The sequence below is a fragment of the Zalophus californianus genome, chromosome 13 (assembly GCF_009762305.2).
Source record: "Zalophus californianus isolate mZalCal1 chromosome 13, mZalCal1.pri.v2, whole genome shotgun sequence".
In the NCBI taxonomy this organism is placed as follows: Eukaryota; Metazoa; Chordata; class Mammalia; order Carnivora; family Otariidae; genus Zalophus; species Zalophus californianus.
Window position 1 is genome coordinate 85,170,992 of NC_045607.1, and position 142,754 is coordinate 85,313,745.

General features: G+C 47.6%; 2 protein-coding genes across 3 annotated transcripts; both read left to right on the forward strand.

The window, feature by feature from the left end:
* Positions 1-1,614: 1,614 nt before the first annotated feature.
* DMRT1 (doublesex and mab-3 related transcription factor 1) lies at positions 1,615-107,845 on the forward strand. 2 transcript variants are annotated; one of them, XM_027614423.2, is made up of 5 exons: positions 1,615-2,831; positions 6,380-6,563; positions 44,519-44,802; positions 64,154-64,301; positions 106,696-107,845. In XM_027614423.2, the coding sequence occupies exons 1-5, from the start codon at positions 2,457-2,459 to the stop codon at positions 106,848-106,850; spliced, it is 1,146 nt and encodes a 381-aa protein (XP_027470224.1). In that variant the 5' UTR covers positions 1,615-2,456; the 3' UTR covers positions 106,851-107,845. The 2 variants fall into 2 exon arrangements, with proteins under 2 accessions (XP_027470224.1, XP_027470225.1); XM_027614424.2 differs by having other exon boundaries at positions 64,157-64,301.
* A 7,539-nt stretch (positions 107,846-115,384) lies between these two features.
* On the forward strand, positions 115,385-129,451 carry DMRT3 (doublesex and mab-3 related transcription factor 3). Its single transcript, XM_027616367.2, is given in 4 exon segments — positions 115,385-115,865; positions 127,895-128,235; positions 128,237-128,366; positions 128,369-129,451. Coding segments are annotated over 4 exon segments (1,446 nt in total). The 3' UTR covers positions 128,863-129,451.
* Positions 129,452-142,754: the final 13,303 nt, after the last annotated feature.

Sequence of the window (142,754 nt, forward strand, 5' to 3'; positions counted from 1 at the left end):
ACCTCAGTGCATACAGATCTGCATCATCAGCGTTCAAAGATCTGGTTTCTGGAAAGAGGGGAGGGAAGAAAGGAGACAATAGGGCCAGACTACTCAAAATATCCAGAACGACTCTGCTCGTCCCTAAGGGCTCCCTACTTCTCTTTTGGATCATCTTGTGCCTGATACCTCCTCTGTGGTTTATGAATAAAAACTTTATTAGGCTACTAACTTCATCACGTTCTACGTTTTCGTACCTTGGTCACACAGTTTCCTAGCCCCAAATTGTCTGTTGTCTGTAGCCTTAAATCCCTCCATCACAGATTCTAGTGATAGGAGGCTCCTAAGAAACACGGGCTCCCCTGTAATTTGGGACTCGACGATCACTGTTTCCAGCATTTACTTCATTCTCTTAAATTGGATTGGGTCTTGGGAATAATTGGGCACTAGCTAATGTATTAAAGTATAAATATATGGAAAAGGATAATTGGTAGGTAATCGCAATTGGCATGTGTGTTTTAATGGAAGATTTAGGAGTATTCCTCAACAAAATAATGGTTATCATTTGACAGGTTCCAGAATGAGATAAATGGTTGCATCCTGGCCTCTGTCCAGAGTAGAGCTTCACTGGCTTGATGGTAAGGATATGAGGTATTGTGTAAAGCTAAAAGTTTCTTTAGGAAATAATTTTCAGCCAGAGAACACTAGTGGAGAAAATGCAGGCTCAGGGAAAGAGCCTGTGAGAGGGGGGCTTCAGAATCAGAATGGGAAAAGTAGGTTGGAGGATTTCAGAGCTCAGTGCTGAAAATGCTCATCTGCTAAGGGAGGGTAACCAGATAACCACCTTGATGGGAAGCCAAGTGGGGTGGCCTCCATCCTTTGCAGACTGAAACCCCCTGGAAGGGGGCATGGAATTTGGAATCTGAGAACCAATACAGGGGAAAAGCAAGGAGAGTGGGGGAGAGATGTTAGGGCAGCCCCCTGGCTGGACAAGGGCCATTGTGAGATTAGGGAAGTGGCACCGAGCAAAACAGATAAAGGGCCAACAATGAGCTCTTCCAAGCTTGTTGGAAACTGTGAGGCTGAGAAAGGCAGAGGGAGGTCACTGAAGTCCTTTAAAAGACAGCCTTAGGTATTTAACTTTTGCTTTTCACAAGGCAAACAATACCAAGCCACTGCATGGGGCCAGCTGCTGTTTTTGTGGAATATACTGGAAGACTAAGAAACAGGGAGTCCAGTTGGAAGCTACGGCAGATCCAAACAAGGGACGGGCTGGTGTTGTAGGGACATTGTGGGTGTGTGGGAAGAAATATGATCTGATCAGCAGGCCTAGGGATGGATTTGCTGTGTAAGTGAACAGAGAGGAGGCACACAGGGGTGAGGTAGGGGTGTGTGTGTGGGGAGGGAAGGCTATAAGACCACTGAGGGTCTTATAAAAGCAAAAGTTAAATACCTAAGGTATAATTACACACAATGAATGCATAGATCTTATGTGTGGGATGAATTTTTGATAAATGTCTACATCTGTTAAGTACGCCCCCTGTTCCACCCCAATGAGGTTTTTTAAAGGCTGAGTGTCACGTGCCTGCACCTATGTGAAGGTGCCTCAAGACAAGAAACTTTATGCACCAGCAGTGAGAAGCAACAGGGGCTGGAACTATGCATTTGAGAGTTACCTGGAGCCAGCAGAACTCTCGTGAACGAATGAACACAAAAGGCAGGAAGGAATAACTGGAGAACTGAGAGACCCAATTTTTGGAGCGCTTGGGGGTCTTATTTGTGGATTAAGTGCAGAGATTTCTGTTTTCTCAGGCCTTCAATCTCATACTTAGGTGAGAAAGAAACCGCTTTCCGAATTGGCTTCTGCCAGCCTCTGCCCTACCGAGCTAACGTGGAGAATGGGGGAAGGGAGCTAGAGGACCCCACAGGGTGGTATGCACCTCTTCCAAGCAGCGTGCACCACTAGGATGCACAACAACATTCCTGACCTGGGAGCTCAGCTCCCTCCATGCGCAGTGTGCCCCTGCAGCCGGGCCTTGGCACCTGGGAGAGCACGGAGATCGCACTGGCCCCGGCCGCTCTGCACCTCGAGGTGCGTTTGCAGCCACCTGCAGCCACGCCCTCGGTGTTTGCAGCCAGTGCAAGCTGGCTCCCGGCGGGAACACTGTGGCTGGAGTTGGGGGGCGTGGCTGCATTCCCTCGCGCCCTCTCCCGCCCAGGCAGTCCCGGGAACGTTCTGAAAAGTATCCAAAAGTTCTGCGCCGCGCGCGCGCCAAAAGAAAAAAAAGGGCACAACCCCCCACTAGTCTAGGCGTTGTGTGCCCGGACCTCGCCACTCGGGCTGCACCTTTGGCTGCAGCGCACACGCCTTCTGCGCCTTCCCCTCGGGAGCCTCGCGGTTGGCCGTGCTCTTCCCTTGCAGCCACTCCAGACCCGAGAGGGGGCCGGACGGTCCTCGCACTTCTCGCTGGGGCAGCATGCCCAACGACGACGCATTCAGCAAGCCCTCTGCATCTTCGGAGGCCCCGCACGCCGCCGGGGCACCCCCGCAGGGCAAGGCCGGGGGCTTTGGCAAAGCGGCTGGTGCGCTGCTTGGGAACAGCGGCGGCGCGGGCGCCGGGGGCAGCGGCGGCGGCGGCGGCGGCGGCGGCAGCGGCTCAGGCTCAGGCTCGGGGGCGTCGGGCATGGGCTCCGGGAGCAAGAAGTCCCCGCGGCTGCCCAAGTGCGCGCGATGCAGGAACCACGGCTACGCGTCGCCGCTCAAGGGCCACAAGCGCTTCTGCATGTGGCGGGACTGCCAGTGCAAGAAGTGCAACCTGATCGCTGAGAGACAGCGCGTGATGGCCGCGCAGGTGAGTGCGGGCGTCCGGACACCGAGGGTCAGCCCCCAACTTAAAGTTCCCCGGGCCGGGCGGGAGCCACGCGGTGCCGGGGTTCCGGGGAGAGGCAGTGGAGCTCGCCGACGGCCGCGGCGCGCGGGGCCCGGGGCTTCCAGCTTCGCGCCACGCCGGGCTCGCAGGGCCGGGAGACCTCCGGGATCCGGCCCGCAGAGCAGGGAGGTTGCGGGGTTTGCTCGGCCTCCGAGGGTTCCCCGACCCCGACCTTCAGCAGAGTTGCGGGGTCGGCCCTTTGGGTTTCCCCAGGACCTCTGATCGCTCTTTCAGAGCAGAGGGTTGCGGGGTTCGCTCTGTTGAGAGTTACGGGATCCCTGACCCCGCCCTCCAGCAGAGAGTTAGAGGGTTCACCCCGTCGGAGGTCCCAAGAATCCATCCCCAGGATCTCCGATCCTGCTTCCGGAACAGTAAGGTGCGGGGTTCGCTCTGTTCGGGCGTCCCTGATCCCGCCCTCCTGCAGAGTCGCGGGGTCCGCGCCCTCGGAGGTCCCCAGAATTCCTAGGATCTCCGATCGTTTTCTCAGAGCACAGAGTTGCGGGGTTCGCGCCTTCGGAGGTCCCCAGGATCTCTGCTCGGGCTTTCAGAGCAGGGAGTTGCGGGGGTCGCCCCGCCGCGGGGCGGGGGGAGGGGTGTCCCGCGGATCTCCGACCTCGCTGTCGGAGCAGAGAGTTGGGGAACCCACCCGCCTCGGGAGGCCCTAGGATCCCCGCCCCCGAGCAGAGACTAGCGCTCACACTGCAGGGGGTGCGGAGGGCGCCCACTCGGGCGACTCGGGGACGGCGGCCGCCGCTCTTCCGGGTACCGTGCGCGTCGCGTGGTTCTGGAAAAGTCGCGGCAGCGCGCGCGAGCGCCGCGTGGTCCCCGCCGAGCTCCCGGCGCCCTTTCCGAGCTCGCCGTCCGCGGGCCCGCGCCGCGCGCTTCAGCCATTTTGAGCGCCGCGAAAATAGTATTAGCTTTCTAACTTCTCCCCTCGACCTGACTCAGGTACAAGTTAGTCTGCGTTGGTTTTCAAACACACTTCAGAAGTTTCAAAAGGAAGCGCGGGGGGCGGGGGGGAATGGCACGGGTTTGAGGGTTCGTCTGCAGTTCTTTTTTTAAAACGTCCTAAGCAGGTCAGGGATTTAGCATCTGAAACCGAAATTGTCCGCGTCGTTTGGTGTCCCGAAAGGATTTTTTAGGAGAGAATAATATACATTCTTTCCAGCTAAAATTTGTTTCATCCTTTTAAGACAGTTTATTTAAGATGAAAAGATACCAAAGAAATGTTTACTAACGATGCGCTACTTTTCACTGGGAACGTGTAAATATCCTCCGTGGAAAAGAATTCGTATAAGAGTGTTTAACAAAGACTGTGTAAATGCTTAAAGATTATGCTTTTTATAGACATCTCGTTTTTTAAAAATGTGTTTTAAGTTGGATATATGAAGTGCAATCATGGGCATACAGGTTTCCCTTAACTGCTTTTTTATGGGTTTTTAGCGTAATCTATAGTGGGTGAAAAGATTATCCTGATGTAGCGTTAAAATGCATCACAGTGAGTTTACTGAAAAAGACTTACGGACGTTGAAGTTGTATTTGTAGGTAGAAAAATCGTCTGAACATGAGTTGTTGGCTTAAATATTGAGTGCGGAGAGTATGCTTGGGAGGAGACTTTTCCTCAAAATGTAATAAAAACATGTATTTAAGTAGGGCCGTTCATTTTGAATAAATTTTGTTAATAGGCGCACCAACCTGCAAAAAGGCTGTTTGCTATGTTAAAAAATAAAAACGACTCAGGATTACTTCTATAATACGAAACTTCATTTTCCACACTGGAAGGCTCCTGCTGTGCTAGATGAAATCCTGTAAAATTCCACCTACCAGCCATTCTTTTCGAAATAGTGTGAAATTGATCTTCGGTATGATCATAAAATAATTGCATTTTAATCACTTGCCCCCCCCACCTTCCCTTATTAAATAGCTTTTCCTTAAAATCTTTGAGAGGCCTTTATAAAGGTGTCCTTAGTTTATGGCATGTAAAATAAATATCCTGTGCATTTTGTGCACTTATGGGATTTGTGTAAATCGGGATAAGCATGCATTGACATATTTCAGAGATTTGTAGGTATTTTTTGTTGCTATTTTTTGGTCAAATCCTTAATATTCTGTTTCTAAACTTGGTTAATAACAGAAAAATTCAAGACTGAAGCTTAATCATGAAATGTTAAATTATTATTTAAGGATGTTTTTGTAAGCTGAAGACTCCTGGTATGAGTAAAATTATTTGTAAGTTAATCATCTTGCTAAGTTTGGACTACAGTTTTCCTAAAACAAATAGTAGTTGTGTTTCTGGTTTACCATTTTGATTTCAACTTTTGGCTTCTGTTTTGGCCTCTGAGGTACAGATGTTTTACTTTCCCATTTCACTATCACTGAAAGTCGAGTTTCAACAGAAAGTCTCTTTTTTTGTTAACTTGTAGGCAAAAGTACAATTTATTTTCTTTACACTTTTTTTTTGCAACCTTTAACAATGTTATTTAAAAGCAGATAAGTTGAAGAGGGACCACGAGGAGTCTCTTAGGTAATTTAGGTCCCTTACATCCTCACTTCCCACTCCTTCCATAGAGGATCTGTCTTCTGCCTTTCTACCTGCAGCTTCTTCCTTCTCCCGGGACTTCAACACCCTATTCCAGCCCCTTTCCCACTATTACAGCTCTGCATGCTCCCTCCATTTGCCGGGGGGGGGGGGGGGGGGGGGGGGGGGGGGGGGGGGGGGGGGGGGGGGGGGGGGGTGCTGTGGGGTTTCCTAAGCAGCCCCTGCCTTTCCTGTCCACCCTGCTTCCTTGCTCAGGATTGTTCTGCTGCCCCTTCCTTCATTCTTGCCTGTGCAAGTGTTACTCATTCTGTTCTTCAAGGCCCTCTTCCAGTACCTCTTTTGGCAGATTCTTACTCTTAAAGCCATTTCTGCCACCAGAGTCCTGCTGTGGGCTTGATGTGTCCTCCCGTGGTTTTTGCCACATTTGGTGTTGAGTTGCCTTTGCATGTTTGCCTGCCTCCTTTTTCTGCTTTTAAACAGTGAGTACCTTGGGATCTCATCTAATCTTACTGTATCTTGCTGGTCGCTGGCCCCAGTACAGTGGCCTTTTACAAATGTGTGGTGTGAAGGAATGAGTGATCCCATTCTCCTAACTTCCTAATCTATCAATGCTGACTTCTCTTCAGATCTGTGCTTGGCTGACTCTACAGTTTTTCCTGATCCTCCCTAGCCAACCTTAGTTCCTGCTCTACATACTCATTTGTGTAACAGACATTTTTTGACCTACTGTGGGCTAGACTCCATTTCTCAGCTTTGGCTGCACATCCTGGTTACCTGGGTAGCATTCAAAAAGAACGAGAGAATCTCACACCTCACTCCTGGAGCTCATGAATCATGATATCTGGGGTGACCAGGGCTCCGGGGGGTTTTGGCAAAGCTGTGCAAGTGATTCTGGAGTGCGGGAGGCTGACGGGCTGCCCTGTGCTTCCAGGTGGCCCTGAGAAGGCAGCAGGCCCAGGAGGAAGAGCTGGGGATAAGCCACCCCATTCCGCTGCCCAGCGCTGCCGAGCTGCTTGTCAAGAGAGAGAGCAATGGCAGCAACCCGTGCCTGATGACGGAAAGCAGCAGCCCCTCGCAGCCCGCGCCGGCCAGCACCCCCACCACTGCAGCATCAGGTAAGGGGGGCCTGGGGCTCACATGGCCACCGACCAGGCCTTGGCCACAAAAACCGTCTCAGGACTGCCCTGAGCCATGCATCACATCCAGAACTTAGAGAGTTTTCTAAAACATTCTCCCTCTACAGGTTTGTTTTTGGCTGCTCCCCAAAGGAGATGGCCAGGAATTCTAGAATTGGAAGTTTGGTAGCTTCACGTTCCTGTTGGTTATGAGCTAAGTCTGAATCTGGACAGAGTCAGACTCATCGATTATTGGAGGGCTGAGATTGCAGATTTCATCTCTGTCCACCCTCCGTTTGGGGGTTCTGTTGGTGGGAGCTAACGATCCTTCTTTCCCAGAACTGTAAGTCCATTTCTCTGGCAAGGACTGCGATGCACTTGGGGAAAGTGTCTGAAAAGGCCAGCTCCTAGGTGTCCAGTGTCGGTGGGCATTGGGAAATGAGGGGAGGCATGCCCCATTGGCTTCGATTCTCCCCCGTGTGCTAAGACTGTTCCAGGGGCAGTGTACGTGCTGGTTCATTTCTTTTCATTCTTAGATAAAGTAATCTGGTTGTACTAACTCTGTTTTACACATTTAAAGACTGCGGTGTGGGAAATGTGACTGGCTAAGTCCACAGAACTAGAAAGTATCTGAATTGGTCCATCTGCCTCCAGAGCTCCTTGTGCCTACTGCCCTGGGTCTCCAAATTACCCCGGGAATCACTGTGGTCTAGAGTTGCACTGTCCAGTATGGCAGCCCCGAGCCACATATGACCACTTAAGTTTAATCTAATTACAATGAAATAAAATGAAAACATTGAACCAAAGAAGGTATATGGTTAGCATTACTGATCACTAGGGAAATGCAGATCAAAACTACAGTGAAATACCACTTCATACCCATTAGGATGGCTGCCATCAAAAATACAAAAAACAAAACCGTGGAAAATAACAGTAGTGGCAAGGATGGGGAGAAATCAGAATGTTTGCGTATTCTTGGTGGAAATGTAAAATGGTGCAGCTGCTAGAGAAAACAGTATGGCGCTTCCTCAAAACTTAAATACAGAATTACCAGATGACTCAGCAATCCCACTTCTGGTGTTTACCAAAAAGAATTGGAAGTGGGGTCTCATAGAGATACTTGTATACCAGTGTTGATAGTAGCATTCACGGTAGCTAAAATGTGGGAGCACCCCGAGTGTCCACTGACTGCTGAATGGATAAGCAAACTGTGGCCTCTACACACAGTGGAACGTTATTCAGTCTTCCAAAGGAAGGAAATCCTGCCACATGCTACAACTTGGATCACCTTGAGGGTATTGTGCTGAGTGAAATAAGCCGGTCACAAAAAGACAAATACTGTACGGTTGTACTTACTTAAAGTCATCAAAATCATGGGCACAGAAAGAATGGTGATTGCCAGGGGCTGGGGGTGGGGGGATGGAGGGAACGGGGAGTTATGTTTTATGGGGATAGAGTCTCAGTTCACAAGACGAAAAGGGCTGTGGAGATGGATGGATAGTGTGGCGACGGTCGCATGACATCGTGAGTGTGTTCAGTATTGCCGGTGTGCATTTAAAAATGGGTAAGATGGTAAATTTTATGTTATGTGTATTTTACCACTGTGAAAAACGTTGAAAAATTTAAAATCTTCAGCTCCTCGGTTGCATGATCCACATTTCAAGTGCCCTGTAGGCACATCTAGCTCAGGTTCTAATTACTTAAATTGTTGGAAAGTGTGCCTTTCCTTTTTTCACAGAGTTCCATTTAGTGGCACTGGTCTAGAACGCAGGATTTCTAAGAAATCCACCAAAGATCTGTGAAATCCTGTTGGCAAATAAATACGCACACCGTTAACCCTGAACAACACCTCCGCCCTGCGCAGTCAGAAATGCACCTGTTAACTTCTGACTCTCCAAAAACTTAACTGCCAGTAGCCTACTATTGACTAGAAGCCTTAGGAATAACAGGAAATAGTCGATTAATGGGTATTTTGTGTGTTATATGTATTATACACTGTATTCTTATAACCAGGTAAGCTAGAGAGAAGAAATTATTAGGAAGAAAATCATAAGGGGGAGAAAATACACTAACACCACTGCCATATTTATTGAAAAAATCAGCATAGAAGTGGACCCTTGCAGTTCAGATCCTGTGTTCTTCAACAGTCCATTGTATTACATACTAAAAACATATGCTGAGATTCACAGAACATCTTGAGTCTGCTGAGGCTCCCTGAAATACAGCCTCGCAATGTGGTTCCTCCTAACAGCTTTTCATGAGTTACGCAGTTTGCTGTGCCCACCAGCTGGACTAAAGTTACTCAGCTTTCTGCCGCTTACTCACTGTACAACTTTGAACAGGTCACTGAAGCTCTCTGGGCCTTTTGTTTTCTCTATCAAAAATGAGGGAGGAGGTCTTTGAGCGTTTTGAAGACTGAGTCTTGACCATTATAATGAAGGTAAAGGTCAGCAGGCATCGAAGAAAGCCAGTGAGGGATGGAAAGCTCGCGTCTACGCCCCAAGTAGGTCTGTCTGAGGACCTGTCAGTCTGTGTGTCGCTGGGGCTGTAGATTCTGTAGTTATCAAGGGGAATCATATTTTCTTTTTTTAGTTTGGTTGCTCATAACATATGCTTACAAGGCTTTCCAGACTTCCTTTTTGATAAAAAGGACGGAGTGTATCTATCAGAAATAGGATCTTTACACTTCAAGGTCAGGGCTGGTCTGGTGGATTTAGCTGGAGGGCTGAAATGAGAAAGGGGTGTGTCAGAGGAATAAAGGGGAGTGACTCATTGGATTTTTACAAACGTAGGAACTATTCCCATTCGCAGATAAGGGAACCAGTGGTAAGGAAGGTGCCCCAGAATAAAGCTGAGTTGAGCTGGGATTCATTCCAGAGCTGTCTGGTCCCAAAGCCCATGGATTTTCCATTTTACCTGCCTGTGAAGAGAGACTGTGGGAGCAGTTGCCATGTTTCCTTAGGAAATGGACAATTACAGAGGCTGTGGTTTAATCCTCAGAAGGGATTTAGGGCTGCCCGGCCAATAAGAACAACATTAGGGGCAAAAGTCCCTGCCATTCACCGTTGTCATAGAAGGCTGTGGCCACTGAGCTTCATGGGAGGAATACGGTGATGGATAAACGCCCAAGCTGGGCAGTTTCTGGGGCACTAGAAGTGAACCTGGTTTCACCTGCTGTCCTGCATTCCACCTCCAAGGAAGGGATGCCACAGTTGGATTGTCTACCCCAAAATAGGAGCTTTGGAGAAGGATCTCAGGCTAGATGGAGTTCAGCATGACAAAGGCTTCTCGCAAGCAGAGTATTTCAGAGTGGCAACAGGGAAAGTTACAAAGAGAAGCAGCAGGGGAGCAAGATAGAAGGTTCAGGGTCAAAGGAGGATGTGACCAGATTCCCTTCTTTGCCGCTGGAGCTGGTAGACCTTGGAGTCATTTTGGAGTCTTAAATTGACCCTCAGAGGGAGGGGAACTCGGAAGCCAGCAGTGTGCTGTGCTTCTGGGCTCTGGAAGCATCGCTCTGGAGGCTTTGCCTGCCTTGGGCAGGGGGCTCTCCCCTCGCTAGCCGACTTCCACGGGGCAGGGGCCGCAGATACATGGTCTCACACCCAAGACTTGCACCAGGGCTCTTGAGTTGAGATCGAGAATTCCAGACTGGGCCAGTAGAAGTAAACTACACAAATAGACGAAGAGGGAGGAAAAGAAAGGGAGGTGGGGAGGTGGAGGAGAGGGAGAAAAGACAGACAGACTGACTGACTGAAGAGTGTCCTTCAAGTTTCATGCAGCACATGGGGCCCAACTTCTGGAAATTGCTGCTAACAGGTAGAGCTTAATATTACATTTCCAGAGAGTGGGATTTATTAAAAATAGTGTTTCATGTAAGTGGGAAGCAGTGTAGAAAAGCATATTCAGTGAAATGGAATTGTCCTTCCAATCCCAGCCTGCAGGTCGCTTCTGTTTGGCATTTCAGGATTACCCGCTGCCATACAGGCTCATGTGTCTGTCGCTTTCGTAGATATATCTATTATTTATGTATTTAACATAATGGCAGTGTATTATTCCCACTGGTGTGTAATTAGGGTTTTTCCCTTCACTTACAACAGCTTGAAATTTTATAACGTGCTAGCATCCCATTATGTGGATGTGAAAGCCTAGGACTTGAAATTATTCAGGAGGGGTGAAAGCCGTCGGCGGGGTCAGACGATGGGGGCCCTACTGACCTGGCTCACACGGGGGCAAGCTGTTCCCCTTCTCTTTCTAATCCCTAATGTTAAGTGTCTGCAAGGGCAGTAGCTTAGCGAAATTCAGTAGATTTTTATGTCCTTGAAGTTTCTTAGTTATCTCCTTTTGGCTCCCAAAAGTGCCCAAGTGAGAGTGGAGAGCGCCCAAGAGTTATTGCTGAGATTATTGGCTGAACTCAAAGGACGCCGTGAAGGAAATTGGGTTTATTACCAAGCTGTCATCGCATTTATTGGAGAACGGACTTCCTCTGAGTAGGGTCACGTACCTAATGGCTCTACCATCCTTAATCAGAGATTGGCTAGAATCAGCCAAAACACTGACCAGAGATTCCTGGAACGATGGGTGTGAATGATTCTTAGTGTTATGTCATCTATGATGCTGGGTGTCAGTATGGAAGAAAGAGCCTTCTGAAGCAGCACCCCATTCGTTTGCTATTTCTTATGCTAGCAGGATCCAAAAAAAAAAAAAAAAGCATTTTTGATTATGGATAACAGTGAATTAAAACAATGTTAGCATTATCTCCATGGCTTTACATTTTGAATTTTAGCATAAAATCGATAGATTTTAATTTTCAAAAGTGTCCGCTGACTTTAAACAGACCCTCACAGACATTCTCCCGCTTTGAAATCTGGGTTCATCTTTGTGTTGTTCGCTATGTTCCCCTTCCCCTTCAGTGTGAGCAGCCAGCCAGAGGCTGTTTCACCCACTGCTCCCGCTGAGGTGGGTGTGGCTCCTGACCTCTCCTTTTCTGTATGCCCCTGGCAGATGAAGGGTTGCATTGTAGAGCGTTTGGTTCTGCCTGTGTGTCCTTTGTAAGTAAGGACCTGAATGTTATCGCCCTTGGGGCCCTCCCTTCTGGAGCACCCTGCACTTCCACACACACTCACATTCACACTCCCTCACATCAAACCACCCCCTACCGTCTCTGGCCTTCCCCCTGCAGCCTGGCCTCCTGGGGCCGATGGCCGCTCTCCCTCGCCTGTCCCCTGTTGGAAGGGTCAGTCAGTCGAGCCTGTGCCTGATAGTGATGGGACCCTCCCCCTGTGCGTCTCCCCTTTAGCGGTAATTCCTCACTGCAGCATGCAGACAGAGAGAGCACACACTGGTAGGGGAACACATCTCGTGTCTTCCATGTGCGTAAATGCTTTATAGGCTGAAACGGGGCAGTTTGAAAATTTACGGAGTCCTATGCCCATGCGGTTTTTACCGGTAAGAAATGTGCCTAATGAACGAACAATTGAAGATCCTGAGTTCATAGATTTTTTTAAAAAAGATTTTATTTATTTGAGAGAAAGGGAAAGAGAGAACACGAGCAGGGGGCGGGCAGAGGGAGAGAGAGAGAAGCAGACTCCCTGCTGAGCAGGGAGCCTGATGCAGGACTCGATCTCAGGACCTGAGATCATGATCTGAGCTGTAGGCAGATGCTCAACTGACTGAGCCACCCAGGCGCTCCCGAGTTTATAGATTTATAAAAAACAATAAATAAACTTTATTCAGGGCGCCTGGGTGGCTCAGTCAGCTAAGTGTCTGACTCTTGATTTCGGCTCAGGTCATGATCTCGGGGGTGTGGGATCAAGCCTCACATGGGGCTCTGCGCTCAGCATGGAGTCTACTTGAGGATTCTCTCTCTCCCTCTTCCTCTGCTCCCCCTCAAATAAATACATAAATCTTTAAAAAATAAACTTTATTCTTTAGAGTGGTTCTACGTTCATGTCAGAATGTTGAGGAGGGTACAGAGATTTCCCATATGCCCCCTCCCTCACGCAGGTACAGTTTCCCCTACTATCCACATCCCCCAGCAGAGTGGGACATCTGGTGCAGTTGAACCTGTGTTGACAGGTCATCACCACCTGATGGCAATCGTTCACAGGACGGTACGTTCTTTGGGTTTGGACAGATCTATGATAGCACACATTCACTGTCATTGTATTCTACAGAGTTGTTTCACTGACCTAAAACTCCTGGGTGGAGTTAGGTAAATTTAAAATAATATTTCAGTTTTTATCTTTGCAGTTTTTCAATATTGTACCAAAAGAAGCACTTCATTTAAATGAACACCCAAAGAATTTCGTCTAAATCTCTTTTTGAGAATTCACTTTTGAAGGATTCTGACCACTTATATAGGATGAGCTCCATTGATTTTAGATAGAAAATGTAGGTATTTGTTTTTAAGAAGACTTTCAATACAAGTATTCCCCAGTTTTACTTTCAGAGTCAAGGAAATTTCCAGGATGTCTTAACAAAACAAAACTCCTTACACTGAAGCAACGGGTGGAGCTTGACTAAAAAAGCAAACACTGAAGAGTCATGCTACTGATCATTTGAAATCTGTTGTTTTAGATAGTATCTCAGTCAGTTTTATTGATTTTAAGGGCAGTCTTCACTTACATGTCAGATATGGCAATTAATTGGCCTGATAGAAATTCTCTGTAGACAGTATTTACATACAGTAGTTATATAGCAACAGAATACACAGGAAGTAACCTTCTGGTCTAATTTTGGCTAAGAAGAAAATTTGGAAAACATCTAGAGCCACAAAGAGATAAATACAGGGGGCTCCTGGGTGGCTCAGTCAGTTAGGGGTCTGACTCTTGATTTAGGCTCAGGTCGTGATCTCAGGGTTGTGGGATCAAGCCCCATGTTGGGCTCTGAGCTCGGTGTGGAGTCTGCCTGAGATTCTCCCTCTCCTTCTGCCACTCCCCCTGCTCACATTTTCTTTCTCTTTCTCAAGTAAATAAATAAATAAAATCTTTTTTTAAAAAAAGATAAATACAGGGTTTAAACCACAAATTAGTTGGATAACAGCACTTGCAAAAGACATGAAAACATTTGATAGGTTTATATCTGTATCTCCTTCGTGGAAATGTAATCTTAGGGACAGGGAGTGCATTTTGTTCATCACTGTTCATGTGCACAGCCCAGAACAGTACCTGGCTTTATGGTAAATGGTCGATAAACCTTAGCTAAGCGAGTGAACAGTGATGGTTACATTGGAAGTTGTTTTAAAACGTTAGACCTGTGGTCATGAACCATCTGCAGATGTCAGAGGGTAAGTTGATCGATGTCCAAGGTGCAGTTTTTAGTTTTGTCTTGTGATTTTTTTTAATGTATTTTGGAATTTTTGAAAGGGTAAGAACTCATACATAATTGAATAGTTCAACATGTAATTCACGTACTATACAATTCATCTATTCAAAATGGGCGACTCATTGTTTTTTAGTAAATTCACAGAGTTGTGCAACTATCACCAGACTCTAATTGTGGAACATTTTTGTCTCCTCCTAAAAAGAAATTGTGCCCATTAGCAGTCACTCCCCACCTACTCCCCATACCAGCCCTAGGCAACCTCTAATATATTTTCTGTTGCCATAGATTTGCCTACTCTGGACGTTTCATATATTTGGACCCCTCATATAAATGGAATCATATGTGTGACCTTTTGTGTCTGGCTTCTTTTGCTTCTCCTGATGTAAGTGAGGTTTATCCATGTTGTAACGTGCATTTATTACTCATTTTAAAAATAAATATTCAATAGAGGTATCTGGGTGGCTCAGTCAGTTGGCATCTGACTTTTGATTTTGGCTCAGGTCATGATCTCGGGTTCATGGGATTGAGTCCCCGAATCAGGCTCCATGCTCAGTGCAGAGTCTACTTGAGATTCTCTCTCTCCTTCTGTCCCCTGCCACTCACGTGCTCTCTCTCTCTCTCTCCTGCCCCCTAAATAAATAAATAAATAAAATCTTTTGAAAATTAATATTCCATTATATGCAGGGGCTCCTAGGTGGCTCAGTCAGTTGGGTGTCCAACTCTTGATCTCAGCTCAGGTCTTGATCTCAGGATCATGAGTTCAGGCCTTGCATTGGGCTCCACACTGGGAGTGGAGACTACTTAAATTAAAAAAAGAAATTCATTATATGTATACATGCTATTTTTTTTCTTCATCGGCTGATGGACGTTTGGGTTGCTTACACTTTTTTTTCTTTTTTTTTTTTTTAAAGATTTTATTTATTCATTCATGAGAGACAGAGGGATAGAGAGAGAGAGAAGCAGAGGGAGAAGCAGGGAGCCCGATGCAGGACTCGATCCCAGGACCCTGGGATCACGACCCGAGCCGAAGGCAGATGCTTTTAACCATCTGAGCCACCCAGGCGCCCGGGTTGCTTACACTTTTTGTCTGTTAAGAGTAATTCTATTACATCTTTGTACCTCTTTTTAAAGATTTTACTTATTTATTTTAAAGATTTTATTTATTTATTTGACACACAGAGAGAGAGAGCACAAGTAGGCAGAGCGGCAGGCAGAGAGAGAGGGAGAAGCAGGCTCTCCACTGAGCAGGGAGCCCGATGCGGGGCTCGATCCCAGGATTCTGGGATCATGATCTGAGCCCAAGGCAGACACTTAACGACTGAGCCACCCAGGTGCCCCTTACTTATTTATTTTAAGGGGAGGGAGGGGCAAAGGGAGAGGGAGAGTCTTTTTTTTTTTTAAGATTTTTATTTAAGAGAGAGAGAGTGAGAGAGAGCATGAGAGGAGAGAGGGTCAGAGGGAGAAGGAGACTCCCTGCTGAGCAGGGAGCCCGATGCGGGACTCGATCCCAGGACTCCAGGATCATGACCTGAGCTGAAGGCCGTCGTTTAACCAACTGAGCCACCCAGGTGCCCGGCAGAGGGAGAGTCTTTAAGGAGACTCCACGCTGAGTGCAGAGCCTGACTAAGGGCTCAATCTAAAGACCCTGAGATCACAACCTGAACTGAAACCAAGTCAGATGCTCAACCAACAGCACCACCCAGGCGCCCCTGTACCAGTTCTTTGTATGAACATATGTTTCATTTTCTTCGGTATATACCAAGGAGTCCCAATTGCTGAATCGTATGGTAACTGTATGTTTTTTAACCTTTTGAGGAACTTTTGAGAATGTTTTCCAAAGAGGCTGCACTATTTACATTCCCATAAGCAAGGTATAAGGGTGCCAGAAAATTCAAACTTAAGTTTTTTTAAAGTGAAAAGGTAAGATGCTTTCATCCTAGTAAACACTGCAGACATAATACCCAGTGAGAGTCTCTTAGAAGATCAGAAGTTTAGATCATGAAGCATTTTTTAGGTTTGTATTTTGTTATCCCTGGAAATAAGTTAATATTCAGTCTTAGGGATCCTGGGGGGCTCAGTTGGTTAAGCGTCTGCCTTCAGCTAAGGTCATGATCCCAGGGTCCTGGGATCAAGTCTCGCATCGGGCTCCCTGCTCAGCGGGGAGTCTGCTTCTCCCTCTGCCGCTCCCCCCCCCCACTCATGTGTGATCATGCGCACTCTCTCAAATAACTCTTTAAAAAAAAAAGTTTCCTCTTTTACCTCATTATCACGTGCAGTTTTTAGTGAAAGGAACAATGTTTGAGGAGGTGAACCATGGAGGGACCTGCTGATGGGCGTTCTTTGTTGTTTTTTGGCTAAAGCAACTCTTCAGACCTTGGGTGACAAGCATTTCCTCAGGAGAAGGGAGGCAGAATTCTGTTTGCCTTGAAACTTGGCAAGAATAATTTTTCCTCACTGCATTTCTGAAAATGAAAAACCACCATGGCTTTAGTGGAAAACAAAAGAGAAAAGCTGAGGGTTGGTGACCGTGGACTTCTGTCGCCTACATGACCAGTGGGAAGACGGCAGTCCATAGACTGACTGTCTTAGAATTTACTGCCAACAGCTGCTTGCAGCAGTAGGTCCTGGTGTAGTGTGACACGGCCTTGGCATTTGCTATCTTGGGAGACTCTTGCCGGGCCCGAAAGCTCATCTGTGTCACCTGTTTCACTTGCCTGCTCCGCAGCACCCCCTGGAGTCCTTGAACCACGGATTCCCGGTTATCTGCTGATTCAAGGATTCTGTCCATTGACCACCCCCTTACCGCTCAGCTGTTCTTTGGGTCTTGCGGATGCCTTCCTGTCCCATCTGTTGTTTTATTAACTAACTTACTTTTTAAAATTTTTATTGCTTCAGGGCGCCTGGGTGGCTCATTCGGTGGAGCTTCTGACTCTTGATCTCAGCTCAGGTCTTGATTTCAGGGTTGCGAGCTCAAGCCGCACGTTGGGCCCCACGTTGGGCTCCGCGCCGGGCATGGAGCCTTCTTAAAAAAAAAAAAAAAGTAAAATTTTTATCGTGTCAAAACATACATCACATAAAATTGGCCATTTTAACATTTGTCAGCATGCCGTCCTGTGGCAAGAAGCACGTTCACGCTGTGGTGCGGTCGTCACCGCTCTCCCACGCCAGAGCTGGTTTTCATCTTCCCCGACGGGAAGCCTGTCCCCATCAAGCTGTAACTCCCCATTCTCTCCCTCTCGTTAACTGGCTTTGGACTCAGAACTGCCTGCTTTGCTAGCAGAGCTTTCTTCAAAGCTTCTTGGCCTCTGAAGTCACCCGTCGACCCCCAGGAGATAAGCCGATCCCTTGAATCGCCGTCGGCATCCTACCTTCCTCTCTTCTTCTCCCAGCCCCTGAAGTTCTGCCTTATTGCTGCCTTCCCTGTTGTATATGCTGGTGTAATCTCTAGCTCTGGGGTCATGGGGACTGGAGTTTCCCAAAGGACTGAGGTTTATAGAGAAAGGGGCACAGGGGAGTGCCCGCTAACACCTCCTGCAGGACGCTGTCGATTCTGTACCTCTGCCAGGTGATCTCCGCTCCGCTCCTCGGAGGGCCGCCCTGTGTGGTGCCGCGATGCAAGGGAAGCAGGGTGGGGGGTGCCTGCGGGAGCCGCTGCTCCAGCCGCCCTCCTGTGGGGTCTTGACTTGTCATGGTCCTTTTTGTCATCGTCACACGCAACTATGTAAGTGCAGATCTGTGTTTCTGTCTCAGCCTCTGTCTCTTATTTTTCAACTTAGAAAAAATTCAGCGTGACAACCTTTTTGACTCCCCAAAGAAAATTCACATAAGTACTGATCACTGTGGCTGACCCAAATTACATTTCAAACCCAGTTTACTCTAGTCTCTTATGTCTGCTGGCGGACTTCACAATCATGAATCTGGTCTTATTGTACAGTCCCACTGAACATGCTTTTCAGAAGAAAATGCACAAGAAACTCTTAAAGTACAGTATAAGTAGCTGGTTGTCAAAAGAAAATATTGATTCAGTATCATGGCAGATTCTTCTTTCATTTTTTTTAAGATTTTATTTATTTATTTGAGACAGTGAGTGAGTGAGAGCTCACAAGCAGGGGGAGCGGCAGAGGGAGAGGCAGATTCCCCGTTGATCAGGAAGCCTCGAGGCAGATTCCCCGTTGATCAGGGGCTCAAGCCTGGGATCATGACCTGAGCCGAAGGCAGATGCTGAGCCACCCAGGCGCCCCTCAGTATTACAGCAGATTTTTCTGATGATTATTGGCAGTAAGAATTCTTAGATATTGCTTCAACCATCCAATGTCAGTTCATTGTGTAATAACAGATGACTTTCTGTTGATTTCAGCAGTTATAAAACTACTATATTTACAACACCCCTTAACTCTGGTCCTGAGGTTTTGGAGTTTATCTTAAACATAGCATATGAATAAATTCAGGGAAGCATATTGGATTTATCAAACACCAGTAAGTGTTTGCTGAACTGAATCGAATTCATCTTGGTTAGGGAGTCTGCCTTCTGAACAAGATTCCCTTCCTTCCTTCTTGCCTTTCTTCCTTCTGCGTTTCTATCTTATTTTCATTCATTCAGCAGATGTTCATCATGTGACTGCATTGAGTCAGACCCTTTTCCAGGCCTGGGGTATACAGCAGCACATAAAACATGTGCCTCGTGGGTCTTAGGAATCCAGCAGGGGAGACTGTTGATAAACAAGTATGCCAGCGAATACAAGATATTTTCAGAAAGTGGTCAGAGCTATGAGGAAAGACAGAATGATAGGATGGACGTGTCCAAAGGGTCAGTGGCTGTTTGATAGGGTAGGTAAGGAAAGGGAGCCTCTCTGAGGAGAGTCCTGAGTGATAGCCCTCGCGGTCAAGGTCTGGGGCTTCTAGGCCGAGTGCACAGTGGAGGGAGACCTTGTGTGGAAATGGAGGAGGCCAGTGTGCTGAGGGCAGGGGCTGACATCACTGGGGACTGCATCTCGGGGAGCCTTGTAGGACGGGAGAGAGGTGGGGTTTTAATGTGAGCACAATGGGAAGTCATTGGAGTGTTGAAGCAGTGGATGGCGTGATCTGATTTACTTTCTCAAAAGGTCTCTCTGCTGCGGCCTGGGGTGTAGACTGAAGGGGAGGAGTGGGTGAGAGATGGAAGGGAAGACCGCAGGGGCCCAGGCAGGGGGAGTGCTGCTTGCCCTGGGGTGCTGGGAGTGGAGCTGGAAAGAAACGGTGGGACAGGAGGTCTCCCTGGGACGTAAATTCACGTGTCACCTTGGGGAGTCTCATCGACCGCACTTCCTGCAGGGAGCGGCTGCCACAGCATTGCCAGGACGAGGCTGTCATTGGTGCTTCCTGGCTTGAAAGGTGAAGCATTGTATGCTGGGGTGGTCATTGGAGTAACGGCCCCCCCAGAGATGTCCACACCCCAGTCCCTGGGACCTGTGAAGATGTCCCTGTCCATGGCAAATGTGATGAAGCATCAAGGACCTTGAGATGGGGAGGTGGTCGTGGGTTTTCCGGGCGGGTCTGTTCTTACGGCGTGAATCCATAAAACTGAAGAACCCTTCCTGGCTACACCCAGAGATGCCAAGTGGAAGGAGCCGCAGGAGGGTTTTGAGGCAGGAGCCTTGACCCGTTGCTGCTGGCTTTGAAGGTAGAGGAAGGGGCCCCGAACCAAGGAGTGCGGGAGGCCTCGAAGAGCTTGGGACAGCCCCCTGCTGACAGCCAGCAGGGACACGGGACCTCGGTCCTCTGACGGCAAGAAACTGAACTCTGCCCGCACCCAGCCTGAGCAAGGACCCGGACGCTCCCCCAGAGCCCCCGGAAAGGAATTCTGCCTTGTTGACGCCTTGCCTTTTAGACACTTGTATTAGACTTTAGGCCCACAGAGCTATAAGATGATAAATTTATGTTGTTTTAAGCTGCTAACTTTGTAGTAATTGTTATATAACAATAGAAAACAAATACGGTTTGTAATCACTTTTTTTTGTTGTTAGTGAAATTTAACATATTTTCATATGTTTGAGGGCCGTTTATAATTTTTCCTCTTTGGAATCCCCCAACCGTCATTTATAATGGAGACGGTCTGATGTGCTATGAGGTGTAGCCCCCACCTGCCCGTCTGCCTGGGGTTTCGAGCCATGAGAGGAGCTGGGGACAGACAAGTGGGGGACAGATGGCAGAGAGGAGAGGCCCGAGGACTGAGCCCTGGTCACTGCACTCTCTGGAGCTCCGGCCGAGGAGTGGAAGCCTGTGGCTCTTCTGGTTTCCCGTCAGCAGACCGTTAGCCAAGTGAACACAGCCGTGGCAGAGGGTTAAGTCTGCTGTGTTCTTCCTATTCTCCCAGCTTCTATCCCTCATTTCAGTTTCACTTTGGGCAGATCTCGAGCTAAGCCAATGGCCCCAGTGGATTAAACCATTTCACAGTCCTGTCCAGTGTTGTGGGCTGGCAGGTTCAGTACGACTGTTTGGTGTGTGATAAACTGGTATGGCCATGACTGGGGAATCAGATTGTACCGTCTAGTCAGATATTCTACTTACTGGAGACTAATCTTATTCTTACCAGGGTTACTTATGTGAAATTACAATGCACGTTATCCATCACGTACTTACTGCTTTCTCTCATTGGTGCGGAACATGCCCAGGGTCTTGCTTTTCCCGGGGTGAGTTGTTACCACCACGTGGCAATGCTGGGTTCCTCCCTAGGACAGGGGTATGTGGCAACAGAAGCTCGATCAGAGGTCTCAGAGATTCAAGACATCTGGGAAAAGAGTTTTGCTGGTATGTCCTAACTTCATACCCGGGGAGGAAGCTCCATGTCCTCGAAAGAACCTAAGACCCAGAGTCCAAGGTCTGGCTCGGGTGCCTGCCACCTGTCTGCTGTTGAGCTGTTCACTTCACTTGGTTTGCTCATTTATGAAATGGAGAAAGTAGTAATGCTTGCCCAATTTACAGTGCTTGACTAGAAACGTATGTGAAAGCTCTTTGTCAACCCTGAGGAAGGCAGAAACATGCTTAGCACTCAAGGCTCAGGTACTGATGTGGGGGCAGAGGAGTGAGCCTGGGTGCCGTCCGCCCTAGAGCCATGAGCTGGTTTCTTGTGCAGATAAAGCCATGTGGACTGACAAGGCAAGGATTATACCTCTGGGTGAAGATTATGTAGCCCCCCACATTTCTCTCCACCCCACCTATACCCCAGATGCCAGGAATCTCAGGCGTACATCTTTAAAAAAGTGTTTTTTAAGTTTTTATTCAAGTGTAATTACTGTAGAGTGTTATATTAGTCTCAGGTGTGGAGTATAATGATTCAGCAGTTCTGTCGCTCAGGGTTCCTCACCGTAAGTGCACTCTTCGTCCCCTTCACCCGTTTCTCCCATCCCCCACCCACCTCCCCGCTGGTAACCACCAGTGTGTTCTTTATAATTAAGAGTCTGTTTCTTGGTTCGCCTCTCTCTTTTTCCCCCCCCTTTGCTCCTTTTGTTTCTTAAATTACACGTACGAGTGAGGTTATATGGTATTTGTCTTTCTCTGCCTGACTTATTTCACTTAGCATTCTTCTCTCTGGATGCATCCATGTTGTTGCAGGTGGCAAGATCTCATTCTTTTTTATGGCTGAGTAATACATATACACACACACAAACAATAGAATACTACTCATGGCATATATATATACACACATACCACTTCTTTATCCATTTATCTATCAATAGACACTTGGGTTGTTTCCAGATCTTGGCTATTGTAAATAATGCTATAAACAAAGGGGTGCATATATCTTTTTGAATTAGTAGATTTGTTTTGGGGGGGTAAATATCCAGGAGTGGAATTACTGGATCATATGGTAATTTTTTGAGGAACCTCCATACTGTTTTCCAGAGTGGCTGCACCACTTTGCATTTCCACCAACAGTGCACAAGCCTTCGTATTTCTGCATATCCTCGCCAACACTTGTTCATTGGGTTGTTGATTTTAGCCATTTTGACAGGTGTGAGGTGATATCTCATGTGGGTTTGATTTACATTTCCCTGATGATGAGTGATGTTGAGTATCTTTTCGTGTGTGTGTTGTCATCTGGATGTCTTCTTTGGAAAAAATGTCTATTGAGGTCTTCCACCCATTCTTAAATAAGATTATTTGGGTTTTTTGGTGTTGAGCTGTATATGTTCTTTATATAATTTGAATATCAACTCCTTGCGGGATATATCATTTGCAAATATCTTCTTCCATTCAGTAGGTTGGGTTTTTGTTTTGTTGATGGTTTCCTTTGCTGTGCAGAATTTTTTTTATTTTGGTGTGGTGCCAGTAGTTTATTTTTGCTTTTGTTTCCCTTGTCTAAGAAGACATCTCCATAAATATATTGCTATAAGGCTAAGCTCAGAAAGATTACTGCCTATGTTTTCTTCCCTCTCCATAAATATATTCCTATAAGGCTGAGGTCAGAAAGATTACTGCCATGATTTTTATGGTTTCAGGTCTCACATTCAGACCTTTAATCCATTTTGAGTTTTTGTGTATAGTGTAAGGAAGTGGTCCAGTTTTCCCAGCACCATTTTTTGAAGGCACTGTCCTTTACCATTGCATATTCTTTCCTGCTCTGTTGAAGATTGACAGTATAATCATGGGTATATTTCTGGATTCTTTATTCTGTTCCATTGATCTGTATGTCCATTTTTGTGCCAGTACCATGCTGTTTTGATTACTCCAGCTTTGTAGTATATCCTGAAGTTTGGGATGGTGATACCTCCAGTTATGTTCCTTTTTTTCTTTTTTCCAAGATTGTTTTGGCTATTTGGGGTCTTCTGTGGTTCCACAAATTTTAGGATTATTCTAGTTATGTGGAGAATGCTGTTGGTATTCTGAGAGGGATTATATTGAATTTATAGATTTCTTTAGGTAGTATGGACATCTTAACAATATTGGTTCTTCCAATTGAGGGGTATATCTTCACACTCACACACAGTAAATATATTGTATCTTCACATTAAAATATGAGTAAGCTTCCACCTTCTTTTCTTGGCCTTACTTTTCTTTTTTTTATTACTTTTACTGATCTAGGTCTTTAGTGTTAGCCTCTCTTATCCTTCCTAAGGGTGTAGGAATGTTGTGTAGCCACGTAAATACTCAGGAGTCAGAGACAAGGAACTTATTGCCAGCAAAATAGGGAAAGCTCCATCAGATCTTGCTGCCCTTCACAGTTTGGACAGAAGGCACACATTTTTGAAATCCTCAGCTGTGCGTTGTGCGTGTTGGCATAAGAAGCAGAGGGTACCAGCACAAGCCTGCTGGGGGCCGGGGGAGGACACTCTGACGTCACCACCACTGTCCAGGCAAAGTGTGAGAAAGCTGAGCTAGGCTGAGTCTCAGTTACCCACCGAAGTGGAGTCTACCTGGTGATGAGGATAGTATTTATGTTCAGTTCTAGAAGTTTTTATTATTTTTTTAAAGATTTTGCTTGTTATTTTAAAGAGAGAGAGCACATGTGCACAAGTGAGCAGGTGGGCTGGGGGAGGGGGGCAGAGGGAGAGGCAGAGAAGCCCAAGCAGACTTGGTGCTCAGCACAAAGCCCCACACAGGGTTTGAGCTCACGGCCCTGAGACCCTGACCTGAGCAGAAACCACGAGTTGGATGCTCAGCCAACTGAGCCACCCTTGTCGCCCTTAGAAATTTTCAGTTTTAAAAACACTCCTAAACTTGTGTTGAACATAAACAGTTTTTGAAAACAAAATAAACTGTTTGGAAGTACCCAGTGTCAGATGTTTTTGTTAGGGGCAAAACAAAAAAAGCCTCGAGGGAGTCTCAAGGACACTGTTCTGATGCACGCGTCTGGAAAGCAGTGGATGGGGCAGCGTGTGCGAGTAGAAGCAGAAGTGCACAGTTCCTCATTAGCGAGTTTGAGCCTGGCTGAGACGGCCCCTCGGCATCCCAGCCCAGGAGCTGCTACCTCTTAGAGCCCCGCCATCCTCTTGATGAGGGTGGTGGTCATTTCCCTTATCACACGGTGCCTCAGTTTTTATCTGAAAGATGGAGTTATGAGTTATAGGAGAAAAGGAGTGAGAAGCACATCAAAGAATTTTCTCGTGGCTTTGGAAGAAGAGGCCTTACTGGTTTAGGGCTGTTCGCTGTGGGTGTGCTGTTTTCATCATGGAGCACCTGGGGTTTGTTTTCCTCTAAAAGATGTAGATAAACTCGAGAGAATCCAAGGGAAGGACAACAAAAATGATGTATGGCTTCGAGAGGAGGAGAATAACGGTCTATAAATATTTGAAAGGTAATATAAAAGAGGGAGAGAGATTATTTGCAGCAGTGGGCAGGAGTTTGACAGGGACACACGTTTGCATCTAGGAGCAGGGGGAATCGGGTAGACCCAAAAAGACCACGCGTTATAGGGGTGATTAAGCAAAGAAATGTAATTCTCCCCTTAGTCCGTGTTGCCAGGAGCCCGAATGGCGGGAATAAGTGAAGTGTCTGAAACGGAGGATCCACACACAACTGTGAATAACGTTTTTCTGATTCTTCCATGAGAAGGGAGGAGGACAGTGCTTTTGTTCTTTGCCTTCTAGTACGTGGTTTAAATCCCAGCTCTTTGGCTTTGTGTGTTCAGAGGTGGTGATAATCCTTACAATACCGCTAGCTCTCAGTTACCCAGGTCAGCTCACGCTGGATGTGGTCCGGGCTGCTTTGTTACTTACCTTCTCATTTAATCTCTGCAGTAGCTCTGTAAAATAGGAACTGTTTTTCCACTTAGAGGGAAACTGAGTCCAGTAACGTGCTCAGGATCACACGTGTATTAAGTGGTAGGGTCGGGATTCCCTCCCAGGTCTGGGACTCACAGCCCAGGCTCGTGTGCTTGGTCGTGACAGGAGTCGTTTGAGACACACTGGGGAGCCAGGGTGCTCAGCCAGGTAAACAGTTTGTATCCAGATGTGGGGTGAATAAAGGAATTGATGTCCAGAGCTCTCTTTTCTCTCCTTCTTTTCTTGAGCTATATTTTCTCTTACTTTACATTTTCTCATATTATAAATTCAGTTATACATGAGCTTTTAGTCATCCTCATAGATCTACAGTGACCTGTACAATTTCACATAAGAAAGATAAATTTTATAAGGCAGGTGTTATGCTCGATCTTATGGGCTTACTGTCCTGAGGATTCCTAGGCCGTATTCTTGGCTTTCTGGCTCTGATACTTTGTAGTATCTGGTGTATTGATGATTGCTAAAAAATCAAAACAGAACACACAGAATTAACTACTCAGAACAAGGGTGAAGAACTGAGTGTTGGGATTTTTCCTGTCATCTTGAGGGTGTGGGGATCCAAACCTGGAATCAGAAGGCCTGTGTTGCATCTGGACTCCAGGTGCTTCTGTATTCCCTGGTGTGCAGGGCACCTGCTAAGCCACGGCCGGCTCCTCTCCCGGGGAGCATCCTCGTTCCTGCTCTGTCAGCACCCCCAGAGTCCTTGCAGAGCTCTTGCGGGTAGCAACTGCAAGATTGTATGTAAATTAGTAAATTGGAGGGTATTCCAGAAATCAAAGCTGATATTTAAGTTAAAGTTAGCATCATTCATATTAGCGGCTCTTTTCTTAGTTCTGCTTCTCTAGTTAAAGTCTAGGAGAGTTAGTAAGGGTTGAGACTTTTCCAGGCAATTGACATTATTCACAGGGGGCAGTGTCAGGTTTTATTGGGGGTGACACAGCAAGTGCCAGATGAGTTTCAAGGATGCTCCCCTGTGGTTACTACAACGTTGCCTCTTCCCTTTGTTCCGGCAGGCAGGCGGTGAAGACTGCGCCCGAGTTCCTCGCCAGATGTCGATGCTATAGAAACCCAAAATGTGGCTCATGGCCCTGACATTTTTTACTCCAACTTCCCGTGTTGCCAATCTATTTGTTGTTCTACAGAGGAAGTACCTTCCCTCTGGAGTCCTGTGCCTTTTTAAAATAAAGAGCTTGTTGATTTCTGTCCCCATGTTGTTCATCCCGTGGTGGTCTCCAGTGAATTTCTCTCTCTGAAGTCCTCCCTAGATTACTTTCACTGTAAACTGTAATGATTTTACCCTGGTCATATTTCTCCCAAGGTCTCCTATCGCGGTTACTTGTAAGGCTACTCCTCCTCTCTCATGTTCTCTTTGATCTTTTATAATTGGCTTAAAACTCGCCATATTTAATCTGCAGTGACTTTGTTTCTCCTCCCTACTTTCGCTTTTCCAGTCCCTGAGAATTTAATAATCTGTTGCTTATTACTCTCTTCGTTTTACTTTTACCTGAGGTGTCATATTTTCTGTTGCACTGTTTAATAGTCTCTGCTCCTGGTCTACAATGCTTGTTTCAGGGGTTAAGGCAGGTCTGCAGTGTCTGTGTTTTGGCTTGCAGTAAATGAAGCCCTACACCTTCTGTGGAGTTGGTGGGCTTCCTAGTTTCTGGCTGAACCTGAAGGCACCTGCAGTTTACATGGGGGGGGGTGCGGAAGGGAGGGGCTGGGTCAGAGGGAGAGAGAATCCCAACCAGGCTCCACACCCAGTGCGGAGCCCAACACAGGGCTCGATCTCACAACCCTGAGATCATGACCTGAGCCGAAATCAAGAGTCGGATGCCTAACTGACTGAGCCATTCAGGCGCCCCAAATGAATTTGAGTTTTGAGAGCTTTTTCTCACAAGTTGACTTTTGTGGGGCAAATGGCTGGGACTGCTCAGCTCATACGAAAGAACAGTTCTTACGGCCTCTGTGGCTGACTTCTTGGCGAATCCTTTCTGTGACAGCATCCGGTCCCAGCACTGCAGTCTCTTCACAGGAAAACAGTCTTCCCACTGCTTTTCTGGTCTGTGTCTAGTCCAGGATGAAGGGGCACCCCCGTGGGGCTCGAGGCTCTCTGCCTGTTCCGTCTTTCTTTCCTGGGGCAGGGGGACAACTTATTCTTACCAACGTGTGTGTTTCTAGGAGTGTGTGCTTTTTTATTGTTCAGATACTTACCCTTGTCTCATTGAATTCAACAACAACAACAATATCTTCTCTTGGCAGTCCAGTATTGTTTCTGTGTCAGAATAAACTGGAGAAGCCCATGTGAGGCGGGTGGGTGACGCAGCCACAGGTGACAGCAAGTGTGGCCCACAGAGTCTGCCGACTCCTTTGCTGCACACACGGCTCCCTCTCTGCAGGCCCCTGGGTTAGAGTTGGTGCACCCCTCCCGCCGTGCCACGGGCCATACCCCCTACAGACATGTTCCTGGGGGCTAAGTGTGCTGTGTGCTGTCAAGCAGCTCTTAAGAGCGGAGACCTTTCTGTGAAGCGGAATTTCTGGAAGCACATTCGATTTCTAGTGCTCCAGATGTGCGCAAGTCCATACAACATGGGTCACTAGGCGAGGAAGGTCAAGGTGGACGGGATGTGGTTGTGCCTGTAGGCGCACGAAGCCGGCCATTCCGCAGCTCCCGTCCCGCTTGTCTTAGCTGCCAGAGAGCACTCTAGCTGACTCTGGGGAAGGATTTCTTGCAGTTAAGATTTGCCTTTCTTTGCTGTTAGGATGTTGATGGATACGTAGATACAGATAAAGGCGTGGGTATAGATCTGCGTGTGCATGTATGTGTGCATGCATACGTATTAATGTGTGCATGCATGTGTCTGAATACACATGTCCATATCCCAGGTGGTCAGAGTCTTAAGGGCTTTGCAGATGCTGTGTCTGCCATTATTACTAAAAGCCAGAAACCTCTGGCTCCAGCCAGAAAGAAAGAAGGAAAGAAAGGCACTGTCACAACGGAAGTCTCACTGGGGCGAGGTGACTGGCTGAGCTTGCTTCCTGTGTGTGCCGAGGCCCGGACCGCACCGAGGCTGGGGGGGGGGGGTGTCCTGGCCCCCACACTGGGCAGGCGGGCGTCGCCACAATACACCACCTTCCACTGTGCCCTCCTGTCCCTGTGGTTCGTGACACGTTTGGTGGAGCACCTAGTTGCAGGGGGCTCACTCAGAGTCTGGGGGGCTGGTGTGCACACGTGGAGGACAGCTGGGAAATGAGGCTGACGAGCCGTCTCAGGGATGAGTCGGAAGAGCCACAAGTCAGGGGCTTCGGGCCGGTGTGGCGGCCTTGGCCGGCCTTCCCCAGCGTGGTGAGACGAGGTTCGGACGGCCAGGTCTTGTCTTCGGAATCCGAGAACTCTCTCGACTCCGTGTCTGATGCACCGCCGCACCAGCATTTTAACCCTTAGCCGTCATTTACATGCTTCCCCAGGAAATCGTCAGGCTTGACTCTTTGTCAGTAGCGACAGATGTTTCTTAAACTCAGCATGTTCATGGGCCATGTCTGCGCAGCTTCCTTCTCTGGAAATGACACGGCCCGTGGCGAAGCACGGGAGCCCCAGCCTTGTCCGCTGCCATTGCACACATGTGCTCGGACTCACCACTCTTACCTCTCCAGATATCAAAACAAGGGCAGAAGGACGTCGTAGGCCTTCCCTGGTGTCGGATCTGTGAAAAGCCGTTAGGCTTCATTCTGTCCGGCTTTGGTAAAGGTGACCGTTGAAAGGATGCACCGGGGTTTGTACTTAGAACTGACTTCTGTTAATTTTAGAGGAGCTTTGTTGAAAAGGAAGGAAAGACCGAAGGAAAATAAAGATGGCAAACGCCAACAGGCCGTGCATCCTGGAGATGCTGGTGGACAGCATGAGGGCAGTGGCAGTGAGTGGCCACGCAACAGTTGAGTGGGCTCATTCCTGACAGCACATGCTCTTGTGGACCGTGATGTGAACCGGATGCGTGCTCAGCAGCGTGTCTCACACCGTCAGGCTGGCGCTGTGCAGCGGGGCTCCGGCAGGGAGCTGTAGTGGGGACACCGTGGAAGTGCCAGGGGCTGGTCAAGCCCCCCGCACCCACACCACGTGCAGCCAGCATCCTGTCCCTTCCACCTGTCCCTGCTGATGCTGGAAAGTGGGGTGGTTGTAGGGTGACTCACTTCGGGGACCGCATGTCAGTTCTAGAGTTAGTATTGTAAGTGCACATGGAATCCCCAAATTCCATTTTCATCACCGATTGGAACATAACACCTCTTCCCACTCAATAAAAACAACAGCAACAACAACAACAAACACTAAATGTGGGAGCATATATATTGAATTTAAGATTTAAAATTTCACCCTCCCTTACCTCCACCTTCTCCCAGTAGCAATCTTTAAAAAGCGTGGTACAATTAAATAGTCAAATTCAAAGAAAAGGGAGTACAAGGGGCTGCAGATAATTCCCAGTTTGGGTTACCAGCTCCCACACAACGGAGAGTCGATTATGCTTTGTGTTCCTGTTGTTTGCGGGGAGGGAAGACTCCATGGAGGTGGGAAAGGTGCATCGGGAAGAAATGTGAAATGTTGCTGATTCGAGAAGCTTCTGGTGTCGGCCCTGGAACAGCCCCTTGCAAGTGCTAAAGGTCAGAAGTGCTTCCTTCACAAATTTGGTAAGACGGAGCAGTTAGCTGTTACAGTGTGCAACCCTGGAGGTCACAGACCAGGCTAGGAGAAATAATTATGAATAGTAATGGGCAATTACAGATAATGGGCTTCTGGGGGTGGCAGAAAAGACACAGCCCCACAGTCTTGCCTGGAATGAACACTGACTAGCACATTAACGTTATGGCAAGCTAAAAGTTCAGCCCTGGAACAGCAGCAGTCCCCGCAAATAAAATCCCTGACTGCCTTAAGGGAAGAAACACCATAGTAACTGTGCTTCTCAGAAGCAGAGCTGAGTAGCGGAGGCAGTGGGGCTAGGGGGGAGAGAGTTTGGGGAGAAGAAGCAGGGGTCAGCTCTTCTCCCCCACTGGCCGCCCGGCTGTATTCGCCTCACTAAGTCAAGATGGGTTCAGGCCCGCGGCAGGTGCACAGGGAAGAAGAGGTCGTTTGCTTTCCTCGCTCTGGGTTCGTGTTTGACGTTTAAAATAGCCCTGTCATGATTGCCTTGTGGGAGAAACAGATTGTTCCCGCATTTCCTGATTATGCCTTTAGGGAGTGATATCACACCAACTGTACTCAAGGCTACTGTCTGACCTCAGAGAAGGCCAGGCGCGGAAGATTCTGTTCCTTTCCAAGTTCAGTTGCGCTCGGGAAGCCTCTGCCAGGTGCAGCCCGGCCCTCCTGCGGTACCCCAAAGATGAGCATGTGGAGCAGGGATTTTTTTTTCAGAATTATTTGGTGGCTCTCTTGCTCGATGCAGAGAAGGCCACCACTCTGTTATGACAGAGATGAGAACGATAGCTAAACCTCTCTCGAGCACTTACCGTGCGTCAGAGCCTGCTGCACCCTCTGTGGTGTCTGTAGCAGCATTATCCCCACGTTATGTGGAGACGCTGGGGTGCAGAACACGAAGTCCCTGGATCCAGGGTCATGGGGCACTAGATCCCGATCTGATGGAGCAGCTCGGCGTGGGAGCTAACGTTCTCACCCGGAAGTTCTGTGCACTGGTTGGCATCTCTCCCACTGAAAGAAATGTTTCCAGCTTAAGCTCAGAGCCAGGGGTGCCCAGCTGGGACTTCGCTGCTGACTGCTAACCAACTATGCGGCGAGCTCAGGATGACACCCTGGACTCCAGTCGCTCTGAAATCGGTCCTCCTGGAAAGAGAAGCACTCATAAGACACAGGTTTGCAAACTTTTCAGTGGCAAGGATCCCTTTACGCTCTTAAAAATTATCAAGGACCTCAAGGAGCTTGTATGTTGTATGTATGTGGATTCTATCAACATTTATTGAATTAAAGCCCCAAACTGAGAAATTAAAAACATATTTGTTAATTCCTTTAATAAATGTGTCACTTGTTAGGAAAAGTAACATATTTTAATGAAAAAAAAAGGTGTATTTTTCCAAAATAAAACTTAGGAAAGTGGCATTGTTTTGACGTTTTTGCAAACTTATAAGTCTGACTCAGACATAGCTGAGTTGCCATTATTTACTTTTTTAGTCTATTGTTTTGATTGAAATACATGAAAATACAGTTTCACATAGATAAATTTTTGGAAAAGGGAGAGAAGTGTTTGAATAGCCTATTGAGACCCTTGTTCCTGTTTTCTGATACTGGACCAAAACTTGAAAGGTGATTTATTCATTTATTTATTTGTTTATTTTTAAAGATCTTATGTATTTATTTGAGAGAGAGAGGGCAAGAGGGCATGAGCGAGAGGGAGAGAGAACCTGAAGCTGACTCTGCGCTTAGCTCAGAGCTCGATGCAGGGCTGAATCTCACAACCCAAGATCATGACCTGAGCTAAAACCAAGAGTCTGAGCCAACTGAGCCAGCCAGGTGCCCCAGTGATAATTCCTTAAGGATTAGTTGCAGGGTGGAGTCTGAAGTTGTGTTAATGAGCTTTTTCTCTGCCAAATTAAATACACTGGTCTATCTTGCACTTTATTTATTTACTTATTTTAAGATTTATTTATTTTGAGAGAGAGCACACACGCACGCGTGTGGCTTAGGGGAGGGGCGGAGGAAGAGGGACAAGAGAGAGAGAAAATACCAAGCAGACTTCCCACTGAGTGAGGAGCCCAACCTAGGACTCCTCCTCACATCCTTGAGATCATGACCTGAGCTGAAATCAAGGGTCGGATGCTGAACAGATTGAGCCACCTAGGCACCTGCCATTATGCACTTTAAATGGACCTTTTGCCCGTGCATTATTTTCTAACGTCGTTCATTGGTCATTTGGAAAAAATTAACTCACTGAGTTGTGTAGATCTTCCAAAGGTCCTATTTCATGGCAAAATATCAGAAAAATCCCATTTGTTAATATCACTACTGATCTTGTCAAAACAGTCTTCATTTGGGAAGCTGTCAAGTGCATGGTGGCAGATGTAAGTTTCTAAAAATTCTGATTCGAATTTTGGCCAATAAATAGTCAGTTGTTTTCCTTGAAATGACTGGCTCACTTTGTTCCTTTTCAAGACAATACCAAGTGCCCAAGCCCCAGTAGCCAGAGTTTGTCATCATTGTTTCAAGTACATGTGGTGGTCCATAAAAAAAGCCGAGCATATCGCTCTTCATTCAGACATTTGCAGGAAGCGCCTTGTTGGAGGAAACCATCACCAGCGGGGTGCAGCAGAGAAGTGCTTTATGCGTCCCACCCACTTTGTCTTGGGATATTAAAAAGGTGTGGGCAAAGGTAGGGAGTTGAAATCAAGGGTTTTTTGTTTTTTGTTTTTTCTGCTTCCTCAAGGGCATCTTAAGCAAGATTGACATAAAATTTTTTAAATTCTTCAATATTTTACAAAGTAAATATTGTTTTGATTGAAATACATGAAAATTCAGTTTCACATAGATAAATTTTTGGAAAAGGGAGAGAAGTGTTTGAATAGCCTCTTTATATTTACGAAGTAAAATATTACAACGAGGACTGCAGTGAGCAATGAGCACCGGCGCGGTTTGGTGGGACTGCCTCGATGTCCCCACCACTGCTTCCGCGTCACCATTGCAGCTGTTAGCACCCGGCAGAAGGCGACTAACATCCTTGCATTACTGTGGAAACCCATTAGACCTCATGGACCCTTGATAGGGAGCTGTGGATGGCGGCCTCCACCACATTTGGAACTGCTGCAGTCAGATGTAAGGTGTGGCTCCTCGGCGTACAAACGCCAGCCTGTGGTGTGTTTAAACCTGGGCTCAGACGGCTGGTCCTGGTGTCACCCTGGGTCCCCGGGATGGGTCCTCTCGCCAGAGGCTGCTGTGTGCAGTGGCTGGGGTGTGGCCTGGCCCCGAGGCACTCTCCCCCCAGGCCACCCCCTGTGGCCAAGGGTGACCTCTGGCTGAGAGGCAGGCTGTTGGGGTGGCCCAGGCCCACTCAGCGACCGTTCCTGAAGACCTGAAGCATACTACAGGACAGTTACCTCACTGAAATGACACTGGAACCAGGTCGAATCTCAAGCTGAGCAAAAGCCGTGTGAAACCATATGATGAGATGTAATTTGGTTTTTTATTTCTTCACGTTTACTTAAGCGTCCACGCCCAAACTTCCCATCACCACCTGAGACCTGCAGGAGCAAAGACAAACAACTGTGATCTCATTTTTCTTTCTTTTTTCCGTAATTTTTAAAATTTAAATTCTAGTTTTTTGTTTTGTTTTTTTTTTAAGATTTTATTTATTTATTTGACAGAGAGATAGAGAGCACGAGTAGGCAGAGAGGCAGGCAGAGGGAGAGGGAGAAGCTGGCTTCCCGCTGAGCAGGGAGCCTGATGCGGGGCTCGACCCCAGGACTCTGGGATCATGACCTGAGCCGAAGGCAGATGCTTAACCAGCTGAGCCACTCAGGTGCCCCAAATTTAAATTCTAGTTAGAACATACAGCACAATAAGGGTTTCTGGAGTAGATTTCAGCAATTCATCACTTCCGTACGACACCCAGTGCTCATCACAACAGGTGCCCTCTTTAGGACCCATCATCTGTCCCGCCCATCCCTCACCCACCTCCCTCTGCGATCTTATTTTTATTTTTTTAAAAAGATTTTATTTATTTATTTGACAGAGACACAGTGAGAGAGGGAACACAAGCAGGGGGAGTGGGAGAGGGAGAAGCAGGCTTCCCGCGGAGCAGGGAGCCCTACGCAGGGCTCCATCCCAGGACCCTGGGACCATGACCTGAGCCGAAGGCAGACGCTTAACGACTGAGCCACCCAGCCGCCCCACGGTCGTATTTTTAAAAGAAAATGTTGAAAGAATCTAGATCCCAGCTCTAAAGGATGCTACCAGGAGCAGACTTGCAAATGGACACCCCCGTGCCCAGCGTCATTCGTGGCCCAAGCAGAAGAGCCTGAGGAGGCCTCTGCGTTTGAAGTCGTCTGAACACGATCCAGAGCAGACACACATCTGTGTTCACAGTCTGTCGCAGGTGCTCCTAACTGAAAGTTTTCCCAGTGCAAGGGATACGAGAAAGGGTGGGGAAGGGATTCCCTGTAAGGTCTCTTTGGGAGCAGAGCACTGGACGTCCGTCCTCTCTTCCCCGTCCTCTCCCAAACCCGGGCCCGGCCACTAGCCTGTTGGTGGCACTGCCAGTCATCCCGTCCGCTCGTGGTGTCGACAGAGTCAAGTTGCATGCTGTCTCTGGCATCTTGCCAGTGATAGGGAATTCTGAGCTGGCCTAAAGCGAGAAAACTTCCGTGGCCATGAGACATTTTCTAACAAAGAGAAATGGCATCTTCTTCATATCCGCCTCCCTCTGCAGTCCAGCAGTTCTGCTGGGTGGCCCCGGGAGTTCTGAGGCACACACGGAGGGGATGTGGAAGGGGAAACACGCAGGGAGCAGGGAAGGGAGAGCAGAAACCCGGAATAGGCATGCAGCTCGGTGCGCGCATGTGGGAGGGAACGGTTGTGCAATGCCGTCAGCTGCGCTCTGGGACCACACGGTGAAGCCTGCACAGTGGGTGCCAGTCTTCAGATCCACTTACGATTTTCTCCTTGGAAGAGAGCCTGAACTCCATCCTTCTATGCCGACGGCAGCCTCATTCTCCTCCTGCTGGGGGAAATGTGTGTGTGTGTGTGTGTGTGTGTGTGTGTGTGTGTGTGTGTGTGTGTGTATTTTGAAAGACTCTTTTCTCTTTTATAGGAATCTTTAATGATTCCTGAAATGTGTGTGTGTGTGTGTGTGTGTGTGTGTGTGTGTGTGTGTGTGTATTTTGAAAGACTCTTTTCTCTTTTATAGGAATCTTTAATGATTCCTTAATTTCTCCTTGGTGCTCTTTGTCACCACAGAGAGAAGCTCCTTGAGGGCAGGGATTGATTCCTTAATTTCTCCTTGGTGCTCTTTGTCACCACAGAGAGAAGCTCCTTGAGGGCAGGGATTGACTGACCAGCACTTGGGCTTGTAGCTGGGGCAGGGGGTGCAAGAGCACCCAGCTCCGGGGGTCCCAAACAGACCAGCTTCAACCACTTGCTGTTGTTAAAAGTCCTAAGGCAGAGAGATGAGTAACAGAGAAACAAGAAAGGAATTTATTTTAGTGAGTCCAGCACCTGGAAGACAGCAGATAAGCGTCTCAAAGATTGTCTCTAAAGTGCTGAAAATGCTTCCAGGGTTAAAAAAGGAAAATGCGGGGCATTGGGTGGTGAAGGTGAAGTCGAGCATTGTCTTGCGGTCTGTCCCGCAGGGTCTGCTGGCTCAGGGCAGTCCTGGTTGCTTGAGGGGCAGCTTCAGTTCCCATTCCAGGGAAGCTTTGCCCACAGGGTCTTTTGCCTGTTAAGAGGTCAGCTAGAAGAAAGTTTGAGGTCAGCATGGAGGTCAGTGAAGCCCAAGTTCAGGGATTGCTGCACACAATGGATGTGTTACTCCCAGGGCTTTTCAATGGCCCCAGGGTGGCCTGCTTCAAATGGTGGCCAGCTCCCTTGGAAGGCTTTTCCACTCTTCATGTTTCTCCATTTCCCCTGTAGTTCCTGTTGGTTTCTTTGATGTGGTCGTGCTTAACAATCAGTATCTTCCTCTCTCTTTCTCTCCCTCTCTCTCCCCCTCCCTCAGGCTCTCTCCCTCTGTCTCTTCCCTCTCTCTGTCTCTCTCTCCAGACCCCTTTGCATCCCACATTGATATTTTACACATTTTGAACCAGACTGCTCCTGGCTTGAAAGACCGACTTCAAATTCGTTTTGTTTTGAAAAGCCATCACCCTAAGAACACTGAACTTGGCAAATTCCTCTGGGACCAGATTACAAAAAAAACAAAAAACAAAAAACCCTTGGGAAAAAGGAGGTACTGGCTCAAACATTCGCTGCTTTGTGTACAGGAGTGACGTGAGCGAACCCGCGGCAGCAGAACATGTACTTGGAAGGTTGGACTTCATCTCGCCCTCCCTTCGCACGGGTTTTGTGTTTTCCCACAGCCTTGGCCAGTCTCTCCTTCTGTGTTTGCCTCGGACTGTCCCTGTGAGTCCTGCAGCAACAAGGACTGCAGCCTTTGTGCCCCGAGGTCCCAGACAGGTTGCCTTGCACACAGTAGGTTCTTGTGTGGAACAGGATTGTGTCTCCTCCAGGGGAAGGTGCCAGTGCAGGTGATGGTCCCTCGTTCGTTACCACAGACACCAGTTAGGGAACAGTAGGCACGTGCCCCCTCCGTGATCAGGCCTCCCTGCTGGACCAGCTCTGCTCTCCCTCTGGAAACCCACACATTCCCTTGTCAGGGTGGCAGGCTTGTCTCGGAATTGTGTGCGTGCTTAGGGGCTCCAGTGGTCAGCTCACAGGACATCTGTTCTCCCCCGTGTCTCTCTCCAGGTTCTCCCCGTTGGAGGGGGGAGACTCGAAGCTTCTCCCTGGGTTTCTCTGTTATTCCTAAGTCTAGGAAATGCCAGGAGCTGTTAATCTGGACATAGGGGTTGCCCTGCAGAAAGAAAGCTTAAAAAAAAAAAAAAAAAAAGCAAGTTGCTAAGCAAGCCTTCTTATCCCAGGCTGGTACCCCTGTCATCCTCCTGATTGACAGGTCATCATTGAACATAGTCTTCAGACCTTAATTTTCCTTAAAAAATAAAAAGGCATAGAGAAAATGACTGACACTCTTTCTGTATCCTCCTTATACTCAGCACAACGTGTTAGATAGGTAACTTTGAGATCTCAGACTTAGCAAGTGAGCAATTTTGCCTGGTGGGTAACTCTTAAAACCAGAAGCTAAGTTGGACAGGGACCATGCAAGGCATGGGATCACAAAGAAAAGTAAAACCTGCTCTATGTAAATTAACCATTCACCTGAGATCACTGAATGATACAGGGTCTTACTGTTTGTAAACTGTTAATTCTGGTTTTCTGTGTGATCTTTCGTATAGGAGACTGGGGTTTGGTTTTGTCATTGAAAAGGTTTAAACGTAAAGGACTCAAAGTGCCACAACTCCGGGAATCTTGACACTAGAGAAGAGTAGGGAAAAAAGCCTTCACGTACCTTAAAATGAATTACTGGTTAACTACCATTAATATGCCGTGGGCCCGGAGACCAGCATATAACACTGCAAGATCAATACGGGTATTTATCATGTGTGGGTATTGATCTCTCATGAAGGAGTGAATCATATTTCACGCTGCATATGTTAGTGCAAAAAAAAAGTAGCAGAGGGATTGGGAATCCTTATCAAAGAACTGGATGTGTGGAAGGTAAATGTACTGAGCCACAATAAGAGCATTGGAATAACAAGAGATCAAGTCTGTAGGCATATCTCTGCACACGTCTCTGTCAGACGAATGCCGTGGGTCATTTTTCCAGATACATGCTCCTCTAGTTCCTCCTTGCTTTCCTAGTTGTTGAATCCAGCCTTGCTGACCTTTTCTTCCTTCTAGCACAAATTAATACTGTACCAGTAATAAATACCAGCACTGAAAACGTCTGACTTCATTCTTCCATTGGCATCTTGAGGACCTAGAGGCTGATAATTTTTACGAGGGACTGCTGGTTAAGAAAGCTGCCACATTCTCTTGGGAAAGCACAGCTGTTGTGTTTTCTGTTATTTCTAATATCATTTTTAAGTCATCTTGGCCCGTGTTTATTCTAGAAAAATAAACAGTGAGATCCAGCTTAAGAATTTTTAGCAAACTCATTAAGATATTTCTACTTTCGGGGCACCTGGGTGGCTCAGTCGGTTAAGCATCTGCTTTCTGCTCAGGTCACGTTCCCAGGGTCCTGGGATCGAGCCCCGCATTGGGCTCCCTGCTCAGCGGGAAGCCTGCTTCTCCCTCTCCCACTCCCCCTGCTTGTGTTCCCTCTCTCGCTGTGTCTCTCTCTGTCAAATAAGTAAATAAAATCTTAAAAAAAAAAAAAAGGGTTTCCACTGTCTTTGTGTTTCCTCACCCTGGCCGTACAGTTAAAATGTCCCCGTCACAGTGCATGTCAGGCATGGGGAGCAGGAGGTAGAGCCAACTGTCAATACTTACTTTTTTTCCCTATGACTCAGAAAAGGGTTAGGAATAGCCTATTAAGAGTTTGTACATGGGGAACCACTTTTTGAATACATACATACATATACATTTCAAATTGTATATCATTATATATTTTGTGGTTTCTGAGTTATAAGTCTGCCTGTGGGTTTATTGCCAATCAGTAGTGACACTTGGCCCAACGGGCCAGGCTTGGCGACGTTCCAGCGTTCAAGAGAACGTTTCTAGTTACCCTTTTGGGGATTAGGCTGGAGCAGAGGTTGGAGAGGTGGCATGTTCTTCTTCTGTTCTTTCTTCCTCAGTCTGGGTGAGAGCTGTGTTCTTCACAGGCTGGAGTGTCGCATGATCACTCAGCAGGGGACCAAGGGTCTGATCGGGGAGCTGGAGGGCTTTCCTCGGTGCCAGGTGTCAGCAGCATAACTTGGTTGTTTGGAGGAAATGTCCACAGCACAGATGTGCCCCGGATTTCCGTGCATTACTGCAGCCTTGCTGTACAGGCCCATCATTACCTCTGCAGGCCTGGAGTATTTAAAGAGCCTTGTATAGACTAACTTACAGACCATATATGCGTATACAGAATAAACTGTTCCAGTGTAGTCTATTCTGCTGCCTCCTTATTCTCCTAGATCTATGTTTTGTGCTTGGATCACTTTTCCTAAGACATTTTTATTTTACTCCCTTACTCTGAAAACCTTCACTGACTCCCTGTAGATTGAGAAGAAACTGGAAGTCCTTGGCTGGCCTCCACATTCAAGGCCCTCCACAGTTTGAGCCAACGCAACTTCCCAGAAATTCTCATCACCGGTGGGCCCTGGGCGTGAACTCTGGACTCCCTCCAGGCTCATCCGCTCACTGTCCCTGCAACACTGCCGTGCTTCCCTCTTCGTGACCCTGTTGCTGTCATTCTCTTTTGAGTATGTCCCCATGCCATCATGTCCAAATCCCCTCCATCCTCGCTCCGGTCTCTCCCACTTGTGCTGATGGTGCCATCTGCCCATACTGTCATTGTGGCAGTGAATTGAATGCTTCATAGATTTCTCTGTGCCTATTTTCTCAAGTAGATGGCATGCTCTTTTTTTTTAAAGATTTTATTTATTTATTTGAGAGACAGAGTGCAAGAGTGAGAGAGAGAGCATGAGCAGGGGGAGGGAGGAGCAGAGGGAGAGGGAGAAGTAGACTCCTCGCAGAGCAGGGAGCCCAATCCCAGGCCCAGGGATCATGACCTGAGCTGAAGGCACTTAACTGACTGAGCCACCCAGGCGTCCCTCGATGGCACACTCTTAAGAAGAAATGAAACGTTCTGAATATTTCTTTATGCCTTTTACAGCTAAAGCAAAGCTTTGGACATAGTTGTTCTAGGATAACCAATGAGTGAATCAAGTATAAATACAAAAATACAATTTAAGGTTAAGAATAAATTATTTTTATATTACCTGCTCCTCTTGATTTTCCAGAAGCCCTGTGTAGAATAGTAAAGTTTTCAAAGGGAATAGGTGCTCGAATAGTTGAATTAAGCCTTTGTGGTTACAATACATGAAGAAAGCCTGGGTGTAGGCCACGGAACCATTTGGCAGCAGGAAACACACTGCTTGCAATTGGAGCTCTGCAGAGATTTTGGTTAAAGTGGTATTGATTGGCATGGTCTTACTTGGTAGCCATTGAGGAGTGTCACATTAATGCAGTCAGGCGTCACATTTTTAGGGATAATGTACGGAACAGTTGCTTTGAATCTTTAAAGTAGACCAGTGATTCTCGATCTTTGAGTGCATCGGAGCCTTCTGAGGGCTTTGTTAAAGCTCAAGACTGCTGGGCCCAACCCTCAGAGTTTCTGATTGAGTGGGTCTGTGATGGGGTCCAAGAGTGTGCTTTTCTGAAAGTGGTGCTGATGCGAGTGCTGCAAGGACCACATTCTGAGCACCACTGGATTAGACACCTGCCGTTTGTGGGTGTTTATTTCAACCTTGGGAAATTTCCATGTACTAGTAGCATGCACATAGAGGCTGAGAGTCATAAAGCTGTTTTTAACATTGACCAAGAGTTTTGATGTGAACTTGGAAGTGAAATTTGTGATTTATAAGATACAGTGTTTAATAGTTCCACATGTCCCTAGACCTTTTTAAAATGTCACTTTTTCTTTTTTTCTTTAAGAGGGGGAGAGAGAGTGGTGGGTGAGGGGCAGAGAGAGAGGGAGAGAGAGCATCCTAAGCAGTCTCCATGCCCAGCTCTCTCACAACCCTGAGATCATGACCTGAGCTGCAGTCAAGAGTTGGACGCTTAACCAGTTGAGCCACCCAGGTGCCCCTAAAATGTCATTTAAGAGTGCTTAAACATTTTAGGATTGGAAAACATTTAGGCATCTATTCTTAAAGAGCTCAAATGATTTTTATTATTTAAATACTCGTATGAAATGAAACTTTTCCAACACGTATCTTAATTTATTCTTAAATGCTCAATATAATTTGAAAGAAGAAATTAAATATGGGTAAGTGGGAAAATGATGGCATCATTAGCTAATTGCAGTCTGCTGTAGCAAAACAAATCCCTGCTCTGACCTGACACAGCAGTTCATTTGAGGTTCACTGTGGAGTTTGTTCAAGCCATCCTCTTGTTACCTCGAGAATTATTACGGACATCATTTTGTTGCTGGGTAAAGCTGAGACCTGATAAAAGGTTCTAAGGTTGTGATGCAGAAATTCATGAACCTGTATCCTAATCTTAGAATGCCTGTGTTCTTGGGGTTCTGTTTAACTCTTAAGTAATGTATTTTGCTGTGTTTTGTGTTTTTTGTTTTTTTAACTGAGAACCTTGCTTTTGAAGGGCAGGTTGTAAGGGGTATCCAGTTTTTCCCACTGCAGGGACATGGAAAAACATCTAAAATGCCTTCCTAAATGTCTGTGGGATTGTATATGGATGTCCCACCAGTGCTTGTGACTGAGTGGTTAAGAATATGTCATTCATGGGGCGCCTGGGTGGCTCAGTCGTTAAGCGTCTGCCTTCGGCTCAGGTCATGATCCCAGGGTCCTGGGATCGAGCCCCGCATCAGGCTCCTTGCTCCACAGGAAGCCTGCTTCTCCCTCTCCCACTCCCCCTGCCTGTGTTCCCTCTCTTGCTGTGTCTCTGTCAAATAGATAAATAAATCTTTAAAAAAAAAAGATCTGTCATTCATGATATATCAGATAAAGGGCTAGTATCCAAAATCTCTAAAGAACTTTATCAAACTCAACACCAAAAAAGCAAAAAATCCAGTCAAGAAATGGGTAGAAGACATGAACAGACATTTCTCCAAAGAAGATATCCAAATGGCCAACAGATGCATGAAAAAGTACTCAACATCACTTGGCATCAGGGAAATACAAATCAAAATCTCAATGAGATACCACCTCACACCAGGCAGAATGCTAAAATTAACAAGTCAGGAAACAACAGGTGTTGGCAAGGATGAGGAGAAAGGGGAACCCTCCTACACTGTTGGTGGGAATGCAAGCTGGTGCAGCCACTCTGGAAAACAGTATGGAGGTTCCTCAAACAGTTGAAAATAGAGCTACTCTACGATCCAACAATTGCACTACTAGGTATTTACCTAAAGGATACAAACATAGTGATTCAGAGGGACACCTACATCCCAGTGTTTATGGCAACAATGTCCACAAGAGGCAAACTATGGAAAGAGCCCAGATGTCCCATCAACAGATGAATGGATAAAGAAGATGTGGTACATATATACAATGGAATATTACTCAGCAATCAGAAAGAATGAAATCTTGCCATTTGTCACAACATGGATGGAACTACAGGGTATTATGCTAAGCAAAATAAGTCAGCAGAGAAAGACCTACCATATGATTTCACTCGTGGAATTTAATAAACAAAACAGATGAACGTGGGGAAGGGAAGGAAAAATAAAATAAGATAAAAACAGGGAGGCAAGCTATAGGAGACTCTTAACTCTAGGAAACATGCTGAGGGTTGCTGGAGGGGAGGTAGGTAGGAGGGTGGGGGGGGGTACCTGGGTGATAGGCATTAAGGAGGGCACATGATGTAATGTGCACTGGGTGTTACAAGCAACTGATGAATCACTAAGTTCTACCCCTGAAACTAATAATACACTGTATGCTAACTAAATGAAATTTAAATAAAATATTTTAAAAAGCATGTCATTCATTCCTTCTCTGATTTATATATCCATATAATTTGTCATTTTTGCAAAATTTATATTGCTTATGTAATCTGGAAAACAATGAAGACATGACATTAAACACAAAAGAATCAGCTACTGAAAACCACCTGTTATGCCATGAAATTGGTGTTGAAAATAAGAAAAAGTAGGGGAGTTCAGGAGGAGGGAATGGGCATGTGCCTTCTCCAAATGTGGTATAGAATAACAAAATTGGAATTTCTCATCTCATTAGTTGGGAAGAGAAAAGAAGAAAAAGAAATATAATAAAATAGTGGCTTGACGGAACACTGGCAGGAGGTTAAGGTGGGTGGATTTGGGGTTCTTTCAGAGAAAAGAGACTTTAGCACTGACTTTAAAATGAGGTTGTAAAAATACCTTCCAGAGCTTGCACCTTTTTTATATTTTTTCTTTCTCCTTCCACATACAGCCACATACTGAGCACCTGCTCTGGGCCATGCATTGACTGGGGAATTTCTGTCCACTGGCTTCTCTCCGCTTACCTGTGGTTTTAAAATGAAATAACATCTTATTATTCCTTGGAGCTTCTATGTCTTCCTCACATTTATTTTGATGTCTGGCTACTTGGAAAACCATTACACATTGATCCATCCTGCAAATACTGACCACTGCGTGTCCCGTACTGAGCTCGGTATGGGGATGCACAGGTGAGCCTGGAGGCATGCTGCCTGCTTGCTTGCTGGACCAACTTTCTGGTGAAGAGAAAGCTCTTGGCTGTGCTCATCTGGTCTGTTTCCTCATTGCTTACTTGCTCCTCCATCTCTTGCATGCTTCTGCTCCTTCCATTGTGCAAAAACCACAGGGCCCTCAAGACCTGGTCCTCAGTTGGTCTTTCCCAGAACTGATTTGCCTGATCTCTTGGCATCAGTTGACAGGGCATCCTGGCCCCTCCAGGATCCACATCACCTTTGGCCTGTGTGACAGTGTGTTCTCTCCTCCGTTCTCCCGCTTCCACCACCGGCTCCCTTTGCTTCTCCCAGAACATACTTTTGTAGCAGTGACTCCCTCCTGCTCTCCCGAGAGGCAGCCAGCACCTCCTTGGCTCCTGGCTCTCAGAGCCTCTCCTCTGCCCACCCTCATTGGTAGCCTGGGCAGGCCTCCGGGGTCGCCTCCATTCAGCAGAGCACCCCGCCTCCCTCCCCCCTGCAACACCAGCTTCCCCTTTTCCCATCGTCTGTCCAGCCGGGCCCTCCAGGTCTGCTGAGTTGTCTCCCGGCCCATGGCACAGGCCCCTCGCTTCTGTTTGCACACGTCAGGTCTCTCTTCCCTTTGCGTGTCGTAAGATTGCCACCAGGTCAAGCACTCCGGAACACAGATCTGACCGTCTGCTCCCGGCTCAGAAATCCTCCCCAGGTCCTGCCACACCCTGCAGGGTCCGGAGGGCTGGTGGGGGCTTCCCTACCCCTTGCTGCAGCTCCGTCTCTCCCTGCCTTTCCCACCACCCAGTCCTTCGACCGCACCGCCCTGTCCAGCACTCCCAAACCCTCCCGCTTTCCCGCTCCCATTCCTTTGTCTCAGGACGCTTGTTCTCATTTTCCACCTCCACCTTGTTCTGTTCCTCCATTAAAGTGCAGCTGGGATGCAGCTTTTTTCTCCCAAGAGCTCTGTAATCCTTTCTAGGCTGCAAGTCATCTTTCCAGCCTTTAGGTTTCCCATAAAAGCGTATGGGTCTTCCTGTGTGATAATCCTTGCTGTTATTTGTAATTCCATCACGTTTCGCCCTAGGCTGTAGACTCCCGAGGGAGGGGCATCCTGACACCTTGCAGCCCTTTCAGGCACGTGGACCCACTTGTTGAACATTGTTTAATGGATGTCCATTGGAGAGATGACTTAGAAGTCTGCTTGTTTATTGGCATCGACACAGTTTAAAATCTAGAGCCAGGGTTGAGAAACTACAGCCTTTGGGCTGCTTCGGCCCACTGCCTGTGCTTGTGAATAAAGTTTTACTGCAACACAACCACTCAGCAACCTGGACATTCTTCATTTGAATGGCTCACAAAGCCTGAAATAGTTACTGACCTTTTACAGAAGTTTGTCTACCCCTGATATATACCATTGTCCAGACTCCTGAAGGATTTGGTATCAGCCGTGGAAGGAAGTAAAGGAAACAATGTTTGCTTCAACTCTTAGCCTTTCACTTTGGCTCTTTGACATAACTACATGACTACCATAGTTTGGGCACTGGGATTTTTCTATTTATTTAAAGTGAAGTACAGTTAATTTTGTTGTAAAAAGGATGCAGACAGCCAAGTTAACTAGATTTGATCTCTAATTTCTTAACATTAGGATAGTAGGATTATCTGGGTAGAAGTTAGATCTGGTCAAGCTTTATGTTACTAAAATGTTTTAGGTATGCTCAGTAAAAAGAACTAACCAGCAGGGGTCGACCAGCTGTGTCACGAGTTCGGCCAGCCTTCCAGACTTGTCCTTTGTTACGGCCCTAGGAGGAAGCAGCATGTTACAGAGCCTTGCTCTGCCCCTTTGCAGATGAGAAAGGCCATAGGTCGCCAGCGTTTCGAGCAAAAGCTCTGTGGACCTCCACATTAATACCATGTGGTCTTTCTTTCTTTCTTTCTTTCTTTCTTTCTAGAGGGACGCATGGTCATCCAGGATATTCCTGCTGTCACCAGCAGAGGGCACGTGGAGAACACACCTGACCTGGTGTCTGACCCCACCTACTACAGCAGCTTTTACCAGCCGTCTCTGTTCCCATACTACAACAATCTGTACAACTACCCGCAGTACTCCATGGCCTTGGCTGCCGATTCCTCTTCTGGGGACCCGGGAAGCCCCCTCGGGGGGTCCCCCGTGAAGAACAGCCTTCGGAGCCTCCCCGCACCTTACGTGCCTGGGCAGACCGGAAACCAGTGGCAGGTAAGGTGTTACCCAGAGCGGCTGGATCTGTCAAGAGCACACAGTACGCGCACAGGACCAGCCCAGCACACGTGTGTGCACTTTATGCCAACGGCACAAAAAGGTGTTCACGCTCCCATGATGTCACGTGATGACCCCCGAGGTTGGCCGCAGGGATTGTAAACGAGTATGCATGTATTCGCTTGCGTTTTGAGATTTTACTTTTCTCCTTTTTCAATATCATTTTGCATAAAGACCCAGTTGGCTGGAGTCAGAATCACAAGGGGCTCACGGTGTGAGGTCTCACCTCCTCCAGACTCATCCCCACTTCCTTTGAGCAGCTTAGAACCTGCTGGGTGCAGCCTTCTGGTTGGCAGTAATGCTAATGATGAATTTACACCCAGGGAGGGAGGAGTGTTATCATCCGTATGTTTGCGTGGAAGCAAGGCATGAAAAGGAATTAAGTCACTGTCATTCTGGGCCAAATTGGGATTTTTTAGCTGAAAATGAAGGTCATCATTCGTACTCTTTAGTGTACAACCAGTAACTTTTAAATTAACATCTGGGTAAAACAGCATTTTGCATTGTCAGGGAAGGAGTGTGGTTCTAGAGCTGTCGTGCTCCCTCAGCTTTAACCATTTCGGTCCTGGAGTGTGTGAGCGGCAGATGGAGGCGGGGAAAGCATTTCCAGGCTGGGTCCCCACACTGCGGGGGTTCGGACGCACAAGTGCTGACACTCATCACTGCCAGGCCCCCTCCGACCATTAGTGTTATGATTCTGGGACAACTGTTTGTATTTTGGGTACACTTACCATGCTCAGGCTTTGTCAGCTGGGCATTGATTCCAACACAGTGGGACAGACATTTGGGAGTTTAGGGCAAATCTTTGACCTTCTTATGCCCACTTTTAGAAAAATGTGAGTTGAAATCGTTCTCTGAGCAATTCTATTCCATTTTGCATTTTTTAGGTGTGGGGAAGTCCTTAATATTCATGCTACCCCACTTTTTGGATTTTCTCACTACCCTTCGGGATCAGACTTCTTCAGCCCATCAGTATGTCCAGTGTAATCCACTGGGCTACACAGTTTCATAAGTTTTCCACACAATTTATTTTGAGAATCTTACTTTTTTTTTGGAAGATTTTATTTATTTGAGAGAGAGAGAGAGAAAGCACGAGCAGGGGGAGGGACAGGGAGAAGCAGGCTCCCCCCGCTGAGCAGGGAGCCTGATGTGGGAGTCCATCCCAGGACCCTGGGATCATGACCTGAGCCAAAAGGAGATACTTAACCGACTGAGCCACCCAGGTGCCCAAGAGTCATCCTTTTAAAAAGAGACCTTAAAGCGTATGTGTGTGAGAACTCAGAATAGTATGAGTGTAAAGAAAATGCAGTGATTTATGGATCTTCTCCCTGGACCCCTACAAGCCTGTCAAAGTGCCAGTTGGATTTTATTATTGGGGGCAGGTTTTAGGTTGATTTCTATCAGAGACTCTTCTCTGAAAGGAGAAAGAAGTATCTTATAATTCTGAAAAAAAAACAACTCATCCTGTAGATTCCCAGGAAGCAGGGACTACTATTGAAGTGTCCTGGTTTTCTGGCTACTTCCAGGCTTTAAGGATAAAGTAGGAAGGTGAACCTGTTGGCTTATGAGAAAAGGGGTGAGAAAAAACATCTTGAGTGTTTGCTGAGAGAAAGCCAGCGAGTTCATGATCAGCTTTACAGCAAAGTCAAACATCTACTTTGTCAGACTCTTTCATTTCAGCAGGCGTATGATGCTTGACACAGTAACGTTTCTTCTTACTCAACCTGGAAAACCTGGGAAGGGCATGGTGGAGATCTTGGATTTCCTTGGAGCTCTCTTGCCAAGTCCTCCCTCCCAGGGACAGCCAGGAGGAGACGGGCTCGCTCAGCCATCCTCCTTGCCTTGTCTTGGAGACACGTCTCAGGTGCTGTGTGCAAGGAGAGAGTCCCCTGAGGGCAAGTTCCTGCACCTTGGCTGGCGAAGTGGGGAGGAAGAACCTTGCCCAAACTTTCTTCATCCTGTGGGGACAGGCAGCTTTGATGCTGTTTCTGCTTTCTCTAGCACCACCACCTATGATGAGAGGTGTCCCTGGTTAGCCCCCCAGGAGAGATGCCAAGATATCATTTAACATATGAGTTTGTTTTCCCAGGAGGCTGGGCTTAAGACTTTTTCTTTCTTACTTGGTCACCGTTGGTAATCTATTTTCATATAACAAATTCTTTTGCAGAAATAGGTCCTTCTTGGGCGCCTGGGTGGCTCAGTCGGTTAAGCGACTGCTTTCGGCTCAGGTCATGATCCTGGAGTCCCAGGATCGAGTCCCGCATCGGGCTCCCTGCTCGGCAGGGAGTCTGCTTCTCCCTCTGACCCTACCCCCTCTCATGAGCTCACTCTCTCATTCTTTCTCTCAAATAAATAAATAAAATCTTAAAAAAAAAAAAAAAGAAAGAAATAGGTCCTTCTCTGCTACTGCAGTTGATGCCCATTCCTCTTAGTAAGTAACAGCACCAGTAATGACAGGCAGCATTGGTTGAGCAGTGAGTCCTCATAGCCTCAGGGAGCAGATTGTGTTGTTTCCTCTTTACTGGGGAGGGCACTGAGACTCAGAGGGCTGACTTAGCCAAGGTCACACAGCCACCAGACAGGAGAGCTGGAGTTCTGGCTCCACAGTGTTTCTCAGCACTGGTTATCTTTGGGTCTGCTGTAAACTCAGGGCCACGGCAACCACTATCAATTAATATGAACACTAAGGCCGCCCTCTTTAGTTCTTTAGGGCGTAGAATTTCTACCTAAGTATTTTGCTTTTCATTGGAGATCTCCTTGGAACCTTCTTCGGATTGTCTTTCTTCACTTGTGGAGGTTGGAATTAGGCAGAAACTTCTAGAACAGTGCCGATGTGTGGTTACTTCCGATGGCTGAGAATGGGGCCTCTGAAGCTTTCCTGAAATACGCCGTCTTGGCATTTAGTGTTTAAAATATACTGAATTCCCTGCTGTCTGAAAGTTGCTTTTGGAATCTGCCTACAACTTTCCTGTGAATGTGATTATCAGTAAAAGCATATTTAGGCACACCTGCCATGCGTCTGTAATCTAGAAAATGATCCTCACGATTGAGATGAGGGGACTTGACCATATGGTCTTTCTATCCCTTCTAAGTCTGATGCTGCATGAGTCTGTGGATTAACCTTATAACCAGGTACAAACACAAGCTTGACTTACAACCTTGTTGTTATGCCCACAAAAAGTACTTCTCTTGGAAATAAACTCCTAGCATTAAAAATGTAAGAGCCTGCATAGGTGCAAGCCGTCAGTTTGCAAAATGGCAGGTGACCATCAGTCCAGTGATGATCAGAGCTGCAGTGGGTCCTAGTCACCCCATCCTGCTGTAGAGAAAACTGAGGTCTGGAGCTGAAGGGATTCGCTCAGCACCCACAGTCAGTTGATGGCAGAGGTTGGACTGAAATCTAGGTCCTATTGGATTAGAGGAACGTGGGGTCTGGTGCTGGAAGATCCATATTCATTTCTAATTTGTGATCCAACTGTTCTTGAGGTCTTGAGCAAAATACAAAATAGCCTTTGAATCTCTGTGTTTTGGTCTGTGAAGGTGAAACTGTATGCCCACTTCCCAGGCTTGTTGCCTGGGTACGCAGCAGTGGACACCTGAAGTGAGGTGGTTACCACACGTGGAAGCCTCTGTGTGCACCAAGGGCTGTGCCGCTGTTAACTGCCATGGCTTATTTTCATTAAGCATTATTATTATTTTTTAATCTATCTATTTTCAGGGTGCCTGGGTGGCTCAGGTGGTTAAGGGACTGCTTTTGGCTCAGGTCATGATCCCGGGGTCCTGGGATCGAGTCCCAAATCGGGCTCCCTGCTCCACAGGAAGCCTGCTTCTCCCTCTGCCTCTGCCCCTCCCCCTGCTTGTGCTCTCTCTGTCAAATAAAATCTTCAAAAAAATCTAATTTTCAGCCTTCTTTTCATATGTATTTTAGTTAGATATCTCAGATCCCCTTTGTAACGAGATGCAGTATACATAAAGTACATTTTAGCTACTATTAAAAGACTGCGACATTTGAGAAGTGTATGAACGTATGTGGAATAACTTCTATCTGGGTTGGGGAAGAAAGAATGTGTTCCACTTAGTAAATAGGAAACCGAAAGCATAGACAAAGTTTATAATGAGGCAACATATCTTTAAGATGTGTATGTTACAGAGGAGTATTAATTAAATAGTGAACACCTACAAATATTACTTACAACTGGTAAGTGTTACTGCTGTTCATAAGGAACTGGACGACTCCCTTCTTAAACCAAGCTGTTCGGGCAGGAGCGTGGGGAACAGCCATGGAGCTCTGGCCCTGTTTTGGGAAGGTGTCCTGGCTCTGTTCTTTCGGCCATGCCTGTGCCCACCTGGTGGAAGCTTCCCCGGGGAGGGCAGCATGGGGAGCTCCCTTGCTTGTGGTCATGTTTTGCATCTCCTTTGTGGAAGGTGTCCCACAGCTGCACCCAGAGAGCCCTGTGCTAGCTTCTCCTGACTGCATCTTCTCTTGGTCAGGCCCTGGCGCTGCCTGAAGGGCCCGAATCTTCGGCAGCCTCTCCTCCATCTACTTTCTTGGCTCTGCTGCTGGGAGCTGACTTCCTTGCTCACTTCTCTGGCCAGAGCGAGTCACCATTCTGTTCGTTAGCTTCCTCCCTTGTTGCTCGGTGTATCAGTGTGTGCTGAATGAGCAGGATGCATGTTTCTCAACAAAGAGCTCCTTTCTGACTCCTGGAAAAAAACCGACAGAAGTGCAGATCATCATAATTTTTTAAAGTTAGTCTTCTGAGAGATCAGTAGGGAGGGCATTGAATTATTTGCGGAAAAAAACCATTGACTTTTTTTTTTAAAGATTTTATTTATTTATTAGAGAGAGAGAATGAGAGATAGCGAGCACGAGAGGGAAGAGGGTCAGAGGGAGAAGCAGACTCCCCGCTGAGCAGGGAGCCCGATGTGGGACTCGATCCCGGGACTCCAGGATCATGACCTGAGCCGAAGGCAGCCGTCCAACCAACTGAGCCACCCAGGCGCCCAAAACCATTGACTTTTTATTGGAAAGGTGAGGCTTCCGATGAGTATCCCTATAAAATCAAGCAAGCCACGAATAATTATGGAGCACCTACTAAGTGCAAAACCTACTAAAAGAAATAAAGCAGTGTACTGGGTCAGCATCCCAGCATCTCAGGACTCTTTCATGTTAATGCCCTGAATGCTGAGAGCTGCTGTAATTGCTTTGGGTCTGCCTCCAGCCTCTGGAGATTTGTGGCCCAATCACAGATTTCTGTCCTGTTGTGAAACAGGAATAACATTTGGGACACTGGAACAGACTCACGATGAATGGCTGGTTCCTCTGACCAGCAGCTGAATTTCACTTCTGCATTTAATTGCCTGCAAAAGCTGTTTATTGCCTTGTGCACTCCTCCACGGCAACATTATCTCCTAAATAAACATGTTGTACCAGGTTGACAAGGGAGAGGCGCATATCAAGTGAGCAGAAATAAATACGGGAGGGCTCAGAGCTGTACCTGGGGTCTCCTTTCTCTGTCCCTCTGGCAGGCGGCCTCTGGATTGCTTTTCAGAAGCTGGGGCCACCAGATGTGTAGACTTGCAGGTAGACTCCCGTTCGGACCACAGTTTGGGTGTGGTCAAAGTGGCAACACAGGTGATTTCATTCCTTCTGGTGGTTATTTTGGGCTCAGTCTGAAGTGTCTTAGGGTACCGGTTGCCCATGTATGATGATGCAGCTCACTGGATGCACTCGTTTTTTAAATAAGCATGCACGGAGAACCAAACAGACAACAATGTGAAAAGCAGGTCTTGGGGGGACAAAGAGATGGGAACTTAGGGGTCATCTAAGTGGCCCTGGGTTTGAAACTGAGCTACAGGCAGGAAGGAAAGGAGATTTTGGTATCTGGGGCTTGAGCACAGAGAAGGTGCCCCCTTGTGAGCATTCCTGGGATGGCCCTCTAGCACCTCTGATGGGCGGGGGGCAGCGGGCAGCAGGGCCAGGCAGGGCCTTACAGAAGACCCTGCCCTTTGATGTTCTCAGTCTTACAACAAGCAGCCTGATGGGGCCCTTTTCACACTGCCTCTTCTTTTCATTAGCGTTGCTCAGCATCAGAACAACCTGTTAGCTAAAAAGATTGAGAGGAAGTGACTTCTTGAGCATGTGCTGGGTGGGGGCAGCAGGGGCCCCTCCCCGTCTCCTGGAAGTCCCACAGGAGAGCCCAGCGGTGGTGCAGGTGGCTTAAACCTGGCTCTTGTTCGCAGGACGACAGTTCTCGTTAACAGCATTTTAAGATATTCCTAAACTTGAAAAACAATGTCAGAGAAAAGGAAGTAGAATGCAAAATCCACGTCAGGTTTTAAGGTGAAGCAGACTTGAGGTACACTTTTATGTTTGCCTCAGACCACCAAGCTGTACCATCAGGGACCCCAGGATGATGTGCCTGTGGCCACCTCAGATTCCTGGATAAGTCTGAGGTGAGAAAGTTGAAGTGATCTGTGGAACACAGCTGGTTATAGGGGAGCCAGGCCCCAGCCCTGGGCCCTCTACCCTTGGTCAGGGGCTCTCTCCACAAACAGTCTTGTGATCGCCAGGGCTGCGCACTCCAAACTATCACCGCCCCAGCGGGTAAAACTAGCCAAGGCTTCTCCTTTTAGAGCAAGCTGGGTATTGGCCACTTTCTGTTGGCGGATGGACGCTGCCTTTTTTGTCAAGAAAGAAAACCTGACAGAATTTGCCAGCAGACACAAGAAGAGTTTATGAGAACAGATTCCTTTTAGAACATTCCAAGCAGTTTCTTTCCTTAGGAAAGAGTCATTAAAATAGATGTGGTATTTGTTTTGGACTGTTAGCGCTAACAACCTTTATTTGGTTTCTTAAAGGGGAATTAGAGGGACACACGTTTATGTTGATTGAAAGTGTTACAGGTTCTCTTGAGTTGATGGGGTATACTTATTTTGTATCTGGCCACTTTGTGAACTCTGTAGTTCTAATCATTTTCTGGTTGCTTATTTGGCGTATCTAAGTTAGACGCAGAAAAATGTGGGTACTGCCATTTCCCCCCAAATACCGCCAGTTCTCATATATGATCTTGGTGCATTATTCAGTTTTGATACCTGCAGTGGATGTTGGTGTCCTCTTATTTTACTGGGAATGTGTCTAGTGGTTCACTGTCCTTCATGCGGGTTGTTGTTACCTGTGCTGGTTTTTACAGAGAAATGAGAAATTTCATGTGGACAAGGGAGTTTTTCGTAGAGCTCAATTATTCACTTCAAAAAATGGCTTTTAGGGGCGCCTGGCTGGCTCAACCAGTAGAACATGCAACTCTTGATCTCGGGGTCGTGAGTTCAAGTCCCACACTGGGTTAGAGCTTACTTTAAAAAATTTTTTAAATTTGTTTTTACTGAGACTATGCCCTTCCAACATTTTGTGAAAATAAAATGATCCTCTTAGGTGGCAGGCTTTCTTTTTGTGTAAATGCCCTCACTCAGCAGCACCACCCCTGCCCCTCCCCGTCTCTCTCTTTTTCCTCTCTGTCTTACTAGCCTGCAGTGAGAGTCTGGAAACCTCTGTGTCAGTCACCGTGTCACCATGACAACAGCAGAGTTGCCCAGGTCTTCCTCTGCTGCTTTCGGCATTTGTGTCCGCTTAAGGCTCAGCTTAACTCTTCGCAGGCAGAGTGCTTTGGGCTTTCCCTTCCTTTTTACGGCAGCCCTGTGAACGCCCAGCATTTTGTGGGACTCCTTCCCATGCAACCCCAGTAGGCCCTGCTCTCTGGTTCAGTGAGGACTCAGGACTCGGCCAGGTCAGAAGGCCGGTCTCGGAGAATCTTCTATTTAAGGAAACACGGAGTCCCCCACAGACCTCGGAGAGTTTAAGGCTAGTGCAGCGAAGGTGTGTGGCTTCTCCCCGTTCGGGGCCACCTTGCCTCTACTGTGAACTTTCCCTTCAGCGGCCTGTCACATCTTAGCTGCATTTATACCTTTCTGAAGCATACTTCCTCCTGAGGTCCTTCTCTTTGAAGGAGAAATAATACCTCCAGTCCTCTGGGGCCTTCACAACACACTCCTGCTCCTGCAGGGAGCGGGCTTCTGTTGGCCACGGAGCTCTGCGGCCTGGACGAGTGCAGTCCCCACTCCCTGCCTTTGAGCTGCCCCCTTGTCTGGTTTCAGATGGTGACAAGCCATGGTCATGACGGCCAGCATCGGGCGTTTATTACGTCCTTCTTGAGGGACTTGCTGTTTTGTCTCACAGATTATGAAGGCTCCGTGGCCTGCACGCTCTGACCCTGCAGCAAGAGCAGTTGTGGGTAGGAACCAGGGCCGCGGGGGGGCTCTGGGCCTGCAACAGAGCTGAGGGAGGGCCGTGGGCATTTTGGAAGCTGACCCCAGACAGATGGTGGGAGGTGGGCTGAGGGATCTCTCCTAGCGGCGACAGGGCACAGGGTGGGCATTTGCGCAGAGTATTTGGGTGGAAAACATGCGTATGACAGAAGAAAGCCAAAGTGGCCTCTGGAAACCCGGCCCAGGGGGCAGGCGGTGCTGACGGAGAGTATCCAGGCCAGGGACTGGGCCCTGAACATCCTGAGGGGCTGTTTGTCAGCCTGCCTGGAGTGGTGTGGTAACATCCAGGCATTCCCAGTGGAGTGTAAGCTCAGGTTTTTAGGAACCTGGGAAGACCCTGGTACATGTTCAGTGTGATCTGAACCGAGCTGGAAAACCCGGCAAAGGGCTGGTGTACCCTGGGGACTGCTCCATATTCAGTCAGGGGCAGAAATAAATACATTTTCAGTCTGTTGTGAGATTGTTACACAACCTGATTTCTGACACAGTAGCATCAGGTCAGTAAATAATACAGTCATTTGGGGATTCTGTAATCTGCTTGAAAACCAGATAATTAGATCACAGTTCTTGAAAGCTTTCAGATTTGATTTGGTTGGGCTGGTGGCCAAAATCTTATCTGTTTATGTTTGACCTTTTAGCTTACGTTTTTTCCTAAGCAGATGTGAATATGATACAAAATTAGTTGCTTTTCAGAGTGTTTAAGTACATGGCTGGGCGAGGCTCAAATTTCTTGGGAGCCCATTTTGTATGGCTTGCTAGGTGTCCCTCATTACTTGAATAAAGACCAAAATCAAGGGAATGCGTAGGAGAGGCTGGTTGGCCCTATTTTTAGAAAACTATGTTAGGAATATGACAGGTGAAACAGGGTTACAAAAATTCTCCGGGCACCTGGTTGGCTGGCTCAGTTGGTAGAATGCATTACTCTTGATCTCGAGGTTGTAAGTTTGAGCCGCATGTCGTTGGGTATACAGATTACTTAAAAATAAAATCTTAAAAAAAAAAGCTATCAGAAAATCTCCATCATTATTACAGAGTGTGTATAAGAAATTCACTCATGCATTCATCATTACCATTCGTTTACTGAGTCCCAGCTCTGCCCCCGGTGCTGTGCTAGCCTCGCGCATCCCCCCAGGGGTAGCTTTCAGGGAAGTGGATGACAGGAGAAACTTAAATGAGTTTTACTACCTTTCTTTTTTTTTTTTTTTTTCCAATTTTACTTAGTTATTTTAGAGTGAGAGAGAGTGCAGGGGGCGGGAGCAGGCAGAGAGGGAGATCATGACCTGAGCCCAAATCAAGAGTTGGATGCTTAACTGACTGAGCCACCCAGGCACTCCATGAGTTTTATTAATTTTTAACCATTCTCTGCAGAGAGTAGACCCCCTTACTGACCACCCCCAGGACAGACTGCTCCCAGGGCCCTGTGGGCATCACCCTGGCCATGCACAGCCTCCGGGGAGGGGGTTCATAAGAAGATGGAGAAACCGGGAAAAAAGGGGTTACGTCCTCATTTTGGTTTTCACGTCTTTTCATCTCATTCCTTCTCATGCACATTCTTTTTGGCAGTTAGTCGTTCTTAGCCAATTCCGGGAGAATGAAGGAAGACAAAATAATCCCGTCTTGAGTAATGGTATGAACTCCAAAAACGTGAAGGCACATTCTTCTCTCTCTCTCTCTCTCATACTCTGTACATGACAGTGGCAAGATAGGATCTGGAGTTGGGTTTTCAACTTTTTAAGATTTGAAAAGTAGAAAAAGTTTAGAGAATGGAGTTTGTTTTTTTTGTTTTGTTTTGTTTTTTTGTTTTTTTCAAAACAGACACTCAGACACTTGGGGAGATGAGGTAACTTGCCAGGATCACACAGCTGCTGAGCGGGGGGTTGCATTTGAGCTGGGGTTTACTTGACTGCAGAGGGCACGCCTGTTCCCATTCTATCTCCCTGCCTTCCTAGAACAGCACACTTTCTTGGTTTTCCTTGTAAGAAGCCTTAACAGGTGTTATATGATGTTTTCTTATATTTTATGATATGTCTTATCAGATCTTGGAGGGTGTAACGTATCTTATCTGTTTTCCGAGACTTGGTATATTAGAGAAAGTGGAGACTCCTGTGTCTTCACAGGATTAACCAAATTTAAATCGCTGAGCTTAGGGTCCTTAAGCATGGTTCTGTGGCTCCCCCTCATGTCCCCTCTCCTGCCCCCCCCCTTCTGTGCACTTTAGGGACACAGATTTCTGGTCATCCTTGTGTCATTGTGGTTACTTGGAGGTGGGCTGTCCCTCCTAGTCTTGGTGTGGCCTTTCCATGACGCTAAGCCAGCGTGAGTTGGGCGTGCCTCAGCAGCCTGCGTTCGAATTTTTACTACCAGCTCAGGTGAAGTGTGTGAGTTGGTGCCTGTGCTCATGTGTAGACGCTGGCCCCAGACAGTCTCACCTTGCCCTCCGAGCAGTCCGTCATGTTCAGTACTCATAAGATACCCTTCACACTGCTGATTTATGCTAAAAGTATCGTAATGTTTCTGACAGCTCATGTGTGACGTGAATATAATCCATATTTCTTAGAGCAGCTAATCCAAGTGGCTTATTTCCCGATACTGCTGATGGGGCTGTATCTCTTGGTGTCACAGCCCTTGAGATTCTGATGGTAACATATTGTTTGTGGGTCGCTAGTTTTGTGTAAAGCAGTAGGTTGGAACAGGGTAGCAAAGGTTCATTAAGTTTGTCCATCAAGATGGGACCAGATATGGGTGCGTCTAATGCTTCTGGTCCTAAAATCAAAGTTCCTGAATGTGTGATTACAGGCCTGTTTTCTTCTCATTTTCGGACTCTCCCCCCCACAAAAAAGTTTCTTATTTGATCTTGAAGCAGTGAAAACGGGAAGAACTGGTAAAAGCCACAGGTAGTGAGGAGGTCTTTATAATCAGCAGACATCTTAATGGGAAATGGGAAAGGCGGCGAGCTCTAGTAGAGAGGCTCCCCAGGCCGCCTTGCTTTGTTTGGATCCTGCCTCTCTGCTTAATCCCTTTATGAGTGGAAGCCAGTTACTTGATCCCCCTGAGCAGTTAGTTCTTCTTTATGTTAATGATTATTACACCGAGGACTCCGTGAGAACACAGGACAAGCCTCTGTAGTATCTCTCAATGAATTTGCTCAGTTTTACTTTACTTTCCTCCTCTGAAAGTCCATCCGTCCTGTGGTCAAGAACCAACATTTTCTCGAGAAAGTTACTTTAAGAAAGTCACCATCACAAGCCCCCCACCGCCTTTCTGAAGAGGTGTTATTAGGCTTTCAGAAACTTGCCCTGTTAGTGGAAATGGGCAGTCCTGTGTCTGGATAGTTATCAGCCCAAATATAAAAATGCAGACTTTCCATGCCCTTTTCCACCAGCTACTGTACTGAAGCTGTGTTTTCTGTTGGCTTTCAGGTAAATGATGCTTGCGTTTCTGTCTAGCTCTGTGTGACTTTAGGTGGAAAGTGGGGGTCTGTGGTTTAGATTTGTGAATCAGCTCCCAGATGTAAGTACTGACCCAGGAGCTGGATAATCCTGCATAGATGTGTGGTTTGGGAAAACGAAGGGGGCGCTGGGCTAGCTGCAACCGAGACTCTCGGCCAACAGACCACCCCTTCCTCTCTCTGTGAGCCCCCTGAAGTGCGTCTGAATCTTTCCAGCGTCCAGGAAAAGGAACCATTTTATAAAATGGGCTTTTCTTGTGTGTACCTGTTTTTGAAAGTCCTTGCTTTTACCAGATTTATATACTGATGTCTTTCAGACATTTTGGACAGAGATCCACAGTAAGAAATGTTTAATATTGTCATAGGGCTTATGTTTACACATACATATAAACACAAAATGAAACATTTCATACAACAGTTCTTACCCATACCATATACAATGAATTTTTAGATTTCTCTTCTATTTTATTCTATTTGCTTTCATTCTGTCCATTTCTATACTGTAATTTTTTTTTTAAATGCTGATCACAGCCTGCTGAATTAGATCACTCACAGTCACAGCGCTGCATTTTGGAAAACACTGTCTAAGGCTAGACCCTGTTCTCAGATGCAGATGGTGAAAACAACCAATTGAGCAGCACAAGTTAACCAAAATTAATTTGGGTTTTTTAAAATGTGGAAATATTCCCATCTTAATTGTTCTGCACAAGAAGGAGAAGCATAACAGATCACTGATAAAGGTGCTTGTGGTCCTGATCCCTGTGGGGTGTCCACCCCTTCAAGTGTGTGCCAGAGCGGTACGACTCTTCGTGCCCTCTCTGGGACTTTGGGAGTCGAGGGAGGCTTGCTTTTATGTTCTTACCATCAGTGTTGGTTCTGTATTTCCAAACAACTTGCCTATTTTTCCGTGGTGCATCTTATGGCTGTTTTTCACGTGTTTTGTATCTACTCTGGTGTTAATCCAGACCTGACATTGAGCTCCTTTCCTTCCATTCTTTTTGAGAAGGCCCCACTCACACAAGTTTTATTTTGTGTTTGCCTGTGTCACAGACTTTCTGAAGCTTTGGGAATTGTGGGATTCGCAGCTTCAAGTGTCTTAGAGGTGTCATTTCTTCACTGACTGTCCTCTCCGCTGTACTGCATGGCCCTCCTCTTCTGCCCGTTTGCTCTCCCGCCTCCCCTCTGAGGAGCCTTCCTTCCGTTTGGGGGCATATAGCGCTTAGCTTCTTCAGCGGACCCTCAAGCCCCCGTGGTTCACTGGAGAGGTCCGCCCAGGCTTTGGGGCAATCTCTTGCAAGGGCCCGGGTTGGCACAGGGCCAGCCTCCACCTGCTGTCCCCTTGGCTTCCTCCACTCGAAGGGACGTGGAGGGCATTCCGTAACGTGAGCCCGGCACAGGAAGTTAAGGAAGCTGGGTGAGAGGACCTGAGGGACGAGGAAGGAAGAGGTGTCCCAACAGTCAGCGTTTGCCCTGTTAATGTTACAGTCATCTCTGAAATTTGCTCTTCATAGGCATCATTTTTAGCTCGTATATTAAGAAGGATTCTTTCCAGCTGTGACCTGTGGCATCCTGGAGGATGAATGAGGTGTGTATTTCAGGAGGTGAATGGGTACTTGCCCTTTGGGTAAAATCCGTGGACTAGGAGGACTCACCGTGTGTGATTAGGTGAACGTGGGAACAGGCATCCCGTCCGGAGGGTTTGAAAAGAAGCTTCTATTAAAGCTAAAGAAATCCTTTAATGAGGGCAAAAGTCAGCCCCCAGCCTTCACTCTTCGCATCACCAGGAGACCTGGAATTCCACAGTGTGTGAAGAGCCCTGCCTTTTTTCAGAAGAACATTTCTCTTCATAAAATCAAAGGTTCATCCCAAATGTAGCTTTTGCAACTTGAAGGGCTGTAAACCACACAACATTGCCAAGGGCATCTTCTCACTATTCGTTTAAATATCGGGGTTTGCACTTGGGAGTTTTATCCCATATGGTTCTCGAGAAGTCTGTCCCCTTTCCTGGCCAGCCCTGTTGCTTTGCAGCTGAGCCAGTCTCCGCGACCAGCTAGACCATGGTCTGGTCTTCACGAACTCCTCTCAGCCTGGATGGAGCGTGCAGTTCACTGCAAGACCATGCTCTTCCCGGCTGAAGTGCTCCCAGACAACCAGGGAACAGTGTTTAGGAGGTTTTTTTTTTTTTCTTTTAAGGAAGTAGGGTCTAATATTTTTATGTTTTGTTGGGATTTTATTGTAACTATAAAAAAGAGTGACTAAGGTATATAAAAAGGAAACCTGTGGTTCAGATTTATTGTGCTATATGTCCTCAACAGTTGAATAAAATAAAACCCAGGGTGTTCCTTCGGGGTTAATACTAACACTATGCACATTCCCCACCAGCCCAGTTTCTATCTGTAGGTCACACTCTGGTTCAGAGACTTGAGGTGGGTAATAAGATTATAAAACATGCCTCTTGCTTGCCATCTACCACATGCTAATAGTAATGGGAGTCATAATTCACTGGAATACTGGGTTTTTAGGTTTTACCTCGTTCGTTTGTTTAATTTGAAGGAACAAAAAATAAAATCTTGAGAAGAAACGAGACCGCCCTGCATAAAGGAAAAATCATATCCTTTTAGCAGAACTGAACGCTGCCTCTAATTTGTGTGTAACTTCTGTCCCTCAGTAGAACTTTGCCGTTTGAGCTGGAGGTAAGGGGCTGAGCACAAGCAGGGACTAGGGTAGTTTTTTTTTTTTTTTTTTTAAGATTTTATTTATTTATTTATTTGAGAGAGAGAGAATGAGAGATAGAGAGCACGAGAGGGAAGAGGGTCAGAGAGAGAAGCAGACTCCCCGCCGAGCAGGGAGCCTGATGTGGGACTCGATCCCGGGACTCCAGGATCATGACCTGAGCCGAAGGCAGTCGCTTAACCAACTGAGCCACCCAGGCGCCCCGGGACTAGGGTAGTTTAAAGCAAGTTTTCTCAACCTTGGCACTCTTGAAATGCTGGGCTGGATAATTCTTGTTGTGCAGGAGCCGTCCTGTGCATTGCAGCCCCCCTGGCCTCTCCTCACTAGAGGCCGGCAGCATACCCTTCTCCTCCCCACCCCCAGCTGTGACCAGGAGAAGGGTCTCCGAAAGTTGCCAGATGTCCCCCAGGGGACAGATTGCCCCCAGTTAAGTACTACTGGTTTCAAGTAAAGCAGGTTTCAAACGTTTCCTTGTTTACCCATTTGTCTAATCCAAAAGCAGCCAGGACTGTGATTTTTTTTTTTTTTTTTTTGAGTTGGAAGGGAACTAGAAGGGACCTAGTGTTTGAAATCTCATTCTGCCACACCTTTTTCTAGACGAGTCACAATTTGATTTTAGCTTCACGTTTCAGAGATTTACACACACGCTTTGAAATGCTACGGTCAACCCTTGTATGGTGCAGGTATGAACTGCACGAGTCCACTTATATGTGAATTTTTTTCTAGTCAATACAATACAGTCCTATAAATGTGCTTTCTTTTTTTTTAAGTTTTATTTATTTTTTTATTTTATTATGTTTGTTAATCACCATACATCATTAGTTTTTGATGTAGTGTTCCATGATCTATTGTTTGCGTATAACACCCAGTGCTCCATGCAGAACGTGCCCTCTTTAATACCCATCACCGGGCTAACCCATCCTTATGCTTTCTTAATAGCATTTTATCCCCCTAGCTTACTTCATTCTAAGAGTACTGTTGGTATGTGTTAATTTACTATGTTATCGGTAAGACTTTGGTCAACAGGAGGTTATTTAGTAGTTAAATTTTGGGAGGGTCGGAAGTTATATGTGGATTTTCAACTGCATGGGGAGGTTGAAGCCCCTAAGCTCCTGTGTTGTTCAAGAGTCAGCTGTACATACAGCCATCCTCATGTCCAGGTGAGCACATGGATGGTTGTTTATAGATTATTCTTCAAGTTGAATGTGGCTGATGTGATGAATGGCTTCGGCAAATTCATATTTAATAACCTCAAATGGAGTCTGACCCTTTGTATCTTTTTCTTTTCCTCGAAGTCCCAGTGATCTTGGGATTCAATAGAGAAAGTGTGAGTTTGAGTTCAAATCCCTCAATTCCTACTTCTAAATAATCCTTATTATCTGATGCTTTCTAGAAACATAAGAGGAATTAAAGGAAAAAATTAACATGCATGGGTTTGAAATTATTTTTTTGGTAAGCTTTAGTTAAAAAACTCTACGGTTTATTTAAACCTTTTTGCAAATTCTATACAATTTGAGATTGGCAGCAGTTAACCAGTCGATAGACTGGTTAACCTTTTGCATTTTTTAGTTAACACTGGGGATCTTGGGGTTTCATACTTCTTGGGGGTGTGGGAAATGTGTCAGTATATCTAGGGCAGTGGTTCTCAATCTTGACATCACATTAGAATTACCTGGGGAATGGATAAAGATGTGGTTCATATATACAATGGAATATTACTCAGCCATCAGAAAGGATGAATGCCCACCATTTGCATCGACATGGATGGAACTAGAGGGGATTATGCTAAGTGAAATAAGTCAGGCAGAGAAAGACCATTATCATATGGTTTCACTCATATGTGGAACATAAGGAATAATACAGAGGGACCACAGGGGAAGGGAGGGAAAACTGAATGGGAAGAAATCAGAGAGGGAGACAAACCATGAGCGACTCTGGACTCTGGGAAACAAACTGAGGGTTTCAGAGGGGAGGGGGTGGGGGATGGGGTAACTGGGTGATAGACATTAAGGAGGGCACGTGTGGCGATGAGCACTGGGTGTTATATGCAACTAATGAATCGTTGAACACTATATCAAAAACTAATGATGTACTATACAGTGGTTAACCGAACACTAAAAAAAAAAAAATTACCTGGGGAGCTTTGAAAAACCCCGGGGCCAGGCCACCTCCCAGACCACTGAAATCAGACACTCTAGTGATGGAGCCCAGGCATCAGTGCTGGGTGATCTCCTTTTCCGCCAGTGGGAGTGAAGGTTGTGAACCAGTGTACCTTTTTTTATAAATAAAGTTTTATTGGAACATAGCCATGCCCATTCATTTGGCAGTTGTCGAGAGACCCTGTGGGTTTCAAAGCCTAAAATATTTTCTCTTTGGCCATTTGCCAAAAAGGTTTGCTGATCCCTGCTCTAGAATCACAGTGAACATTTTCCAACATTTTGAAGAGGATTTATACAAATTCAGAGTAAAAGGGGGGAAAAATACAGCATTTTGCAGAGCCTGCAGGTCTCAAATTGTGCCACTTTACTTGTACATGGGGAAAATTGAAAAGCATTTTTCTTGAAGAACTGACTTGCAGATGTTGTCAAACCGGAAGGAGGTGTGACCAGCTCAGCACCTGCTGTGGGTGGGGGGAAGCTTCGTCATTTGTGTTGTGGCACTGTGTGCGTGTGCTGTGTGCGCGTTAAAGCTGTCGACTTGGCTTCTCGCTCAGAGTTCATTACGTAGACTGTGTAATAGTCTTGAGGGAGGTCTGGAGAGGCAGAAATGGCTCTTTGATTTGAAGACAGTTTGAATTTGGTCTTACCACTGCAGCAATTCTATATGTCGGCAGACCCCTGAAAAAATTCCTTTAGCTCTGAGGAATCTCATGTATAAAACAAATATCATGAAAAATCATGGTGCTGTTTACATGATTTCCATCCTCCCTCCGTTCAGATGGGAAGTTGGCGGTCATAAACAATGGATCAAAAGGGTTTTTTAGAAGGTCCTTTTTTGGTCATGGGCCCCTGAAGGTGTGAAGTATGAGAGAAAGGATCATTTAGTCCCTTGTCACCAGCGTGAGGGTTTTGAGCCAGCGGAGTCCTGGGACTGTGCCAGACTGAGGCCCCACCGCACACTTACTGAATCAGGATCTGCTTAGCCCCAGGTCATTTGCATACACATTAAGAGAGCCCTGGGATGCACTGGTCTAACTGATAATGGGTTCTGTGCAGTTAAGTGACCACTGAGTGTCACTGCCTTCCTCAATGATTTCATGGCCCCTTAATGGCTCTCCTGACCTGGGCTCGCTAATTAAGGGCAGCCAGTTTTTCCTCTTTGGCTGCTTCCAAGCATAGCTTGCTCGCCCTCTTATTTAGTAAGATTTATGTGACGGTAGGAGGTGAAAATTGTCTGATTGGGCTAGAAGGGGTACCATTTCATATGCTTCAGAGAAACAGAGTAGGAAAGATAAAGGGAACTTGCCAGATAAACTTCAAGTGAGAGAAAATAATTGGAATAGAGTCTTCTTTGCTTCTCTAAGAAGCAGTAATCCACCCATCAGAGCATTCATTTGTGCTGGGGAGTGCTTGGTGGGAGGGTCAAAAACGAGTCTCTTGAGCTTCTCAAATTAGCCCACAGAAGTCAGGGGCTCAGGCCTTTCCAGCAAGCAGTGCCAAATATTCAAAGTACACATAGGCCTTCAGTCATTGGAAAATTGTCCAAAATTTAATGTCCTTAGATAATCTTGAGGAAGCCCAGTACATAAGTTTACCCTGCCAGCCCGTCATGTTAGTATGATTTTCTTAATCGAGTAGCATCATTTGATTGAAAAATGTAATTTTGAACTTACTCTTTAATTCTTGGACAGAATTGATTTTTCCTGAACATTCCCTTAAATTGACTTTTTAGATAAAGTTAATACCATCTGAATTTAATTTTTTAAATGTAGTATAAATAATTGAAGTCTAGCTGTTCTTGCTGGGAAGATAGGATCACCCCTGTAATGCTCAGTGTCTGTACAGAGGCCGAGCAGGAAACAGAACAGTTCTGCATATTTGCGGAAGGTCGGGGGGCTTCCACATCTTCAGGTCACGTCACCTTGGCTTTGAATGAGAGGTCGGGAAGCAGTGGGGAGCTGCTCCTTACACGAGAGCTGCCCCAGTGTCCCAAAGGCAGTCTGATTGCCAGAAAGACACGTGACCGCAGATTCTGCCTCCCCCATCTCCCTTCATGTCCTGTTTGTGGAATCCACGGCACCTCCAGGACCTGGTGACAGGAGGGTGTGGGAAGTGGAGATCCCAGACTTGGGTTTTTGCTACAGACGTGAGGACAGTATGGGGTGTGTCATTGCGCGAATGACAACAGCTTACCCTTACACACAGCTTGTGTGCTGTCTTTTTTAAAATACTCTTTCTATATGAACACAGCGAGGTAACTAAGGTGAGATGCCTGTTCTACACATGAGGGAAAGTGAGGAAGCAAATAACTTGCTTACGGCTGAATAATTAGAGTTACAGAGACGTGTTGGCTTCTAGGTAGTGCTGTCCCCTCTCTATTGCTCTATTTTCCTTAGTGCTTGTTAACTGAGTATCATGTGACCAAATGCAGCTTCAACCCCAGGATAGAAAAGGTACCTTAAGGATGCACAGTTAGAGTTTCTAGGGTCATTGCTCTGGGGAGGCATATTCATGGTCGAGGGTACTTCCAACAACAATAGGCTATTCTCTTAAAGAATCGGGCAGTTCTTGTAATCATTGTACAATACAACTTTGGGCTCAGTGTATTCCTTCTTTTTTTTTTCTCAAGCAGATGAAAAACTCGGAGAACCGCCATGCAGTGAGTTCCCAGTACAGGATGCATTCTTACTACCCGCCTCCCTCCTACCTGGGCCAGAGCGTGTCCCAAATCTTCACTTTCGAGGATGGCCCCTCTTACTCAGAAGCCAAAGCCAGTGGTAGGTGTCCGGATGCACAGCGTGGATTGGGGTGGAGGGAGGATGAGTAGCCATCACTGGGTCTCTAGACCTCTCCAAGGTCTTGCAAGTCAGGAGCTCTTGGGAGCTTGCCAATCTTTGTGAGTATCCTTTACAATATTCCGTTATGGAATGCTTTTGCTTTAATATCACGTTTTTCTTTTCTGACTACCTGGAGTGACAAGAATAAAGTGAGAGGCTCCCATCAAAAGCTAAAAAGAACGTATTTTCAGGAGAAGCACTATGAAATACAGGTTCAAAGGAAAATGTGGCTCAAATCCTGATATTTTTGGTAAAGCGAATTTCTCTGTGTTAAATACTTGTATTGAAAACTTCTCCATTTTAAAATTGAAGGCGTATTCATCTTTTGGGGGAGGAAATAAAATAATAAAACGTTTCTGAATACAGTAGATTTCAGAGTTTATGCAGGAGCAATGCAAATAACTCTGATATGATAGCTTTAAAAGAAAAAATGAGTGTTTAATGAACCAAAGTGCTTTGAAATACACAATTCCTCAGCTTCAGTTTTAACCTTCTCCCCAGCATTTACACTGTGGTAATGGGCGGATCTTTTATGACTGCTGTGTTTCTAGGCCCTGTTTTTAAGTTCTTTATATTTAAGCTTTATCTTTTGATCTAGGAAAGTGAGAAGCATATACAGTCGAGGCTGTACGTAGAAATCAGGGCAATAGTGTGTGACTTGGTAGTAAACCTGACTGGTGGAACTCACCCGCCACTAAATAAAAAGAGAGGTTTGTTCTCTGAATAACTTGACACTCTACAGAGAACTTGTTTGTCTGTAAAGCAAGCGTTTAAAGAACAAGAATCAGAACCATACTTTGATTTCCAAACTCAGGACAAGGAAGTCTAAAAAAGCTGGGCAAGTTATGCTTTATTTGCCATACTGAAATAAAATAGAGGATTTCATTAATGCATAATATAGAGGACAAGGGAACGGATCTGTTCGAACTGTGGAGGAACTGAAGCACACGTTATTGATTGCACTTTGACTTTCATTAATGACCATTTATTTCGCAGGAGTGGACAAGCTCAACTCTGTATTATAAATATCCATACCATGGAATGTATGCCCATATGGTCCTTCTTTCATACTGTCTTTGATTCTGCGTATTTATCTGGCTTTTAAGCTCTTTAGGGACAGAGAACACATGTTACATATCTTTTTACCTGCTATGATGCCTTTTATTTGTTATTTATTGGCTGAGCAAGTGAATGAATGAATGAAGGAGGTATTATTTTTTAAGGGAGCTTGCTACTCTGTAAAGAAACAGCAGCCTAGAAGGTCAGAATCCTAACTCATGGTCTGTGGAATCAGTGCAGAGTTTCGTGATGAAGCAGTTAAGGAAATGTTTGTTCACACAGAAAATTAGGAGTGAACCTACTTTCAGGAAGAAATTGCTTGAGCCTCTTGCGCGAGGAATAATGGAATATTCCCAGAAGCCCTTGCACTCTTGAGAGAAAGGTGTAAATTCAGAGCAGGGCAGTTAGATGAAAAGATAAGAGGAAATTTATTAGGCAGAGAGGGACGGATATGAAGAGGGGCAGGAAGCATTTGAATTTATGGCAGAAAACAAAGGCTCAGAAGGAAAGAGTTTACAGCCCAGGACAGAAAGGACCGGCTGCACCAGCACTCACTGGGAAAGGGCGGCTACCCGTGAGGATTTCTCACATTTTCGCCGGTGAGACGTGTGTTTGAAGGCAGGAGGCGGCCTCAGGCTGACCCTTCTGGTGCCCCTCTCCCTCCCTACTGGCCTCACACCTGAGCGGGTTAGCTAGGATGAGCTACAGTGAGACTCCGTAATACCTACTTACGGACTGCCACGGAGAAGGAGAATACGGATCAGTAGAAAATCCAGATCTCAGCTAATTGCTCAAATAAATGTGGCTTTATGACTTCCAAATGCATGGTATTTGGGGCTTCTGTGTTGCTTGGAATGCTTACAGAGCAAGTGGGAAGGGATGAGGGAAGAGAAAGCTGTGTTTGGGGGCCAAAGGGACACCCCAGGGGTCCTCTCTTGGAGCACTGGATCCTCAGTTTTATCATCAGCATTGGCACCAGTAGGCGCTCGGGGACAGCTTAGGCCCTTCCGCTGAGGGGGGCTGAGGCTGGTGGCTGGGTGTGGTGGGCGGGGGGCGGGACAGCTGTGTAGTCACTCTGACAAGGTGACAGAGGCTGACCCGTAGCCCGTTGCATTTATCACGTCCATCAGGTACGGGCTGAGATCCTTTGGTTGGTCATGTTAATAAATAAGTTATGTTTGGAAGATCTAAGTGGGGACTTACTGTAAGTAATTTGAAAAACAGTGTTTTTCATTCGGTTTAATGTTTTCTTTAAAGTATAAATTTGTCCATTAAATCAGTTTTTCTTCACCTTCTTGAAAGAGAAGTTTAACCTCTCTTTACCACGTAAAGAAAGGAGTCCCGGTTCAAAGTCTTCCTCTGCTTTTGCTGGAGATTGCAACATGCAGATAGAATGTGGCGGGGATTCCAGTGAAAGTTCCTTTTGCTGTGTTGCTACTGTTTAATGTTTTTCTTGGTAAAGAGGCTAGGAGGCATTTCTTCCCCCTTCTATATCCCGAAAAGTGTCAGGAGGTAGATCAGAGAGACGGTGAGGCCCAGTCATGTAGGACTTTGTAAAGCATTGCAAGCACTTTGGCTTTTATTTCAAGTGAGAGGAGAAGCCATTGCAGGCTTTCTAGCAAAGGCGCAACATGGGAGGCATGTCTGTCCTGTGGTTTTGGCAGATCACTCTGGCTGCGGTGTAAGAACAGACTATAGGAGTGCAGAGGGGAGGCACGGAGTCCAGTAGAAGGCATTGCAGTAGTCGTTGAGAAAGGTGGCAGTGAGCTAGTTGGAGGCGGGGGGGGGGGGGAGCGTGGTGGTGATGACAGGTGGTTTAATTCTAGATCTGTTTTGAAGATAGAACCAACACGATTTGCTGATGGATTTGGGATGTGCCAGGAAGGGAGAAGTGGGGTAACTCTACAATTTTTTTTTATCTGACCAAGTAGGAAATTAGAGTTTCTGTTTATTGAGGTAAAGAAGACCGGGGTGGTGGTGAGGGAACAGGTTTGTGAGAATTAGGAGTTTAATTTTGCACATGAAGTTTGAGATGTTCCTGAGTCATCCAAGTGGATCGTCAAGTAGGAATTGGATGTATGAAGTCTCAGTCTCAAGTTGAGAGGAGACATCCTTGCTGGAAATAAAAGCTTGAGAGTCCAGTGCATAGATATTACTTGAAGTCAATCTGATGAGAGCCCCTAGAGAAGTGAGTGTAAAAAAAAAGAAGAAGTGAGTGTAGATGGAGCAGAATGAAGGACCGAAGATTGAGCCCCAGGGCCCTCTGGGGTCTGGAGGTGTGTTGCAGATGAAGAGGCCCAGCAAAGGAGAAAGTGAGGAGAACTAACAGGGCATGCTGTCTTGCAAGCCGAGCAAAGAAAACATTTCAGTGAACAGAGCCAAAGAAGCTGATGGGTCAGCTGAGAGGGCTGGAATCAACCATGACCGGCTGTTGTACGGTGGGAATGATGGAGGACCTGGACAGAGTGGCCAGTCGGGTGCGGAGGCGGGAACGAAAGCCTGACTACATTCGGGAATGCGTGGGAGAGAAGATGCGGGCGGGGGCACAGACACTTCTTCAAGGAGTTTTGCTGTAAGGGGAGTCGTGAATGGGGCAGCAGCTGGAGGGGAGCGGAGTTCAAGGAAGATCTTCTCTTTTTCAAAGACAGGAGATAGCACAGTAGGTTTGTGTGGTCCAGCAGAGGGAAGGTTTGCCCTGCAGGCTGTGTGTGGTGGGGGCCACCATCGTCAGGGACACTAGCGGGGTGCTGTAGCAGGGATTAGTACTGAACTCCTTTTTATGGTCTACTAAGATGCCATTGTTGTGGATAAACCACATCTTGCTTTTCTGTTCTTCAGCTGATGGACATTTGCGTTGTTTGTACCTTTTTTGGCTGTTGTGCATAGCTGTGCTGTGAATCTTTGTGTTCTTTGTTTGGAGACCTGTGTTCACGTCTTCTGTGTACATACCCAGCAGCAAAATTGTAGGATCGTGTGGAAATTCTGGGTTTAGCTTTTTAAGGAACTGCCAGACTTCTTTGTAGTGGCCGCACCATTATACCTTCCCACTGGCGTATGAGGGTTCCGATTTCCCTAGCCTGCTCGCGTTACTTTCCATTTTTTTTAAATTATGATTCTCGTAATTCATTTTTGTTGTATCTTAGGAAAGTATCAGACCATGGCAGATTGGAAACAAAAAAATCTTAGGAGCGCCAGGCTGGCTCAGTTGGTAGAGTGTTGCAACTCTTGATCTTGGGGTTGTGGGTTCGAGGTCCACATTGGATGTAGAGATTACTTAAACATAAAGTCTTAAAAATTTTTTAAACAAAGCAAAACAGATCCCTCCCCACAGATAGCTTGAGAAACATGGATCCTAGTACTCACACAGAAGGTTAGCTTATGCATGAATGTGGCCTCTTCATAGTAACGGATGCAAGTGGTTCACGAAGTGGTGGTCGGAGCACCCTGGAAATAACGCTTCTTCAACGCGGGATAAAGAGGTGATCTCCACAGCCATGCCTCTGTGTTAATAGATACACTCATGTTAATGGGTATAAACGGGCATCTTTGTCTACATGTTGAATTCTTGCATGTAAGTTCCTGGAGTATACTTGGCTGGCTAACAGCTGGGAAAAGGTTTCCATTTAAATTGAGAAAGATGGGGGCACCTGGGTGGCTCAGTCGGTTAAGCGTGTTCCTTTGGCTCAGGTCATGATCCTGGGGTCCTGGGATCGAGCCCCACTTCCGGCTCCCTGCTCAGTGGGAAGCCTGCTTCTCCCTCTCCCACTCCCCCTGCTTGTGTTCCCTCTCTTGCTGTGTCTCTCTCTCTGTCAATTAAATAAAATCTTAAAAAAAAAACACCTTAAAGTGAGAAAGACGAACATACTCTAATCTTTTTGTCTACTTCTTCTGCAGTCTCAGTTTGAACGTTAGAGCTGGTGCCTTCGGTTTCTCTGGCATCTTGGCCCGTTCCAGTGCGAATACAACAGCAGACCCCTGTACAGACTCACTCTCCCTTTACATTCAACCTCTGCTCTTTCAGAAGAAAGAAGAGCACTCATTTGAGGTGCTCATTATGTATTACGAGCTCTTCTTGTATTATTCATTTAGCACACATAGGATGTCCGCAGATCCATGAAGCAGGATAGAGAGCATTATGTTTTCCCCAAAGGTCAGATGGCCCAAGTCAGTGGAAGGGCCTCTCTGAGTCGAAGGCCTCATGCTCCTTCTGTGATGTCTGTGTTCCCAAACATGACTTTTTGAATCCATTCAACATTAGCAGTTTTGTAGCCCGGTGAATCTAGAAGTGCCCGATTTCACCAGTGGCTTATGCTGCCCGCCCCGGCCCCCCCCCGCCCCCCCCCTCCCCCGCCCACAGTTGTCATGATGAAACGGTTAAGCTTTCACTCCATGGAATGGGTTTGCTTCATGCTGCCTATTGGATTTTAGCTAAAGATCATCCATCTAGTTTTGCAGGTGAGAACAGCAAGGGGGCTGCTCCCTCTTGGAAGCACCCTCAGGTCTCCCCTGCTCATGATCCCGGGATGTCAGAATTGCCCTTTGGTGAGGTGAGGTGACATTCTGCCACCGCTCCTGGGTGGGGCAGTAGCAGCATTCTGTGCTTAGCCTCTGAATGGAGGCACCATTCACGAGCTGTGTAGCCTTGGGAGTATCAGACTCTTCTCCAAGACCCTTACTTTCCTCACCCCTTAACGGAGGGTGAGGAGGTAGGTGTTGTGGGGATGAACTCATGTCCCATATGGAAACAAGCTCTATAAATCACCAAATGCAGCAAGAGATGGCAAAATACTGTACATACTTCCACCATTCCTTTCTGTGAGGGATGTGTTGACATTTCAGGCAGTTCTTGTCAGGGAGAAAGATGTTCTGGCAATGTTTTAGAGTCCTGCTCAGACAGGAAGGAGAGCAGGCCAAAGAATCTGAGGGCTCACTTTTTTGTGTATATTCTCTGAAGCGTATGGCAAGCCTGCAGGGGAGAAAAACACTGACCCTTTTCTTCCTCTTCTTTAAGGAAAGCTGAATATGTTTTATGCAATATTTATAGAATGTTGAGTTTAAACTTGACTCTTTAGGAAATGACTTGATTGTTTAGGAAATGATTTGAGGGAGGTCAGACTCTTCAGGAAATGTGCTAAATTTCAAAGAAAAGCACTTGACTGGTAAACTGTCTTCCTTATGTGACTGTTATTTTCAGGTCTAGCTTTTTTTTTTGAGAGCGCACGCACGCACTCATACGAGTCGGGTGGGAGCAGCAGAGGGAGAGGCAGACTCCCGGCAGAGCAGGGAGCCTGATGCGGGACTTGATCCCAGGACCCGGGGATCATGACCTGAGCTGAAGGCAGATGCTTAAAACCGACTGAGCCACCCAGGCGCCCTCAGCTCTAGCTTCGAACAGAGAGGTAAATGGGCCATTTGTCGGCAAGGACCGTGGGGGCCAGTTCTTGCAAGGCGATGGGTCCCACCCTAGGAGAGGAGGTTGGGCTCAGGTCCCCAGCTCTGGACCTGACTGTAACATGCTCGCTTCATCTCTTCCAACCTCACTTTCCTCATCTGGAAAGCTGAAAAAAAATGACAGCCTTACCTATTACACATGGGTCAAAAAAATTTTTACGAAAAATTATGTAGAAAAGACATGGCAGAAGTTGTCAACTCCCTTATCTCCATATGAAGACCTGCCACCATGTCTTACACATCTTTCTGTGCCCGCAAGTGCCTGGCAGGGGGCTATACAAATAAAGTCCTCACAATCATTAAGGTGGGCCTATTTTTAGCCCTACAGGGGCCCTGTTTGAAACTAACCATATGTGTATTGGGATTCTTGAAATCAGCTAGACATTGTGGTCTTCTGAGCGAAGAGGAAGAAGCATCATTTTAAGCATATAATAAACAGCAGGCAGCTTTGGAGGCTTATTTTTGATATACTACATGTGGTATGCTTAGTAAGTAAAGCAGAGGGAACGAGGGAAGAGTGTGGAAGGACACCAGAAGGTCCCTTTGTAGCTGAAGAATAGCACTGAAGGTGAGCTGAAATGCCATTTGATGAGGACACACAGATTTCCGTTGTTTCTTAAAACCTCTTTCTCTTCCTCCATGAGAAGAGCACCCTACAGGGCAAACCGGGAAGGTTGAGAATGGATGGGTCCTTAGCGTGCCTTCTGTGTAAAACACTGCCCTCCGACAAGGCCACCAGCAATCTAGAGAGAGCAGGCACTTCCCAGAGTCCCACATGTGGGAGGTCAGACTCACGTAAGGAAGAAGTTCACGCACACAGCCTTTCTGCAAGAGTCATCGGGCTGTGGTCTCGCACACGCGGGGCAGGAATCATGTCCGTTCAGCTTTGCGCTTTGCCAGGTGCCAGGAGCACGCATCCTGCTGTGTTCTCGGAGGGCTCCTGGGATGGTCCCTGTGTCCTTGAATGAATAAGAAACCTTGGATCCTTCCTGCTGGTGCCTCACTGGCCCGGAGTCTGGCATTCTAGTAAAACAGTCATGGGAATAAAGCAGACCTGGGCAAAGGTAGGGTACAGCCTCCAGGCTGCAGCATATCCTGCATTCATGTCATGTAGAATATTCCCTATATTCCCTTTGGAAAACTCAAATTTTAAAGACTTCCTCCGTTGCATAGACTGGTTTTTGATGAATAACACAGCCCTGGGAGCAAGGTCAAGCTTCCTCACCAAGCACACTAAGCAGAGAGGCTGGGGCAGGGTGGGGAGGTTGCAGGCAGAGTGCCGTAACATCTCTGAGCCTTGTTGCTAGTGTCGGGGAACAGGTCTGCGAGCCACTCCCCGGGGCATGCTCTCTGCTGGCATATCCTGTGGTTTCTGTTCCTCTCCTCACAAACAGGTAGCTCTTACAGGAAGCTTCTGTGCACTCCGTGGGGATAGCTCGTTTAATTCTTACTGGTCGTATAATTATCCCCATTTTATAGATGAGGATACTGAGGCACAGAGACAGAGAACGGTCCTCATTTCCGAGTGGCAAGTAGAGAAACTGAGGCACAGTGATGCTTTATTTAGCTTGTCTGAGGCCTCACTGGGTGACAGTCTGGCATTCTCCTGTGGGAAATATTTTTAAGGAAATGATGGCTGTGATTGGGGGTTGGAAACATTCCATTTGCTGAGTCTAAAGATAGGCATGCAATAGCAACTCTTCTTCTGTAATGATAAAATTCTAGGGCCTACTTCTTCAGCATATGCATCATGCAGAAATACCCCTTCTAGGGGTGCCTTTCTATAGCATGCTGGTGTCACAGAAAAACAAAAACAAAAACCCTGAAAAGCAGCCTTGGAGAAAACCCACCAGCATATCAGGTGTAGTATTTACATTGCTCTTCCCAAAGCTAAATATAAACTTTGGAACACCTTTATGACTTAACACAGTAAAGTTTTAATTTTGTGGCTATAGGTGCATTTTCTTTGTATTTAACAGGAGAAAGTTGTTAATATTTGATGAGGGCAGACATTAAAACATTAAATAACTAGTTATCGGCTTTGAAATTATAAGTGTAAATAGAAACACAATCAACCACTTTCCTATGGTTGTTTTTATTTTCTCTGGCTCTTCTGTGCTATTTTAAAATTAGGGTGAGGGGCGCCTGGATGCCTCATTTGGTTAAGTGTCCAACTCATGATTTCGGCTCAGGTCATGATCCCAGGGTCGTGAGATCGAGCCTTGCGTTGGGCCCCGTGCTCAGCAGAGAGTCTGCTTGAGGATCCTCTCTCCCTCTGCCCCTCCTCTCTCTCTCTCAAATAAATAAATCCTTAAAAATGAAAAAAAAAAAAGAAACTAGGATGAAGAAAAGGCCTATCTTTTCCCCAGATAATTTTTGAGGCAGTATTTTATGCTCTACCTGGTGTGTCAATGGCTTATTACGAGGTTGCTTTTACATCTTTAATTTATTCTCAAAAAACTCAGGGCCTTTGTAGGGGTTTTCCTTTGGGCTAAAGAAGACCAACTAGAGCAGGACAGAGTCTGAGCTCTGGAAACCACAATTTTGGGAATTCCTACATGTCCTGACATAACTAGGTTGCACACAGTTACTAGAAGTCAGTGCTTGCCCGGGGTGCCTGTGCTGATTGTATCTCGATGGAGTTCAGGGGTGACGTCTGGTCCCCTCCCTGCCTGATCAGTGCAGGGAGCCCAGCCTTTTGTGGGCACAGCGCACATCGAGTTTGCCAATCCCGTTACTCATTCAGGGACCATTTCTCTCGAAAATTCCTGAAGAGGCAGCGTCCACGTGGGTATTAACTTGGATGCGACAGTAGCCACTCTGGTTGGAGCATCGCACATCCTCATGAAGGAGATTTCTTCATTTCGGTCTGGAACCGCTGGGCCTCGGTGATGCTTTTCGGGTGCAGTGTGGAGTAACTCAGCAGTTTATTTTCCCTCCTCGGCTCCTCAGAGGCATGGCCCAGGCCAAGTACAACTTGAATAACCTTCAGGAGAACTGTGCTGTCCTTCTGTAGGCCGCTGTCTTTGAAAATTGCCTCCAGAGTTAGTGAGCAGGAACAGTTAAGATTTACAAACAATGATGAAGCTTGTCATGCATCTTTCACCATCCATCATCCAGGTGCCGTGCCTGGGCGGTGAAGTGTTCTTCATAAAAACCAGCTCAGTGTGAAATACACCTCGCTGCAATGTTTACTGCTCTGAAGCTCGTCCGCGGCCCTTTATAGTAAATCCAGATTGCACTGTGACATTACAGTATATCATTGCCCGGCGCCGTGGGGTTTACACTGGGAATGAGTGCAGTGCACACCAGATGAGGTGTCCAAATTGAGTTATGTCAGAATTTGGCTGTTATATGGGGATAGCTTTTGTTTTCCGAACACTGAAAGTTAGCTTTATATGTATTTATATATAGGCATATACTTCCCATCTTGCACATATACACGGGCACACAGTATATGCTGAGGTCAGCTTCCAGCCGGGCCTCTGCTGTGAAGAATGGTGATGGGCGTTTATGGACCTTCCGACGGTGGTTCATTGAAATTGGCCTAACTGGCGTCTTCGGGGGGAACTAGAGTGGATGGTTATTTCATTGTAGGAGTGGGCTTGCAGTGGTCATTTTTACCATCCTTTCTTACAAAGCCGAGGAAGCCCCTCTCCCGGAATGGTTGTGGTGTGCAGGAATGATCCCTGCGATAATAGGGCAAAGCGAAGAAACCCCGGACAGGACGGTTCCTCGAGTGCCTCGCCTGTCAGCCACGCACATGCACTTGGGGAGGTCTCCGAAGTCAGTTGCTTATTTATTGCTTTCTTAGTGGGTATCAAAATCCTGGTGCTGCCTCTGTTATCTTGAAAGATGCTGCTTCCAAGAAAAGATTTATGGTGTTTTAGCTGAAATCTGCAAAATAAAAGCGCACACTGAATTTATGGCATAATCAGGTTTATTTACATTCACCCTAAAAGTGCTGATATTAAAAATGAGCTCCATAAAAAAATAATACTCGGGCCCTGCAGCCCCACAGTCATCTTACCACATACTTTTAAATCGTCTCTTCAGCGTAGCAGGGAAATTAGGAGAACCATTTTGTGGCCTTTTCCTATCTGGTACTACAATGAATCCAGGGTTTCTCCCCCATTTACACCAAGTCTAGGGCAGGGCTTCCCCCCACTTGCAGCTCGGTGGCAGACAGCCCTCCCACCTCTGCCCTCTGCGCTTTTCCTCTTAGTTGCAATGTCTTCTCACTGGGGATTGATTAACGGTGCTACTTCCCAGCTTCCCGGAGCGGTGTGGGACACAGCTGCAGGCGTTCGGTGCTGGCCTCTAGAGGTGGCACAGGGGCCAGAAGGCTTCCGTGGGCTCTGTCGCCACGGGAGGGAGAGAAGAGCCCCAGGTCAGCCTGACGCGCCCGTTCCGTGAGGGCTGCACGCTCAGACACAGAGTGGCCAGTGAGAGTCAGATTTCAGATGAACCCTGAACAACTATTTTCATATAACTATGTCCACAGTATTTTATTATGCTAAAAATTATTTATTTTGTCTGAAATTTAAATTGTAGCATCCTGTGTTTTTATTTGCTAAATCTGGCGATCTTACGCTCCATTCAAGTCTTCTCTCAAAGACCATTTTAAGGGGTAAAAGGCAAAAAAAAAAAAAAATGTGGACACAGGACAGCAGTACTTTCTGGAAGCATACTCAGCAGTTTTAAGAGTTGCTTCCTTTGTGTTTCTATCAAAATCTTACAAGAGGCAGGTCTGATCATGCATGGAGTGGTTTCCTACTTTAGTTAAAGCCATTCATGGCTTTCTCAGTGAAGAGTTTCTGGATTATAAGTTACCCTTGTCCACATTAACTGTAGTGTTTCTTCCTCCGTTTGGGTAATTCATGGGTCCACACATTTCTTTTTTCATGTTTTATGGTTTAGATCCATTAATATGGCAGTAAATACAATTTAACCCACTGCCGCTCGGAATCAGAATGGAAATTTATACTCTCTGTGCGTTTGGTTCACTTGTGTCCTCGTACAGCTTTACCAGGCATAACAGTGACTCTGGAAACTCTCAGCAGGACCAGGCCCTCTCTGTCCCCTTCCCGAACCCCCACCAGGACGTAAGCTCGGTCAGTACACAGGTAGTAACCTGGAGAGCCTGCTGTCTGTGGACCTGGCATCCTGCCTAGGATGCGAACGTGGCAGAGAGTGTGGGACGGTCACCCTTAAAAGTCAGCAGATCCTGGGGACTCATGCCCTTCCCTTCATGTCCCCAGGAGACCAGCCTTACCTCTGCGCGCTGTGGAAGGGCAGAGCCATGTGCCCAGCCGTCTTGCTCTTGTTCAGGACTCGGCTGAGGTCTCTCTGTAACCCAAGGGGAGGAGAGAATCTCAAGCAGCTTGACTCCCCACTGAGTACAGTTAGAGAAACCAGGGTTACAGCCAACCTTTGTGGGCAGATGTTCCAAATACACAGCCCTGTCTGGGCATGTTTTGCCTTTGTTACTTACATGGTTAGAGAGGTGGCATGGGGCTTGATTTATTTATTTGTTTGCTTATAACAGCTTTATTGATACATAGTTCACACACCATAAAATTCATCTCCTTTAAGCATACAGTTCAGTGGTTAGTATATTGACAAAATTGTGTAGTCATCACCGCAACTTAATCCCAGAAATGTTTCCATCATCCCAAGAGGATTCCCCATATGCAGTCACTCCTCCTCACGCCTCCCTTCCAGCCCCTGGAAGCTGCTGTCCTATTTTCTTGTCTCTGTGGATTTGCCTATTCTAGGCATTTTGTAGAAATGGAATCCTCCTATGTGACCTTTTATGTCCAGCTTTTTTCCCTTCTTCCGCATTGTACCACACAACAGTGCTTCATTCCTTTTTTATGGCAAAATAATATTCTGTTGTGTGGAAGGGCTGGGTTTATTTTGAGTTCGAAAACTATTGCAGGGCCCCGCAAAAACTATGAAACCGCAAGATTCTCGAGGTGAGATAACGTGTGTAATCTCATTTTAGTAAACCTCCAGCTCTTCCAACTCGGCACGTGAATGCCTGGAATGAGTAGAACCTACTGTGTGAAAGGAGAGGAACTGATGTTTGTGGACATTGAACAAGCGGGGCTGTGTGGTTTTCCGTTTTATGCTGACACTGTTTACGTTGTCCTGCTGGGGGTGCCGTAGCAGGAGAGCACACACTGGGCTGCTTAAATTACACACTTATTTTCTCACACTTCTGGAGGTTAGATGTCTCAGGTCAAGGTGCGGTTGGGGGTATAGCTGCTGCCTCGCTGTGACCACACACAGCCTTGTCTCTCGGTGTCAGAGTCAGAAAGAGGGAGAGCTTTCATCTCCCTTGCTCTTCTTTTTTAAGATTATTTGAGAAAGAACGAGTGCGTGAGAGCGCAGAGGGGCAGAGGGAGAGAATCTCAAGCAGATGCCCCCCTGAGCACAGACGCCTACATGGGGCGGGCTCAACCCTGAGAGGACCTGAGCCAAAATCCAGAAATGCCCGCCTGACTGCGCCCCTGGGTGCCCCTGTCTTGCTCTTAGGAGAACGCTAGTCCTGTCCAACCAGGTTCCACCCTTAACGACCGCATTAAAATTCACTTCATCTCCCTAAAGGCCCAGTTTCCAGTGCAGTCTCCTTGGGGGGCTAGGGCGGCAACACAGGAATTTGGGGGGACACAATGAAACCTGTAACGCTGTTGAAGAGTTTCGTGTCTCTAGATGTCTCCTCCTCTTGCTGAGGTTCTTGGGGCCCAGGAGAAGGACGCTGAGACCTGGTGGGCCCGTGTGTCTCCCGGTCCCGTGCTGAATGTCTGGACTTTGCTGACTACTCACTCACCTTGCACATTCTCTGACATGCCAAGCCCGGCCCATGGCAGGCCCTCGTCTGACAGATCCCTAAAGCAGGGCTGTTTTGCAGAGATGGAGAGTTCCATGGTCACGCACGCCCCATTCACCCAGAGCACTTCTTTTCCAGATTATTCTCTTCTTTCCCACATTTTCCCCCCGAGAATTTGGTTACCTCCTTTTTTTTTTTTTTTCCTCTTTCTGATTTTGGGAAAAGGGTTTCCAATTCCTTCTCCTCTTTGCTCTTGCAGTGCTCTGCATGACCTTTACCGCCAGGGTGATGCTACAGATTAAATTAGTCTTTGCTTATTTTCCTGGCAAATGAGATTTTGGGGCCTTCACACACAGGATCACTGGTGTAATGTAAAGGATGTGACTCAGTAATAACCAAGTGGAAGAGATGTGTAGGGCGAAGAATGGGAAGAGGGTGGAGAGATCCCATGCTCTCTTCAGGGGCACCCTCCCCAGCACTTTGATGTGTTCACTAACCCGGAGGCTTCATCATTAGGCATGACTGATTAGACGATTGGCCATTGGCACCTCTCCCCTCCCTGGTTGTTGACGGGGTAGAGCTAGAATTTCCTAGCTTCTAAGGCTGGGTCTTTCTGGTGCTCAGCCCCCATCCTAAAGCTACCTGGGGGCCCGCCAAGTGCCACCTTATCAGAATCAAAGAGGCTTCTGTCACTCTTAACACTCAGGAAATTCCAGGGGTTTTCAGAGCCCTGTGCCAGGAACCAGGGACAAAGACCGAGTATCTTTCTGTGAATCCACAGGCAGGTAGAGCAAAAATCATTGACCTTATTTTAGAGCAGAGTAAACTGCTCAATAGAGAATAAGTGATGCAGCTTGGCCTGTCTCCTGACTCCACGTCTGTCTGTCTGTCTGTCCAACCTCAGACGGCCTGCTCTCTGAGGCCTGTACCATCCAATACAGAAGCTTCTAGGTACATAGGGCTATTTTAATTTCAACAAATTAAAATCAAAATCAAGTTCTGTCACACCAGCCACATTCTCAGTGCTTGGCAACCATGTGTGGCTGGTGGCTGCCATATTGGATAATGCAGAAATCAGCCCCACCCAGCACCACAGGTGTTCTCCTGGACAGTAGTTCCATCCAGGACAAGTGGGGGCTATTTTTGTTATGGAAGGGGCAGCGTGGTGTTTAAACCTGAGACAAAGGAGTAACACAAGTTCAACAAACACCATTTTAAAGGTGACTTTTGGGGTGCCTGGATGGCTCAGTCAGAAGAGAGTGTGACTCTTGATCCCAGGGTCCTGAGTTTGAGCCCCACGTTGAGTGTCGAGATTACTAAAATAAATAAATTATATATACACATTCAGCAAATGTAATCGAAGTCTAACTTCCGTGGCAACATCAGACTTTCTTCACATAACCTGTGGGGTTGGGGAGGATTAATTAGGGGAGGAATAATTGAATACTGATTAACATTAGCTGATCTTTGGACCTGACCTGTGTTGCAGACTGTTAACTTTAAATAGCAGATGGAAGTGAGTGCGTATACTAGAACTTGGTTGATCTCAGTCCACGAATGGGTAGAAAACTTGTCTTCTGGCCATGCGGTGGCATGTGAGCACATGAGTCCTTGGGGACTTGCCAAGGATTGCTTGCATTAAAACCAGGAGGGGAAAAGTGGCTTGGATCCCCCATCAGAGACACCATTTACAAATATGATTTCCCCTTCTGTGAGTTTCACTTTGGATTGTGTTTTATCCTTTGATACAAAGACATATTTAATCATGATGAAATCCAATTTGTCTGTTTTTGCTTCTGTTGCGTATGCTTTTGGGGTCATATCCAAGAAGCTATCGCCAAATCTAACGTCATGAAGCTCCCCATCCCCCATGTTTTCTTCTAAGAGTTCTGTACTTTTAGCTGTAACATTTAGGTCTTTGATCAATCTTGAGTTCATTTTTGTATAAGGTAAGGAAGGGTCCAACTTCACTCTTTTGCATGTGGATATCCAGTTTTCCCTTATTGAAGACTCCTTTCCCCTTTGAACGGTGTGGGCACCAAGGGGGAAGAGTGTCAGACGGGTTAATGCTCGACACTTGCCTGTGGCCTTTTTCGATGATCATTAGAGAACATTAGGCTTTGCATGTCGATTCCACAGAACAAGCCTGTGAAGTTGCCAGCTGATGATTCACCAGGATATCAGTGGTGAATAGATCTTCTTGCTTATTTTTTTTTTTTTACTTTTGTTTACTTGTCTCTCTCTCTGCTGTCTCCACTATACCTTTTATCCACCTACCTTACAGTTGTGAAATAAAGGAGAAGTGGGTAAGAAGGGAAGGGAATCCTTCCAAAAATCAGGATCATAGTAGAGCAGTGAGAATAGTGGTGTGGGAAAAAGACTGGCTGCTTTTCCATTTTCCTAACTGGAAGTGTGTAGAGCTTTCCTAAAAGACAATGACAAATATTACATTTTAAAATGCCCAGTTTTTTAAGGTCATCTGAAGCTGGTCACATGTAAGAGATGGTAGACCCTCCTTAGGTGAGCCCCCCGGGGGAAAGCCCTGAAACCCTTTGGCGTTCCGTGGGAATCTTGCTAAGGAAACAGTCTACGCAGCGGGGAGCAGAGAAGCAAGAAGGGGCGGATGATAATGCCTGGCTGGCGGCAGCCTGAAGTTGTCAATCACCCCTTAATGTTTACAGAAGCAAAAAGTCAATGTTAGTTGTTTTAATTTGACACACTCCTGGGTTGAGAGAGTGTAATCGCTGGAGGGGACAGTTAAGTGGCTGTCTGGGTCTGACTCCGGTGCTAAGCGCTTTTCTGATGAGCAATAGATTGCGTTAAATACCGGCATAATTGCTCGCTTCCTCATCCCAGCCTCCAGTGCCTTGTACTACATTTCTGTTGCCCGAGGCTGTCAGGGTTTATGCTGCAGAGAGTCCGTATGTTCATTTTCATGAATCAATGTCGGTTTTTGAAAAGCAGTTGTTACAGCGCTAAGTGGACTGAAATGAATGACACCCCGTCCAGACCCGGTGGAGTAAATCAGAACTGTTTCTATCCATGCGAGTGGTCTTTTGAGTATAAATGACTTTTTGTTTACTTATCAAACCAAATGTTTGTCTCCAGGAAATGGAGGCAAATGATTTGCTCATTTTTTAATCCCGTGAATAGCACTTAGTTGCTGCTAAACCAGAGTGGTTTATCAGGTATTGTTCTGTGTACTGATAGGTAGGAACGTGTCCCCGCGCAGCAAGTGCAATTATCCCCAAATCATTCTCGAGGCTGGGAACACTTGATGGTCATCGTACCCGCTGTGGGTGTCAGCCTTGCCTCAGACCAGTGCCTCACCTGAGCCAGTGGTGCCCGGGGCCCCGGGGGAGAGGACGTGCTTGTCTGACCCCAGACCTTCCTGGGCGAAGGAACCACGCTTTGGAAAAGGCATTTCTCTGGTTGGGTTGTTGGTCGCTACGTCTGTATGAAAGGCGTGTGCTACCTGGTTCTTCTTTACCTTGGTTGTTGACAGAGACTGTTCACAGGGCTGCATTCATTCCTTTTGCAGATTCAGGGGCTTGGTGGTTGGGCCGCACACACGGCTGGTGTGATGGAGCTGGCTCCAGCGCCGGGAGCCGTGCTCTCAGTCCGCACTGGCTGGAAGAACCGTCTCCGAGTCTCCTCTTGTCTTCCTTCTCTTCTCTTTTCCTTTTGGTTGGGCCACTGTCTTCTTCCACTTACCTGTTCCATAGGCTTGATGGGCCGTGTCAGCAACGCCTCTCTCAGTGAAGCATTAATAATCGTTGATTTGTGATTATGCTTTTTCTCATGATGCTAAATACATACACATGTGTACGTATATATATATATATGCATAAAACATAAAATTGACCATTTTTGCCATTTTAAAGTGTTTAATTCAGTGGCATTAAATACATTCACAGGATTGGGGTGCCGGGGTGGCTCAGTCGCTTGGGCAGCTGACCCTTGGTTTTGGCTCAGGTCATGATCTTGGGGTCCTGGGTTCCTGCCCCGTGTCGGGCTCCGTGCACCTCAGGGTGTCTACTTCAGGGTTCTCTCTCTCTCCCTCTGCGCCTCTCCCATTCACGCACACTCTCTCTCTAAAAAAAAAAAAAATCTTTAAAAATGTACATATATAGGGGCTCCTGGGTGGCTCAGTCGTTAAGCGTCTGCCTTCGGCTCAGGTCATGATCCCGGGGTCCTGGGATCGACTCCCACATCGGGCTCCCTGCTCCACAGGAAGCCTGCCTCTCCCTCTCCCCCTGCTTGTGTTCCCTCTCTCGCTGTGTCACTCTCTGTCAAATAAATAAAATCTTTAAAAAAAAACATATATATGTATATGTATATATATATATATTTACAGGGCTGTGTAACAGTCTAAGTTTAGGCCAAGGTCCGAGGCAATCCTTGATCCGGGAGAGGAGGGGTGGTGGGGTTCTCAGCTCCAGGGTGGCCTTCTGACTGCCCCCGGCCCCTCCCTGGTTGAGCTGCCTCAGCACCAGTGTTCTAGGGATGCCCCCAGGGCACCGGTGACACCACAGTCGTCCCTCATGGGCCCTTTCCCCTAAAAAGCCTTTCTGTTTCCATAACTGCTGCATCCTGACCTCGCTCCTGCTCATCTCTGTGTCCTGGATGGTTCAGGATCTTTCTTTTTGAGGTGATCCTGGTGCCCACCCTCTGCTCCGGGAGCCACTCACCAGGCTACTAAGGACTTCCGTTGAACTGCTCGTTGCTGTGGAACTCCCTGCCAGTTGTCCCCTGTATGGGAACAGACTGTACCCCCTCCCTGGTGCTCCCAGCCCTCTCCTCCGCTGCGTCCTCTTCTTGAAGTAGGCAGCTCTAGAACTCGAAGATCGTGACTTGCTCCAAAATGAACTACAACAGGGTTAGTTCTCCCTGGTCCTGCTGGAGAAGGAAACTTCTCCACACATACTGAAAATAGTTGTTCCTATTTTCTGTTAATATTCTTTTTTTTTTTTTAAAGATTTATTTATTTATTTGTCAGAGAGAGAGAGAGAGCATGAGCTGGGGGAGGTGGCAGAAGGAGAAGCAGGCTCCCCGGGCTCCATCTCAGGCCCCTGGGATCATGACCTGAGCCGAAGGCAGATCCTTAGCAGACTGAGCCACCCAGGCATCCCTTTCTGTTAATACTTTTTCCTCATTCATTCTTTGAACTTTATTATTTCTTTATTGGCACTTACTACAGACCATAGCTGCCTGGAGATGGCTTTGGGTGGTTCTCTGCCTAACTCCTAGTTCAAGGCTTCATGCGAGGCCATTGCTATTGTTATTTTTACAAAAAGCAGTACAAGATCATTGGGGGAAAAATCAAATAATACAAAAATCAGAAAATAGAGAAATACAGAGAAGCAGGTTTCAGAGTGAGGTTTTATTGCTTCTGTCGTACAGATGGACGTATTTTGTGTCCCTCGCTCTCCAGTGTGTGTGATGGTAATGCCATGAACATCTACAGGAGTGGGCCCTACCTTTACATCACATGTCTGCTTGGCATCCATCAAAATAGCCATGTGATTTTTCTTTTTAATGTAGTAAGTCACATTAATGGATTTCCTAATGTAGAATTATCCTTATATTCCTAGAATAAGTCTTACTTGGTCATGAGGTACTATCTTTTTAATACATTGTTGGGTTCACTTTACCTGTCTTTATTGGGACTTCTGTACTTACCGCCATAAGTGAGCTCAACCTACTTTCCTATTTTTGTGGTATTCTTTTTTTTTTTTTAAGATTTTATTTATTTGAGAGAGACCGAGCACAAGCAGGGAGAGCGGCAGGCACAGGGAGAGGGAGAAGCAGACTCCCTGCTCGGCGGGGAGCCCGATGCGGGGCTTGATCCCAGAACCCTGGATCATGACCTGAGCCGAAGGCAGACGCTTAACGACTGAGCCACCCAGGTGCCCCTTTTTCTGGTATTCTTATCATGTTCCTTGCGTCACGGTGGTCATAAGCTCATAGGATGAAACAGAAGGATATGAAATTACAACAGTCTCTTAAATTTTTAAAAAATACTACACCCGTGCCTATACCTACTGTCTTGTGTTTAATGCTTTTCTCTTTATATGTTTCTTGTGTTCATGGTCAGATTTTCCAAAGGTTCATTGGTTTTATTGGTCATTTCTAGCACCATCAGATGAATTTATTTGTTTATGTGTGGATTTTGATTGACCTAACGCGAGTTCTTAAAGAGATTTTTGAAATTATTTCCAGATTTTTCTTTCAATCCCAACCAAGAAAGTATATGGGTATTTGTGTTAATAAAGCCAACACGCTTCAGTAAGTCAGTTTCCCAAAGAATGGGGCCAGTGGGGGCACCTGGGTGGCTCAGTCAGTTAAACGCCTGCCTTCGGCTCAGGTCATGGTCCCAGGGTCCTGGGATGGTGTCCCGTGTCAGGCTCCCTGCTCAGCGGGGAGTCTGCTTCTCCCTCTCCCTCTAAACCCCCCCCACTTTGCTGTCTCTCTCTCGCTCTCAAATAAATAAAAATCTTAAAAAGGGGGGGGCAATGAATGGCAGAGCGGGGATTTGAACTCACATCTGTCTTTCATGTTCATACTCCCCCCGCCCCCCCCGTGACCACTATATCATGCTACCTGGTGGGGTATAAAGGATGTCTCAGCTTGGGTTCTACTGAAGAGCAGAACTCGAAACAGCAAGGACCGGTGTGCTGTGAACAAGGACTGGTGTGCTGTGGACAAGGACCGGTGTGCTGTGGACAAGGACCGGTGTGCTGTGGACAAGGACCGGTGTGCTGTGGTGTACTGGGTGGTAGTTCCAAGGAGGAGGGGTGAGGGAGGGTTAAAAGCCGATGTAAAGTTGTCCGGATGTAAGTCAGGCACCAGGGGCATTTCGTTCTGTTTGTTTATGGGAATCTCATTCCAAATCACATAGGACAACGAATTAATCCAGCTCTCTTTTCCATGAAGAACACAGAGCTGCCTAACCCTTCTGTCCTGGATTTTGGGTAATGTGAATTAGTTTTATTTCCTTAGAGTCCAGAAGTTATTGGGGTGGTGGCATCGATGGCCCATGGCCAAACAGCCTGCCTTTCTATCTGGGAACACGAGCCAGGGAGAGGGACTGGAAAGACTGGTTGAGATTAACATGCTGAAGATTCACCAGCAGCTTCCAGTTACTGATGAATTTCCGCATTCTAGAGATGATTTATTGTGATAAGAAAGGCAGGAAAGGCATCCTGGGAAAGAAGCTCTTTTTACCTTTCTTAACCAAAATATATGTATTTAAAGAAAGATTAAAAGTATGAGTGACCATTCAGAGAATGTGGTTGATTTGGGGGCTTCAGCAGTGATTTGTGGTCAAATTACTTTCTTTCCCTTTGTAATTTTTTTTTGGGGGGGGGGGATGAGGCACCGTTGAATAATGGAACATTGAGTTTGGTGTCAGCCAGACCTGGGTTGTCACTTCGTGCCACATGACCCTGGACAAGTGTCTTCCTCCCTCTGAACTTCAGTTTTTACACCTGTAAGTTGAAGGTGAGAGTGCATCTCATTAAGGTTTTTTAGGGTGAATCGAGTGAAGTCATATATGACAAAGGATTAACTGTTGCATATAGCATGTGGTCAGTGTTCAGTAAGTTGTAGTTGCTATCATTGTTTTTTTTTAGGAATTGCATGATCTTAATTTTATGTTCCCGATGGAGTTTGTGCCTGCCACAATTCTTAGGAAGATTACAGTTGAGTGTGTTTTAGGCAGGGCCAATCCCAGGAAAGAAATGGAGGGATTGATAGGGTTGGCTTTCAGCACGCTATCCAGCTTTCTCACAGAGTCAGGGCACACACACATCTAGGCCTTGTTCTTATTCTCTGGAGCCCGCTCCCCGGCGGCCCCCCTCTTTTAAGAGAAAACAGTCTGATAAATAACATGGTAAAATAATACTGACTTTATGTCATAGTTCCCCTGATGATTTGCATTTTCAAAGGACATCGGTGTTCATTCTGAAGAAATGGATCTTTAATGGTGGCATCTCAGGTATTTTGGTCTGTGGGTAGCAGGTATCTTTTGAGGACAGAATCTCTTGTCCCCTGACTCTCGTATCTCTCTTTTTTTTTTTTTTTAAAGATTTTATTTATTTGAGAGAGAGAGAATGAGAGATAGAGAGCATGAGAGGGAAGAGCGTCAGAGGGAGAAGCAGACTCCCCGCTGAGCAGGGAGCCTGATGTGGGACTCGATCCCGGGACTCCAGGATCATGACCTGAGCCGAAGGCAGTCGCTTAACCAACTGAGCCACCCAGGCGCCCTCGTATCTCTTATTCATAAGTAACCACATCTTTTGTGTCCATGGAGCCAGGCCTGATTCAAGCATCTGGGTTTTGACATGCTTTAAATTTGACTTTATTCCAAACATTTTGTTTGTGCCTGTATTATAATATAACACTTATAATAATAGGGAATGTGTCATAAAATATTACTGTTCTACATACAGACACCATGGTATATTTTTTAGTCCAGTCCCTTGTTTGCTTTGGGAGGTGTGTAAAGTTGGATTTTAGAAGGTTATTAAGTTAACAAGATAATTTAGTAGATCTAGTTGCCTGAAGCACACATCCCAAAATGACCAGCTTAACCAAAGGAATTGTCTCGAGTTGTTCACTGAAGACCTGCTGTCTTACAACAAATTGGTGGTAAAAACACACTGCAAATTTTATCCGCATATTAGACCTTCTGTAAAGTAGCATTTCCAAAAATCAAAATAGCTTCAAGTGGCTCATAAGAACAATATCACTGGACTCTCTAGTTAGGTATTTTTTCTTTCAAAGTAGTTTGCAATCAGGCATTTCATTCTTCCATCAAGATGAAACTTGCCATATAGCTATCTTTCATGCTTTATTCATCTAAAAAACTACCTTTTTAAGTCAGATTTAAAAGAGAGCAGTTAAAAATAACTTGGAAAACTGTGGTTTCTCAGAACATGTTTCTGAGTGAACAATTAAAATAAGTTTATTTTTTTCTAAATGAACAGAACACTGCTATTTTTATTTTGTCTATAATTCTTGACAGTTGTCTTTTTTTTTAATACACATATTTTTTAACCTGTTGTAATCTCAGTGTGTGTACTGTGTTGTGGTCTTTTTCCTTGGTTGCCTCAAAAGCTAAATTCTTACTGTACGTCATTCCAGACTTTTTGCTGCGAAGTCACATTCAGATACAGGTTTCTGTAGAAATACACAGTTTGCCTGACTTTTTATCATAAGTGGGGTTGTAGCAAACACATTGTTGCTCACATCTACTTTTTGCATTCAACAGTTGGCCTTAGAAATCTTTCATGTTGGGGCGCCTGGGTGGCTCAGTTGGTTAAACGACTGCCTTCGGCTCAGGTCATGATCCTGGAGTCCCGGGATCGAGTCCCGCATCAGGCTCCCTGCTCAGCAGGGAGTCTGCTTCTCCCTCTGACCCTCCCCCCTCTCATGTGCTCTCTCTCATTCTCGCTCTCTCAAATAAATAAATAAAATCTTAAAAAAAAAAAAAAGAAATCTTCCATGTTGGTTCATGTAAGTCTGCTTTATTTTCTAAAAAAAGATTTATTTATTTAGAGAGAGCGTACATGTGAGCAAAGGCAAGGGTACAGGGAGAGGGAGAGAGAGAAATCGTAAGCAGGCTCCACGTCCAGCACAGAGCCCAACTTGGGGCTCGATCCCACGACCCTGAGATCATGACCTGAGCCGAAACCAAGAGTTGGGTGCTTAACGGACTGACCTGCCCAGGAGTCCCTGCTTTATTTTTTTTTAACTGTTCTGCAGTTTGGATGGACCACAGTTTACCGGTTAATTTCCCTGTTGATTGACAGTCATGTTGTTTTGTACAAATGCTGCAGAACCTTATACATACATGCTGCTGTTTTTCTGAGGAGATGCTAAGAAGGGGCATTTCAAAGAAAGCCTGCATCTCAGGTTGTATTAAATGTTGTCCCCTTAACCACCACACTGAGCGGCACTGGTTCACTAGCAGCACTGTATGAAAATACTGCTTCCCCCAAGCTTTTGCTAGCATGATACTATTAATATTAACATCTATATTTTGGTCAGTCTGGTGGGTAGAAGATGATGTCTAGTGATGGCTTTCATTTCCATCAGGGAGCCAGATCCCCTCTTGAGTGGCCTGGCAGGAACGGAGGTGCTCTTGTCTAGCATCTGGGCAGGGCCTGCAGGGAAAGGACGAGAGCAGGTGACAGATCCCAGGCCAAGCCCCGCAGCCTGGTCCATCTACAGCCAGCTTGCACTGAATCCCAGTCCGTGTCCACATAAGAACACTGACTCTGGGACAAGCAAAAGTGCTTGTAAAGACCCCAGGCATTCTTGTCTCTGTGGCTGCTTTCTTGTCACTAGAGGACTGAGTCTAATAGGCAGCCCAAAATACAGGAAGGAGGCGGTGATCCACCTGCTTTCTTGCTGACGTGGTGTAGAGACAACTGTGTTTCCAGTGCAGCTGCAAATGCACTGTCTCCTTTGTAGGAGAGGCTGCGGATGCATCCTCTCTGTGCTAAGGGGTGTGTGTCCACGTCCAGAAGGTCCTGTGGACAACAGCAGAGATCCTCACAAAAGCAGTAATTAACACTCCTCAAGAACTGGATTCATAGACTGAGCCTATCAAGATACCAGAGAACCAGTAGTGTTACGAGACTGGTTGTGAAAAATTAACTAATGTGGTTTCCATCGAGTCATCGTAACATGATCAGTGCTTGATTCTGAGGCAGAAACTGTCACCTGTCACCTGAAGCCACTTTCTTCAGCAGCACAAAGATGGAGAGGTTGAACGTCCCTTTTTAGTGGCCAAATCCCAGGGATTGGAAAGAACTTACTTAATCCATTGTTGACAGAAAACATTAATATCTCTATTAGGGAAGCAAAAGGTCTTAATTCCTTGCTTCAGAAGTAATCACTTGATGTTAAACTCCCCAGCTCTGTTTCATACTCAGTTAACTGACTTTGAGCAGGCACTTAACCCTTTAGAGCCTAAAGGAAACGGAGATTTGAGAAACTGTAACACAGTGGGAATCATAACACAGAATTTTTGTTCTGGGAGACAAGGTCCAAGTCATTGAGCCCGACCTCCAAGCTTTGAAGATACAGAAACCGAGGCCCCAAAGATGACCTGCCCTTAAAGACAGTTGCTGCATGAATCCAGGAGTTAATTATTGTACCGTGAACCGTTCCCTGATGCTCTGGTTTCCGATCTGAGCAGGATGCGGACTGTGTGTTAGTTTCATTGATGGATAGGTTTTTCCCGCTGGTGGCCCCGGTCAGGCGCCATGGCACTTCTGTTAGATGTATCAGGAGCCCTTGATACTGCTGACCGTGAGGTGCTGGAGCCTGCTGGGGTGAATTGGTTCATTTTTCATTGTCTCCATCCTGACTTCATGAAAGGTCACAAGACGTGGAACTGGATAATTACTTATCTACCCTGAAAACTTACCTATATGAATCTGCCCAGAATTGGGCTGTCTTGTACCTCTCTGTGCTCGGGGAGCATGCTAAGAGCGTGAGGTCTGTGGGGTGCATCCCGCCTTGGTGCCAACCTGCCCCTGCTCGGTCAGATGTGTGCTCTGTGGAACGGTCATCATGCTCTTAAATTGGATGAGGGGGGAAGCAAGCGTTTACATTAGGAAGGGTCTGTTGTCCCCCTTTCCTCTCCCGAGGCACATGCAATTTGGGAAAGATAAGATCCTTTGCATGCTCTTTGGACATGTTAGGATCTGGCAGCTCTTAGATTCCCAGAGCTTATGGTTCTCTGTCAGACTGTCCTATCAGGTGCCCGGGGTCTTGGTAGAAGGCAGCACCCCACGGCCCCTGGCAGCCTCCCTGCTGGCTCAGACACACTGTCCCCTCCTCCACACTCCGCTGCTTTGGGGCTCACAAGGCTCTGCAGCAGGAGGTGGCTTTGGAAGAGAATGCAGGGTTCTGCCAAGTGACTCTGACGTTATTTTCTGAAACACCCAGGACCTGACCATCAGCTGCAAACAGGTAAGTAGCCCCCAACCCTTCACTCCACCGAATCGCATGATGGATCCCTGAAATCTCTTTTGCTTGGAAAATAGATTGAAAAGTTGTGGAAATTGGGCTCCCCGGGGTAGCTGCCCCTTCCTAGATTCATTTTCAGAAGGCGAACCTCCAGCTCAGGTGATGCTTGGATGTCTGAGCCATCTCTTTCGGCAGAACTGTGGCTTTCTGGGGAAGAACTCGGGCAGCAACTTTGTGAATGTGCAGAAGAGGAGGCCTGGTGGGCAGAGGGCTCCTTGGGTGCAGTCTGCAGTAGGTAGGCAGAGACAGCAAGCCCACAGACCTCTCATTGGGCTCTGCGACCTTGTGGTGGTCAGTCCCGGCTCAGGGCCTAAGGACGTTCTGGCTCTGACTTGCCGCGCTTGTGTGACCTTGGATGTTAGTCACCATCTCCGGGCCTCAGTTTGTAAAATCTGTCAGATGAGGTTATTACTACCCACATCCCCAAAGGGTTTTTTGTGGAGATGGTAAGCAAAGTACAGCCTGGAACATGATAGGGCCTCAGTGAATGACAGCGATTATTATTAATAATTATGCTAATAAATAATGTGGGCTGAGGCTCATTTCACAAGCCTGCTTACCTAGGTCAGCACTGAGCTCGTGCCTGAGGCCGGGGGTCCAGCCTTCCTCAGAATCCCTGTTTCATCTCCCAGTGGCCATGGCCTGCGCTCATTAAAGAGCTCCCTCCTACAGTTCACGCAGGGGGCTGGGTTTCCAGCATGGCCTCTGGCTTCTTTCATTTCCTTTTATCCTTCGTTTCTGCCTTTTTCTGTCACTTTTTATTACTACAAAAATAATACATGTTCATTAAACACAGTTAGCAAACTTAAGTCTTTTGGTATCTGATAGTGTAGTTTGACACAGAAGCTTGCTTCTAGGTACTTTTACATAAATGGATGACCTTGGTTTAGCATGATAAATTTCCCCCCTTACCTACCAAGCACATGGTTAGCTAATGCTAATATTTGTGTCTTTTCCTTTTCTCTCAGTTTTACCTGGTTTAGTGTGAAAACTAACACCACTTCGTAAGAAAAATAATTAGAAGTTCATTTTATTCAGTGCTCCGACAAACACTTCATTAGGATTCTGGAGCCTCCGTGAAGTGCTAGAAAATAGTTACTGTTAGTGGAAAGCAGTTGTCTTGTAACTTCGTTTCTTAAAATACCACTGGTTTTCGGGTGTGCCCTAGGACTGCATTCTCATTAAGCTTCAGGAAGGGAAGCTGATTATCAGCGGGAGATTCTCTTACCAGTAGATGCTCTAAAGGCTGTGACTCCATGCTGGGGAGGGGGCCACAGGCTGTGCGTGGACCAGAACCTCACTCAGCAAGAATGTCTTTGCTGTACATTACAAAACCATGACCTAGTGAAAGTGACACTCAGGATGTACCCACTTGATAACAGTATGTAGTGTGTACTGAGCAGGATAGGCAGCACTTTAGAAATTTGCCCTGCCTCCAGATGACATCCCTGCAGTGTCAAGAAAATGAAAACATTGACAAGAGGGTCAAAGCATGAAGCCTTCATTTACCCCATGAATTAGTTTAATTGGGCGCTTTTCATCAAGAGCTCCAAGTGGTTCCTGAATGGATAGAACTGTTTCTGGAGCGGGTTGAGGTGAAGGGGAAGGGGTGATTTGGCAGAGGGGAGACCAGGGAAGAGGGCCAGGGCCCACAGATTCCTAACAGCAGAGAAGACGTGCAAACAGGTGAGAAAGACACAAAGGATCAAACAGGATGGAGAAGAAAACACCACCTTCGTCCTGATTTTGCTTCACATGGCCCCTGGTGTCCATTTGAAGCATGTACTGATTATCTGCTCTCTTACTACAGAAAGGGGGGGAAGGACACTAGTGTCAACCGAATACTCGGTGTGTTTTATTTTTTAAGTGCAACAGCCTTAACATTATTGTTTTCCATGAATACATGGTGAGGAGTCGAGGGTTCAGATTTGTGACATGATTCCCACGGTCACATCCCCAGTGAGTGACCCAGCTGGAATCCGGTCCCAGGTGTCTCTGGTTACAGGTGTGCCCGGCGTTTTCCTTATGAGAACAGAGACTCATTTTATTCATGGCCCTGTTCCCTGTGGCTACAGCCATGCAGGGCACAGAGCAGATGCTTACTAAATACTCCTAGAATTAGGTAACTCGTTTGCACTGCACTGCCTTTCCTTATGCTGAAGAAGAGTTTTAGCAAGCTCTGGAGGTGGATGAGAAAGTAAAAAGGACCAGGAGTTGTCACAATCCTAAGAACACCCAGCTCTCTAACAGGCTTCTTCCTTACACCTTGGACACGAAATAAAGCATAAATTCTGAAATTTATGCTTTAAAAATGATGGTGTCATCAAAAGGCCAGTCAGCACATAAGCTTGACAATTTATGCAATTTAGATAATGTTTCTGATTCCCAGGGGGCTGCCCAGGTAACTGCGGAAAGCACCTCCACGGGTAAATTGGTCACTTTTGATATGAGCCCGTACCTTCTGAAATTAGCAGATTACTTGAGCTTGAAGGAGACAAGGTCACCATTTGTTATTTGATTGCTCTTTGCTCTAAGCTCTGAGGGCAGCTGATAATGCAGAGTGCTGGACTTTCACTCTTGTTTTCAAATTAAAGATTTAATTACAGTCTTCACTGAAGATGAACCAAGTGTGAAAATACCTGATCTACTTGGAATGGGGGATCGAGGAGGAGTGTGTGGGTTGGAGTCTGTGCCCAGGCATTTAAATACTTTCAACAGTAGCATTAAGGGCGAAATCGATTATATTGTGACCAAACACTGCCCTGTGGGTTAGTCGGAGTCAGTGAAATTTATATACTTCTTGTTAATCCCTTTTTTTAAAGCTGAAAAGTTTTTTTCTTAGTAATTATTCTGATAGACTACAGACTTGAATCTCCAAAACTTCAAGGTTTGGAAGATACTCATCTCTGAGATTAGCCGAGACTCGCTCTGCACACTAGCCTAGCCCCTGGCCGCTGCGGACGCGTGTGTCAGGGGCACCGTGAGGACTGTTGAGGCCGGAGTTCTCTGTAGGTCTGTTGAATGAAGCCTGTTTGTTGTGGTGTTTGCATCTTCGGACAGTCAATAATAAAAGCAGTCTTTCCAAAACCTGTCCGATGGCACCACATTACCTACTTGCTGAAGGTAGTAGTTTTGTAAGGTTCTTTCACTGCGGAGAAAACAAGTGCCTTTCGGTCCTCCAGTTTCACTTGTTCTCATATCTTGGTTAGTGTCCCGAGTGAAGGTGCGGTGTCCAGGGGCTGCGCTTAAGAGTAGATTCAGGGGGCGTCCGGGTGGCTCAGTCATTTGAGGGTCGGACTCTTGATTTCGGCTCAGGTCATGGTCTCAGGGTTGTGTGATCGAGCCCCGCCTTGGGCTGGGCCTGCTTAAGGTTCTCTCTCCCTCTGCCCCGCCCCCACCCTCCCTCCAAAAAAAAAAAGTCGATTCATGATGCCTCATTAACTCTCCGTCATTGAGAAATTAGCTGTTTCCCAGAAATGAATTTCCCAAATGACTGATCTTTTCTCCTCCTGACCACAGGGAGGTTTATAAGTGGATTCTCCTCTCTCTTGCCTTCAAGATGCTGAAACTTTCTTGAGGGTTCAGGTTCACTGTCACATCTCTTCTTGTACTCGCGGCTCTCCTGGCTCCTTCCCCTTCCTGGATGTGGGGCTGGCGGCCATCCCTTGGCCCTGGTCCTGACAGCAGCCTGCCGGCCGTGTTCCTATACTGGGCATGACTGTGCGGGAGACAGCTCCGCTCGCTTTGATCAGTGAGTTACTCATTCTCTCATTTATTCATCCACCACCACTTGTTGAGTGCTTACCAGGTGTATGGCTTTTAACGGGTGGCCGCCAAGGGGCCCCGAAGACAAATACAACGTGGATCCTACCCTGTTTTTTTTTCAGTAGGCTCCATGACCGCAGAGCCCAACGCAAGACTCAAACTCACAACCCCGAGGTCAGGACTTGAGCTGAGATCAAGAGTTGGATGCTCAACCCACTGAGGCAGCCGGGTGCCCCCTTCCCTGTTCTTTGGGGAGAGTTGTTAGGTCAGTGATGGAAGGGGAAGGGGGCAGGAAGACAGGAGTGGCAGAGCCACAAGAAAGGCCACAAGCATTGTTTCTGCTGAGAGAGGCCAGGGAAGTGGCTTGGAGCTGGGTTTTGACCTGTGGAGATGGGAGGACAGCGAGACCAGCACGAGCCCATGTCAGAGGCAGGGACGCTGGGTCTGCGCCGGCTGGAGGGCGGGAGGAGCCTGGCACAGGATTCCAGTGCAGGAGAGATGTGGGGAGTCCGCTCACTCCTCAGATGCCAGGCCAGCGGGTTTGGGTGTTTCCACATGCCATGGGAGGTGTTGGTTTAGGAAAGGAGATAGGCCTCTGGAAGCACAGTGGTCATCCGGGCTAAAGTGCAAGACAAAGGGAGGACTGAGCGGGACAGCCAGAGGCCAGCAGGTCGGGTACAAGGTAATGAGGACGGGATCCCATCTGGGCTGTGGAGGGATGGGGTCACGGCAAGGGAGAGGTAGAGCTCCGTGGGGTTCCCGTGAGCAGGACTTTGCCAGTGCTTGGCGGTGGGAGGGAGGTGATGGGAGAAATTTCCTAGGGTAATCCTGAGGCTTGGAGCCTGAGCAAGGTGACATGGGCGTGCTCAGGACCCAAGAGAAGAGGGTCGGGTTTACTCTGTGGGGAGCGATGGTGGGTTTAATTTGGAACACTATGAATTTACATTGCAGGGAGCTCATCCAGATGGAGATGTCCAGCAGATACTGAAAATACAGAAATAGTCCTCAGTGAGAAATCAGGGCAAGAGATACAAATTGTGAAGTAGCCATTGGCAAGGAGGTGGTATTTAAAGCTTGTGTGGCAAGAGGGGGCCACATCACGCAGTTTGGAGAAAGTCCATAGGGCAGAGGCTAGAGAAGAGAGGAAGGCAGGAAAAGCTGGGAGAGCCACAGCAGAAGGCGGAGGGAGAAGGGGCAAGGTCAAGTGTCTAGTGCCCCTGAGGGGAGTAGGAAAGACCGGAGCAGCCGTGGGCTGTGATGATCAGCACGTCATGGGTGACCTGGAGAAAACTTGCCTGGGAATAAGACAGCCACCAGTTTGCCAGGGGTAACCCAGCGAGTGGGCGGTGAGGCCAGCTCTTCAGTTAAATTTGTTGGTAATATAGTGCAGACAGGACAGTAAGTCAGCATCAAGGAGTGTGGGGAGAAATCGAGGGAAGGGATTAATAGAAAAAGATCAGGGGTGCTCTGGGTGGCACAGTTAAATGGCTGACTCTTGGTTTTGGCTCAGGTTGTGATCTCAGGGTCATGAGATTGAGGCCCATATCGGGCTCCACGTTCAGCAGGGAATCTGCTTGAGGTTCTCTCTCCCTCTCCCTCTCCCCCTCCCGCTCATGCTCTCTCTCTCAAATCTTAAAAAAAAAAAAAAAAAGACCAGGTACCCCTTAGGATGGCCATTATTCAAACAGAAAGTAGTGGTAGCAAGGATGCGGACAAATTGGAACCCCTGTGCATTGCTGGTGGGAATATCAGTATAGCTGCTGTGGAAACCCGTCTCGCAAGTCCTCAAAAACCTAAATACAGAATTACCCTATAATCCAGCAATCCCACTTCTGGGGATGTGCCTGAAAGAACTGCAAACAGGGATGTGAACAGAAACACCACCGAGCATACCAGCATTATTCACAATAGCCAGAGGTAGACACAACCCGCACATCCATTGATAAATGAATGGGTAAACAAAGTGTGGTGTCTACACACCGTGGGATATTACTCAGCCTTCAAAAGGGAGGAAATCCTGCCACACACTATGACATGAATGAACCTCGAGGGCATGATGTGCACTGAAATAAGCCAGTCGCAACAGGACAAATACAGCACGGCCCCACTGATGGGAGGGTCCTGGAGTTGTGCCATTCACAGAGACAGAGAGTAGAAGAAGGATGGTTCCCGGGGCCGAGGGAGGAAGGAGTGGACAGTCCCTGGGTGGAGTTTCCGTTTGGGAAGACGAAAAAGTTCTGGAGATGGCAGGTGCGTAACAGAGTGTCTAGACATAATACCCCCCAACTGCACACTTAAAAATGGTTAAAATGATAGGTTTTGTGTTGTGTGTGTTTCACCACAATAAAAAAAAAAAAAAAATCAAACCTGGAAGCTAAATCCTGAAAAGGAAACCATCCTGTTGACCAGAGGAGGGAAGAGTGAAGTAACAATTTGTCTCCTACTTTGGTAGATACCTGCCAGGGTTGGTTTCCTTCAGTTCAGAGCCGGGCCCAGCGGACCAGCAGCTGCCGTCCCTGTGCAGGAGCTTCTCACCCGGGGAGGCCGGCGGCGGTCATTCTGCAGAGCCCCCAAGCACAGGCTCCTTTGAACTTTGGCTTCAGACAGGATGCACTGAGGAGAAAAAGGAAACCATTTTCATGAGGAGAAAAAGGAAACCATTTTCTTTTTTTATTTTTAAGATTTTATTTAATAGAGCACGAGTTGGGGGGCAGAGGGAAAGGGAGACTCAGACTCCCTTGAACAGGGAGCCTGATGCGGGGCTCGATCCCCGGACCCTGGGATCATGACCTGAGCCGAAGGCAGACGCTTATCCGACTGAGCCACCCAGGCGCCCCAGGAAACCGTTTTCTTGAAGGCAAACTAAAATGCTTGTCCAAACATGAGCTCTTCTCTCTTGAAATGGTTAAAAAATATCCTAGGCGCCTGGAGGGGAGAAGGCGCCATCACATTCCCCGAATGCCTTCTATCACCCACAGGTTAACTGGATCCACGGAAAGGGTGGAAGTCCTTTCTTGGGAGCTAAATGAAAAGGTGGCACTTTACGTAAAAATGATTTCAGAAATACATATATTGAATTTCTTCTTTTTTTTTTAGCGTTTGTGGTCTTAGAAAACGTGTAAAAATTGTGTTTTTGAAAAATGTGCACTTTGTGCTATTATTTTGTTATTTCTCTTCACCCTTAATGTGAACCATTCCAAAATAGTGTATTCTTGCTCCTGTAACCTGAACTTACCTTGTCCGTCCACGAGTCCGTGTTGTATTTAGGCGGCAAAATAGCTTGTGTGGCTGTGAGTAGGCATGTATCCTCCTGTCCGGAAATGCCTGGAATTTTCTATCCTGATTGATTTCATCTGGTGTATGTTTTTTTAGATGTGTCCTGGCATCTGCTTCCTTATTCTGTACCAGAGGAAAATATTAATAATTACTAGTCTTAGATTTCCCGTAACGTTAGCTAGGAAGGAGAATGAGAAGTTGGCGTCGAATGATAGGCAGTACTGAGGAGTCCTGTATTTGCTTTTGAAAGAACACTGAGTCCCTGGGTAGTAAGGATGAAATAATTTACCTGACACCATCCTCTGCCCTGCTTCTAGCATGTCATTTGGGGCACAATATTTACTTTTGAATTACAAGCTGCAAATTTTATACGAGTTCTATTTGAGAAATGGCTCATGAACTTTCTCTTATAACCATTTCAGTGGCAGAGTGTCAGGATATCTCTAAATGAAAAACTTCTTTAAAACCATGTGGCTTAGGGGTGCCAGGTGGCTCAGTCCATTCAACCTCTGCCTTCAGCTCAGGTCATGATCTCAGGGTCCTGGGATTCAGTCCTGCATCAGACTCCCTGCTCCGTGGGGAGCCTGCTTCTCCCTCTGCCCCTCTCCGTGCTCATACACTCTCTCTTTCTCTCTCTCTCAAATGAATAAGTAAAATAAAATTTAAAAAAATTAAAAAAAATAACACCATGCAGCTAAAACTACATATCTTAAATGTTTTGTTAAAGAGCGTGTTTCATGGAGGATGATAGACTCCAAGGTGGAAGGCAGGTTGGTGGATTAGCCAGAAACCAAGCTCCTCCGGGGCGCTGGGTTCAAAGGCAGCATTCTGTGTCCTTGTGACCCACGCCCCTGGCAGTGGTGTCCAAAACCCGCATGCTTTTTCTCTGCCTTCACAGGATGCCCATCATATTACCCTTCAAGGCTGAAACATCTGTGACCCTTCCTCCTTCTCAGAGCTCAGAATACTGCGGGGCTCCTTGAAATCTTTCGCTTGTATCTGGACAGGGGTCATTTTTTTAGCATGGCACATGCCACACGCAGCCTTCTTCCTGGGTTTGATTCCTTCCGTTTTCTCAGGTCCCGGGATCAAATGGGAAATTGACTCCAGAGATGACTTTTGAGCATCCAGCTTGCCTGGTCTGCTTTAGTTTCTGAGATTCTGTCACGGGCGTATTTGAACTGCGTTTGCACCTGCATGTGTCACCACCCCATCGGGGCACAGCTCCGGGACCCGAGCCCTTGTTGGCATTGCAGAGTCCCTGACGAACGGGGTCCCATGTGCTCCCCAGGAGCCAGGCTCTACGGCCCCGGCCCAGGCTGAGGTCCCGGGGCCACTGCCTGTCCCGGCGTGTGTTTGGTGTGGCTTCTCTCTCTGCCTGTGTGCCCCGGCTTTGCTTGGAGTCTGTGCAGGACTGACAGAATCAAATAAAACCCGTGCACGCTCTAGTCCCTAAAACTAGCGTTACGCTTGAGACTCTCCTGCCAATGTGTGCGTGAGCCCTGTCCTGTGGTTATGGCACGTCCTGGGAAGACCAACTCCCATGGTCTTTCCCACACATTCATCCATTATTAAACACCCGCTGTGTGCACTGCACTGTGTGGTAGATGTCCTCAGCCTATTTTAGTTTACCAAATGTTTTGTCTTCCACCTTGTAGGCTGACTTCCTGTTTCTGGTGGAGGCTCTGGGGGCTCCCCTTGCTCAGCCCTGGCTCTGGCCTGTGGGCCCTGCCTCGGGAAACATCATGTGTAAACCTGGTGCTCAGGAAGGCACAAACTAACAGGCTCGGGTTTCAGCTTGGAACTCATTTTAACTGTCAGGCTTCGGATGTGTAAAGAAGGATGAATAAAGGGGCGCCTGGGTGGCTCAGTCAGTTAAGTATCTGCCTTCGGCTCAGGTCAGGATCTCAGGCTCCTGGGACGTCGAGCCCTGTGTGGGGCTCCCTGCTCAGCGGGGAGCCTGCTTCTCCCTCTCCCTCTGCTGCTTGCTCACTCTCTCTTGTTCTCTCAAATAAATAAATAAATAAAATTTTAAAAAAAGAAGGATGAGTAAAGTAAAAGTCCCCTTTCCTTGAACATCAGAATTGAACCTCATCTGAGAACATTCAGGGATGTTTGAACTGTGTTGTCACTAATTCTTTTTTCTTTTTCCCCTTTCTCAACCAGTGTTACTACACATCTTACTAACTTCTTGGTTCTGTGTAGACCGTGGGGTACATAGACTCACTTCACTTCTGCAGAAGTTTGCGGACTCATTGGGGGGGACTCATAATGACTGACAAGTGTGTAGAGTCATCAAGTTTGCAAACTATTTTGTCATATACCATCTCAATCCTCAGAGCAGCTTTGTGAGACACATAATTATTCTCCTCCTTTGACAATTAGAGAAACCGAGACTCCAGTGTTTATTGAGATGCCGGTCTGTTGCACAGCCTTTCAGCACGGACTCTCAGAGGCCGTTGAGGGCATCGGGGTTGAGGATCGAGGCCGGGAAGTGGTGCTGGGGCAGGGCTCAGACTGCCGCCGTGCTGCCGGGGCCAGGCCCCCGTGTGGGTCACCAAATGGTGAAGCGTTATGTGATTTCAGCGTGGGCTTTTCAGCTGCATTGGGCTTTACAGGGCCCCACCGGTTTGTGTAGAACCATCCATCCAAAGTGCTCTCCTCTGTCCCCATTTTATAGACAAGGACACTGAGGCGTGCAGAGAGTGTGGAGCTGACCAAAGCCTGCACACCTTACCCTGGCTCTGCCCTGTTGCCTTTGACTGAGGATTGGCTTCTGCTGCCCCAGCAGGCCTCCATTCTCAGGGCTCCAGGCACCCAGTTGCTGTAGACTGGGAACTGGGGAGACCCCTACTTCTGGAACATGGATGCCTCTGTCCACTACTTCCCAGAGTTCCTACCTTTTAGGACAAACTTAGGCTCAAACTTAAGAGATTCTTCCTGCTTCCAGATACTGCTGTCTGAAGGAACGGTTTGCTTGATCATTGGATGATAACACTATTTTTTGTATGGTTTATAAAGCATGTCCACAGATGTTCTGCTATTTGATTTTGATTTGACATCAGCCATCCTGTTATACCCCCCCCCAGAGATGAAAAAAGCAGAGCTTGTGTCACAAGGGACCTATTGTCTGAGTGACGATTAGGTTGATCGGGACACCCCGGCTGGGCTCTGGGCCCGGTGAAGTACACGTGTGTTCCTCATTCCCCACTCTCAGGAAGGCACATGTATGTGTGAGCAGACCTTGTACTAAATCCTCACTGACTTCCTGCACCTTCAGAAGCAAGAATCTTCCAACTTTAAGATACTGAGACGTAGACTGCAGACCAATGGAATAAGGAAACTAAAAATTACTGTTACTCGCTAATTATCACAGTGGCCTGTGGTTAGCCTCATGTCACGATGGGGAAACCAGGGCTCAGAATGCTTATGTTCAAAGTCTGCCTCGTGTCTGGTTCACTGAAGGGCAAAGTAGAGCAGAGTCAGCCAATGTGAGGATTCGTCTCGGGATCTTGTTACCTAAGAGAAGTGAAAGCCACACTATGTGCAGGTTTTTTTTTTTTTTTTTAAAGATTTATTTATTTATTTGAGAGAGAGAATGAGATAGAGAGAGAGAACATGAGAGAGGGGAGGGTCAGAGGGAGAAGCAGACTCCCCGACGAGCAGGGAGCCCGATGCGGGACTCGATCCCGGGACTCCAGGATCATGACCCGAGCCGAAGGCAGTGGCTTAACCGACTGAGCCACCCAGGCGCCCCCTATGTGCAGGTTTTAAGACGGAGTATGTTTTGGTGAAAACACAGTGAGGCAGTGTGAATGTTGTTTTTGTTTGTTTGTTTGTTTAGGATTTTATTTATTTATTTGACAGAGAGAGACACAGTGAGAGAGGGAACACAAGCAGGGGGAGTGGGAGAGGGAGAAGCAGACTCCCCGCGGAGCAGGGAGCCCGATGTGGGGCTCGATCCCAGGACCCTGGGATCATGACCTGAGCCGAAGGCAGATGCTTAACGACTGAGCCACCCAGGCGCCCCCAGTGTGAATGTTTGGATTGTGTGTATCACCAAATGCGGCCTCCCTGGGTGAGAGAAGTCCGTGGGGCCAGTGATGATGAGTTAACCCCTCCTGGGCACACTTGCTTCCTTCAGAGAGAGTTCAGGAATGAAGGAGTCAGAGAGAAACGTCTCTACGACTGATGGTGACAGTTTGGGGTCAGGGAGTCACCAGCAGTAGCCCCACCGCTGATGGGCGGGGGCTTTTGGGGAGGTGAGCAGTGAGGTCCTCAGGGATGCTGAGCAGCCGTCAGGATGGGGCTGGTGTCGGGGTGCTTTGCTTATTCATGGGCCTGCTTGGACGCCCCAGTCGGTTTTCTGACCCCCTCTAAGAAATAAGCAAGGAATGAGGGGCCCCAGGAGCTGCCATGCCTTAGTTCAGGAGTGTCTGTCATGCAGGGGGGATGGTGGGGGTCGAGGAGGGCGTCTGGCCCGAGATGGTGCTGCCCGGGGGCCCAGGTTGGCGGGGGCGGGGGCGGGGGGGGGGGTAGGGCTGAATGCTGTCCCTTCTTGCTTTTCCTTTGTTGTGCACTACGTTAAAACGATGGAGAAAGGGTTCTTTGTGTTGGACTCTGTAGGTGGGTAGGGGAGTGGGTTTGGTGTGTTGTCTCTAGTTGCTGGAGCAGTACGAGAGCGGGCGGCTCTGCAGCCACAGCCAGGCCAGGCTGGGAGCCCAGGCCGCCCCCCCTCCCAGGCCGGAGGTCTCTGCAGGTGCTTCTGCAGGCTGCCTGATAGGCTTCTGCTGATTTGCAGAACGAAAGAGTCGTTCTGGTGTTATTTTTGTGAGTTGTGTATCCACGTCCTACACGATAAGGTACTGTTAATAGTGCATAAATAGGTACTCTCTCTTACACGTTCACTTCGTTTTTAGCATTGGCCGTCCCGTGCCTGCACGTCGTGCTGTTGTTGGGGGTGGGGAGGGGGACTGCTGTGTGCCCGCTTCCCACCACAGGGGCCCCATTTCCCGGGGCTCGGCCACTCCCCCCACAACACGCAGAGCACAGAGCTGCCCCTCTCAAAACGGATGTTAGATTTTAGGGCTGCTCCTGAAGATGTGTTTGCAGGAAGGGCGTCATCCTCAACAGCCCTCTCTTTGTCACTGCCCTTTCATTACATGTATGTGGGGGGAAAAAACACATTTAATTGTTTCAAAGATTATATATATATTTTTAAGCAAATATATAGTAAATGGGGGGAGATTAATAAAGGGCTATTTTTCTCAGCTTGTGGTTTCTAATTACATCAGTTACAGCTTAGCCCTGCCCTTAACTAGAGTGCAGGCATGAACTGGAAAAGAATGAGCTAATCCGTGATAGATCGGGTTGAATAAAGATCTCCATTCATATCTTTACCTTTTATCCCTTGTTCCGAGTGCCAAGAATTAATGCTGTTTGAAAGTACAAACTGAACCTGCCAAGCTTCGGACGGCTCCGATAATCCTAATTATTTTAGATGTGAGTGAGAAGGGCAGCAGTACCACTCTGGAAAAGAGTCCCATTGTGAAACATTAAATATCTGCTAAGTGCTGTTGCTTGGACGTGATTTTATTTCCAAACACGACGGTTATCACGGAGCGGAAGAGTTTGTTGTTTGAGAAATTTTCATTAGCTTTTCATCAGACTCTGAGGCCTGCGAACTCAGGAAACCAGAGGCCAGCACTTTTGTTTTCTTCCTGTCCACTTTGAGGTGTGGAGCTGCTAATAATTGAGGAATGCCACTTATATTGTGGGCGTTTAACAGCATTTAACATAGAGAGGAAGAAAGTTTTTCTCAAGCATGAATATCCTGTTTTCTCACATCCCTGGACGAGAATTATTCGTTCCAGCCCACTGACTTCCAACAGATCATTCAAGTTAAAAGTCAGGGGTCTTTGCAATGTTGAAAGATTTAGCAGTTAGAGTGGTTTTTGTTTGTTTTTTAGTGAGGTGGGGTTTTTGGGGGGGTGTGCAGCAAGATGGTTGGTTAGATAGTATCACTAGAATCATCTTTAAAAATTTGTTTTCCCAGCACTGGTAAGAGTGATTATGTGTAAAGTTTTTTTGTTTGTTTTTAAATAATAGTAAAAGAAAGCCCCTTTAGCTTCTGTAGACAAATAGGCTACTTGAGAGAAAACAGATACTTGGGCTTGCTGGTTCAATGGAGAGTGAGGCCTGGAGGAGCTTTGCCCACCTTTCATTGGAACACACAAAAAAATCAGATGGACAAGTTTTTCTGTTCTTACTTTTTAGTCTCTACTTCGGTCTCCAGAAGTCATTTCTTCCATTTCCAAAAATGCTGGGAGCCTGTCCATGACCGAGGGGTAGCAGAATCTGGAATTGTTTATTGCCTGTGAATGCTTGCTGTGCCCCCCCCGCCCCCCCGCAAGCCCAGCTGCCCCCATCCCCACCCCCAGCACCAGAGCAAAGCATTAACATCTTCAGTGATGCAAATAGTCGTGTGTTGAGCATCTCTGGGCCAATTATTCTCTCTTTCTTTGGGCTTATTCCCCAGAGTGGAATTACCAGGTCAGAGGGTATGAACAGTTTTACCGCTCTTATTACATGTCACTGGATTGCTGTCTAGAAGGACTGAACCAATTTCTAGTGCTACCAACAGTGTACCTTTTCTTACAGTCCTACAGACGCAAGACATTAGCAGTTTCACAAAATAATTAAGAGGAACCTTTTGAGTTGAAATTAGCCTTGTGTCAGGCTCGTTAGAATCAACTTGAAAGCCAGAAAGGATAATTCTGACTTTTGAATTTTTAATTGGTATAAAATGATTTACAGTGATCAATGATTACTCTTCCCCCCAACAAAATTTAATGAAGCTGCATTAAAATGGAGAGGGTCCCTTTGAGGGTGGTAGTAAAATAGGTTTTGGACATTAGTCTCCAGGAAGACACTGAGGAAATCTTTACTGTAACTACTATTAGGAGGGGCCACACAAAGGCCAACAAACACTATCCCTAACTTCAGCAGCCCCCTTTGCGAAGACAACGCTAAGCCTTGAACAAAAGTAAAAACAGCGTAGATTTAAATTGAGTGTAGAGACACTGAAAACTACTGGCATTTTTCAAAACGGGCTGAGTTCATTTATTTGCATCTTCTCTGGAGTGCGGTCATGTGTGAAGGATGCGTGGAGCATCTCCCCCCCACCCCCCCCCCCGTCGGTGCAGGTGACACTGTGTGTGTCTCTGGAGTTGGAGTCACAGGAATACTTCCCAAGAAAACACCCACAAGGCAACTGAGGGCAAAAGGGGGCTATCCCCCATTTCTTCCTTTTGCAGAATTCCTGCTCCTCCCCCTTTGGGTCACAGATCAGTTAACTGGGGGTGGGAGGGGGTGTAACTAGGTCGGCTGCTAACTGAAGGCAGGAGGCAGGCTGGGGGCTCAGGACATGTCGGGGAGCACTGACTCACTCCTTCCTAGCTGCTGCGTTAGTCTGACAAGGGTCAGGTGTTTTGCCTCCTTAAACTCAGAGACTAGGAAGGTTCCATGGCCAGTGACTAAACGTGGCGCCCAAGGGTGGGGCAGCGCAGGGAGAGTGAAACCGCGGGGGTGGGGCTGGTCGGTGCCACACTGCCCTTCGGCTTCCACAGTGTCCCCTGTGTCACCCGGTGAGAACAATTTTTCCAGTGAATGGTTGGAGCACTACACACTTCTTTAAGGTATGTGGCATACAGGAAGTAGGCAGTAAATGCTCCCTCCTGTCCCCATGGCTCCTGACAGAGGACCTGCTCTCACTGGTTCGAGGTTGGGTTGGGGGGGGAGCAGATCAGCTCATGGACTCTGCAGCTGGCTCTTAGTTGGCTAGAGTACCAAGATGTCAGAGCAGAGTCGGCTGCCTTTGGAAAACATTTCTTTGTATATACAACATCTTGGGCATGCAGCCCCATTCATAAATCATCTTGGATTTGCAGGGAATTTTGCATCCATAGGACAATTCGAATTTAGCCTTTTATGAACTGCAATAAGATGAAGGCTTCAGATTTCATAGGTTCCCAGGTTTTTTTTTTTTTTTTGGTTGCCATTATGTACGCATGTGTACGTTTTTTTTTTAAGATTTTATTCATTTATTTGAGAGAATGAGATAGAGCGTGAGACAGGGGAGGGTCAGAGGGAGAAGCAGACTCCCCGCCGAGCAGGGAGCCCGATGCAGGACTCGATCCCGGGACTCCAGGGTCATGACCTGAGCCGAAGGCAGTCGCCCAACCAACGGAGCCACCCAGGCGCCCCTGTGTACTCTTTTTGGTGTCTGTAACGTACATTTAACAGCGTTCTACTTAAAAAATAAAAATAAAGCTTATACACTTTTACCCTGGCTTTTTAGTTAAGTTACTAAACAAATACTATCAATATCAAAGGTAATTGCTGGTCAGGAAATTGCCTAAATTGTTTCTCAGATTTACTAAGCTTTCAGATCATGCCTTTCCTTACTGGAGGTATTAGAGGTAGCCATACAAAACTCTCCGTCCTTCTGTCTGTCCGTCTGTATGTCACGTGAGAAGAAAGGGGCTTTCTGAAATAATTTGGTCCAGTGGCGTGGTTCAAGGTCTGCCTCTTAGGTCCCAGCTCTGTTCTTTTAGTTCTCTGTGGTTCCACTAGCTGCAGCAAACCTTTTCCAAACCCATAACAAGTGCAAATAGTGTTCTCTTGTAAAAAGGTCTCTTTTCAGCATGGTAATATACCTTATTAAATCCGAAACATAATAAGTATTGATGGCAAACACATCAGGACCCGGTACAGCTCCTACTATGATTTAGTTCTCTACAAATGACTTCAGCACTCAGCTCCCGGTGCATTTGGCTAATTACATCATAGATGTCCCTATTGATGAACACAAGCTGAATTAACACAGGGCACTAATGTACCCTTTCACCATTATTGTTGTACAAGAAGCCGTGGCGGATGCTGGCAGTTAGTTACACAAACATTAGTATTAACGATTGGCCGTTTGGAATTGGTGACAAACTACTGCCCGGCAGAATCCTGAGGCTGAAACCAATCAGGAAGTTAATGAGGAGAGAAATTACCACTGCAGCTTCCCCTTAATTACATTCACACTAGGCAGGAAGGGAGTTCTGGGGGTGGATCTGAACTCAGCTAAGGTTAAGAAGGTCAGAGACCCTTTTGCTTAAATTTTGTATCTACTGTGGCTTCTAAGGTTGCAAAAATTGTTCAGCACATTAGCATCCTTCATATTTAAAGTCAGGTCCTAGTAGAGTTTTATGTTCACGGATTTACTTTTAAAATCTTTACCTGACTTCTATTTTAGTGAAAGTATTCCTTCAACTTTTTGTGTTTTTAAAAACTTTTTAGTTTTCAAAAGTTATGTAAACAGCAAGTGTTTGGTCCTGTAAAAGTCCAAGAGAAATAACAGGAATATTAGTAAGCTGTCACCTTTGCTGGTTGTATTTTGAAAAACTTAGGGTTACCTGTCAAATGGTAGAAACACATGGGTGGAGTCTTGGGGTAATTCGTCAGATGGATCATTTGACAAGACAAGTTCTATTAGCATCCTTTACATAAAGGGGAGGGGGTTCAGTGAAGGGTGGAAATAGTTTCCCCAGAGGGGGGAGGGGTAGCAGACTGGGTTTTTTTTTTTTCTTTATGTACATAAATCCAGAACTCTGCTACCTAACTTTCCCCTTCAACTCAGATAACTGAATAGATATTGTGCAGAAATACTGTTTTTTTTTTAATTCTAAAGAAACACTGGGGTTTTTAATGAGTGTCTAGAACAATACTTTCAACTCAGAATAGAAATGCAGAGTGTGCCTCTATCTTTGTTGGAACCTAATTGAATACTGAATGCAGAAAGACTAGCCACTTTTAACATACGCTTTTCCCTTCCTGTCTCTCCCCACGTCCCAGTATTCTCGCCGCCCAGCAGTCAAGATTCTGGCTTGGTTTCCCTCTCCAGCAGCTCTCCTATTAGTAACGAGAGCACAAAGGGAGTGCTCGAATGTGAGTCTGCCTCCGAGCCCAGCAGCTTCACCGTCCCTCCCGTCATCGAAGAGGATGAGTAAATGATGCCCGGTGCCTTTGGCCGTTTGCTTCACTTGGAATAGCAGGCTTATTCCATTTAGACACGGGGTTTGTTGTTAACATTTTGCCTTGACTCATGTCGACTTAACTGTTGAGAGCGTGTTTGGTTTATACTCCTTAGAGCCTAGCCTCTGGGCTAAAATGCATTTGGAATAGTTTAGGGTCCGTGACTACCATCTGCAAGACTTAAGTGCTTTGCTCACGGGAGTCAAATAGTACTGTTTCCCCCTCCCTTTTTTTATGATACTGGTTTACACGTAGTTTTCAAGAAATTACAGTAATTCACTAAAGTCAAGCAGTACATTTGCATCTAAATGTGTCATAATTAGATACTACTTCTGGTTTTAAAATGAAATCTTAGGTGCTTCAGACGTTTCTATTTTAGTATTTTAATAATACTGCAAAAATATAAATTTAGCCAAATACCTGACCAGTGAGAAGAAGAGAGCAGACAAACTTAGTAATTGTTTTAGAAATCTGCAAGAAGGTCAGAGTGATTGGAAATACTGTGTGTTTGTGTTGCTGTTGGAAAAGCCAGGCCCTCCTCCATTCCCCCCAACTCGAAAACATGATTGAAATACAGTCAGAAAAAGAAATTAAAGCCCTAAAGAGCCAATACATTTTCTGTGTAAAGGGTGTAATTTCAAAACAACGCAATTTAAAGTAACCTCAGCAATGCAGAATTCCTGGGTTTGTTTCTAGAATAATAGGAGAGTTTATCCTACACATTCTTTCTACTACAGGGGGAAAAAAATGGATGCAGTCTAGACTATTTTGTAACCTTAGGTTGTAATCTGATTTGAAAATAAGTACATCTTTAAAAGTTACTACAGATTTCTGAGTTCATTATTTTGTTAAAAATTGCTTGTGGAGTACTTCCTTATGTAACAGAAGCCATCCTGAAATGAAACTAGTCGGAAAAAAATTCATTGTTCTGTGTAGTTGCAGCTGTACCTGAAATAAAAATGTTATTGATGACTGAATTTCCTTGTGTGTATATTTGGTGAGCGGGTATTAAACAGGAAAAAAGAAATTACTTGTATTTTCTTCGCTCTGTGCTTTGAAAACATCTATTTGATTTCACCCCCATCTGTTGTAATCAATAACCTGACCATCTTGTTTTTTATTAAATGCACTTACTCTTAATTTCATCCACCAGTGGTTTTAGAGAGAATAATGTGGAGTTACCTATATAGGTTTGACATTATAAATCACTTCTTGGGGCTGAATTGTATAGTGGTATCGATTGATCCTGATATATCACAGAAATTTACTGTCACTTCTGTTTTCAATTAAAGATACAATCAGTCAGATAATGACTTAATTGGATTTTACAGAAGATTGAGTTTTATTGCCCAGTGCTTTACGAGTTTAGTTAAGGAAGATCATTTTATCACACTTGTCAGGCCGCTCTTACTGCGGCCGGGTGCCCTTCGGGGCGGCTTGTAGCTATTGTGAGGCATCGCCTGGAGGCTGCGGGGCGCACCAGGAAGGGACCTGGGGGCGCAGGCGGCCACCTCCAAGGCGCTCATGGTGGCTTTTCAAAAGATGAAGATACCTCTTGCACTTGCTGCCCCACGGCCCAGGCCCCCTACATTTTTTGAATAATGTTGGCTTCTGAGGATCCAGGACTCTTCCAGTTCCCGCCATTCTAGAGAAGACCCCCAACACGATTTTTGCGGGGTGGTTTTGTTGGAGAATCTGGACACGCCCCCCTCAGTGGCCGAGGGGGGTGCCCCTTAAGTGCCCTTGTGTTTCTGAAAAGTCAGCGGAGCCCGGGTAAACATAACAGCGCGCTGTCAAAGACTTGGCCGAGATCCTTCTGGGCCCCTGCTGCCCAACCCCCCCCCCCCCTCCCCGCAACTCAGGGCCGGGCTCCGGTTTCACAAGCCGTGGGCTTCCAGCCTCCTTCTGCAGCCTGAGTTCGACTCCCAGCTGCCAGAGCCCCGGGATCAGGTCCGGTGGGCAGCTCCTGTCCTTTGGAGAGCCCCCTCCGGCCTCCTGCAACCTGCCGCGCCCAATGCCGAGTTTGGTTTTGAACCCCGCCGCCCCGCTCCCCCCGAGGCGGGCCACTCCCGGCGCGAAAGCCCGGCCCCAGGTCCACTACTCCCCGGGTGTTTATTTCTCACTGCTAGGGAGGGAGCCAGGGCCTGGCCCAGCCGAGCAAGTGCTCGGCTTTAGGAACTTAGCAAATTCTGAACACAAGGTAGAGCAAAGACAGGAAGGCTTGGTTGCTGGGTTTTAACCCTATTTGAATCACTTAAGCTTTGCCCTCCTACGGAGACCTGTAACCGCAAGGCCGCTTCCTCCTGCGGGTGATGTTCATGGAGTGTGCGGTGTACGAGTGTGCCCAACACGTGTGTGCAAAGTGTGGGCGTGTCGAGCATCCCCTGCGCGTCTGGCGGTGGCCTGGGACAGCCCTGAGCCCTTACAGGCGTTTCTGCTGCTCCATCGCGGGGAAACCGAGGCAGGCTCGCCAAGCCTTCCCCTCCTGGGCGCTGGGCAAGCTACCGTCACGGGACGTGGGGCAGCGGGCAAATGAAACGCGTGCCTTACCTCAAGGCCGCCTCGGGCTCCTGCAGGGAATTCGGGCGAAGGCGACCGTTCCCCCACTACCTGCGGACGCTGTTCCGGCCCGGCGCCCCACTCGGGTGCCCCCTGCACTCATCCTAATGAGCTGTGGCCCCCACGCTGCGGGACTAGGGCATCAGGGAAAGCTGCCTGAATGGGCCGGGGCGACGCTGGTGACACATTCCTCGCTGCCACAGCCACAGCCACTGCCATACCCGTAGCGCGGGGGCTGCCTCCGAAACCCACGCGCGAAACCGCAATTCGGGGCAGGGCCGTGAGCCAGACCCGCTGAGCCATCACCGCTGTCTCCCTTGCACCTCGTGGAAACCAGACTGCTGCGCACGCATAAACACCGAGCCCCTCCCCGCTTCGCGGGAACTTCGGTGCCAAACCGGTTTCACACGTACACGCACACTGCACCGCATTTTGACGTTTTGCATTAAGTTGTATTAGAAGCGCTTTGTGGAAAGGGCTAGGCGTCTCAAAAAACGCCTGAGGGCAGCGGGTGGAAGGAGAGGGTGGAAGGAGCCGGCCCTATCCGCCGGCTGCCCGAGCGGGAAGTTTGCCCGGGCAGCGGCGCGGGGCCTTCGCCCTCCTCCCGCTCCGCGCACACACACGCGGACGAGGCCGGAGGACTGCAACAGCACGCTCAGCCCCCGCCAGCCGTTCTCGCCTGGGGAAGAGCCTCCTCCTCCTCCCGCCCCTTCACAGAAACGCGAGCGGCCCTCGCTCAGCCGTTACTTCGTCCAGTTCCCTCCCTCCTACCCCCAAAAACACGCTCGGCTAACTTTCCGCGGGTTCCGAGAGGCAGCCCAGGCGGCAGGCGAGGGCCCAGGGCGCGTGGGCGGAGCGAACGGGGCTGGGGGCGGGGCGCTGGCGGATGGGCGGAGCCCCAAGTGCTCCGGAAGTCGCCCCGCCCAGGAGGCTCCGGAGCAGGCCGTGAGAGCGAAGGGTCCGGGCCTGGGTCCCTCTGCGTGGGGCGCTGGCCCCGGCCTTCCAGCGTTACTCTCCCGCCCGTGGTCGGGCTTCCGTGCGTGGAGTTCGCAGCCAGGTCCCTGGGGTGCGGGCGGCGCCCGCCGTTTCCCGTTATCCCCGCTCCCCAACCCCCGCCCAGCCGAGCTGGGGCGTCTTTCGCCGAATCCCGCACAGCCGCCCGCTTCCCCCGCAGCAGGACTTCGTTCCCGCGCCGCGGGGCGAGAGGGGAGGCTGAGAAGGGCGTTCTGGAAGAGCGGCTGGTTCTAGGGAAGAACTGAACCAACGCCCCGAGAGCGAGCACCGGAGGAAAACTTTCCCTGCCCCTTCAGCGTTCCTCGGAGTACCTAAAAAGATTTCCTTGGCCTTTTTGTTTTGTTTTGAATGCTAAAGTCGCAGGGGAAACATCTTTTAAATGTTCTCAGGTCCGCGCTGCTCTCATTTCCCTTTGGGGAAGACATGTTATTTTTTCCCCTTTGCTCAGAAGGCGGACAGGGTTTGCAGGCCGCCTACTGCGAGCCTCTAACAAAGTGCAGTAGGGGCGGCACCGGCGCCCCCAGTGCACCCCGGGGCCCTGCTGCCGGGCGGGGTGGGCCGCGCCCGGGGCCTCCTGCGGCAGAGGCCCCGGGCGGGGGTCCTGGCCCCGTGAGGAGCGCCGCGAGGACGAGCTTTTCCACTTCGCCCTGCGAAGCGCGGGGCAGAGGTCGGCGCTCAGTGGGCCGCTCGGACGAAGCAAAGCTGGAGCGACACCCCCCACCCCACCCCACCCCCAAAGGATGGCGGCGGGCACGGCCTCGGGGGTTAGGACTGGGTCTGAGGCATCTGCACGAGCGGGAGCGCTCGCGCCCAGACATGAGCCCCTGCTGGTTTGGAGAGTTCGAGAACGTGAAGCGCCGAGCAGGCAGCAGCACCCGCAGTCTGCACAGGACCTGCGGGCTTGTCTACGCCCCGTTTACTGAAGAAGGCCTCGGCCCTTAAGGATCCTGAGGCCGCCCACTGCCAAGATGGTGTGGGGACAGGCCCGTCCTGAACCTTCCTTCTGCTGAGCCGCATCTCCAGGCCCACCAGACACGTTCATTCGCGTCCCCCCGCCCCCCGCCCCAGGCCGCACGCGGCCCCTGCCCTCGACCCCGCGCCCTAGAGGGTGGCTACGGGGATATTGTGGGAGGGGCGCAGGAGTCTCTCCCCATTTAACTGAGGGAGAACAAGGGCATTATTGTCACCTCAAGAAATCAATTGCTGGTTGCCCCACCGCCTCACCGGACACTCGTTCCCCACTTCCAATTTGAAGCTGGCCAAAGAGCAATGCCTAGAGGCGCGGACGGGATGAGAGCCGAGAAGTTCACGCGCGGACAGAGGGGGCTCATTTTCCTGCATTTACAGGGCTTTCTGCACGCCCCGGCCTCCAGCGTCACCGTGGTCGCGATTAAAACGGAAAATAGGAACCCTGACCTCCCCTTCCATGAGAATCCAGCAAAGCAGAAAATTTCCTGCTGCATTCTGCATCTGGGACAATGTGAAACTGTCCTTTTGATTAAGTGGGTTTTTTTTTGTTTTTGTTTCTCGCTGAGGAACATCCACCAGGACTCCTGGACTTGGAGTCAGAACATCTTCGGCTTCTCAGCTAGGGCATCTACATTCCCAGCTTTTAAATAATATACACACCACGGGATTGTGCGCCAAGAGAAAAACAACGACATACGCGCATTCTCTTTGACCCTTCCGCTGTTAATACCTGTCACAATTCTACCTAGTTAATAACTGTGGTTGGAGCGCTCGCACCACCCAGAGCAGAACATGAGTGGGTCCAATCGAGTGAGGTTACATTTACTTGTAATCCTCCTTCCTCCCTTCCCAATTTCTTTGATGATTTTTCCCATAAGTGCATAAGCGGCGGGAACTTTATTAGAACAGGCCGCTCCTGAACGTGATTCGGACCATATGCTTTCTACATTCATTCCCGCTTGGGCTTTTCTTCTCCGCACTAACTGCTAACACGTTATAGTCACCTTGAAATTTCCTCTGCTATTTTCCAATTAAAAGCTTAATAGCCCTGGAAACGGAGTTCATGTGGTGAAGTTTACCATAGGCCCTTGTTCTGAAAGGCTTTCTGCTGGGATCCCATTATGTGCTTGAATAAACCCTTTCTGCAAACAGAAATGGGACTCGGGGTTGTCAGGTGTTGGGTTACAATAGACTTTGAGGCAGGGGACATTTTACCAACATAAATACAAACCTGTTCCTATAGGGAGATGTTGTCAAATACTGGGATATGGAAAACATTCCCATCAAATATGAGAAAAGGATTATTGCGCTATATCAAATGAGTATTTAGATCTCAGCCCCCGATGTGCACTGGAGTGAAACGGGGCCCGGACCAAATAATGCCAGACTGTTCCAGTGGCAAAGGGATAGGATGGCTAGGTGACCGAAGGAGGGAAGGAGGTCGCCTTGGTAGTGGGAATGCCCCCCAAACCTGTTTTGAGAGCTGTTTTCCTTAAAAAAAAAAAAAAATCCTTTACTCCCAAGTTACTTATACTCCCCAGTTTCGCTGACCATTTGGAGAAAATTGGGAGACGTGTCTGAAAAAAGTCCGTGGTCTTTGCATTCCCAAGAGACCCAGAGATTTCCGCCTGAAAGTTCCCAGATTCAGTGTCATTCCAGACCCTCGTCGTCTCTCTTTATGTGAAGGGACTCGTCAACATCCCACTTCCCAGCCTCTTGCCCTCTGGGGGTTCCGGTGACCTCTGCCTCCCGTCCCGAGAGCTCATGAAGTTCCTTCCAGCTGTAGTGCTTTAGGGTTTGTTTTCCCAGCGAAGGTTGGGAGCGGAGGGATTGAGGTGGGGGGGGGTGGAGGGTGAGAGGCGCCCGAGGGGTCTGTGCTGACGCAGCTTTGGGGGGTGGCCTCCTAGGGGTAGCACTCTAGCGTCAGGGTTTCCTGCCCACGCCCCACCAGCAAGCCAGCATCCAGCGATCCCCAACCCCAGGACTAGTCTGAAAAGGGGGGCGACTAAGGGCTTCAAGGGAAACGCACACAACCGGGTTTCCTTTATAATCCTCCTCCCTTCCCAGAATCACCCTTCGGGGCGGAGGGTTGGCTGCCAGGAGGCCTGGCGGCGCTTTACTTGAATTCACAGCAAACACAGAGGGACGTTTTCCTGTTGCTTGTTTGCTTTCAGGACGGTGCAGAGAAAAACGGCCTCCCCGAGGGGACAAGGGGCGCTGTGCAGCCGAAGGGTTGGCCATTGCCGCGGACTCATCTCGAATTCGACTGGCCCCGACCTCCAAGAGATGAACTCGGTGTCCTCTCAGGAGCCTGCAGAACGAAGCCTCGGGGAATGCCGCCTCCCCAGCTTTGCACTGAACCCTTGTGCTCGCCGGCACCGCTTCACCCTCCTGTTTTTGTTTGTTTGTTTCCTTGCGGGGTGTGTGTGTGTGTGTGTGTGTGTGTGTGTGTGTGTTTGCTTAGGCTTCCCTGTGCATTGCTCGCGGTAGTCTGCATTAGGCCAAACCGGTACTCGTACATTAGAGACACGCCGGTAACAGTTTAAACAGTGTGATGCTGTCCTCGTGTGCAGAGACGCTGGGGTGGGGGAAGGGGAGAACGGCCCCATCCCTTCTCCGCAACTCAATCACCAAGTCTGTGGGGATTTGAATTAGATGACTCCAGAGCTCGGTTTGATGGCGCGATGGCTGTTGGGCAGAGCAGAGCGGGGATCATCACATCCGGTAACTTGTGGGGCGCTAACGTGGCTCCCTCGTCGGCTGTCGTAAAGTTTAGACCCCGCACTCAAGCAAGTCTTCCACAAGAGCGCCTCCGGACCTTTCAGGACAGAAACTGTTTTTTACTAAAACATGGGGAGGAGGGTAGAGAAACAAAAGTCAGGGCCAGAGAGGGAGGACTGTTCTTTTTGAAATAGCCTGCAAAATGGGGTGTCATCCTTGGGCCCGTAGGTTTTCATAAACATTCATTTTATTCTACCGCAGCAAAAGAAAAAATGCTGCAAAAGGAAATGAAGAAAACCAAAATTTCCTGGACCAATTCCACTGCCCTAACCCAACTCCACCCGCCAGTGGCCCCAGGGCCTGGCTCGCCCCAATTTAAAACTCTCCCGGCTCCTGCCGAGTCCCGGGGGCACCCGCGGCGCTCCGATAGGCCCCGGATCTCGCGGCGCCCTCCCTGCGGCCAAGTGTGGGGATGAAAGCGGCCTCCGGCTCGGTGCTGCCAGAGCAGGCCTGCGGGGGCGTGTGGGGGGGAGCGCTGGGGAGCGGTCACCTCACTGGCCTACAGGCACCCCCACCCTCACCCCCGCGGGTCCACCTCTTCCCCGCCCCGAGGGCACGGCCGCGTCCCGAGCGCCGCAGTCCGGCAAAGCGTAGGGAGCTTGGAGTAGGGGGCCGTGAGCGCCCCCGCCAGAGTGGCCCGGCTGCAGGTGGCAAGGAAGGTGAAGTGCAGGGACTCCGGGGGCGCGAGCGGGAAGGAAGGAGGAAGGCGTGGAGTGGGGTGGAGAGTGGGGAGCGCAAGGAGATCGGGACCCCGGGGGTGGGGGTGGCAGTGGGAGGGGGGAGGAGTGGGGGGAGGGCGGCGGAGGAGGTGCAGGGGCCGGCCAGCGCGCGCGGGAGCTGCAGACGAGCTGCCTCAGACCTTAACCAGAGCTCTCGCCGGCTCCTCGCAGCCGCCGCAGCGCCTCGGCGAGGGAGGACGTGCCGGCCGAGGCAGCCGCCGGCGGAGGCGCGACGCGCGGGGGATTGCCGAGCACCCGAGGGAGGCTGAGGCTGCGGGCGCCGCGGGAGCCGTGAAGACGGCGGCTGCACCCCCCGCCATCCCGGAGCGCACGCAGCCGCCGGGGCTGCGGGACCAGGGACCGCTCCGCCCGCGGGCCGCCCCGGAGCGGGCCTCCCGGCCCCGCCGTCCGGCACCCCCCGGCCCGCTGCCGCCGCCAGCCCGCCTCCTCTCCCTGGAGTCCGGGACATGAACGGCTACGGCTCCCCCTACCTGTACATGGGCGGCCCGGTGTCGCAGCCGCCGCGGGCGCCCTTGCAGCGCACGCCCAAGTGCGCGCGCTGCCGCAACCACGGCGTGCTGTCCTGGCTCAAGGGCCACAAGCGCTACTGCCGCTTCAAGGACTGCACCTGCGAGAAGTGCATCCTCATCATCGAGCGGCAGCGGGTCATGGCCGCGCAGGTGGCGCTGCGCCGGCAGCAGGCCAACGAGAGCCTGGAGAGCCTCATCCCGGACTCGCTGCGCGCCCTGCCCGGGCCCCCGCCGCCGGGGGACGCCGCCGCCGCCGCCGCCGCCGCCGCCGCCGCCGCCGCCCCGCAGCCGCCGCCGTCCTCGCAGCCGTCTCAGCCGCCGCCGCCGCGGCCCGCCGTGGAGTTGGCTGCGGCCGCCGCGCTGCGCTGGGCCGCCGAGCCCCAGGCCGGGCCGTTGCCGGCGCCGCTCGCCAAGCCAGGTAAGAGCGTCTGCTGTGCGCGAGGCGGGCGCGGCGCGTGGGCGAAACCTTCGCAGCGGCCGCGGCGGCTTTGCCCGGGGGAGGCCCGCAGGTAATGTTCGGGCCTTCCCGCCCAACTCTCGCCAGGACGGTTCTTACTCTCCGGGCGCAGGCCGGCCTTCAGTCTGGACCCGGAGCAGGTGGAGCCCAGGCACCTGCCGGCAAGGTGCCTCGGGCGAGCCAAATGGCGGGACTGGGCGTCGGGGTCGCCAGACGCCTTCCCCGGGGGAACGTGGCCGCTCCAGCCGGTAAATAAAGAGGTCGAAGCAGGACCACGTTAAAACCCACGCGGGCACACACCCCACTGCGCGGCCGGGCTTTTCTGGCTGCGGGCACAGAGGGCCTTGCCTTTGGAGGTTGGGACAGGTAGGTCCAGGGAACTGTAGCCTAGGCCAAGGCTTGGCCAGCCTGAGCTGGGCGTGCTTCTCCGGCCCAGGGAACTGGAGTGAACCCGAAGCCTTTCTAGTAAGGCACTGTGACTTCCAGCTTCTTGCGATCTGTTGAAGGAAGCCCTATTTAGAAGCTTAGTAAAAAGGGCCAGAAAGCTTTCTGAAACGGTAGCGGGAGACCCCGAATCTGGCGCACCCAGCTCTTGCGGAGCTGCTCGGATCTTTTAAGGCCGTTCCTCCGGCCGCCCTCAGCGGTCTCTGTGGTTTAAAGAAATACAGCTAAAACTTGTCCTACAGTGGAGAAGGACACCTCTGCCCAGCCCTTTCCCGGGTTCTGGGCGGATGTGGTGGTGGGCCCCTTGCTACTAAGCGGCAGCTTTGAAGAAAAGGCTCTCTCACCTCCCCTTCCGTCTCCTCCTGTGCGGTGCTGCAGAGAGGGAGAGTCTGCCGAGTCCTGGAGGTGGGCATATTCCCACAGCCCACCTCCCCGCTTCCATCTGCTTCCTTCCTCCGGCCCTGCAGACCCCAGTTGAGTCTCTTTCCTCCTGGGGAATCTCTGGCTTGCTGTCCTTGCCAGCCCCAGTGCTCCTGTGATTTTAGGCTCTTGGAATTCAGTGGTCATGTGTTTGATGTTCCCTTGGACCGGGCCGAGTGTACAACAGGTAAAAAGCCCATCTTCCCCGGAAGCGGAGTAGGGGCTATACTGAAATTTGGAGAGGGCAGGCCCTGGAAGGCCCAGAGCCCTCTTGTAGGTAGAGCTGTGATAGAGCTTCTGCCTACACCCCCCCCCTCAAATACATTGGCCCTGGCTTCTGGAGAGATGCTTTTGGGAGCACTGGACTGCTGTGTGGAGCTGGGGAAGTGCAGACTCACTGGTGAGCTGATAGGCAGCCTGGAGGGCACAGGTCGGTCCGCTGTCCTGTTGCTCAGTTACGCTCTGCAGGCCCGAAGCGCTGAGAACATCTACGTGAAGAGTAGGACTGGGCGTTTTGTGGACAGTTTGCTGAACATGGATTTTTGTGGGTATTTAATCTAAAGTAGGGTATAAGCGTATGTGGGGGTAATGAGCACCCCCCCAACCCCCATGCCTCGGCAATCTTTTGTCCCTCTCATCTCTTTGTATTTATACATTCGCCTTAGAGGAATGGGAGGCGAGGAGAAAGACGACTCAAGAAGATTCTTTTTGCTTTTCTCTTTTAAGTTAGGACAAGTAACTAGGAGGGTTGTATCTCAGTTCTAGAAGTTGACCCATGCCAGTAACTTTTCTTAACCTTTCCGTTTCCAGTTTCCCTGTCTGGGTTCCCCCAGTGGCAGAACAGGAGCCGGCCCTGTAAGCCAGTGGTAGCTTTTAGCTGTGGCCATCTGCCCAGCAGCACCCCAAGGGCATTGGGTTCTGGAGTCTTTGTCCAAGAGGGGATTCTTTCACACCCTGTGCTCTTCAAACCAGTCTTTGGGATAGCCAGAGTTCAAGGTTTCTAAGGAGTTGCAAAACCAAAACAACCAAGGGAGGAGGGGTCTTGAGAGCCGGGAGGGAGGCGGGGTAGAAGCTGCCATAGCCAGCTTCTGGCTGGGGAATAAAAGAGGGAGACCATTCAACTGGAGAAACCAACCCTGGTGCGCTCGCTCTTACTCCACACCAATTATTCGGGGATAGCCTGAGCCTTCCGAATTGAAAACAAGTAATTGAACAGGAGACTAGGCTTTGGGGGACCCGAGCCATCAGGAACCAAAAGCCCAGTTTCCGGCTCCTCAGGCTGCATATTTTGCACATTCATTTATATAACTTTTGTTCTCTTCTTTCAATCGGTTCGACCCCCATAATTCCATGCTTTTAAAAAATAGCCAATCACCAATCCAAAGGTGGGAGGAGGCAGGAAAAAAACAGATCATTATTTCCCATTAGGAAGGCGAGCCTACAGGTGCATTGCTTTATATGGAGGAAGCCCATTTGGGGTTTAAGTCAGAGAAAACTGTCTAGTGTGAAGAACGGTTGCTGTTTGTACTATGCCTTTTTGCAGCTGTTCTGTAATGTATTTGTATGTAACATGCTATGTGTATTTAGCAGCGTATCAGATACTCCTGGACAAGTAGCTCACTGCATTTAGAGAAGTAAGTGACGCTCTATTGGAATGGTAGGTCCACGTGTAAGTTCACAGACCATTAAGAATCTACATGTCGGCTGGCACATTACAGAGATGTGCTTGTTTGTGATATCTGTATCAAAAATGCCGTTGGTTCTTTTTGCAAAGGGCCTCTTTAGTACATAGCTATGGAGACATATGCTTGTTTGCTATTGGATACAAACGCAGGAGTCTTTCCCTCTCCAGAAATCCTTGAGAAGACCCGCTTGCCCTAGAGAAGGGTACATTTCTTGGGCACCGCTGGAGGAAAAATGCCCCGTTGGGGGAGTGACACGTTCACACCACATTTCAGCTGTGTTGCTCAAAGAAATCTCTATCCCAAAATTCCGCTTCAGATTCTTTAAAGGAGTGGGGGTGGTTTTATCTAACAGGGGAGTACGCTGAGCATCCCTTTCAATGTGGCGGTGGCTTTAAGGAGAATTTTCCTACTCTAATGTCATTACTTCTAGTTCCGGATTGGAGCCGTCTTTTTTCCTTCTGGGTGTAATTTCCCTTGCTCCTTGATTATCGCCTATGACTGGCCTCACACTACTAGAGTTTGATTGAGCCCCAAATTCTAATTTAAGCTTCTTTATACCACTGACTCACCTATTCTCCTAAATTCCCTCTTCATCGTCTTCACCCTCTCCCCTCCCCCCATGAAAATATCATGGGAAGTGTGAACTTTTTTCAGCTCTTAGTGTATCTGAGTCAGCAGCTTCAACCAGCCAAGCCAGCCTTTCCGGACGTGGGCTCAAGAGCTGAGGAAAGTTAAGGGTCACGACCAAGGTGAGGAGCTAAAGTTACATTCTTGTGTTCTCATCCCTTCCCCCACCGCCAGCTTCTCCCCCTCCCCAGGAGCGTGTCCTGGGTACCCTGGGGCTGTGCAAGGAAAGACCCCTGGTTATAGATTCTTCCTACATTTGTCTACAAAGTAAATGGTACACAAGTTCTTTAAAATGTTCTTAAAGGAAAAGGAAGGAAAAAGAAATAAAAAAACAGCATATTTGGTTAGGAACAGAAGGCCAGGATCAGGTAGGAAAGTAGGAGCTCCTTTTCTGTGTTTCTCCTGAAGAGGAGCAAACAAGAGACCTACAAGGAGAGAAGTAAGGAGATTGTAGAAAACTGTCTTTATTTAGTTTTATCTCCTGCTCGGCACCTCTTAGCAGCTTAATGCCAGCTCTGTGCTTTTTTGCTCCAGCTTGATTGAGTCCTGTCCCGTCTGCTTCCTAATATTTAATTGTACTTAAAAAAAAATTTTTTTTTTAAAGAAGAGATAGACGCACCTGCAAGTGTAATGATTGTTACCCGATCACCGGTCCCCGGCCAGAATGGGAAACCCTAGTGATTACAGACTAGAAGCAAACGAAAAAGCCAGAAAGACTTCAAAGTCATTCATGAAGTGTAGTTATGAATTAAAAAAAAAAAAAAAACCGGGGGCGATCTGGTTATTTAAGACGGCTTGATTTGGGGCGAGGAACCTGACTCATAGTAGCCCTTTGAAACACAAAAACCGACCAAATGCAGAGGTTCAAGCGGTCCCGTACTCGTGGCCTCTTGCAAACCTTTCGCCTGGGCTGGCGCAGGGGGTGGGACGCAGGACGCACAGCTGCCGGGGAGCGCAGCAGGTGCAGACGGTGGCCCGGGGCAACGTCCCGGAGGGGGGAACCCCCCCCAGAGGCACCTACGCCGGGGCTTTCCTCTTCCAGGGGAGCGGAGCAGGAACCCTAGGAAAGGCGCGCGCCGCGGCGGGGCGGCTGCACTGGGCCGCTGGCCCCTAGCACCCGGTTCCGGTCCCGGGGAGGCTGCAGGCGGCGGCTCGGGCCCGCTCCCAGGCCCACCCCGGCTTCCCGGGCCGCTTCGGGGGCCGCAGGCTCCCTGCTGGCTCACCCGAGGGCCGCGAGGGCAGGGCCCGGGAGCTGCGCGCTGCAGGGGCGGGAAGCCGGCGGCCCCTCCACGCCTTTCCCGCTCCCTCCCTGCTGCCTCCGCAGCTTCGGTGGGTTGCCAGATTCAGCAGCAACAAAAAAAGTGCAAATAGGCAAACAAACATACAAAAAATAGGATGTCAACTATTGCCCGGGGCATACTTCGACTAAAACACTTTTTCATTATTCATCTGAAGTTCAGATTTAACTGGGCGTCCTGCCGTTTTTGTCCGGCAACCCTAAACCCAGGCAGCGCCCTCCGCGCAGGGCGCCCCTCGGGGAGGGGGTGGCTCCGGCGCGTCCGCCAGCTTCTCTCTCTCCGTGGGGCCCCTCGTGTCCGTCTTGCGGCGCCCAGGACAGGGCTGGCAGGAAAGACGAGCGCGTTTTCCGCGTCTGGGAACCGCAGGTCCACTGCCCTCCGGGAACGAATCCCCACCCACCCCCCCCACGCCATCTCACTCCTCTAGGTTATAAATCTGGCGGACAGCCGGGCTCTCGACTTACACGACCAACTTTTCTTTTCCCTGATGGATGAACTCCCGGGTTTAAAAGATTACAGTAATCACCGGAGGACAGTGTAAATCGAATCTGATTGCAATAACTTTCGGGGAAGGTCAGGCTCAAGTGAAATGTTACCAAGCAACAGGCGTTTTGTTTGCAAAATACAATCACAGAGCATTGATGAGAAATTCTTTGCTGCAGGCAGTCAGCACTTTCTGCTAACAGCTTTACAGAGAGCAAGTGAGTAAATCTTCATAAATCAACGTCCCCGGAGGACTTGGAGCCCCTTTCTGGAAATGTTGCACTTCTTTCTGACAGGGGTGGAGAATGGAGCTCTGAATCTATTTGCCTGCCCGCCTGCCTCCCCTGTCCCTCCGGTTCCTTTTTCCTCCCCTTTTGTTTTCCTCCTTTCTTTGGCTTTTTAACCTGGTCTGGCTCCTTGGGTCTCTGGATTTCCAGGTCTCGTCCCATGTGGCCCTCCCGGCAAAGTGGGCCTCGAACTGGGGTACACGTGGGTGCTCGCGGCAGAGATCAGGGCCTGAGTAGTGAACAACTGGCCATCCCAGGTCCTTCACCCTATCACTCTCCAGGGTCCCACAGGCTTTAGGGAGTCATCGTCTGGGCCCTGCAGACTTCTCCGAAGAAACTAAGGGGAAAGGAAAACCTCTGTGGGCTGTTTCCATTTTATTTTATAATTAAACAGCTATTTAAAAAATGAGCACAATCAACTACTTAACATTATTATGGGAAACAGAACATTCCGAATGGGTCAGTTCTTTACTGAATCTCTAATCTCTCTCTCTCTTTTTTTTATCGCACTGACTAGGCAGGTGTACATTTTACGAAGCTGGGATTGGTCTTCTGGTTCCCCCCTCACTGTTTATTACTTTTATTAGTTCACTATGAATGTTTGTTGCACCCGTGTCTCTGCATGGGGATGTTTACAGCAGTATGAATGCTATGAATACACCATAGTCTGCCCAGAGGCTGGCCTTTGAGTTACTGGCTGTGTTTCAGTGTAAAATTTGACCAACCACGCAGATAACGTGGACATTTTACAGAAGAGTTAAACTGGAAGCCTCTCAGTGGCCAAGAGGCAATGTTTCGATCAGCTCTGTATAATCTCACCTAATACGGTGCCTGGGCACGTAGTAAGAGACGTAAGAGACGTAAGGATTTTTGTTAAATGGGTGAATGAATAGCCAGCTGCATTTTTATCTGTTCCGAATAAACGTGGAGATTTATAGGCCATTTTCCTCCTGCTTCTTGAAAATTGTTCCTGAGGCAGTGAAGGGGTCAAAACTAAATGTTTGCAAGACATACAAAAGTCCACAGTTGCAAGCCTTATTTCCTTAAGTTCTGACATTTCTATACCAATGTTCCCCCCAAATATCGATCCCAAGGAACCATCCTGTGTTGTTAATGATTTTTTAAAAAGCAAAGCATGACAACTTGTACTTTTCACAAGTCCCCCCACCCCCCAACCCAGGAAGAAAAGGAAAGATTTTCCACTGATATTCATTCCCTGCTGTACTTTAGGTTTTCAGCCACTTAGGGTTTTGTTTTTGTTTTTGTTTTTGTTTTGTTTGTTTGTTTTAATGATTCAGCACTTCTAGTGTGAAATAAAGATAACAGAAAATGTAAAAAAGTGTGTCTCCTGTTAGCATTCTGACAGGGCATTGGTATCTTCTAGAAGCCCAGTCCTGCCTGGGCTCCTTCCTGTTGTTGCTGTAAGATTTGTGTGTTTGGAAAATGACCCATCAGGGAACAGTTAGAGGTGTGTCCCCCAAAGCTCAAGTCAACAGAAGAGGACATACAATCCATGTTCCAAAATGTGTGACATGATTTCAAAAGGGAAAAAAAAAAAGTCCAGTGACTTTTGTACTAGGAAACATTCCTCTCTATGCCAATGTTTTTGTGTTTTCATTCAAGATAATATTTTGTTTTTGTAGATATAATTGGATTGAATGGATAAAACCCACCACATTTAAGTCTGAAAGATTCTCCATTTTTATGTGTATGTTTATTTCTCGTATGTGGTAGGCTTCCCCAAAATATTTGAAATGAATACCTAGGGTTTTTTTTTTTTTAATATAGAACTACATTTTCATGTAAAAAAAGTCTTCTAAAGGAGGAAGGATTTTGCAAACTAGTTTTAGATTGTGTTAGTGTTCAGTTCCTCTCCCTAGTCTGTAGCCAAAGGGAAAAAGAAGTCTTGTAGCTGTCTTCAGGCTTATGTGTTTTTTGAAGTTGGTAGCATTATTGTTGATAGAAAAAATTTCCTTCTTAATCGAGTATCTACTTCTTTTACATACTTTGACCTGAGCGAAGGGTTTAGTTCATGGGTGGCTAGGAATATTTCTCTATCATGAAAAATATGAACTTGAAGAGTGAGTAGTAAGATTTTTCAAATAGCTGAATGCTTAAGCATTAGAAACAGCAGATTGGATCACTTTCAATAGGTGATTTGGAATCTCAGATGCAACTGATTTCTTTCTACTTTTTGACTAGTAGGTCTGGCTTTCTGCACCCATATGCTAGGGGGTAAAAATGTTATCAACTGGAGTATATTCTTACTCCCTGTGTTCTAGGAATTAGGGTGTCAGTTTCCAGAAGAAAGAGGGTAAAGTGTTTCGGGGACTATTTCCCTTTTCATTCTGTTGGTTGGCAGCGTCACATTTCTGTATCCAGAAAGGCCTTTGTGTTTTAAACCAACATGAACATTTTATAAAGTTCATTTAGGAAAATAAAACCTAGAGATGTAAAGCAACGCCTGTTATTAAATTACACGTTATCACTGGCCTCGAAACCCACCCCCTATAATTACTTGTGAAAGTCTGTATTTATAGAATAATGTACAGTACATCTAGTTTAGGTACAACAGTACAACCAAGGTAGAGCGTGCCACAAAATCGCACAGGCTCCACACTCTGCCCTTCAGAAATTAAGATGGTGATGAAGGATTCTTGGCACAAGGTGAGAGGTTAGTCTTCCCTTGTCCAGGTTTGCAACCCCAACAGCCTGGGCTGTGGAGAGGGATTCTGCTCACCGGACAGTCTGGGGCGAGACTTCATGGGCTGCTCAGGTGCACAAAAGCCTTGGCTGTGCCCTACTCCTCGGTTCCTTCAAGGTCTTCTGTCCTCCCTTTGAGCACAGGATGAGCAGTACCGAGCCCAGTTGCTTGGAATGCCCTGAATCTGTAGATTTGATTCCTGGGACACCGCTTAGCCTCTTTACCATGTGGCCATAGCCTGGACACCAAGCTGGAGAGGCCGATTACCCCGAAACCTGAGAAGAGAGTATGGATGAGTCAGCACCATCCACCACCACCACTCCCTGAGAAGTAACCAGAAACACGTGCTGCTCTGGGCATGCCACCGTGGCAGGGGCAACGGGGAACGCAAGAAAATCAGACAGGCAGGGGTTTTTGCAGGCTGGGGGTTCCCAGCTGGTGAACAAGGCTGGCCCCCATATAAGATTCTGTTGTGGCCTCGTCTGCAGAACAGACACATAGGTACCAAGGTGGAATTTCGTATTGTCAGATTTGGAGTCCTGACATCCAGGATCCAGTGGGTTGGGATAGTGTATCCTTTGCCATTTTGAAAAAAAATAATACTACATTTTCATAATGGTAGATGTGTCAGATTTGCCAGAACATCATTCTCTGGCTGAACCTCTGCTCTTTGAATCACTTTCTTCTGGAGTGTTCTGTGGAAGAGTGAATTCGGTGATAGACCTCCACACATTTTCCACAAATGTTTTCAGTGTTTGCAGCTCGTCCAGGGTGGGGAGAATTATCTTTTTTTTTATTTTATTTTTTAAAGTAAACTCTACCCTTAATGTGGGGCTTGAACTCACTACCTGGAGATCAAATGTCACATGCTCCATGGACTGAGCCAGCCAGACACCCTGAGAAGAATTATCTTTTAAAATAGGAAGCCATCTTTAGGTTCACTCATTTAAAAAACAGCTAAGTTTTGAGCTTCCTAGTTGTACCTTTTATTTCCTAGAAGAACCAGTTGTTTCTCTTCCTTTCAAAAAAAAAAAAAAATCTCACCATCTCTTACACTGCTTTGATACTGCGTGTCATATTTCTTTCTATCTCTCTTTTTTTAATTGTGGTAAAATATATATACTATAAAATTTACTATTTTAACCATTTTTAGGGGTACAATGTAGTGGCATTAAGTATATTCACAATGTTGTACTACCACCCCTATTGTCCATTTCCAGAGCTTTTTCATCATCTGAAAGCCCTATACCTGTGACTCACTAAGTCTCAGTCCCTCTCCCCCGCCCCCACCCCAGCCCCTAACGATCATTCCACTTTCTGTCTCTGTGAATTTGTCTAGTCTACGTACCTCATCTAAGTGCAGTCATAGAATATTTGTCCTTTTGTGGCTGACTTATTTCACTTAGCATATTTTCAGGGTTCGTCCCCATCATAGCATGTGTCAGAATTTCAGTCCATTTTGAGATTAATTATTCCACTGTATGTATGTACATTTTCTTTATCCATGGACACCTGAGTTGCTCCCACCTTTAGGCTGTTGGAGATGATGCACCTATGAACCTTTGTGTACAGTATGTATCCTGTTGGAAGGAAGCAAGTTCTTTCTGGCTGTGTTTCCTTTTCTCCGTGCACATCCATCTTATCTGCCCAACGAGATAATAAATCCCACAAGTTTAGGACCAGTCTTAAACTTCCTGGTATTTTTCACCTCCTTTTTTTCTGTTTCCTTCAATATCTTGCATAGTACAGGGATACAAATACTTGACACTGATAAGAATAGGTAAGGAAAGCTGAAGTTAAATCTAAAAACCCTGTTCCTGTTTAGAGGTACACAGTATTTAAAGCATAATTTTATTTTATATTTACCTGGGCCGTGTCTTTGACTTGTTTCTCCAAGCTCCACTGAGCAGGGTCAGAAGTCCAATTGTGTGTTGAGGTCAGTGATGGGTGAACGCACCGTCCCTGTACACTCATTTTCAAGTGTTTAATAACAGAGTAACTGCCAAGAGGTACGCATGGGGTCATGAGTCAGGAAAATGTAGATAGGTCTAGCTGATTAGAATGTGGATCTGTAGAAGCTTTTCTGTTGTTGTTTTTCTCTTTTGGATTAAGAACAAATACCAGGTTCACTCAGGAGATAACCTCTGGGTCCCTTGTCCTGAGGAGTTGCAGGAGGGAAGATGTCAAATGTCTCTTACAAAAATAGGTCTTCTGCACGTCCCAGAGGTGTTCTAGAAAGCCAAGTTGGCTTAATATTGCCGGCTGTAGATGATCCCCACATAGAAACCTTGCAGTAGTTTACTTAAAATGCACATTTGGGATAAGTGTGAATTTGTATCAGACTTACAACTGCCAGTTGCATTGATAAAGAGTTTAAGCCTATTTTAAAATGCATTTATCTTTGCTTGGCACATACGTATTGCTTTGTGAAGAATCAACGTTTTGTTTTTCCAGTATATTGAAGATAAATCCCACATTAGAAAAATGTTCCTAAATGGGCCTTTGTTTAAGGCTTTTAAAGTAAACAACAACAAATTGGAGGAGGAAGATTTTTGAAGGTGCTGTGATGAAATTTCACTGGCTGGTTTTCTAAATTTAATCAGGTGTTCCCACAGAGAAGGCGACAATGAAGCTATTCAGGCTGAGCAGCAGAAAACATAGGGTGACCAATTGTTTACACCCTGGCAACTGGGTCATTAATAACTTCCATTTTTAGATCAGTTACATTGGCTTTGAGGAGAGACAGCCAGTCAGTGTTTTCAAAAGGATAAAAACCTACCTGCATATAGCATGCGAATAAAGAATATGTTCTTTTATAAAAGGTCTGTTGGTATTTCCCACTGCAAGGAAATCCAGTCTACTCCCTTCTGTGTGCTTAGCGCTGTAATACTAGCCCTTTGGGGGCTAATGTCTTAGGTCAAAATGTTAAATTTGTAGCTGCTTTGGTTCACAGCAAATCTCTGCTTTATTTGGGAAACTTTTTCTTTCCTTTTGGTATAATTCAAGAAGGTATCTTTAAATCCTTTCCATGAACCTTACTAATAAAACAGTTCATGAAACAGTTTCACCTCTTTACACCCACGGTCCTGGAGTTATGGGCGCCTTGTTTCATGGACGGGTCATGGCCCCTGTGCAGTTTGACACATCTCTCCAGCCATTTCCTTCCTGTCCTGCGACCTGCCCCACCATCCAGAAGTCACAGCTCGTTCTACTTGCCCCTCTTGTGCAAGTTGCAGGCGACCTGAGTGGAGTCTCTCGCTCCCTGGAGTGGCTTCGGAAGAAAGATGTCGATGCAGAGAGGCTTCTTTCTGGTAATCCCATTGATGATTGTACATGGTAACCTGAGGAAACACAGGACTAGTTCACAAGACATATGTAACGCAAAATCTGCATATGGGAAATGGATTTAAAATATGAAAGTCCCCTTCTATGGATATATGGGTCGTGAGCCAGCTGGTGGTGTCCCTAGGTGACACCAGCCACCTCATTTGCAGAAAAGGAGCCAGAAGACAAACCCAAGCTCATTTTCCCGTTCTTTTCTGCACTGCGTTTATTCCTAGACCTACAGAAGGCCCCTATTTAGATCGTCACTGTTATGACAGCTACATCATTTATGGTTATAGGGATCATATCCCTGTTCTGTGTTCAAGGCAAGCTTCTCTGCGCACATCAGCCTGAGAAATCACTCCGGTTTCTAGATTTTTGTTTAGTCTTTTTTTTTTTTTAACCCCACATTCGCCAGTGAGGTGGTTTGGGTTCTTCTTAAAAGGCTTTCGGCGGGGGGTGGGGGGGGGGTGAGGGCCTGCCTGGCGGGCTCAGTCCTAGAGCGTGCGACTCTTGATCTCAGGGTCATGAGTTCAAGGCTCACGTTGGGTGTAGCGATGACTTAAGAAAGAGAGAAAGATAAAGGCGTCCAGTGTGTTGGCACCCACCCAGTCGCATTCCCCCTTCCTCGTCGCCTGTGTGGGGCTCTCGCCCGAGCACATCTGTTCCTCTTTATGCACACCAGGAAAGGATTAACGCAGCTGTCTCTGCTTTTCAGATTTGACGGAAGAACGGCTGGGGGACAGCGGTTCGGCCGACAACACGGAGACCTTCAGCGACAAAGACGCCGACCAGAGGAGCTCCCCGGATGTGGCCAAAAGTAAGGGCTGCTTCACCCCCGAGAGCCCCGAGATGGTGTCGGTGGACGAAGGGGGCTACGCGGTCCAGAAAAACGGAGGCAACCCGGAGAGCCGCCCCGACAGCCCCAAGTACCACGCGGAGCAGAACCACCTGCTGATCGAGGGCCCCTCGGGGACGGTGTCCCTGCCCTTCAGCTTGAAAGCCAACAGGCCGCCCCTGGAAGTGTTGAAAAAAATATTCCCCAACCAGAAGCCCACGGGTGCTGGAGCTCATCCTGAAGGGCTGCGGCGGGGACCTGGTGAGCGCCGTGGAGGTCCTGCTGTCTAGCCGCTCCTCGGGGTCCGCGGCGGCCGACCGAACTGCGGCCGAGCCCGAGGGGCTGGTGCTGCCCCCAACGGGCACATCTTTGAACACAGCCTGAGCTCCTACCCCCTCTCCTCCTCCAAGTGGTCCGTGGGCTCGGCCTTCAGGGTCCCGGACACGCTGAGGTTTTCTGCCGACTCTAGTAACGTTGTCCCCAACCCCTTGGCCGTGCCCCTGCAGCATCCTTTCCCCCAGCCTCCCCGGTACCCGCTGATGCTGAGGAATACTTTGGCGAGGAACCAGTCGAGCCCCTTTTTGCCCAGCGACGTCACCCTGTGGAACACCATGACCCTGCAGCAGCAGTACCAGCTGAGGTCCCAGTACGTGGGCCCCTTCCCCTCTAACTCGGCCAGCGTCTTCCGAAGCTCGCCTGTCCTCCCCGCGCGCGCCCCCGAGGACCCCCGCATCTCCATCCCCGACGATGGCTGTCCTATGGTGGCGAAGCAGTCCATTTACACCGAGGAGGACTATGACGAGAGGTCCGACTCCTCAGACTCTAGAATACTCAACACCTCCTCTTAAAGTTGCTCCCTGCTGGGTGGTGTGACCAGGTGACGTTTTCTGTGCATTTGAAACCCCGGGGGCACCCCACCCCCAGGAGGGGGGCCACATCCTGTGTATACCTTTTACTTCTGTTTGACAAAGTGACTGTGCTTGATTCTATACCTTAGCAATAAAAAACATAACTTATTTAATTTCTTGCACTTCATTGGAAAATGCCAAATAGCTCTGCTCTGTGGCTTTAGTGCTGAATGTTTGTTGTAAAAGAGAGTCTAATGCTAAGAATAGTCTTGGGAAAGTCGGGTCTGCCGCCAGATTTATTTGGGGATGGAAAGCTGAGGGTCAGCTTTGCTCCCAGACTCAACCCGGAATGTCCGAGAAAATAGTATACTTGAATGCGGTTTCCCAAAAGAGGATTCCTCAGGATATGTAAAAACTAAAGCAAGTGGTTCGGTTGCAAATGGACTATAAACAGGGACCTTATATTCTTATGCTAAAAATCCTTCTTGCATTTTAGAGAGCGACTGCACTTAGGAATAGAGTGAACCACTCACATGCTTTTTAAGCTTGGACAGTTTTCAGAGACAAACTCCATTAAGAATTCTTCTTCTCACAGGGCTGAATGGAAACATGCGTGATGTCAATGTAAATCCCATCACAGCTGTGAACTGCATGAAATGTATTGTGAAATGAACACAAGATTAAGCTTTGTCAGGTTAATGTAGCATGCTGAGGACTCTAGAAAAAAAAAATAAACTAAGGAGACCATCTTCGTTCATGTCATTTCTACTTGTGGAAAGAGGATCCCTAAAGAGAGAAGCTCGATGTGAAAGCTACTTCCTAGCGCAGGGGTGAGGAATCAAGGGATCTGTGGAACGCGACATTCCTTGAGAAAAATGAATGGCAAAGTTTGGGGGCTTCATTCAGAAAGACTGGGAATTTATTGTTTAAGAATAGAGCTCAGTTCAGTCCCTCCACTCATTCATTTAATTCTTCAGCAGATATGTAGTGAGTGCCTATGTGTAAGAGAATGCTTTTTGTCTGCTATTATCCAAGTCACCTGTCCACGAGTCCAAGATAAGCAGGGATGATAATGGAGAGTCCCATTAAAGAATAAAGTAAAAACGAAACAATTTACAACGTGGGAAGTAAAGTACTTAGCACTGTACCTGACATAGAGAAAGCCCTTGATATATGAGAGCTATGATTGCTTTTAATTAAGCTCACTAGCTTTTGCATTCTTGCTCAGATATTTTAAAAAGAGAGTTTGCAAATAATAATATTCAGTGGTGCCCACACTAACCACTTCTCTTGTTGTGTCCATTCTTCAAAGCGCTTGAAAGCAAAGATGACCGCTTAAGTCAGACAATAAACTTACAAAGTGAGAGGGGAAGTAAGTAAGCAAATAAATAAAAGCCTCTGCATGACGAGGATGCAGAAAGAGCTCCCAATTTGAGAATAAGTCTGGAAGGGCTCTTCAGTCTGGAAGGGAGAAGGGCAAATCCCCTTGGCCTGAGATACTCCCTCAGCTGAGGGACAGGAGCTCCTATCAGCTGCCAACCACGCTTGGGATGGGTCCCAGGGGGATAAAGAAAAGAAAAACCACTTAAAAATCTCATCTTTATTTCTATAGGACACTTTGGGAATGAGAATCTTTGGTGGGGAAAAATTCTTTATATTATTTGGACTAATACGTATTTCATGCACATAGGTCCCTACCAGGGAGTTTAAAAGTAAATACTATTGTTGTTAGGATTGTATTTTGACATTAGCATATATGTCAGGGAAGAAAGCGAGCGAGTGTAGAAGAAAATAATTGGACCCCTGTTTCTAAAGACCCATGTCTGGGACATTTTATGTGGTGGTGATGGGCTAATGTCTGGGCCTACCTAGGACAAATGTATTTCCCAAGGTATGTTTGTCTCAGAAGCTTATCTGCAATCATTTAACAAGCAACAGTGGTAACAGATCCCCTGTGAGCCCGTGGTGCTACAAAATCTGTCTTTAGCTGTTACTACTTCAGGCTGAACGACCCGGATTGAGCAACACTCGCCCTAAGGTGCAGTGTCTTTACAGCATGATCCCCCCCCACCCCCGCCCACAGATCACCAAACTCATGGACTCCTTGTGACAACGGCCAGCAACATGGACTTATCTGTAAGGCAGCGAACTCCTAGGCTAGTGCGGGTATGTTTGATCCTCAATGTAATCTTCTGAAGCAGGATATATTTATTTTAAGGGGGGGTGGTAAGTGTGGTCTGGGGTCAGATGGGAGAAATTGGTTCAGATCCTATATCCTTTGTCCAGCAGTCAGTTTTGCTTCCTCTGCTGTCCTATGGTCTGAGCCCTCTCTTAGATTTGAGGTGAGCTCTCAAAGACCATCCTGCTTTGACGTGTAGCCCACGGGCCCTCAGATACTCACATAAAAGAGAAGAAATCAGCCAACTCCTTCTGGCTAAATCCCATCTGTCACACAGACAAGTAACAGGGTGCTTGGCGGGTCACTTGCAGCTGGGGCAAGCCGGCCTTATGGAAAGTTAATCCATGTGAAACCGGGGCGCCTCTCTCCCCTTCTAGTGAGGACCTGCCAATTGCTCGTCTTAAATGCTTTGTTCATCTACTATGTGAGTGGGGGCGGGTCGGTCATGTTCTACAGCGGTTTGTCTCCAGGTGTGATCCGCGCACTCCCAACGCTTCCCTTTCTAGTTTGGATTCCTGAGCCCTGCTTGCTGAGCTCAGAATCTCGGAGAGCCTCAACACCTCTGTTTTTATCGTCCTCGGCAGGTGACTCTTAAACTCACTAAGATTGGAGCACATCACGTCCTTGGGTTTTCGTCTTAGACCTATGCCCAGTAAAGGAGCCGAGGGAGAGGTTTAAATCCCTACGTCCTCCACTCCTGCCCTCGACGTAGTTCACGTAACTTTAGAGGCAATGTTAACGTTTGAATCGAGTACACATTTGAGATCAGAAGTGCCTGTTTTTTGGGAAACCTTTGATTGGCAAGCACCTGATCTTAGCATAAATGTGCTCCCCTTACCCTCAAGGGGAATGCCATTTAAAGCTCCCGAGATTTTTCAGTGCTGCTGACCCTTAAGGTGTGTGTGATTCCAAGTTTACTAGTGACACCTGGAAGTAGTTTTTGCTCTGGGGCTGGAGCTTTGAGTTTTAAGACACATCAATAATTCCCTTCCCCCCCTCCTAATTTTACTGAGATATAATCGACATAGAATATTGTGTAAGTTTAAGATGTAGGAGGTGACGATTTGATAGGTGTATATATTGCAAAGTGATTTCCACCGTAGGTTAGTTAACCCATCCATCACCTCACATAATTACGTGTGTGTGTGTGTGTGTGTTGTGTGGGTGTGTGTGTGTGTGTGTGTGTGTGTGTGTGTGTGTGTGTGTGTGTGTGTGAGTGGTGAGAACATTTACCACCTGTTCTCTTAGTAACTTTCAAGCATCCGGTGTAGTATTGTTAGATGTAACCACCAGGCAGTACGTTGGATATCCAGAATTATCTTACGACTGTAAGTTTGTGTCCTTTGACCCACATTTCCCCATTTCTCTCCACCCCCGGCACCAACCAATCCCCTGGCAAGCGTGATTCCAGTCTGTTTCTGTGCATTTGGCTTTTTTAGATTCCATGTAGAAGTGAGATCACACAGTACTTGTCTTTTTGTGACTGGCTTATTTATTTCACTTAGTATGTGACATTTGCTTTCTCTCTTGGTCTGTTGATGGACACTTAAGTTGTTTCCATGTCTTGGCTATTGTGAATAATGCCCAGCCAACATAGGGCAGAGATACCTCTTTGAGATATTGATTCCTTTTCTTCAGAAATATACCCACAAGTGGCATTGTTGGATCATAGAGTATTTCTGTTTCTAGTTTTTTGAGGAGCTTCCATACTGTTTTCCATAGAGGCTGCACCAGTTTACATTCTCACCAATATGCCCAAGGGCTCTCTTTTTTAAAAATGTAGTTTTGTTTTTTCAAAAGATCTTATTTATTTGAGAGAGAGAGAGTGCAAGCACAAGCAGGGGGAGGGCAGAGGGAGAGGGAGCCTGACGCGGGGCTCGATCCCGGGACCCCGAGATCATGACCTGAGCCGAAGGCAGACGCTTCACCGACTGAGCCACCCAGGCACCCCTCAAGGGCTCCCTCTTCTCCTCATTCTTGCCGGCATTTAGTTTCTCTTCTCTTTTTGATAATAGCCATTCTAATAGGTGTGAGGTGATGTCTTCCTGTGAAATATCAATGCTCTTGATGGGAAAAGCAAGAGTAGTTGCACAGATGTTTTGAGAAGCAAGGCATTTCTTAGCCAGGTACATGGCTGTGGTTGAAGTTAATAGCAGAGTGACTGGAGAGGTGACAGGGACCAGGAAGAAGGGCGGGGATTCTGAGCCCCTGGCCAGGCTGTGGCCGTTAGCTAGCAGGCTTCTAAGAGCCTAAGAACATTTAAAATTTACAGAAGGAAATTGAACCAGAGGAGGAGGTATGCAGTGGGAGCAGTCATGTATCATGGGGTCTGCTCTTTAAGGGACTCATCGTCCAAGGTCCCCAGGTTGCCCTGTGGCTAGGTTGATGAGAGGTGATAGGAAGGGGGACATCCTGGGAACATTTGTTGGGCGCCCAGAAAACAGGCGCTGATTGCCTTTGATCTGACATATTTGAAAAATGGACATGATTTCAGGGCATACTGTTTCAGTCATTCATTCTTTATATGCACATTTACTCAGCAGAAGTGAGTTGAAAGTAAGATGGGATGCTAAATTTATATGTTAATTTAATATTGAAGCTATCCTATACTTGAAGAATAAGATCAATACTTCATTTTCATTTCTATGTGGTACTGAACGTTGTCATTACTGGAAAAAAAAATCATTTCCGAGTGCATCCTCCCAAATTCCAATCTCAGAGGGGCAGAGGAGCTTGGAAAGGGCGATCTCGCCTCTTGCTGATGGTCTGTTCAGTGAGGTGCTCTTAGTGTCCTCACAGTATCGTTTACTATTTCAGTGTGAAAGGTCAATAAAAAGGGTCATGGTTTTCCTCAAATTACAATGGAGTTTATTTACCGATCGGATTCTGAGAGTCGGCAGGGGTGTTAGGCTGTGTCAGGAGTTTCATATGTCCCACGGGCAAAGCCACTGGACTTAACTAAAAGTAAACTAGCAGTTGGCAGAAAAATTATACTCCAGAAGACTTGAGTCGTTGCTTAGTTGTTTTAGACCCTGGCCTCACACTTATACTGCAACTCCTTCTTCTTCTTCTTCTTTTTTTAAGTGAGCACCACACCCAGCGTGGAGCCCAGTGTGGGGCTTGAACTCATAACCTTGAGATCAAGACTTGGATGCTTAACCAACTGAGCCACCCAGGTGCTCCTACACTGCAATTTAAATGAAACATTCCAAAGGTCTCCCAGCTACACCAGGTGTAGTCAGATGTGGGATGGCTTCTCTGGAGGGAGGGTTGGTGAGTGGGACTTGGGACCCAGGGCCACCATGGCGATCCGCATGGGCTCTGTCTCATCCGCAGACTCCTGGCTCCCCAAGCCGGCCCCAGCCTTCCTCGTTGGCTTCTGCCTTCAGGGGAGCGCCAGGTGACCTTGGCTGCCCTGGGTGGTTGGTGCATGTTGTGTGTTGCACCGGAGAGCCTGGCCAAGAGGGCAAGGGGGGTGGGGGCTCAGATCTGGAGTGAGTGCTCTTTTCTGATTTGCCAGAGCAGTAAGGGCACTGTTTTGGGAGGTGCCTTTTCTACTTTGCCGGAAGGTAGAGTCAAGTGTAGCCGGCACCTGGGGAAGGTAGGGAAAAGGGAAAAGAGTGAATGAGTTGCAAGTGAACAGCCTGAACTTTCAAGGAATTAGCTGTGGACGCTATTGATAAATCTTTGCCACCGCATCTCCCTCAGCCTATCCCCTTGGAGGAAATAGGAGATAGTTTGGTCACTTTAATTAAAGTGTACAAAAATCTCACACGGTGCATTTGAGATTAGAAAGGGGAGATGTCAGGGGACACCTGGGTGCCTCAGTTGGTTAAGCATTAGACTCTTGATTTCGGCTCAGGTCATGATCTCAGGGTCCCTGGATCGAGCCCCATGTCAGACTCCACGCTCAGTTGGGAAATGTGCTTGAGATTCTCTCTCTCCCCTCTGCCCCTCCCCCACAGTGCTTCTCTCCCCTCCCCTAAAATAAAAAAAAATACCTCCCCCCCCAAAAAAAAGAAAGGAAAAGAAAGAAAGGGAGATGTTAGAGAGGGAGGAGAACCAGCCTTTACTGAGCACCTACTGCTGGCATGTATCTCAGCCTCCATTCTGACCCAGGACGTCTCAAGGGTTGTCCCGGCTCTGAAATAAGCTCAGGCCACTAGCAGCCGGGCAGACAGATGTTATTTGGGGCTGCCTGAGGTGGGCAACAGTGTATGGGAAACAAAGCTGATGAATGAATGAAAATGCCTGCAGCAAGCCCTGAAAGATGCAGCTTCCTGTCTTCGGGAGCGCTCTGGAACCAGCCCTCTGCCTGTCTCCAATACAGTCATATTCAAGGATCACTGCAGATCCCGATTCGTCAAGAAACATACGCCTTGTGGTTTAGTCTTAAAGATAGTATATGTAAAGTTTTAAAAACTGGCAATTGGACATGATGCGTATTTAACTCGTATTAAATGGAATATTCAGTTTACCAGAGTACCCTGTATGTATGTCAGAAACATGTTCCAAAAATCTGTGTTTATACCCATTAGAGAAAATTTTGTTGATCCAACATGATTTATTCAAATTAGCAATACAAAGCACCTGTTGGATGTTATTAATTGTTTAAAATATGTCTAGATCCAATCCAAATGCCAATTAATTTATTAAAAACAGGGACTCTTGTGTGGCTTCGCCCGTTAAGCATCCGACTCTTGATTTTAGCTCAGGTCATGATCTTAGGGTTGAGATCGAGCCCCACATCGGGCTCCATGCTGGGTGTGGAGCCTCCTTGAGATTCTTTCTCTCTCCCTGTCTCTCTCTGCCTCGCCCCCACACTCACGGGCTCGCGCTCTCTCTCAAAAAAAAACCAAAACCCAAAAACAGAAAATGCTACCCAGAATCCAGCACTTTCCAGAAGTAGTTGGGGAGTTAAGTGGGACTCAGGAGCAATCCTTTAGAACATTTAGAACAGCATCTGTTCTAGCCACTTTTCTACGTAATGATGAACATCTATTAACTCATTTCATCTCAACAACCATCTGAGGTCAGCAGTATCACTCGCTCCCTTTGATAGATGGGGAAGCAAGGAAGTAAGTTTGTCCAAGGACAACTTTCTGGAAGTGGTGGATGTGGGGCTTACCTCTTTGGATTCATTCTATGGGCTTAGAGTTCACAGGGTTATTATTTATTTATTTATTTATTTATTATTTATTTATTTATTTATTTATTTTTAAAGATTTTATTTGAGAGCGCGCGCCGCGCCCTTGCGCATGTGCATGAGCAGCGGGGGAGGGGCAGAGGGAGAGGGGAAGCAGGCTCCCTGCTGAGCAGGAAGCTGGATGTGCGACTGGAACCCAGGACCCTTAGATCATGACCTGAGTGGAAGGCAGATGCTTGACCGCCTGAGCACCTCCCCCAGATGCCCCACAGGGTTTTTATTTAAAAAAAAATTTTTTTTTTGTTTAAGTAGGCTCTACTCCCAACGTGGGGCTTGAACTCACAATCCGGATATCAAGCGTTGCATGCTCTACAGATTCAGCCAGCCAGGCGCCCCTGGGATTTGCAGGGTGTTTTAGAGCTCCTCTTCCTTTCTTTGCTAAGCCCCCTGGTTTTCTCCGAAGATGCCTCCATCAGAGGTGGGAAGTGCAGCTGCGGCTGCAGTCTGGGGCACTGGAGTAATCGGGACCCTCCCCGTCCATCAGCGGAGCCAGCTGGCGGAACAGACCAAGACCAGCTGCCTATTAATGAATGGTCTTCCCCCCCTCTGCTGCCCCCTAGAGGTGAGTTGGAGTAAAATGGATGCATCAGCATTTCCCTCTGTCCTTGTGAGGCAGGAGGAAGAAGAGGGGGGAAGGAGGCGATGAAGATGGAGACCCTTGGGGCAGAACAGGGCTCCCGCCTGTTTAGGTGTGCAATTAAGACTCTGCTCAACTATGGAAGGCCCCTGATCTGTGCAAGAGTTGGTGGTGGTAGCATCTGGAACTTCTGCTTGGTTTCTTGACCAACAGCAATCGAAAACAGCTCTACCTAGGAGCTAAGTGGTGAAGGGGATCAGATTATGTCACCCCAAATGTGCCACATTGGCATAAGGATTATTTTGAGCTGAACGCAATTGAGAAATCAACAGATGCAGGAAGATTTCTTTGCCCCAGCCCCCCCCGATCTGCCTAAAAGCAGGGCATAAATTTCCCTTGAAGGAAGTTGCTTGCCCTGTATCAGGGATAGAAGAGCAACTCTCATCACTGAAAACAGGGAATCAACACCAAAATGAGCTTGCAGAAACATACCCTTGTCTTCCATTATGTCCTAGTCACTTCCCTGCAATTTATCCCCTTTGACCTCAAAACCTCTTTCCTTTTATAAGAAAGCATATGAAGCCCCCAAGCCTAGAGCCACTTCTTTGAGTTTCACTTCTTTCTGGGAACTGACATGCATGTAAATATTTGTGACATGCATGTAAATATTAATAAAAATCATGTGCCTTTTCCTCCTCTTAATCTGTCTTTGTTAGTTTAATTGCAGACCCTCAGCTACTGAACATAAGAGGGTAGAGGAAGAACTTTTCCTTCCTGACAGTGGACAGTGTCAGACAGTGAAGTTCACGGTAAGGAGGGAGGAATTGTGGTTTCTGGTCTCCCTCTCAGGGGTGGGGGGCACAGGAGGAGGAGACTAGAGCAACCCCAGCAGAATTCCCCATCACCACTGGCCCCTGCCAGGACTGAGGTGCATGAACGAAGGTTCACAGAGCAGTAGAGCTGAGCAAACCCGTGTGCTGGAATTCTAAGCATCCTGCTTCCGTCCTCATGGCAGAGACAGGAATGTCACCCATGGAGCAGTAGGGGGCCTGTCTCCCAGTGGATCAAAGGGGAAGAGTGACGTGCCCACTGGGACCTGAAGGCCTGCCACCCGGACAGAAATCAGCTTGCTGAAGGATGCCTGACCAGACAGCCAGATCCAGGGGTCCCGGGCCCCACTTTCTCGTGGGAGTACCTCAGTGCGGCTGGGATTAAGTCTACTTTATTTTCAGATTTCTTGGACAACTGAGGCCAAAGGAAGAAGAGCTCACTGATGAGCTGCCTTGGTCAGGCACCAGATACAATACACCAGTTAAAATGGAATTTCACATAAACAGTGAATAATTTTTTTAGCATAAGTATGTCCCAGGCAATATTATGTAAGAATTTCCTGGGACATATTTATATCTGCAATATAAGTATTGCCTAAACATACTTATACTGAAAAATTATTCATTGTTTGTCTAGAGTCCAGCTGAACTGAGTGTCCTCTGTTTCTATTTGCTAAGTCTGGTGGCCCTACCTGGAGAACAGTGCTTCTGTGGCCTGCCTGTGGCCGTGGCTGTGGTCCTGTCTCTACAGTCAAGGAAACAGGACAGCTGGGTCTTGACTCGCTGGACTGAAGGCCTCACCAGCCCTCAAATGTATTTTGTTTGAACCGTACTGAGTTTTACTTTCATTTCAGCCGACTGGCCAACATTGAAAAACTGGCAGATCTCACATAAACGCCAGGTTTTGGGGCTTTCCTGGCAAAACTGGGAAACCTGGCAATATCACAGGGAAGCCAACTGGTTGCCCCCACCCTCTTGGTCTCACTTCTGCCTGGTTCCTGTAAGCTGCATTCGGGACCAACCCATGTAGAGCATTAGGACCGTACATCCTGCCCTAGGTGGGGAGGCGTTTTCTTTGGTCCTGCAGCCCTGAGTGACTGTTGGCCCTGACCCGGTTCATCTGGGGTGTGGGGGCTCTGTCCCTCTGCCCACCCCCCCACTTTTGACCTGCTAACCTGCTCCTCAGAAGGGCTGAGGTGTGATGTGGCACAAATCCCTGACGCCCTTCCTCTGGGTCTCAGTTTTCATCTCTAAAATAGAGGGAAGTGGGGCACCCAGCTGACTCAGTCGGAAGAGGCAAGAGTCTTGATCACGGGTCATGAGTTCGAGGCCCCCACTTTGGGTGTAGAGGTTACCTAAATAAATAAGATGGAATGACAGGGAAGTCATCCATGCTTCCCAACACTCTTTTTCTTTGGTACCAAAAGTTCTGTTTTATCAACCCCATGCCACTGCAAATCCAATGTTTTGAAAGATCTCGTTTCCCTGAGCAAATGACATATACCGCTAACAGCCTGTGAATTCTGGTCAGCCTGAGAGCTAACCAGCCAACCGGTGTCACCACACCTCATTGATCAAAATCCCTTCTAAAAGCAAACACATTTTGTAAGCTTCCTGTAACCTTACTGAAAATGCGCCCCGGGGCCCCTGCTGCTACCTTCAGAGCCGCGAGGGGGCTGGGGGGCCAGCTGAGTCAGGTTGGGTCTAGGTGACACGGCAGCAGCAAACTCCAGAATTTCCGTGGCTGGACCCAGAAAAGTTGAAGCCCCTGCAAAGCGTGCGGTGGGGTGAGGCAGCTCTTACGGGTAGTGACACTCGGATTCAGTTTCTTTCTCTGCTGTGGCCCTGCCACCTCAACACGTGGCTTTTGTGGCGGGAGAAGAGATAGCTGAAGCGGGGCTTTCCTGGCCCGCCTCTGCTCGCATTTCACCAGCTGGATCTGGTCCTGGGGGTCTCACTTAAGTGAAGCGGGGCTGGAAGTTTATGGCTGTCTGTGTGGCGGGGAAGGGTGCAGAGGAATGCACATAGTGAGCACTAAAGGGGGACACGAGATGAGCCACGGCGCCCCTTTAGCTCCAAGATCTGACACCCTGTCCCCCTTCAGAGTGGGTCCCAGGGTGTGGGTCATAGGTCTGCTGGCTCACGTGTGATGACTGGTAGCACCTCGGCAGAATGGATGCTAAAGATACTCTGGCCTTTTTTTTTTTATTATTATTATTAAAGATTTTATTTATTTATTTGACAGAGAGCGTGAGAGAGCACAAGCAGGGGGAACAGCAGAGGGAAAGGGAGAAGCAGGTTCTGTGCGGAGCAGGGAGCCCAATGTGGGACTCGATCCCAGGACCCCAGGATCATGACCTGAGCCGAAGGCAGCCGCTTAACTGACTGAGGCGCCCAGATATTCTGGGCTCTTAAGTATTTCCAAGTCCTATCTTTTTCTTCCTGATCATGATAGGTAACCTTTACTTTACCTCTTTTATGTGCATGGATTCACAACAGCCCCACCAGATGGATACTATATTTTTTCCCCAGTTACTATTTTTTTATAGATTAAAAAAAAAAAAAAAACGGGCACTGTCTGTATTTGAATTGACAGGTTGGACCCTACTGCATAGGATTTCAGCAATTCATTCTTTACATGAACATCTACCCAGCACAACACCAGAGTCCCTGAGTTGCTTCCTTGGGTGACAGAGCTGACTGGTGGGGACGAGACTTCCTTCCCTGAGAGCTGCATCCCAGAGCCTGGCCCTTGGGGGGCTTTGCTAGTGCTGGCACTGGCTTCAGGGGGCTTTGGGGCTTTGACGGGCCCGCCCACCTCCAGAGCCCCCTCCTCAGGATTTCAGAGACCACCCTATCTGAAGACTTCAGCCTCCGTGGAAGATGCAACTGGAATCATTGGACCAGCCTCCAGGACTTGGCTTTATTTTTATTTTTTTAAGTAATCTGTACACCCAACGTGGGGCTTGAGCTCATGACCCCCGAGATTAAGAGTTGCACGCTCCACAGGCCGAGCCAGCCGGGCACTCTCGACAGGGACTTGGCTTTAATTTGATTTAAAATGGATTCTATTTTGCCACGACAGGGAGCTTGAACTGTGTTTTGGTGATTTTTGCTGCCTGGTGCTCACATTCCAGCACATTTTCCAGCTTTCTGCCCCAGCCTCGCCCTGAATCCAAGTCCCTACTGTTTCCCTTAAGTCTGGTGTGAAAGTCAACTGACTTTCTTTTGCTTTTTGTTGTTAGGAAATGAATTGTATCTCTAACTTTTTGAACAGGTCATATATTTATACATTTACAGAGTTCAAGACTCAAGAGAAAATCCTCCCTCCTCCCAGCAACCTGAAGGCAGCCAGTACCATTCATGTGTTACTCATTCTTCCAGAAGTTTCTTTGTATACACAAGCAGAGGTGTGCTTTTTTCATTCTATACACAAATGATTGCATACTACATAACAGAATTGCCTTATCTATCTTGCTTTTTTCCCCCTCACTTTAATATGTCTGGGGGTAGTTTGATATATTTATAGACGTGATTTCATTTAAAAAAAGCTATATATATTCCACTGTGTGGCTGTTCCATAATTTAACACTCCCCTTCTGGTAGGTATTTAAGTTTTCAAATCACCTACTATTACAACAAGCAATGTGGCAACGAGTAACAGAACACGTGTTGCTTGAGGTGGGAGCAAGTGTAAGCCGGATCAATTCATACAAAACAGAATTCCTGGGCAAAAGGGGCATATGTGTTTGTAATTGTACCAAATGCTGCCAAATTATCTTCCCACTAGGTTCTGTCCAGTTTATACTCCCACTAGTAAAGGATCCATTTCCCTACATCTTCAGCAAGTGTGTTTTCAGTTCTGATTTTCTACAACCTGAGAATCTGACTACGTTTTAATTTCATTCTGTTATTATGAATGAGGGCGAGCATCTTTCATGTTTTAGAGTCCTGTGCATCAGTGAGCCTATCTTTCTAGGAGTTTGGGGACAACACTTGGGTTTGAACAGGTACCCGACCCAGGCTCAAAGCTGGTGGAACCCACTGCAGCCCAACCACCAGGATTCAGAGGTGAAGCTCCTAGGTGAACTCTAAGTTGTTTGTAGTGCACCCCATCGGAAGTGCTTGAGGCACGGAATCCATTCCTAACCAGGCTCGTGGCGCCCTTCTGTCCTTCTGAGATGGATAACAGAAATCAGTGCAGTTTGTAGAGGGGACGTTTGGGTCTTGGCTTAACACTGATGGAGGTCGCGTGCCGGTTGTGGGTGTGTCCCATCAAAGCCGAAAAAGATCTCATGGACCTACTGAATTTTCTTTTGGTCCCAGAGAATATCACACTATCTAAGGTAGGCTGCCTTTTTATTTTTTGATTATTAAAAACCTTCATATTATGAAGCAAAAAATGTACACAGAGAACAGTGAACCCCAAAATACACATTGCCTAGATTAAGCAGTCATAAAGATTATGCTACATTCATTTTTTCCTTTTTATTCAGAGTTTAAGGCAAATAATATCAATTCACCCTTATGAGTTCAGTAAACATCTCCCAAGAATGGATGTATTCATACATAACTAGAATGCCATTACCATATGAGACAAGATTAACTGTAGTTCCTTGGTATCATCAGATACCTCGTCCTTGTAAAAATTCACCAGTTGTCTCAAGTCTCTCTTTACCACTGGTTGGTTTCATTCATGGTCCACACGCTTGTATTTGGTTCTTCTTTTAAAGATTATTTATTTATTTATTTATTAGAGAGACAGAGAGAGAGAGAGAGCACAAGCAGGGGGGAGCAGCAGGCAAAGGGAGAAGCAGGCTCCGCACTGAGCAAGGAGCGTGAAGTGGGGGCTCCATCCTAGGACCCTGGGATCATGACCTGAGCTGAAGGCTCAACCGACTGAACCAGGTTCTTAACGTTTCTAAAGTGCTTGATTGCAGAGCAGGATGCTCTCTGCCTTTGTGAGGAAGTGAGCCCCATGGCCCAGAGTCCATCCGTTCTGAATTTGCGTATTGCTTCCTTGTGGTATCATTTAATTTGTTCCTGTATCCCCTTGTATTTCCTGAGAATGGAAGCTAGCTCTAGAAACTCATTTGATGA

Coding starts and splice junctions, on each gene's coding strand:
- DMRT1 (XM_027614423.2), top strand. CDS start 2,457: ATGCCCAACGACGACGCATTCAGCAAGCCCTCTGCATCTTCGGAGGCC. Junction 6,564..44,518: donor CCCCACCACTGCAGCATCAG/GTAAGGGGGGCC, acceptor CTTTCTTTCTAG/AGGGACGCATGGTCATCCAG. Junction 64,302..106,695: donor CTCAGAAGCCAAAGCCAGTG/GTAGGTGTCCGG, acceptor CCCACGTCCCAG/TATTCTCGCCGCCCAGCAGT.